The 144,179-nt window shown below is 37.3% G+C and overlaps 4 protein-coding genes, 1 long non-coding RNA gene and 1 pseudogene across 8 annotated transcripts; 4 read left to right on the forward strand and 2 right to left on the reverse strand.

The window, feature by feature from the left end:
- The first annotated feature begins 23,685 nt into the window (after nucleotides 1-23,685).
- LOC114292312 (transcription factor bHLH30) lies at nucleotides 23,686-29,297 on the forward strand. The gene is made up of 2 exons (XM_028236232.2): nucleotides 23,686-24,632; nucleotides 28,598-29,297. The coding sequence occupies exons 1-2, from the start codon at nucleotides 24,315-24,317 to the stop codon at nucleotides 29,072-29,074; spliced, it is 795 nt and encodes a 264-aa protein (XP_028092033.2). The 5' UTR covers nucleotides 23,686-24,314; the 3' UTR covers nucleotides 29,075-29,297.
- Nucleotides 29,298-45,358: 16,061 nt separating this feature from the next.
- Nucleotides 45,359-45,959, reverse strand: LOC145799350 (uncharacterized). The gene is made up of 2 exons (XM_082888912.1): nucleotides 45,563-45,959; nucleotides 45,359-45,501 (listed from the first exon to the last, which is right to left on the reverse strand). Exons 1-2 carry the CDS (start codon nucleotides 45,957-45,959, stop codon nucleotides 45,359-45,361), a joined length of 540 nt encoding a protein of 179 aa, XP_082745038.1.
- A 4,221-nt stretch (nucleotides 45,960-50,180) lies between these two features.
- LOC114292326 (ubiquitin-like modifier-activating enzyme atg7) lies at nucleotides 50,181-64,159 on the forward strand (annotated as a pseudogene). The gene is made up of 18 exons (XR_014339548.1): nucleotides 50,181-50,456; nucleotides 51,342-51,556; nucleotides 52,707-52,898; nucleotides 52,986-53,040; nucleotides 53,134-53,228; nucleotides 53,598-53,811; nucleotides 53,912-53,945; nucleotides 54,297-54,303; nucleotides 58,014-58,070; nucleotides 58,154-58,270; nucleotides 58,346-58,366; nucleotides 59,813-59,956; nucleotides 60,053-60,241; nucleotides 60,969-61,169; nucleotides 61,255-61,370; nucleotides 61,903-62,062; nucleotides 62,145-62,329; nucleotides 64,091-64,159. The product of XR_014339548.1 is annotated as a ubiquitin-like modifier-activating enzyme atg7 (transcript).
- LOC145788702 (uncharacterized) lies at nucleotides 55,088-56,152 on the forward strand. Its single transcript, XM_028264107.2, has one exon. It carries the CDS (start codon nucleotides 55,234-55,236, stop codon nucleotides 56,008-56,010), a length of 777 nt encoding a protein of 258 aa, XP_028119908.2. The 5' UTR covers nucleotides 55,088-55,233; the 3' UTR covers nucleotides 56,011-56,152.
- Nucleotides 64,160-72,608: 8,449 nt separating the features above from the next.
- On the forward strand, nucleotides 72,609-78,318 carry LOC114292324 (U-box domain-containing protein 45). Its single transcript, XM_028236249.2, has 2 exons — nucleotides 72,609-73,252; nucleotides 77,268-78,318. Exons 1-2 carry the CDS (start codon nucleotides 72,822-72,824, stop codon nucleotides 78,118-78,120), a joined length of 1,284 nt encoding a protein of 427 aa, XP_028092050.2. The 5' UTR covers nucleotides 72,609-72,821; the 3' UTR covers nucleotides 78,121-78,318.
- A 22,723-nt stretch (nucleotides 78,319-101,041) lies between these two features.
- LOC114292325 (uncharacterized) lies at nucleotides 101,042-126,470 on the reverse strand. Of its 3 annotated transcripts, XR_003639658.2 has the most exons (6): nucleotides 126,267-126,398; nucleotides 125,606-125,707; nucleotides 124,755-124,854; nucleotides 119,187-119,239; nucleotides 115,345-115,406; nucleotides 101,042-101,299 (listed from the first exon to the last, which is right to left on the reverse strand). It is a non-coding gene; the product is annotated as an uncharacterized LOC114292325 (long non-coding RNA). The 3 variants fall into 3 exon arrangements; XR_003639655.2 differs by lacking the exon at nucleotides 125,606-125,707 and having other exon boundaries at nucleotides 126,267-126,470; XR_003639656.2 differs by lacking the exon at nucleotides 125,606-125,707 and having other exon boundaries at nucleotides 124,755-125,136.
- Nucleotides 126,471-144,179: the final 17,709 nt, after the last annotated feature.

The raw sequence follows: 144,179 nt of genomic DNA on the forward strand, positions 1-144,179 counted from the left end.
TCCCCATTCTTGCATGCAATGGCAGCCTACCATGATTTTGTTTTTGGCCATTTTACAGTTCTGAAAAAGTGCTTATTTTGGTCCATTCTTCATATTTCATTTAGGTCCTTTCATGGTTTGAGACCTCCATATGCCACTTCATGTTATATCTCTCTTTTATTCCCCATTCTTGCATGTTTAGTTAACCTATCATGCTTTTGTTTTTGGCCATTTTACAGTTCTGGAAATAGTCCTATTTTGGCCCATTCTACATATTTTATTAAGGGTCTTTGGCTGTTTGCTGATTATTTTGTATACCTCATGTTATAGCCACTTTTGAGCCTCATTTTGCATCACATTTCTATCATGTTTGTATACTGATTTTGGGGCTGCCATATACTGTAAATATCCATATTTTTGGTCCCTCTTCAGTGTTGTAGAAGGGAATTTTTCAGTTTGGATTTTGCTTATATCACTTGCTTCATTACCCCTCTTTTGGCCCCTATTCTTGCATGCCATTTTTGCCATACCTATGCTTGCTGTTTGGCCATGTTTATAACTGTGAAAGTGCCTTTTTTGGGACTGTCTAGCTTCTGTCTTTGCATTGCATGTCCATATTGTGCATGTTTGGCATAGCTATAGGCCATTTCGGGTGCCTAAATTCGCATTTCGGGACAATTCCATGCATTTGGTGTCATTTCGCCTCTTTTCGGGACTGGTTTCCCCCATATTTTAGTGCTGAAATCCCATTAGAATGATTGCATGCCATTTCCATGCCATTGCATCGCATTTTACCATCGCCTCGGTTTGCGTGCCCGTGTGCACGCATTTCGAGGCACTTCATTTTCATCCGTCGGCATCCTATGTGAGTGTGGCTGAGGCTCACTCATGTTGATATAAGCCCATATCACATTTCCATATCATTTACATCGCATTCTACCATCGCCTCGGTTTGCGTGCCCGTGTGCACGCATTTCGAGGCACTTCATTTTTATCCGTCGGCATCCTATGTGAGTGTGGCTGAGGCTCACTCATGTTGGTATAAGCCCATATCACATTTCCATATCATTTACATCGCATTCTACCATCGCCTCGGTTTGCGTGCCCGTGTGCACGCATTTCGAGGCACTTCATTTTTATCCATCGGCATCCTATGTGAGTGTGGCTGAGGCTCACTCATGTTGGTATAAGCCCATATCACATTTCCATATCATTTACATCGCATTCTACCATCGCCTCGGTTTGCGTGTCCGTGTGCACGCATTTCGAGGCACTTTATTTTTATCCGTCGGCATCCTATGTGAGTGTGGCTGAGGCTCACTCATGTTGGTATAAGCCCACATCATCATTTCATGTCATTGCATCGCATTTTGTCATCGCCTCGATTTGCGTGCCCGTGTGCACGCATTTCGAGGCACTTCTTTTTTATCCGCCGGCATCCTATGTGAGTGTGGCTAAGGCTCACTCATGTTGGTATAAGCCCATATCATGTTTCCATGTCATTCGCATTGTGTATGCCATTGCCTCGGTTTGCGTGCCCGTGTGCACGCATTTCGAGGCACTTCATTTTTATCCGCCGGCATCCTATGTGAGTGTGGCTGAGGCTCACTCATGTTGGTATAAGCCCACATCATCATTTCATGTCATTGCATCGCATTCTGCCAATTTCTCGATTTGCGTGCCCGTGTGCACGCATTTTGAGGCATATCATTTTCATAGCATTGTGCATACTAGGTTGTATCTTAGATTGCATTCTGTCATTTTCTCGGTTTGCGTGCCCGTGTGCACGCATTTCGAGGCATATCATTTTCATAGCATTGTGCATACTAGGTTGTATCTTAGATTGCATTCTGCCATTTTCTCGGTTTGCGTGCCCGTGTGCACGCATTTCGAGGCATATCATTTTCATAGCATTGTGCATACTAGATTGTATCTTAGATCACATTCTGTCATTTTCTCGGTTTGCGTGCCCGTGCGCACGCATTTCGAGGCATCTCATTTTCATAGCATTGTGTATGTTAGGATTATATCTTAGTCGCATTTCATGCATATCATGCATATTGCATCGTGTTCGGGATAGGAGTTAGCCCGGGCACGGGAAACGAGGTGCGTTTCGTACTTCGAGTGACGGAACGTGTCTCAATTCCCCAGTCACCGACACTCCGGATTATCCATGATGGAGTTAAGTTTTAGCTGTAGTTTCATGTGCATTCATCCTATATTGAGTTGTACATTTCGACTCCTCGACCATCATGCCTCGGTATGCGTGATTGGTGGCACGAGGATCGAGACATGCATACATTTGTGAAAATACATTGCTATGCCCCTTTCCTGCTCTCTGTTGCAGCAAAATGAAGTATCAGCAATTTTTCGAAGTCTGGCACGCTTTCCAAGAACAACTGCTAAACAGAGGCTAATTGGGGCATTCTGGTGGATTTCCGCACAAGACAACCCGGACATGCATCATCCATCGGAAGCAAGGCAGTCCCTGGCTTGCATGCCAGTTTTATTTATTTTCTTATTTAATTTGTTAATTAATTAGGAATTTGTATATTATTCGGACTGTAATATTTGGACTGTAATATTCTTTTATTCGGGACTGTATATTTATTTGGACCCTTTGTGCGAGGGCATAACTGTAATAAGTGTGCGTGAGTGTGATGTATGTCTTCCAACCCCACGTCTTTCTTCCTTTTTATTTATCTGTTTATGATGGTTAGATTAGGGCATATTTAAATTAGCATACAGTATGACAGCATGTTTGCATCATTCATCTGTATTGCATGCACCGGGCTCGGCGCATCATACTAACTGCATTGTACTTTCAATTCCAAATTGAATACATGATAGTTGTAGCATTTCATATACCATGTTTAGAATAGCCGAGCCTGCTATAGTTTGCATTTTTGCATGTGTTGCATTAAGCATTTTTGTATACTTAGGATCATGCATGATTTCTAATGTAATATCTGTTTTGGCTTGGAGTACTCGGTGAGTTTTATGCTTTAGCATCTTTGCATGCGTGTGAGTGACTGCCATGAATAGCATGTTTACCATGAGGCTATGTGCTTATCTGATATAACTGCCTGAATGCCTGTGGGTGAAGGTTGGGTTACTTAAATTGGAATAAATCATCAAATGTTTTAAAACCTACTTGCGGGTAGCAAACCATTTTAAAAAACAAACATGAAATGTTTCGTTCCAATACAGGCGACCCGGTCTATATTTGTATGCTGTGCGCATCACATAGTAACCTAGGCTAATAAACCGGAATAAGAACTCACAATGTCTTCAAAAATTGATATCATGGTTAGTAGAGGCCGGTCTATGACCGGGCGAGCGGGGGTGCTCACGAAGTGACCTTCCCCAATCGTACCCAAGTTCCCGAGCCGAGGCAACTTTGGTGATGACGGACACGTGGCCTTTTGGCACCGAGTCAGGGTTTCCTAAATTTCCCAAAATAAAATATTTAGGTGGCGACTCTGTACCTGGCAAAGCAGTCCATGTTTGGCACTTCTTTCAAAATCAGTTTTCTCAAAAACGATTTGCCGGATTTGGACTCTTTGGTTCAGACTTAGAACCGTGACTAACGGAAAGTCGAGTCCGAGCTGTAGCGAGGTCCCCCCGCGGGCTTGTTACAGTACCTTAAACCCATGGGGGTGCGTTTCTTTTATAGCCAACACAATCCTAGTCTAAATAGAAGCCTAGCTTTAATGAATTTCTGCTTAGTGCTTAGCTTGGTTTCTCTAATAGATAAAGATAAACTCCCTAAGAGCTTTATCCTTATCCAGGCTGAAGTCCTTACTCATTCTAGGACTCTTGTCCCTTATCCGCTTATCCCGGACTCTGATATCTTTGGAGATAACCTCGGCCTAGCCGAGATCACCTCGGCATTACGATCAGGACACGCGGCACCCTGGCTGACACGTCGGCGTCTTGGTCACGTGTTGGTACTCAAAAAATATATTCCCACAGTTATTTATTATGTTAAATTTAATAAAATGTTATTTAATGTGTTAAATTTGGCATGATATTGTCTCGTTCCAAATGCCAAATTTGACATAAAAGATAGCATTTTACTAAAATTTTGTATGATAAATTTTTTTACCATAAATATTTTTAAATTTATTATATTGTCCTAATAAAAATGTCTCGTCATGTATTTTTTCTAAATATAAATTGAATAAAATTAACATTTAAAAAAATATGAATACATATGATTAAGTACACATGATCACATGATACAATATAAAACTGAATTATAAGGTAATCGTGTTAAAAATAATATGTATTGCTAGAGGGGGTCTAACATTATAAAGTGCTAAAATATATATCTATTGTCAGTTGGTAGAACAATAATTGAAGATTGGGGGTGTGCATAATACCGCTGAAATCGTCGAAACTGTCAAAATCGCACCGAACCGTACCGTCAAGACAAATTCGTTATTATTTACCAATCAAACTGCCGGTTTTTGGTAAGAAAAATGACAAATTCTAGTGACACTTTTATCAATCCGCCGATTTTTATTTTTCTTCCAAACCGTATCGACCCGCACCGCTATTAAATCATGTTTTATAAGATTTTAAAAAAAAAATTTACTTAAGTTTGCTTGTTGTTCTATACCTTAGAATATAATATTACATTACTGCTCGAGGGGAATTCAAGATGTCAGTAATCCAAAATAAAGTTGGATTCCAATTCACTTTTCAATCTAAATACTTTTCAACAGTAAACATTTTCAATATATTGTAAACCCTGAATGATATTAATTTTATGTATTGTATTTGATCATTGTAGCTTCCACAGATGCTTGTAATGAACTGATGACATAGTCGTTGATATTATCATGTTGTTGCTACACTTGCTGCATCAGAAGAAAGTTTTGCAAGATGCTTAATATCATTGTATCTCTCATCTTTTTTTTACTCTTTGATTTAAGTTTTGTAATTTGAATTATATTTTTTATAAACCGTCAATCCGCCCGAATCGCCAAGGCAAATCTGTCATTATTTGCCAATCGAACCGCCGGTTTTTGATAAAGAAAATGACAAATTCTGGTGACACTTTTATCAATCCGCCACCTGCCATACGATTTTTATTTTTCTCTCATATCACACTGACCCGCACTGCGCACACCCCTAATTGAAGATATAAACAATAAATATAGATATATGAAATATTACGTCTTGGTTAATATATAGCAACAATTGTTAGAAGTAGTCTTAATCAAGATGTAAATGCTTCATGTATGACATAACACCCCAGGTCAATTACTAATTTAATAGGATCTCTGTCATCTATTTGCAGAAAGTCACATGTTACATAAATATAATAAATTTTGTGGATTCAATGATAAATAGATATATTTTAATATATGGAATGAAACGACTAGAATAACATAATAGGATAGGAACAACCAATTATTGAATAATTTGAGAGATTCATATATTTATAAAAAGATATGCAATGAAAATTAAAATGTAGATGAGAAAAAAAAAAGTTAAAATCTAAAACTGAGTCAATTGCATAGAAACAAATTAAAATTTAAGAAGAAATGTCAAAACTTTACACAAACTTAATTGTACACTTTATATAGTATTTGTGTATTTATATAGCATTATTCTTACACAAATAGATCCACATCAATAACTGTTACTTCTTCAAAATCTTAATTTGAAACATTTTTTCTAAGAGATTTAAAAAAAAGTAAAAAAAATAAAAAGGCTCTAATATCCTAAAGTTTAAGAAGAATCTAATCAATTATATATTTTTTTGACATAATTACACTAATCTTCCTTTCAAAAAGATTAAAACAATCAAAATTGATATATGTAATGAGTAAAAACTGAAGTAAATAAATATAAAAAAAAATTATACGACTAGCATTACTGATGAAAATAAACATTGTTGACCACCTCATTTGTTTGGTAAATTAGATTGGATGAGACTAAAAGCACATGGGATTGATTGAAAAGATTATTAATGTGATGGTATTTATTGGCACCATAAAATATTATTATTATTATTATTATTTTCAGGACACGTGGTATCCTCTTATTTATTTGGAAGTTAAAATAAGTTAGGGAGATGATAGAGAATATGGACAAAGTGAATGACTGGAAGGACACGTGGCAAGACAAGGATAAAGATGGGAGAAATGGACAGTTACTAAGTAGCTATTATTGTATTTTTCCTTTATAAATAGTCATCAATGGCTACATTGTGAAGAGATCCAGAACTTAAATCAAAGACAATTGATTTATATTTTTTCAGCACTTAATTTTATGCACTTTATTTTATGCACTTCATTTTCGAAGCATAAGAGTAGAGATAAATTTTTTGCACTTTATTTTATGCACTTCCTTTTTGAAACATAAGAATAGAAGTGAATTAATGGTTAGTTTGATTGTTCACTCAATCACCCTGATTGTTCACTCAATCATCTTTTTTCGTTTTCCTCATTCTTTTAATTTTTCTTTTTTCTACACTTAGCAATTTTGAAGTCCTTTTCACTGAGGCAAAAGAATCGTCAACACAATCGCTTGATAATTGGCTTGAATTTAATCTGTAAGGATTTTTCAATCCTTACTAGCACGCTTATATTTATAGTATTTTCCTTCGTAGGAAAAATAAGCCAACAATATTAAGTTAGAGATGTAAGATAAAGTGTTATTGTTTGTGTACTAGTGTGGTGGTATTTGTTAGTTATGATTAAATTTACAAATTACATAAAAATTCTTATCACATAAAAGATAACTTTGTTGATTTCGTAAAATGAGGGTAAAATGATCTTTTAACCATTTGTACGGGGAAAAAATATTCATTGTTGTCCGTACTCCTTTCGTCCAAGTTCCGAATCTATCCGATCGACCTGAGAACACAACGGCGGTGAGCTACCCGGCGGTGTGTTGCCGGAAAACCCCTCCGACTGTCAAGTTAGCACACACTCAAAGATAAAGAGAGAGAGGAAGAGAGTTGAGTGTTTAGGTTTCTCTCACCAAATGATGTTCCATCTCCAGCATGAGGGGCGCAGTCATGCTTATATACTTTATGCGCTCAACTCTGCACCCATTGGTCTCTTGATACGTGGAGCTGCTCTCCCATCTGTCAGCACAAATCCAGTGAACACCACCTAACCAAACCGCTAGACAACATTACCGGGAACTCGGCAGCCCGGCGGTATCACCTCGGCTTCACACGACCGGGCTGCACAACGAGTCCCAGTGTCCACTCGCCGAGCTCCATAACAACCGAGCTCAATAGTATTCTGGTAGAGCAGAGTTCCAGACAAATCGAGCAGGCAAACAGAAAGCCTTTCCGCCGAGCTAAACGTGCAAACCATGGAAATCAGGTTGGCAGGTGACCAACTCGGCCGAGTAAGCTCGGCCCATACACGGGGCTTGACCCTCGGCCGATCAAGACCGATTCTGGACGTAGACAAGCCCAAGTAGCTCGGCCCCAACTCGGTCCTGGACCTCAACCGAGCAAAACCACCTCTAAATAGGCCCAAGTTAGCTCGGTCCAAAAGTGCTCGGCCATCTTCTGTTCGGCTTCTACCACAGCCCAAAGCCAGATTATAAATCTCTCTCTCAATTGCCCCTTAATTCTATCCGCGCAAGCGTGACTAGGATTACACGATCTGACTAGGGTAATCCCTTTAAGGCGTCAGCTGCGCTACTCCCCACGCTCGGTTTCTAGACTTTCTCGGTCGACGCCTCAACTTACCATCTTGTCCCTTCAGTAGTGACGCCGCCGCCATCATGGACACGCGTCGATCATTGATTGTCCTCAAGTAGCCAACCCAGCCATCCCTTCATATTCAAATTTTGGCAGTTCTTCTCCTTTAAATACACCACCTGTCCCTTGACATTTTCTTCTTACTATCTCTCTCTCGTTCCAGACGACCCAAAGCTGCAGGGCTCTCCCCACTATCAAGCACCCTTCTTGCTCTTCGAAGATTCAACCTTTGCCTCCTTCTGGTAAGTTCTATGAGTCTTTTTATTCCTTTTTGATTTCATATTTCACATTCTAGGGCACAAAAACCATTGGTTTTAGGATATAACCCCCCAAAAACCTCTTCTGCCCCTGCTCTCTCTGCTGTTCTTCAACTCCAGTGATGAACACACAAAGATCTGGAGCGGACCAGGCTCCAGGTCTTCTTTTGATCCCAGAAAACACCTAAACCGAGCAAATTGTGAGTTTGCAAAAACTCCTGTAGGAACTGAGGTAAGTAGTGGACTTGACTGCTCGACCGGGCTAACATCTGGTCCGCTTGAGCGGCCGAGCTTCTTGATTTACCTCCATGACCGAGGTGGTATGGCACTCCATCTGACCGGGCTAAAGTCAAGCTCGTTTTGCGCGACCACGCTCCCACTTACGCTTACCCTCCTTTTCCTGCAAAGTCCAAGGGGACCACGCACCAATACTAAGGCTCTCTACGGCCGAGCAGCCTTCAACCGAGAAATTTGCCAAACCAACACAGTCGTGCTAAAACCAGCCGGCTACATATGGGGCGCTACCGCTTCCGAGTTGACACACCGGTCACACTAGCCGCGTTCCGGGAAGAATACGGTGTCCCCGCCGACGTATATCTAGAGCTCGGTGCCGAGGACACAACCCCTTAGGGCAGACTAGTCCAGTGCCCTTTCACTGTGCTTTCCATTATCGAAGGCGGCCTACGCTTCCCGGTCAACCCTTTAATGTGCGAGTTCCTGCGGCGCACCGGGCTAGCACCAACCCAAGTATCAACCAACACTTATAAGATAATTAACGGGATAGCTGAGCTGAACAACCGGCTAGGAACCAACCTAGGATTAGCTAAGATACTCCGCCAGTATACCCTCGGGCATACAGGCGACGGCCTTGCCTATTATTTAAAGATCCGACTGGGCAAAGAGAAGATAGTGACCGGCATCCCGGACAAAGACATGCATGACGACGACTATTTCTAGGTGTCCGGTAATTATAAAACAGCCGACGTGCCGGGCTGGTATATCAGCAAGAACTTCGGTTCAACATGTAAGCCGTGCTAACTGCTCAGTCAAATTACTTTTCTCCGCTATTCTGTACTTAATATCTTTTCTTCTTTTCCCCTTTGCAGCCATCAAAGCTTTGCAAGCCAACTACTATAACCCCAACGAAGCAGCCATCAGAACCGTGCTCCGGTACCCAAATTGAGATTGTCACGAACTTCTTGGCTACGTACCAACCTACAGATACTCTGCTCTGCGCCGAAGTAGAGTAACCGACTTTCTTCGCGCGCCGTCTCCACCACCCGACCCAACACTACCGGACGTGTCCCTAATCCGGTTGACCGAAGAAGATGAGATGGCAAAACGAAGCCGCATTAAAAATCTCATTACCGCCACATCCACCAAGCTACCGAGCATCCCACATCGCACTTCAAGAGCCGGGCAAACATCTGAGGCCGTCATTGCCTTGGCATCAACTCCCTATCACAGGCCAGCAAGGACACCCGCCGAGCTGGAAAAAGGCCTCGAACCGCCGATCCCTCAGTCGAGCTCGTCGTGGAGCTGAACACCGAGCAACTCGCGGTCACAACTGAGCTAACACTGCCCTGGAAGCCCAAGTTGAGGCACCGAGGTAAGGAGATCCCGGCCACCGCTTTGGTCAAAGGCGACAAGGAACACCTCCTAGCCTTCGACCTGACAAAAGCCCTTCTACTGCCGAGCGACGTGGTCGGCAGCGACCACGTGCCCGGCACCCCGCTGGTGAAGTCCTCGGTTAAGTCTATGACCCGGGTAAGAGTTTTGCATGCTTTATTCAAATTGTTTCAAGTGTTTGTTCGGTTCCCTCTCTAATCAAACTCTCTTCTTACAGGCCATCCAAAAACAACACCTTGTAATGAAGCGGATTCACGGACTCCGGCAAAAGGCGACCGACTCTGCCAGCCAGGTCGAGCATCTGCAGAGGGAGCTGGGATGGTCAAAGACCTCTTTAGAGATTGCCAACACAGACAACTCCAAATTGTTCGGCCAACTGGGTGCCGCCGAGAAAGAAAGGAACGCTCTTCGGGCCGAGCTGGAAGCGTTGAAGCAATTGAGAAATGACAAACTAGACAAGGCAAACAACGAAGGTTTTAATGAGGCTGAGAAAAACTACACCAAGCAAGTGGAGGCCACAAAGGACATTTTCTTCAAGTCCGGGTGGAAAACTGCTTGCAAACAGCTCGGCCAATGATCTGGGAGCGACGTATTTGTCTCTCCCCCCGTTGCCTTTCTGTCGACATACATGGTGCCATATGCCAATGACGTCTTCAGCACATTACAGGCTGAGGCCGAGGAAGAAGAAGGTGCGGAGGAGGCCGAGGAAACTGCCGAGGGAGATAACAAGCCAAAGCAGGTCGGCCAAATTGAGACCGGCATCAAAGAAACCACAATCACGGTCGACCTGGAGGCAACTGCAACCGGGGATGACTTCACCGACCTGTCCCCCTTAGTTTAGTTTTTTTTTTTTTTTTTAACAATGTAACCGGGCTGCCTGCCCCACCTTATGTAATTCGTTTTTACATTAATGAAAAGTTTTGATTTCGTTAACTGTTGTGCTGCATGTTGCACTGTGTTTCATCATCTCGGCAAAAACCTTTAACAAAATGTCAACTATTTTAGCCGGGGTAAAGCATCTCGGCTAAACCTTTTGAGTTGTGCAAATCATCAACACCATTAGTCGGGACAAAACATCTCGGCAAAAGCCCTGAGGTAATCACCAACTCATCTAGCCAAGGTAAACTATCTCGGTTAAGACCATAGTTGAGTAAACCAACAACTTATTCAACCGGGGTAAAGCTTCTCGGTTGAAACCACCGAGTTGAGTAAATCATCAACTCATTCAACCGGAATAAAACATCTCGGTTGAAATTACAGAGTTGAGTAAATCATCAACTCATTCAACCAGAGTAAAACTTTTCGATTGAAATCTCAGAGTTGAGTAAATCATCAACTCATTCAACCGGAGTAAAACATCTCGGTTGTAATCATAGAGTTGAGCAAATCATCAACTCATTTAACCAGAGTAAAACATCTCGGTTTAAATCTCAAAGTTGATTAAATCATCAACTCATTTAACCAGAATAAAACATCTCGGTTGAAATCACAGAGTTGAGTAAATCGTCAACTCATTCAACCGGAGTAAAACTTCTCGGTTGAAATCTCAGAGTTGAGTAAATCATCAACTCATTCAACCGAAGTAAAACATCTCGGATGTAATCATAGAGTTGAGCAAATCATCAACTCATTTAATCGGAGTAAAACATCTCAGTTTAAATCTCAAAGTAAGCATCGAAAACAACAGAATGCTTAAGCAAAGATAAGTCACTTCTATTATGCTTGACAAAAAGCGTGTTACATTCAGACGTATAGGGAGAGCAAGTCCTTCCACAAAAAATTACATAAGAACATAAAATGCTAAAAATAATACAGTTTGAGGTTGGTCGCATTCCATGGCCGGGGTATGCCTTTTCTTTCCAAATCTTCCAAGTGGTATGCCCCCTTGCCCGCCAGACCGATTATCTTGTAAGGCTTTTTCCAGTTCGCCCTTAGCTTGCCTTCCCCCGGCACCAGTGTGTTGCCCATCACCTTTCTTAAAACCCAATCCTAACTTTGAACGGTCTGGGGTGCACTGTTTTGTTGTATTTTCTGGAGAGCTCTTGTTGGTATACGGCCACATGGATTAGAGCCTTGTCTCAGCGCTCTTTCACTAGGTCTAATTCCAGGGCGATGGCTTCAGAGTTCAGCTCGAGCTCAAAACTTTCATTGTGGGCATGCCAACTTCCAATGGGATGACCGCCTCCATGCCATACGCCAAGGCAAAAGGAGTTTCCCCTGTAGATCGTCTCGGGGTCGTCCGGTATGCCCAAAAGACACTTGGGAGTTTCTCGGCCCATTTTCCTTTGGCTTTCTCAAGTCTTTTCTTCAACCCATCAAGAATGGTCTTGTTTGATGCTTCAGATTGGCCGTTGGACTGCGGGTAAGTCAAGGTGGAGTTGTAGAATTCGATCTTCAATTCTTCACAAAATCCTCTGAATAAGCACCCGTCAAATTGGGTGCCATTGTCAGAAATTAGAATCTTAGGGACGCCAAACCGCGTGATCATATTCTGCCAGACAAACCGTTTGACGTCTTTCTCCTTGATAGTTGCTAAGGGCTCAGCTTCAACCCATTTGGTGACGTAGTCCGTAGTAGCAATGAAGAACTTTCGGTTGCTTGGTGCCGTTGGGAGTGGTCCCACCATGTCCAGCCCCCACATCGTGAAAGGCCAAGGGCTTGTGAGGGGAAGAAGTTCTCTAACCGGCTGGTGAATTTGGTGGGCGAACTTCTGACACTTCTCACATTTGCGAACATATTTCTGAGCGTCCGCTTACGTGCACGACCACCAATACCCTTGCGAAATAGCTCGGTAGGCCAAAGATCTGCCCCCAATGTGACTGTCGCATATGCCTTCGTGAATTTCGTACAGGAAAGCTTCCACGCTGTTTGGGTGTACACACTTGAGATAAGGACCGGTGAAATACTTCTTGTATAAAGCGCCAGATGGAGAGAGCCAAAACCACTCTGACTTCATCCGGACTTTATGCGCTTCCTTTTTATCGGCCGGAAGGGTCCACTCTTTTAGGAAGAGGATAATAGGGTCCATCCAAGAAGGGCCAAGCTCGGTGCAGAGTACTTCTGTCTGCTCAGGTTCCTCTATGCTAGGCCTTGGAAGGAACTCAATCAGGAGAGAACTAAGAGATGTTCGGTCGACCATGGAAGCCAGACCGACTAACTCATCCGCGCGGCCGCTTTCTTCCCATCCAATTTGTTGGACCCTTATCGCCTGGAATCGCTTGATATGGTCTCTTACCAGAGCTTGGTACTTTGCCATTCTGTCATCTTTAGCTTCGTAAACCCCAGACACTTGGTTGATAACAAGTTAGGAATCACTGTAAACCATTAGCTTGGATGCGCGCACCTGGAGCGCGCTCTTAAGTCCAGCCCGTAGCGCCTTGTATTCAGCCTCGTTGTTTGACGCGGGGAATCCGAGGGTGATAGAGTATTCGATGGTCAGGTCATCTGGCGAGATCAAAACTATGCCCAACCTGGCACCGTGATGGTTTTAGGCTCTATCTACAAAAAGTTTCCACATTTCACCGATGAAGAGTTTCCAACACTCTGAGGGATTTTGGGAGGTTTGAAAGTTGCTGGGATCATGGTCGTTCGGCCGTTCAGTTTCAGGTTCAATGCTGATCAGTTCCACTTCCTTCCCCCTTGGTGACGCGGTACTAGACCCAACAAGTTGGTCTGTTATGCCTCCGTCGTCGTACCGCCGGGCTGATGTATCATGCCTGATGGAGGTTCTATGGTAGGGGGCATAAGTTCCGCGTCGCTAACATCGCCCTGCTGTGCAATTGCGGTTGAATCTTCGTTTGCTTCCTCAGCTACCGTGGTGAGATCCACCAGACATACTTGGTGAATCCCAGGCGAGAACTCAACAATAAAATCTGCCAATGCTTGAGCTTTTATGGCTGTTCGGGGTTGAAACTTAACGTCGAATTGTCCCAACTCGACTGCCCACTTTAGAATTCGACCGGAGAAATCCGCCCGCTCGAACACGGCTTTTAGGGGAAATTTGGTCAACACAATAATTGTGTGAGTATGAAAGTAGTGCGCTAATTTCCTGGAGGCCATCATCAATGCCAGTTTTTCCAGTGGCAAGTACCTCGACTCTGCCGGTAGCAAGGTTTTGCTCACATAAAAGATAGGGAAATGCTTTATACCTTCTGACCAGACAAGTACCGCGCTAACGGCGTGCTGAGAAATTGCCAAATAAAGGTAGAGTTCTTCGCCGGGCATGGGTGTCACCAACAAAGGAGCAGAAGACAAATACGCCTTGAGCTCGGCCAAAGCCTTGTCGCATTCCTCGTCCCATGAAAACTTAGATTTCAAGGCTTGAAAGAAAGGGCGGCAGCAATCTGATGGCCAACTTATGAATCTGTTAAGCGCGGTTGCCATACCGGCAAGATGCTGCACGTCCTTTGCCGAGTTAGGCTGCTTCAATTCTTGTACGACTCTGATTTGTGTGGGGTCTACCTCGATGCCTCAGTTTATGACTAGGAAGCCCAGGAATTTCCCGGATCCCACGCCGAAGGCACACTTTGACGCATCCAGGCGTAGCTTGTGCTGTTTAAGAATAGCGAACATCTCGGCTAGGTCGGATAAGTGGTCAACCTGTTGCTTGCTCTTGACCACCATGTCATCGATGTAGGCCTCCATCGTCTGGCCAAGCAGAGGAGCAAACATCTTGGTCACTATCCTTTGGAAAGTCACCCCGGCGTTCTTCAAACCAAAAGGCATGACTCGATAGCAGAATAGTCCCCTTAGGGTAGTGAAAGAGGTTATCTCGCGGTCAGGGCCATGCATGGCAATCTGATGATAACCACGATAGGCATCAAAGAAACTGAGCCTGTTATGTCCGGCCGTTAGGTCCACCAGCTGGTCTATTCTGGGCAGAGGAAAGCTGTCTTTAGGGCAAGTTCGGTTGACGGTCTTGTAGTCAACACAAACCCGTCACTTCCCATTCTTCTTGGGTACTACGACCGTGTTTGAAATCCACCGAGGGTAGTGCACTTCTTGAATAGCCCGTGCTTCAAGCAAGTTCCTTACCTCCTCCGCGACTACCTCGGTGTGATGCAGAATGGATCTCCTTATTTTCTGAATGACTGGCCGTGCATCAAGGAAAACATTGAGTTGGTGGCAAATAAAACTTGGATTGATGCCAGGCATGTCGTAGGGCGACCATGCAAAGACTTCGATATTTGCCATCAAGAACTCTACCATCTCGGTCCTTTCTTGAGCGGTCAGGCTTGATCCGAGCAAAAAGAACTTGTTTGGACTTTCCGTGTCGATCCGTACTTCTACCAATTCTTCAACAGCTTTGTCCTTGGCCCTGGTGCCCACGTCATTAAGGACACTCTGGTCTTCCGGGCCTTCAATCATTTGCACGAAGCCTTTGGCAGCTCGGCTCCCGTTCACTGCCATGAAGCATTACTTCGACATGACTTGATCGTCCCAAATGTCCTCAATTTCCCCCATAGCCGAGAGGAATCTCATAACCTGGTGGTAGGTCGACGTTACAGCCTGCATAGCGTGAAGCCAGCCCCTACTGAGGATCATATTGTATGTAGACGGCACCTGCAATACCCAGAACTCCACCTGCTTGATCACGGATCCAGCTTTGACCGGTAAAATTATTTTTCCCAAAGGCCACTCCGGTTGCGAGTTGAAACCTACCAGTGGCGAAGTTACCGAAGCTAAGTCTGTATCTCAGAGTTTGAGTTGTTTGAACGCATCGTAGTACGTAATTTCAACCGAGCTTCCCTGGTCAATCAAGATGCGTTTGACATCGAAGTCTTTGACGCGAAAGGTGACCACTAGGGCATTGTTGTGTGGCGTTTGAATGCGCTCTAGGTCCCTTGTGGAGAAACTAATCACGTCTTTTTCCTCGGTCTTCTCCCTTTTGATCGCGGACTGGACTGACAAAACTTCCCTCATGTGTTCCGCCTTTTTGATCATTTCTCGGAGCTCGCATACACGCGTCGGCTCCACTATGCCGTGGATCATATTAACCACTTCTTAAGGGGGCGCCTCCAAGTCATCCGGTTCATGCGGATCAGCCGGGGCGGGATGCGCGGCCTTAATACCCCCATTAATGTAAAGATCTAGGTATCCGGCTGCGACTAACTCCTCCAAGTGTTGTTTCAGAGGCAAACAGTCCTCTGTCCGTTGTCCTTGCTCCCGGTGATATGTGCAGCGGTACTGCGGATTAAAACCCTTTTGCGCGTTGCCTAACTTAGCAGGAAACCAGACGTAATCCTCGTCACGGATTTCACTAAGTATGCGATAGATTAGAATCTTAAAGACCGTGGTGATGCCTGTCCGAGCTTTCAACCTTCTGTTAGCATCAGCTACGTCATCGCGGGGGTATTCAGCTCGGTCATTCCGACGACTCCTTCCCCGATTTTGATGATTTGACCCACAGTCAGATTCCTTGGCGCAATCATTTGGACGGTTAGTCTCCTGTCTGACCGTGTGTACCTTGCCAACCGACCTCTTGTCTGTTACCACCGGAGTTGTCTTCACGGTGGATGCCGCCGCATCATCCTCTACTCGGATGTGCTCATTGATGCGCTGCATTAGTTGGCCCATGGATGTCTGCTGGTTCATGGTAAACGAGTCTCGCAGCCTATGTTCGACCGGGAGACCACGCTTATATTGGGTGATTGCTAGGTTGATCGGGCAATCTAAAATCTCATTGAAGGTTTCCCAGTATCTGGATTTGTATGCCTTGAGTGTGTCGCTTGACTCCATTTTGACACTAAGAAGGTGGTCCACCTCTTTTGGCATTTTAGTGTTGGTCTTGAAACGAGTCACGAAGGCTTCTGCCAACTGTTGCCACCTTTCGATGCTTCCCTCCAGCAGCCTCTCAAACCATTTCAAGCTCAGCTCGCCCAAACTCGACGGGAAGATAAGGCACATAAGAGCGTCATTGCGCCTATGTCCGGCCATGACCTGCCGGAAGTGGCTTACATGCATGTATGGATCGGTCTTTCCGTCGTAGAGTGAAAACTTGGGCTGGTAAAAGCCCAAGGTGAGCGGTGCGATCTCTATCTCAAGGGAGAAGGGGATGACATTCAGCCTCGCCAAATCTGTGTCTAGAAGGAAAGGCACGGCTGGGCGGGGTGGTGGCATTATGACCTCTTCACTAGCGTGACCCCCGTAAGATAGCCGCTGGAGCGCCGGCACCTTTTGAGTCTCTCGGCGACGAGCCCGCTCCTTCAAGACTACCCGCAAGTCCTCTGAGCGAGCGAAGTAGGAATACCTCGACGTCGTCGTCGGATATGAGGGTTAATAGGTACTATCTCGCGCGCTAGACTTCTCTATAAACGCGTCGGAATCTCCAACCTTGTAACTTCTAGTGATAGAAAGGGAGGGAGTGTGCCACTGGCTCTGACTGCCTGAACGGCGTGGTTGGGTGTGCTCACTATGGTCTCCCACTCCAGCAACACACTTTCCTTTAACATGTCGTTTGAGAGCTTCCATCTCCGCCGCCATTGTCCGGATGACGGCGTCTTGGTCCCTTAACTTGTGCTCCAGACGTCTAGTGTGCGATTCTCTTCGCCGCCGGTGTCCGTCTGGGCTCCACGAGTGACCAAAACTTCTAGCGCGCTTATCACGCACGTGTCTTGAATGTCCACCTGGGGAAGTCTCCAGGTCTGCCATGTTTGGAACGGCGGGGAGTCCGTCTCTCCGTCTGGCTGACTCCGGGGTAATATCGTCGATGGTGGACAACGATATTTCGTCGTTGTTCGCCATAGGAGGCGATCAGATGAGCTTGGAAGACAAGATTTTGTCTATCAAGTTTCCCACAGACGGCGCCAATTATACAGGGAAAAGATATTCGTTGTTGTCCGTACTCCTTTTGTCCAAGCTCCGAATCTATCTGATGTGAGAGGGAGATTTATAATCTGGCTTTGGGCCGTGGTAGAAGTCGAACAGAAGATGGCCGAGCACGTTTGAGCCAAGCTAACTTGGGCCTATTTAGAGGTGATTTTGTTCGGTCGAGGTCCAGGACCGAGCTACTTGGGCTTGTCTGTGTCCAGAATCGGTCTTGATCAGCCGAGGGTCAAGCCCCGTGTATGGGCTGAGATTACTCGGCCGAGTTAGTCACCTGCCAACCCGAGTTCCATGGTTCGCACGTTTAGCTCGGCGGAAAAGCTTTTTGTTTGCTGGCTCGATCTGTCTGGAACTCTGCTCTACCAGAATACTACTGAGCTCGGTTGTTATGGAGCTCAGCGAGTGGACACTGGGACTCATTGTGCAGCCCGGTCGTGTGAAGCCGAGGTGATGCCGCCGGGCTGCCGAGTTCCCGGTAATGTTGTCTGGCGGTTTGGTTAGGTGGTGTCTGCTGAATTTGTGCTGACAGATGGGAGAGCAGCTCCACGTGTCAAGAGACCAATGGGTGCAGAGTTGAGCGCATAAAGTATATAAGCATGACTGCGCCCCCCATGCTGGAGATGAAACATCATTTGGTGAGAGAAACCTAAATACTCAACTCTCTTCCTCTCTCTCTCTATCTTTGTGTGTGTGCTAACTTGACCATCGGAGGGGTTTTCCGGCAACACACCGCCGGGTAGCTCACCGTCGTTGTGTTCTCAGGTCGATCGGATAGATTCGGAGCTTGGACGAAAGGAGTACGGACAACAACGAATATCTTTTCCCCGTACAGATGGTTAAAAGATCATTTTACCCTCATTTTACGAAATCAACAAAGTTATCTTTTATGTGATAAGAATTTTTATGTAATTTGTAGATTTAATCATAACTAACAAATACCACCACACTAGTACACAAACAATAACACTTTATCTTACATCTCTAACTTAATATTGTTGGCTTATTTTTCCTACGAAAGAAAATACCATAAATGCAAGCGTGCTAGCAAAGATTGAAAAATCCTTACATATTAAATTCAAGCCAATTATCAAGCAATTGTGTTGACGATTCTTTTGCCTCAATGAAAAGGACTTCAAAATTGCTAAGTGTAGAAAAAAGAAAAATTAAAAGAATGAGGAAGACGGAAAAAGATGATTGAGTGAACAATCAAACTAATCATTAATTCACTTCTATTCTTATGTTTCAAAAAGGAAGTGCATACAATAAAGTGCAAAAAATTTACCTCTACTCTTATGCTTCGAAAATGAAGTGCATAAAATTAAGTGCACGAAAAATATAAATCGATGGGTGGTGAGAGTCACCGGAGAAAGAGAAGAAGAAGAAGAAGAAGGTTGGGAAGGGTTGCGGTGACGGAAGAGATGGTAGCCGTCGGTGATGGTGGTAGTTAAGATTAGGGTTAGAATTTGGTAAGGGTTGGAGAGTTGGAAGATTAGGGTATTTTGGGTTTTTTTTTTCTTTTCTTTTTGAATTTGAGGTGTGTACTGGTGGTGTGGGACTAAGGGCAAAAATAAAACGTTGTGGTGTATGTTAAGAAAAATTATGTTTTTTCAAATTATTAAAAATGTGAATTGAATAGTGGTATGCCTTAAGAGGAAATGTGGTGTGTAAATAGAGGCACCCCACCATGAGATGGGATTGATAGTCCTATGGGATTAATAATTCCATACCACTTATTCACAAACAAACAAGTTATACGTAGGGCCACGAATTACTAATCTAATCTCCTCTCCAAACCGCCAATAAATATAGTTGTGCAATAAAATTAAGGAGATTAATAATGTATTAGTATTAAGTTAAAAATATAAGATAAAAATATGTTTATTTGTGTATTAATGTGATGGTATTAATTGATTGAGATTAAATCTGTAAAATTACATAATTACTCTTTTTTCCACTTGACACCCGTCTTTGCTAATCTAACTATAGTCGTGGGCCACTACTCTAATCGGAGTATTAATCCCTTTGCAACTTTTCTAACCAAACACACCTCACCCAATCTTTCAACTCATGGAGGCAAATAAACATATTCTATGTGAATTGAGATTTATAGAAGATTAGTATAATTATAGAAGATTAGTATAATTATATAAAAAGTGTAAAATTAATTATATTTTTTTTTTCTAAATTTATGAGAATATTAGTAATGAAATGGTAATAATCATTTTATTAAACTATTATAAAACTTATGAGAAATTTTAAGTTCCTTCTGATTTAGTTTTAAAATCATGATTTGAGTATGAAAATGTATTTTGAAAGATATGTTTTTGAAATAAGTTTTGAAAAGAGAGTTTTGAGTTTTGAATTATATTTTGAAATTTTTTTAGTTTATTATTTTTAAATATTAAAAAAATTTCTTAATTTTATTTTTTTAGTGTAAATATTTTTTATTGTAAATATTTATTTATTTTTTTAATGCGTGCTTTATTTATTACATTTGTGCGCTGTATTTTTTAAAAATATTGTAAAAATTTTAAAAAATTATTTTTTATTTTAAATATATAATTTTTTATTTTAAATATGTTCTTATTCTCTTATTTTAAATATTTCAATATTTCATATATTTTTTTAATATATTTTTATTTTTTTAAAATATATATTTTTTTAATTTAAATTTTTTTTGGATCGCCCATATATGTATAAATCATAACAAATTATTTGACCAATATTTTAAAAAATAATAAAATATGTTTTTCAAAAAATAAAAGATAAAAAATATTTTTCTTCAAAAACAAAAATAAAAACATATTTTATGAAGTTTTTTTATAAAAATAAAAAATAAAAAATAATTTTAAAGAACAAAATAAAAAAAAAATTAAATATTTTTTCTGTTTTAAAATAGAATTTTAAAAATAATTTTGAGTTTTAATTTTTAAAAATAATTTTTGAAAAGAGTTTTAAATTAAGTATTTGATTATGAATTTTAAAAAGAATTTAATTTTTTTTAATTAAAATTATGATTTCAAAATTAAACCAAATCCTATCTTATAATTTTTTCTAAACTTATGAGAAATTTAATAATTATTAACTCCTCCAACTTAAAACATGATTAAGTGGTTTTTTGGGAAATTGGTAAAAAGTTGATTATTTGACTTTTTTAATCTAGGAAAAATTACACTGACACCTCCTGAGGCTTATGTTTATTACATTTTCCCTTACCTTTTGGAAATTACATCTCCCTCCCTGAGACATAAAATTTCATTATAGATTACATCCATCAGCAATTTAATTTTTTTAAATACTAATTTTGCCCTCACTGGATAAATTACATTGACACAACTCACATTTTAGAAATTACAATCCTCTCCCTAAGGTTTAAAGTAGCATTACCAATTAGCCCCTCGGTGGGTATTAGTTGGAAAAAAAATTCATTGGAAAAAAAAATAATTGAAAAAAAAATTTATTAGCAAAATTTTTAAATTTCTATTTAAAAACCAACGTAAACTCATTTTTTGAATTTACGTTTTTTCCTCAAATTTACAACCTAAGTCAACAATTTATAAACAAAAAAAATTATCAAACAAGTTTTTATGACAGTTTTTTAATTTTTGTAAATATAAATTGAAAATTGAAAATGAAATGGTTACCAAACTTGCCTCAGATGGTAAAAATGTCATAAAATTAGTAAATAATTAAGGCCTGGTTTAGCATCCTTAAAAAAAAACCAAAAAATTAAAAAATTACTAAAAAAGTTAAAAAGTTATCATTATTTACAAATTAAAAATATAAAAAAATTAATTTACACAATATTTTAATACAAATCAACTAGTTGACGTGCCTGGTACCAACCGATGGAAGTGGGCTATCAAAGGGGAAAAAAAAGAAAATTAGGTATATATATGCATTAAATTGAAGGGTAATGTTGGGTCAGTAAGGGCTCATCACAGGTCTCATTTTGATAATCTGAACCATTCAATAAGTAGAACTCGTTGAGTACTATGTGCCTGTAAAAAATCACGTTGATCGGATATTGCTAACTATATGATCAAATCAGTTTTTGTATAAAAAATGGATGGTGTTATAGTTAACAGTTGACAAAAAAAAAACGATTAGATAGCTAACGATATTCGATTATTGTGATTTTTTACAAACATATAGTATTCGACGAATTCTACACATTGAACTGTTCCGATTAGCAAAACGGGACCCGTGGTGGGCCCGCAAGGGCCGAACAACACCATCTAATTCAAGTCCGAAAAGGAGACAATCATTTCCTATCTCCTAATCCGCCCACTGCTCTGCCAGACTGTACAGGCTAGATCACTAACTTCTCCTATACACTTATTTATACAAATTTTTAGGGGTTGTTTGAGATGTCCTAAATAAGTGCACTTTTTGACTTTTTGGACTAAAAAATTGAGGAAAAAAATATGATTATTTGAAATAACTTTTTAACTTTTTACGAAAAAATATGTATTAAAAAATTATATAATTTAGTGTATAGGAGAAAGGAGAGAGAAATAGGTCGTACGCTGGGCAGAGCTGTGGCAAACTAGCATATCGGATATGCTTGCCTCATTTTCAAGCATTGAATTGGCCGGTGATGTTCGGCCCGTGGGGGCCACCACGGGTCTCGTTTTGGTAATTGAAACCGTACAATGTGTAGAATTCATCGAGTACTATATGTTTGTAAAAATCATGTTGATCGGATATCGATAGCTATTTGATTTTGATTAGTTTTTTTGTCAATCGTTAAATATAATACCATCTATTTTTATACAAAACTGATTTGATCATGTAGTTAGCAATATCCGATTAACATGATTTTTTACAAGCATATATTACTCGACAAGTTTTACACATTGAACAGTTCAGATTATCAAAACGGGACCCGTGATGGGTCCCCAAGGGCTGAACAATACCGTCCGTAAGCTTGCCTTCGCCTGTGTAATTTGTTCTTACCAAGGTTAGCTAAAGGCAACTCAAGTCAACGTGATTTGTACATTTTTTTGTATAAAATTAAATTTTTTTGGTGAATAGTGATAACTTTTTAACTTTTTATCTTTTTATCTTTTTTCAAAGATCCCAAACCAGGCCTTAATATACATTTTTTTCGTCAAAAGTCAAAAAGTTAATCAAAGTATTCATATTTTTTTCTCAACTTTTTAGTCCAAAAAGACAAAAAGTGCACTTATTTAGGATACCTCAAACAACAAATAAGTTACCAACGTAAGAAATGACTTATCAAAATATTCTTAAGTTATGTATGATTTGATTTTTAGATTTTTTTTTAAAAAAAATTAAAAATTAAGAGGCATAAATTCAAAAAATGAGTTTACGTTAGTTTTTAAACAGAAATTTAAAAATTTTACTAACAAATTTTTTTTCAATTATTTTTTTAAAAATAATTTTTTTTAATTAATTTTTTTTAAATAATTTTTTTTTAAATAAATTTTTTTTCCAACTAATATTAACTAAGGGGGCAATTGATAATGCTACTTTAAACCTTAGGGAGGGGATTGTAATTTTTAAAATGTGAGAGGTGTCAATGTAATTTACCTAGTGAGAACAAAAATAGTATTTAAAAAAATTAAATTGCTGAAAAGGAATCTGTAATGAAACTTTAAACCTTAGGGAGTGAGATGTAATTTTTAAAAGGTGAGAAAAAAATTATAATAAACATAAACCTTAGAGGGTGTTAGTATAATTTACCCTTTAATCTATTTTGTCTTTTTATAAATAAAAAATACAAGATGCGATGTGACTTAAAATGATTAAAAAGTTAAAATCTATTTTTTTTTTTTTTTTTCAAAAGACCCCTAAAATGATTAAACAATAAAACTTTGATTCTTTTATACAAGAAGATAATTGCTGTCTTTCTCTAGTGACTGTTTGAGGCTTCTTCTTCTTCTTCTTCTTTTCTCTCTCTCTCTCTCTCTCTCTCTCAAAACATTCAAACAGCTGTTCTTCAAAGGTCTCTGCAGACCCCAATTCCCTTTTGTCTCTTTCTGCACATATAGATACACAGTAGGTATGTGTGTATTACACTGAGATGTAATTTTTAAAAGGTGAGAAAAAAATTATAATAAACATAAACCTTAGAGGGTGTTAGTATAATTTACCCTTTAATCTATTTTGTCTTTTTATAAATAAAAAATACAAGATGCGATGTGACTTAAAATGATTAAAAAGTTAAAATCTATTTTTTTTTTTTTTTTTCAAAAGACCCCTAAAATGATTAAACAATAAAACTTTGATTCTTTTATACAAGAAGATAATTGCTGTCTTTCTCTAGTGACTGTTTGAGGCTTCTTCTTCTTCTTCTTCTTCTTCTTTTCTCTCTCTCTCTCTCTCTCTCAAAACATTCAAACAGCTGTTCTTCAAAGGTCTCTGCAGACCCCAATTCCCTTTTGTCTCTTTCTGCACATATAGATACACAGTAGGTATGTGTGTATTACACACATATATATACACATTCTAGGGTTCTGATTCGATTCCATTGTATATTCATCGATTTTCTCAACTGCGTCTTCCCTATTCAAACCCACTGACCACTGGGTTTTTAACGCTTTCCGGCATCGAAATGCTCGAATTCAACACCATCAAGATGAAAATTTGGATCTTCTCTTAATCGATTTCTTCCCCAATTCACCCCAACTTGTCTTCTTTCAAGTCATGGAACTTCAAACCACCAAACCCACCTCCACAAACCTCAATTTCCTCCTCCGAATGCTCTCTTTCTGGTTCGCCCCCACCACTCTCCCTCCTGGTTCCAACAAACACTAAATCACTCACACACACATATATACATATATATATATATATAGAGAGAGAGAGAGAGAGAGAGAGAGAGAGAGAGAGATAGGTATGTAGTGTGAGAGAATTGAATTATGACTTCGTATGCTTGGAAATCGAACACTTTGAATTCGAATTTTGGACCCAATTGTTTGTTTTCGGAGAATTTAGGAGGGTTTAGTGGGAATTGGAGAGGTGGTTCGATGTCGGTTTCGCAATCTTTGGTGTTGGATAGTGAGAGGGGTGAGCTTGTGAAGGCTGCTCCGGTGAGAGTTGGGAAGAAAAATGGTGGGGTTTCGGAGGAGAAGGCGATGGCGGCGTTGAAGAGTCATAGCGAGGCCGAGCGGAGGAGGAGAGAGAGGATCAATGCTCATCTCACCACGCTTCGTGGCCTCGTGCCTTGCACTGATAAGGTATTTTACTTTTTCACATTGTTTATGATCTATGAAGATAGGTATTTCGAAACGCTGCCGTACTCGTATTAGGTATTTATTCGCGTATGATATTTTGCCTACGTTTGGGAAGTGGGTTGGCTTTTTGGCTTTTTGGTTTTTTTGGCTATTTTAGCCTGCGTATGATATTTTGCCTACGTTTGGGAAGTGGGTTGGCTTTTTGGCTTTTTTGGCTATTTTAGCCTGGGCTAAAAAGCTTGGTTTGGGAAGGGCTTTTTGGCTTTTTTGACTTTTTTTGTGAGAGAAGAGTGTAATGATTATGGGTTGGATGTGATATTTTGTTTTTTGTGGCTAAAATAGCCTATTTTGTCTTTTGTGGCTAAAATAGCCAAAAAAGTCCCAAAATTTTATTCCCAAACGTAGGCTTTATATGGTATTGTTACATATGTATCAAATATACAAAACACGCATTTAAGTTTTTTTTCTTAATTTTGGATGTACTTAAACGTTCTAGTATATTCAAGTCGTACTGTATCTTAATTGACATAATATTTTTTTTTACTATAAAAATAAAACTCTTTTCACTACATTTCTTTTTTTATTTTTTGTTTTATACTTAGCATGATTTAAAATTAAATTATAGTTTATAAGTTATTTAATATATTGATATTTAATTTTAATTTATATCTTCACTTTTGACATGAAATGTTAATTGTAGGTTTAGCCTAAACAAATTAAACCATTTAATTAATTTTTGTATTAGTCTAAATTAAAAATCAATATTTTTTTTTGCAAGCGTACCAAACCGTACCCATATCCTATTTTTTTAAAATTTTACTGTATTGACTTATCTCTATCGTACCAGTACCAGTACTTGTATCCGTACCTGTGCTTCATAGATTATGATCCATTAGTGAGAGTCTTGTGTACTGAGGTGCCTAAGATTGAGATTATGATAGATTGTTGATTTCAATTTTCATTCTATTGTTGGCATGCTTATTTATAATAGAACTTCATACTCAAGGAATGTTGAAGAACATATTGGTTACTTTGGTGAATTGTGAAAATACTAAGAAGGACGGACACGTGACACGGCATGAACATATAGATACGTAAATTTCAAAAATTATAAGACACAACACGTAAGGACATGTGCAAAAATTATAATTTTACATATTTATTATATGTTATGTTTTTAAATGTTTAATATATATTTTGTCAAATATTTAATTTTATTAAATTTATCAAAATTTAGATATGTTATTTTAGTAAAAAAAATTAATTTTTTTTTTCTTTTTGAAAAAAGTAGTCCTCAGCATGTCCTTAACGTATCTTCAGCATGTCCTCAATGTGCCCTTAGTGTGTCCCTACATGTCTGCAGCGTATGTAGTGTGTCCCATCGTGTCCAACTCTTTCCAGCGTGTTCAACATTTGTCCAGAGCGTGCCCAACACGTGTCCGTGTCCAACACGTGTTGGACACCCATACGTGACCTCCGGAGAAGTGTCTGTACTCCATAATAAAGATATCAATGTCATATGGACTTTATGTGATTATGCTTTTAGTAACAGTATAGCTTATGGTGATAGTTTCTTGATGTTTTCAAACAGTATGTATTTACTTGGATGGTGAGGTAATAGCAAATTGATTCGGTTATTTTCTTGATTTATTCTTTCAATTATTTTCAATCATTGAACGGATATGCAAATTATTTATTTATTTTTTCATTTGATTTTGTTATTCCTTGAGTTGTCATGGATGATTGAAGAGAACCCAACATGACATTCCTTGGAAATAAAATTTATATGGTAGCTCTGCTATGTTGAAGATCCTTATTCCACTATTCCCAGTATAAGTTTGACATGATTGAGATTCTCTGAAATGCTTAATTTGGCTCTTTTTTTAATTAAATATTTATGGTCTGAATTTTGATTTTTTAAAAGAAGTTATTTACTTTTTCATTTTATATTTATTTTCAACTTTATATGTAAAACATGAGCCTTTCCTTTTGTTTGTTTGATGGAACCATAGCATATTACTTGTAACCGTGAGAGTTGACTTCAATCATGATTTGGGAACAGAGAGTTTACATTTGGAGATATTAGTCTCTTATTATTTAGATTTTGATTACTAAGAAATCATGGTCAACTGGTATAGGCTTCATTCATAATATACAGCCTCATAAATCCCAACTTGAACGGAAGTCTCTTAAAAGCAAGTAATCACAGGTACTTTATTTCATTATTATTTGGAATAATTTTAAATGTTTAAAATGCATCATAATTTTTTGTATGAAAGTGAAGAGATTGACTTTAAGTTTGTGTTTTCTAGACAATTGTTCATAATTAGATAATATGCATCATTTAAATTTAGGTATACTTGAAGGTCTTATTTGCAAATATTGCAGAACTTTGGTCAATGTTTGTGCTCTTTGCATGCAACTATTTTTGTAGTGGACGGTTCTTTTCATCTCACTTTATTAAAATGTTGAGTGACATGCATCCCTACCTAAGAAAGCAAAGCAATAATTGATTAAAAAATTCAACATAATATCACATTTTAATGAGCTTATGGTTGTTTAACAAGTACACCCATGAGAGAGATTTCCCAACTACTATGAATAAGAAAATCTCATTGTCAAGGATTACAATAGTTAGGCGGTTATATATGCATTAAAAAGTGATTGGCATTATCAATTTCATCATCTTCTGTGTTGTTTAATTTGTAATTCTCATGTTTGATGTTGATTAGGAACGTAAGCAATAGCATACGTTTTGGAAAAGCACTGCCATTAAATTTTCAGAACTGTTTTGTATAATAATAAACTTGCTATCAACCATGTCACAAAAAAATTTGTACGGATTAGTAATGTTATCAATTGAAAAGGAAATGGTAGATCACATAAGCTTAATTAGTAATTTTACCGCTAAACATGCAAGAAGAGTAATATTTAAATGATATTTTGTTATAGTTGATTTAATTTTTATTTAGTATTATATCTGTTGATTTGTTTGTTGTTTTATTTCTTGTTTTAAATGGAATTTAGTATAGAATTTCAGTAATATACAACTAAACTGTGTGGAAACTATCAGAAAAACATGCTAGTATTTATAATTTTACCCACAATTGTTCTTTTGCTATGATTATGTATAGAGGAGGTTTTGGAATTCTTTTCCTCGTCATCATACTGTTCTGCATTTTTTTACTTTATATTTTTTCTCTGTAGGTGTATTGTGACATTGGGGTGCTTTGAAAAATTGGTAAAAAGCTAGTTTTTGATTTTTTACCAAGTTTTTTAGCTTTTTTGGAAAGTGATTTGGAAAGTTGATAAAAAGTTGACGTTTGACTTTTCGATTTAGGGGTTGTTTGGGGTGTCCTAAATAAGTGCACTTTTTATCTTTTTGAACTAAAAAATTGAGAAAGAAAATATGGATGTTTGGGTTAACTTTTTGACTTTTTATGGAAAAATGTGTAATAAAAAATTGTAAAAATTAATTTGTAGGAAAAAATTAGGATTGGAAGTTGTGCAGCCGTAATTGTTGACTTTTAGTGAATAGTGTTAACCTTTTAACTTTTTGAGTAACTTTTTGACTTTTTTGTAATATGCCAAACTTGGCCTTAATATTTGTTTTTAGTGTCAAATCAAATTAAAATGACTAAATTACCTTTACCCAACATAAGAAATTTACTTTTTTATTTTTTTGTCATAGGCCTGAATTTGTAATTTCAATACTTGCGTTTTTCTCTCTTCCCAAATGAATTTTTGTTGCGTTTTTGGCTGCCAGCTTTATTCCCCTTGGATAAAAAACGTGGTCTTTTACAAAACTTCCCAAAACGGCACATTGTAGCTGATTACTCTCATTACATGCAATGAATGGAAGGAAGAAAAAAAAAAAGAAAAAAAAGAAAGAAAAAAAAGTCGAGAAGTTAATATACATGACATGGCATGACTTGAGCTTACTCTAAATTTGCATTTTTTGTTCATAGATGGACAAAGCAGCATTGCTTGCTGAAGTTGTCAGCCACGTGAAACAACTGAAGAAAACTGCAACAGAAACCAGTAAAGATTTACTTGTTCCTATGGACACCGACGAAGTAAGAGTTGAATCACATAACGAGGGAGATACTGAGGAAACCTTCTCATTCCGGGCCTCTATATGTTGCGAATACACGCCCGAACTTCTGTCTGAACTGAGACAAGCTCTCAATTCCCTTCATCTGAATATGGTGAATGCAGAAATCTCAACCTTGGGAAGTCGAGTGAAAGTTTTTGTTTTCACCAGCAAGAAAGCCATGAATGCTGACAATCCCGAGGCATGCCAAGTCATCGTGAATTCTATTCATCGGGCTTTGAGCAGTATTCTGGATAAGGTTTCTGCCTCGGCAGAGTACTCGCCTAGAACAACACTTCCAAACAAGAGGCAAAGGATTTCTTTTTTCAATTCTTCGAGCTCTTCTTCATGAGTAGATGTTCTGGTAAGTTGGTTATAGGAGTAGTTATGTACATACACTTTTGTAACTTGTAGGGGTGTGTGGTGGTGTATATTGTATATGATGTTCCTATATCTTTACTTGGAGCATGAATGTATCAAAAAAATTGGATGGTGTTACTTAATTTCATGGAATTGTATATTTATATGAATGTATCAAACTTTGGAATATGTAACACGGGATTCTCTGTTCCAAATTCTTCTGTCATTTTATCTCGAAACACTTGCAATTGTTAAGACTATATCTTGAGATTTTTGCCCTTTGAGATTTTCATGTGATTCTAACGGTGGTTGTTGATGTTTTCCAAATATGTGGTGAGAGTGAAATTATTTTGCTTTGGCTTTAGTCCAGTAGGTGGAAAAATTGTTGACCCTAAGGTAGTATTTGGTTCACTAGAATGAAACAGAATGAAATGATTATTCCATCAAAATGTTTATTTTCATGTTTGGTTGATTAAGTGCTCGTTTGGCATGTGGGTTTGGGTGAAGTTGAGATTATTTTAGTTACAAAAAAACAAAATAGGTTTTTAAGCCTAATAAGACAAAATGTCATATTTAAATCATAATTATTTTATTTTTTTCACTTACAAAAGTCAAAAAATCTTTTTTTTTTTTTTTTTTTTTTTTTTTTTTTTTGATCTAGTCAAAAAATCTATTTCAAATGAGACTTTTTAACTTCAGGTTAAAATAGTTAAAAAGTCAACCTACATCCCAAACGAAACTTAACAAAATAGTGACAAAATATATTATAAATATAATCATCATTCATCATTTTAAGGGAATTTTGAAATAATCATTACATATAAAAATTTAAAGAATGGTCATTTCATTATATTTTCACTTATTCCAGTGAAATCAAATGAAATCTAAAGGTTAATTTGGATGATTAGAAATTTGACGAGGGATGAGAATGCATGCTATTAGTGGTCCGATTCTATTATTTGGAACATATTGAAACATGAACATATTGGAACAAGAAAGTGATTACTTTTTTTTTTTTGGTTACTTCAGAAATAAAACAAGGGACTAAGCCCGTTCCATAGAGCGTCCTAACATATCAGCAACAAGTAATTCTTTGATCTCGGCTGGGGGTTCTTGCACCACCAGCATATCCTCCGGTTGAGCTGTTCCAAGTTTGGCAAGAGTATCAGCACACAGGTTACCTTCTTTCCAAACATGTTGTATCGTGCAGTTGCAGCCTTTTAGCAAAAATTTGGCATCCTCCACAAGTGTCACGACCCCATTCCGCCACTAGTAGAATGGTGCCGTGATGGCCAGTAATCCGAGATTACCAAAGGCTAACTTACAAAAATTCACACACAATCAGAGTATACATATGGGGCCTACATGTGCAGAATAGGGGTGGGCAACGGTTTATTCGAACCGCTCAAACTGCCCAACCTGCATATAAATGGGCGGTTTTGCAAACACAATGCGGGCGGATGCGGTTTGAAATATGACAAATTTGCGAGTTGCGGGCGGGTCGCGTGTTAAACCAGCAACCCGCAAAAACCGCCCAAACTTTAATTATTATTATTTTTTATATACCAACATTGTAACTTTAACAGGAGCACCATTATATTCTCTATGACACTAGGATCCTTATTTTTAAGTATTTCTCAACTTTCTTAATGTGGTAGAATTATCAAGTCCTAAACTTGGTTTCTTATATGATTTTCATTGATGACTCATCCACTTTTTCCTAATAAAATTTTCCTTCTGGTGGTCGATGAAGCTTCTAGTTTGATTATTGATTACTGAACTAGCAATTCTAATTGAATACAACCTTTAATGCATTGATATACATTTTTTTCATGGCAAAAATGCTAGTGATATTCAATTTTTATTTGTAAACTCATCAAAAAATTATTGTCAAATGATCACAAATATATAAAATGAATCTAATGCCTAAATTCGATGGGAAAAAAAAAACTTAAAAATTAATTTTTAAAGAAAAAAATGTAAACCGCAAACCATCCGCAATCGCCCACACATCTACAAACTGTATCCGCACAAACCGCAAACCGCACTACGGGCGGTTGCGGGTTGATTTTTTCCCAAATCGCATAAATGCGGGTGGGTCAAAACCGAACCGTAAACCACACAAAACCGATCCGCGAACACCCCTAGTGCGGAAGCTATAAATTTAAATCTAAGTAGTCTATAAGAGTTGCGTATAGATCAAATGAAATGTCATACATAACGTGGTTTTACATCCTGGATACAAATGAATCAAACTTAAATATTACATCTTGATCAAAAAACTTCTCAAGCCGACATATACAAAAGACATAACCAAAAGCTAAAAAGCATACTTTTCAAGATGCTAACAAAACATGAATCCAAAACAGCTTGCAAAATATATCTAGGCGTCACCGCCTTCTTGCTCGTCACCTACATATATATAAGGAGAGGGTGAGCTTGGATACTCAGTGAATGATATAAAGGTTTGAATAAATGATATCCGAGATCTTTATTAAAACGATACACATCATAGCTTGTAACAAAACATGGGAGGAATCAAGTTCATCAATCAAAGTCTTTCAAATCTTCTTGAGATGTTTAATAACATCTACATAATACAAGGGATGACATTCCTGACAAAATAATGAAATAATTGACCCGGAATTGATTAGACAAACCCACCCGTACAAGACCGTCGGTGGCAAGGGAGATATCTCAAACAAGGGTACTAGTTGCATTATAGTCCCCTAGTACTAAGGACTTTCCAAGAATGTCATCAAAACAAACATACTACTTGATACAAAAATTAGAGGACAATCATTCATACTTGATCAAATACTTTTCCAAAATGAAGCAAAGCTTTATCAAAACTTTATAACATAGCTTTATTAAAAATACCATTCACATAGCTCTTTGGGTGTAAGGATTAAAGCAAGAATCTAAGACCTACAAGCACATAATAAATCTCATTGAATGCACTTCAAGAAGACAAGAAGAGATGCTCAAAGATGGATATGAAATGCATTCTCAAAATAAGCTTTGCATAAGTGCAAATGATCTCGGCATTTCTTCCAAAACCAAGTCAAGACAAAGTAAAACATGTGCTGGGAGTTAAAACACTGTTTTTCTTCTAGGGAAAACATGCTGGGTACCAACCAGGTCTTGGAATGGATGCATAGAGATGATCTAGGCAAAAATGACCTAGCTGGGTGAACTCAGGAAGTCTTGGCCGAGGTCCCACACCTCTTGGCTGAGGTGTGGTTACCTAGGCTTCGATGTGCAGCTGCCTGCCGAGGTGTTACAAGGTGCCGGCAAGGGTGTACCATGGTCGGCCTAGGTGTGCAGTGGTTAGCCTAGGTGTGCAGAGGTTGGCCTAGGTGTGCATGCAAGATAGGCTAAGGTGGAAGTGATTATGCAAGGTAGGCCAAGGTGAGATACGATGTTTGGCCTAGGTGTGGGATCTAGGCAAGAGTGGTCTCGGTGACCACACCTAGGGAAATGTGAAGTCTGGAAATCTGGGTTTCCTCCCTTGAAGAACATGAACATGAAGAACATGAATGCTAAAATCATAACTTCTTGTTCCAAAATATGAGATTTCATGATATGAGTTCAAAAACATGGACCTGAGTACCCATACTTGGAGATTTCATGAAAACAAACACAAAAACATGGATCTTGATACAAACTTTCAGATCAAAACATGATTTTTCTTCAAGAACACAAGAATATCATTTTCTCTTTCTAAAACCAAACTTTAAATCAATGTATGGCTCATGAATCATGCTAGATCATGCAATGCGATCGGATCAATTTAAAGAACAACAAGAGTAGATCAAGAATCTAATCTTAAAACACGGATCAAACGGTTCAAACTCTAAGGATCAAGCTTGGAAATCTAGTTCTCTCTCTAAGAACCCTTTCTTCCTCTTTCCAAGAGCTTCTTTCTCTTCTAGGGCAAAGATATAGCAAATGATATGTTTTCTCTACTGCCAGCAGACTTAACCATCTGCTGAGACACGTGGCAACGCCTGGTTGGGTCTCCTCAAAAGGTGACTGAATGACAAGACAAGAGCATGACAAAGGGTGTATAACAAGTAAGATGACATGGGCACTCTGACAAGGCAATGATCTCGGATCAGGACATAGGCTTCGGCAAGTAAGGTTTCAATGACCTCGGCTAGGAAAGATAACACCTGACCTAGCTGTGCCACACCTCGGTCTAGGTCATACCAGTCCCAGAACAAGATCGCTAGGTGCAAGGATCAAAGATCTAGGACGCCTAGATGATAACATCTCGGCCTAGATGATGACATCTCGGCCAATATGCTAGGGTGAAGGTGGAGGTCAACCAAAGTGGTTCCAAGATGGTCCTAGGTGTTGGCGCTCAACGACCTAGGTATAAAAGGCTCAAAAGTGTGACCTAGGCTTAACATGACCTAGGCTTGAGACAGCAAGGAAGGAACAAAGCATGCATACAACACTTAGGCAAATCACATAAACACAAAAAAAGACAGGGACCTTTACTTAGGCAAAACAAGTCAAAGTCTACAAATGCAAGCTTAACAAGACAAAATCATGCAAATTCACATGAACATGACCAAGACATGAATGTGGGTTATTACAGTCTACCCTCCTTAAAGAGGTTTGGTCCTCGAACTTAAGTTACGTTGCCCCAAAAACAACTCTAGATGTCAGATTCTCATCTCTTCTTACCATCTTTAGCCTTTACCTTGGGACAATCCTTAATATGATGCCCCATCTCACTGCACTCAAAGAATGCCCCAGATGCCCAATGACAAACTCCAAAATGTTGCATCCCGCAACTTGTACATGTCGGCCTGGTGCCACTTTCCTGATTTGAGTTGCTTGAATTACCCACATTTACCTTCTTATTGACATCGGACGGTGCTTGGCGATTATCATAATCCTGCCTCTTTCTCTGATTCTCCCCTGAACTCTGGTATTTGTTCAAGTTAGCTTCTGCTAGGATGGCTTTATCTAACACTCCGGCATAAGTCGGCATGTTGAGCATATTAACCCGATCTTGTATTGGTCCTCGAAGTCCACTCTCAAACTTCTTAGCTTTCCTGTATTCATTATTGACCATGTGAGATGCATACCTTGCCAACTCGGTGAAAGAACAATCATATTCAGCCACTGTTTTGTTACCCTGTGTCAAAGTTTGGAATTCTGTGGTCTTGCGATCTCGGACACTGAGAGGGAAATGCTTGTCATAGAATAACTCCAAAAATCTGGCCCAAGTTAAGTCTGGATTACCTTTTCGGATCATCATCCACCACCTACGAGTGTCGTCGTCCAATGTGAATGCTGCCAATGACACCTACGAGTGTCGTCGTCCAATGTGAATGCTGCCAATGACACCTTCTGAGCGTCGGTGCTAGGAAAGATCTCAAACAACTTGTCCATTTCCAAAACCCATGCTTCGGCTTTCAACGGCTCTATACCTCCATGGAACTTCAGTGGATTCATCTTCTTGAATTCTTTGATCAAAGTTATTGTGTCATCCCCATATAAAGCTGGCTGTGGAGGCACTTGCGACACTGGAGGAGGTGGAGGTGGAACTGCATGTCAGCCATTTGTCTGCTCGGCCTGAGTGGATGTAGTACTAGTGTTCTGTTGCCTTGCTTGCCGCAACTCATGGGCCAAACCCTCTACCATCCTTTCTAATCTGTCTAACTTGTCCTCGGATTGATCTCAGCTAGCTGGAGGTCTACCCCTTCTCATGATGCTAGAAGTATGCAAAATGTGACTTTAAAACAAAATGAACAAAAAGGCATATATGCAAGTAACAAATAATCATGCAGAGATGATGCACATCTTGTCAAGTAGCAAGCAATATGATGCAACCCTAATATCAATCTAAGGGAAATCCTATGCTCTTTAGGACTCAAAGTGTGTGTGAATAATCGTGCTATAAGGAATTTGTGCTCTGATACCAATCTGTCACGACCCCATTTTGCCCCTAGTAGAATGGTGTCGTGATGGCCAGTAATCTGATATTACCAGAGGTTGGCCTAGGTGTGCATGCAAGATAGGCTAAGGTGCAAGTGATTATGCAAGGTAGGCCAAGGTGAGATATGATGCTTGGTCTAGGTGTGAGATCTAGGCAAGAGTGGTCTCGGTGACCACACCTAGGGAGAGGTGAAGTCTAGAAATCTGGGTTTCCTCCCTTGAAGAACATGAACATGAAGAACATGAATGCTAAAATCATAACTTCTTGTTCCAAAATATGAGATTTCATGATATGAGTTCAAAAACATGGACCTGGGTACCCATACTTGGAGATTTCATGAAAACAAACACAAAAACATGGATCTTGATACAAACTTTCGGATCAAAACATGGTTTTTCTTCAAGAACACAAGAACATCATTTTCCCTTTCTAAAACCAAACTTTAAATCAATACATGGCTCATGAATCATGCTAGATCATGCAATGCGATCGGATCAATATAAAGAACAACAAGAGTAAATCAAGAATCTAACCTCAAAACACGGATCAAACGGTTTAAACTCTAAGGATCAAGCTTGGAAATCTAGTTTTCTCTCTAAGAACCCTTTATTCCTCTTTTCTAGAGCTTCTTTCTCTTCTAGGGCAAAGATATAGCAAATGATATGTTTTCTCTACTGCCAGAAGACTTAACCCTCTGCTGGGACACGTGGCAACGTTTGGTTGGGTCTCCTCAAAAGGTGATTGAATGACAAGACAAGAGCATGACAAAGGGTGTATAACAAGTAAGATGACATGGGTACTCTGACAAGGCAATGATCTCGGATCAGGACATAGGCTTTGGCAAGTAAGGTCTCAATGATCTCAGCTAGGAAGGATAACACTTGACCTAGCTGTGCCACACCTCAGCCTAGATGTGCCACACCTTGGTCTAGGTCATACCAGTCCCGGAACAAGATCGCTAGGTGTAAGGATCAAAGATATAGGACGCCTAAATGATAACATCTCGGCCTAGATGATGACATCTCGGCCAATATGCCAGGGTGAAGGTGGAGGTCAACCAAAGTGGTTCCAAGATGGTCTTAGGTGTTGGCGCTCAATGGCCTAGGTGTAAAAGGCTCAAAGGTGTGACCTAGGCTTGGCATGACCTAGGCTTAACATGACCTAGGCTTAACATGACCTAGGCTTGAGACAGCAAGGAAGGAACAAAGCATGCATACAACACTTAGGCGAATCACATAAACACAAAACAAGACAAGGACCTTTACTTAGGCAAAACAAGTCAAAGTCTACAAATGCAAACTTAACAAGACAAAATCATGCAAATGCACATGAACATGACTAAGACATGAATGTGGGTTATTACAACAAGGCTCTTGAAAGGGCATTTTTCAGCTATGTTTTCCTCCATCAGGTGCACAACTTGGGTTGCATCCATTTCGATAGTCACATCATTTAAGCCTTGTTGCAGGATTACTGTCAATCCCTTGTACACTGCCTAGAGCTTTGCTTCCAGATTGGTCCCTGGTTGAAGTTTTCCATAATAGCCACAGACCCATGCTCCTCTTTCATTCCTAATCAGACCTCCAAAGCCTCCACCGCCTCCTGTTGTCCTACTTCTATCAGTATTGAACTTCAGTTTCCCTACAGGTTGGAATTTCCAATTGACAAATTGGTAAGCTGGTCTAGAAACAGGAACAGAGTTGAGGAAAGCTAGATGTATTTCTCTAGAGTAAACTAAAATGAATTGGCACTCTCTCGATAGCCAGTGGTTTTTCCTTCAAACACAAACAAATTCTTGTTTTTTCTAGATTTTCCACAAAGCTACAATAAATACTAGATACCAAGAACGGTCTGCATTAAAATGAGTTTTATTTTTCACATTATTCATGAGTCATTTCATCTAACTTTTCCTTCTCATATCAAAATACCACTATCTGTTGAACAAAGCAAGCCAAACTTCTTTGGCCTTAAAACAGTCTCTAAACAGATGTTGGATGTCCTCAATCATAGCACAACTGAGGCATTTATCATCTTGAGTTAAATTTCTTTTCAGTCTCATGTGGTTAGTGAGTAGTTTTTCATGCATCACAATCCACAAGAAACCTTTAAGTTTCTGAGGCACTCTGAGTTTCCACAGCCAATTCTAGTCGTCTTCCTTGTCATTGGTATTCAAAATAGGCTCATATGCAGCAGAGACAGAAAAAGTCTTATCTGGAGTCCCCTTCTACAGAGGGAGATCCCTATTCAAATTTCTTGGAGGGGCATATTCCAAGATAATAGTAGCCAATTGAGATGGAAAATTGGAATTCACAAAAGGCTTATCCCAGTTACTATCCTTCCCCAGCAACTCTCTCACATTAGCACAATCTGAGAAAGTGTTCTGGGAGTGAGGATTAGTCCCTAAGATAGAAGCTTCAAAGGAACTAGCACCACACCACTAATCCTTTCAAACATTGATAGATTGCCCATCACCCACTTCCCATTTCACAGTTTTCCTCAAAAGGAGACTGGTATTCAAAATGCCTCTCCAAACATGAGATGCATTTTTCCCTCTTTTCCAGTCATGGAATGAAGTTTGATTTAAATATTTCTTTTTAAGAAAATCACACCATAAACCACCTCTGTGACTAATAAGATTCCATCTTAGTTTAGAGATCAAAGCTAGGTTATGGTGTTTAGCTTTTTTGATTCCTAAGCCCCCCCGCTTTTTTTTTTTTTTTTCCATATTGCACACCACATCCCATTTAAACAGATGTATTTTGTTCTTCTCCAAGGTATGACCCCAGAGAAAATTTCTATTCAGCTTATCAATGTCATTGCAGACAGATATAAGTAAAAGTATAGTTTGCATAGTGTAACTAGGGATACCAGAAGTAACAAATTTGATGAGGGTAGCTCTACCAGCCATGGATAAGGTATTAGCTTTCCATCCAGACAATTTTTTTTGCATTTTAGTCAAGATATTAGTGAACAACCCTCTATTCATTCTACCATGCAATAGAGGCACACCCAAATACTTCCCTAGATCCATAGACAGTGGGATCCCACATATAGTACTCAGTTCTCTAGCTCTCTTGCCATCAACATTGGGAGAGATAAAGAGCTTAGACTTATGTGAGTTAATTCTCAGTCCAGAAATACTACAAAATTCATCCATGACTTCTCTGATGGTCTCACAGGTGGCCATAGTAGCCTGACCAAAAAGCATAAGATCATCAGCAAATAAGAGATGAGTCAGACTTGGCCCACCCCTAGAAATTTCCACATCTTTCTAGCTTTCCTCCTCTGCTTTAAAACTGACCATATTTGATAGTCTTCCAAGACAAAGAACAAACAGATAGGGAGAGAGAGGGTCTCCTTGCCTCAAACCTCTTTGAGGTTTAAACTCTTGTAGAGGTTCACTTTTTCAAATGATAGCAATGCTCATAGAGGTGACACAACACATCATAAGCTCAATAAAATTGCTATCCAAATTAAATTCCTCCAAAGTTTGCTTAAGAAAATCCTAAAAAATATTATCATAAGCTTTTTCCAAGTCAATTTTTAGAATCATACCCCCCTTCTTACCTTTCTTAAGATTCAAAGTACGCAAAATCTCTTGAGACAGAATAATGTTATCACAGGTATTACGACCAGGGATGAAGCTGCTTTGATTAGGTCGCATAATCTTATCCAGGAAGGGTCTAATCCTACTAACAATAATTTTGGAGATGATTTTATAAGACACATTACATACGCTAATGGGTCTGAACTGATTACATTCTTAGGATTTTCAATTTTAGGAATCAAAGCTACTAAAGTTTTATTAACAGCACTAGGGATGTGATTGGTTTGAAAACAGTGTTTAACATACTCACAGATAGAATTACCAATAACAGACCAGAATTTATGATAAAACACAACTTGGAACCCATCACAACTAGGGGCTTTGAAGGCACTGATGTATTTCACAGCCCTCCACACCTCATCATTAGTGATGGCTTTAGTAATCTCAGTATTATCCTCAATGTTCAGCTTACAGGCCACCAGGTTGTTCCAGTGGTCTAGAGAGCAGTTAAGGGTCTAGGTAAAAAGGTTAGTAAAATGATTGAGTATCAAGTCTTTAAGCTGGTCAGGTTGATCTATCCAAACCCCATTATCATTCTTAAGCATCTCAATATTCCTTCTATTTCTTTTGGCCAGAGTTATAAGGTGAAAGAATCGAGTGTTTCTCTCACCTTAAGTAATCCATCTGGCTCTGGATTCTTGGAACCAAAGAAGCTCTTCTTGATTAAAAACTTTATTATATTGATCCACCAGGTCAATTTCTAAATTATGGAGATTGTGGGAATAATGCTGAGCTTGGGAATGTTGAATCCATTCAATTCTCCCCAACAACCATCTCCTCCTTCTGAAGATGTTACCAAAAATCTCTTTATTCCAAAGACTAGCATCTTGGGCTAGAGTTTCAAGTTTCTTACACAGAGAGGGTGCTTGTTTACCCTAACTATTAGTTACCATAGAAGTGAAATCGTCATGAGTGATCCAAGCTACCAAAAATTTAAATGGTTTATAAGAAGGGTTGAAAGGAGACTTACCTTGAGTGAACACTATCATGGGAGAATGGTCTAAGTACGTACGAGGAAGATTTCGAATAGATCCTTCTGGAAATATGATTCTCCACTCAGTATTACACATTGCTCTATCCAGTCTCACCATAGTATTAGCCCAACCTTTACGATTGTTACTCCAAGTCAGTCTTGGCCCAGTGTAACCTAAATCCATGAGCTTGCAGTTATTGAGTCTCTCATTAAATTTCTCACTTCTTCTTCGATCCTGATATAGGCTCTGAGTGTTGGATTTGGAGAGACTTCTTTTTCACTAGCAGATGTGAAATCATTAAAATCACCAGCTACTAGCCAAGGCTCTTTCATAGTTTGTGCAAGTGCCTGAAGATGATCCCAAAACTCATCTCTTTGCCTTGCATTAGGGCTTGCATAGACAGCCGAAAGTAATCAATCTTGATAGTCTTGGCGAGAGATGGTAGCTATGATTTGTTGGGAATTGGCCTCAACAACACGAACGTTTACCACAGTTAGTTTCCAAAGCATCCAAATACCTCAACTCCGGCTAACAGGGTCAACATGAGTTGAAGCAGTGAACCCCATACAGTTGAAGAACATTCTTATAGCTATAAGTTCAACTTTGGTTTCCATAAGCACAATAATATCAGGTTTGTGGATTTGGACTAACTCTCTCAAGTTCCTCTTGAATCTCTTGTTGTCTACCCCTCTACAGTTCCAAACTAACAAATCCATGGAAGGTATATTATGAGAGGGTAACGGTTCCTGATCATTCAGCTTTAGGTAACCCCTTATGGCTTGAAGGTTCACTTCCATCGACTTTTGAGGGTTCATTGAGATGTAGTGGCATATCTGGGTTGTATCCACTGGTCGCCACGGTTGGATTCTCAGCTTTGTTCCTTCGTTCCACCATTCGGAGGTGATGAGGTGAAACACTTCTTTGTCTGGTGTTAAGCACTCTAGCACTATGTTCTCGGTCATGGTGTGCATCTCCGTAGGGTAATTCTCTCATTTCTCTTCCATATTTATCTGGAGGTTCTCTTATATTGGGTTTAGTGAGTCTCTCTATAGATTATGTGAGATGGAGTGGTTGAAATGGGCCGTTGACCTGGCTAGGAGCCTGGTTGCCCTCAACCACTGGCAGAGAAGTAGGCTCTTGCTCTGAAAGGTTTTGATGAATTGATGTCTCACTTACCCCTCGTTCTGTTCCTTAATCTGGAATCTCCATGCAAGTATCATTTTTCTTGCCCAGTCTAATCTCGTTTAGTTTCTTCGCTTTAGCTATCTCAGAGTTGTTAGACTCCTTTTTCCTCTCATATGGTCTAGCTCTATAATTAAAGCCCTTCCAGTTGGGCTTTCCCTCTTCGGCCTGTTTCATTCCTTGCTTGGGCTTTGATATCATTAGGGTCTTCTCCTCCTTCTTGTAGTGTTTCAAATCTATTCCTTTGTTGAGTGTTGTCGTTTCTTGGGCTTGGGCCTCTTGGTTTCCTATTAGACTTGGTTACTGTAGACGTCCCCGAACGTCCCGGGAGGGAATCCCGTTTTGTTTATTTGGGGCTCACTACAGTTTGAACTCAATGTCACGGTCTTGTATCTAATCTCGCGGAGTGCAATGCAAGACCGATGAATCATCAAAGAGTCCAAGTCCAACAAATCATTTTAGAAAACAGATTTTTGAGAAAGAAGTGCCAAACATGGATTGTTTTGCCAGATACAGAGTCGCCACCTAAATATTTTATTGTGGGGGAATTTAGGAAACCCTGACTCGTGCCTAAGGCCACGTGTCCGTCATCACCAAAGTTGCCTCGGCTCGGGAACTTGGGTACAATTGGGAAGGTCAGCTATGAGCACCCCCGCTCGCCCGATCAAAGATCGGCCACTACTAAACATGATATCTTGCTTTTGAAAACACATGTGTTCTAATTCCGGTTAATTAGCTAGAATTACTATGTGATGCGCACAGCAAAACAAGTATAGACTAGATCGCCTAATTTGGAACAAAGCATTGCATATCCGTTTGTCCGGAAAAATGATTTGAGTTTTGCTACTCGCAAGTAGGCTAAAATACGAATTTCAATGAATTGTCCCAATTCAAGCAATCTAACCTTCACCCACAGGCATTCAGGCAGTTATATCACATACGCAAATAGCCTCATGGTAAGCATGCTATCATGGCAACACTCACACACATGCAAGGATGCTAAAGCGTAAATGCTTACCTAGTACTCCAAGCCAAAACAGAAACTAGTTAGTGAACATGCATGAATCCTAACTATGCTGAAATACTTAATGTAACACATGCAAAAATGCAACCTAGATAGGCTCGGCTATTCTAAACATGGCATATGAAATGCAACAGATAACATGTATTCAACTTGGAATTGAAATACCATGCAGTTAGTATGATGCGCCGAGCTCGGTACATGCAATACAAATGAATGAATGCACGCATGCATAGCATAAGGTATGCTAATTTAAATATGCCCTAATACTAACCATTGAAAGTAGGTAAATAAAAGGGAGAAAGAAGTGGGAGTTGGAAGACATACACATATTCACACACACTTATTACACAATTGCCCTCGCTCGGAGGGTCTGAAAGAATAATACAGGCCAAATAATGAATCAACTATCCTAGCTAATTAATTATTACAAAACTTCTAATTAATTAACAAATTAATTACAAAAACAGCCTAAATATGAAACTAAAGAGACCGCCGTAGCTCTGCCTCAGAATGCGTGGATGATGCATGCTCGATTTGCCTTGCTCGAAAACCCGTTACCATGCCACTGTTGCCTCTGTTTGCACTGTTCTGCACCTCTGAGGGATGTGAAAATTCTTGAGGCACCTCTGAACCATTCCCTGATCATTTTGGAATGCCACCGGCCAATGAAAAGCACCACCGACCATGTAAATGTGATCATCGACCATAAATTGGGTCATCGGCTGGACTCTGACGGTCGGTCGGCACTAAAAGTGGTCGGCCGGCCATCTATTCTTGTAGAATCCTGTTTTTGCTCCAGTAGTGGACAGACAGTGCATGGCAAGGAAATTTCAAAGCAATGTATGCATGGCCACACTCCCTATCATGTTATGGACTCAATGAAGTGTGGCCCTTGGTCCTCGAGCCACCAATCTCGCATCTCGATGCATGATGGCCAAAGGCACCAAGTTTGCCAATCAATGTAAATGAATGCAACAAAACAAATGAATGCTTCACGCCCTATCATGTTGTGATCAGGGGCATTGGCGACCGAGGATTGAGACGTGTTTCGTCATTTTAAGTACGAACACATCTCATTCCTCATGCATGGTTTGACACCCCAAACCAAGCAAGATGTAATGCATGTATGCAATGCGGCTCAAGTATGCAACATGACTCAAATATGCAGTATGAGGCTAAGTTAACAAAGCATGCCAAATGCGGTGCAACGTATCTTGCAAGTTTGCAATGTGCCAAACATGCAACAATACGCGATGGAATTAGCATGTGACAACACACAATGAACCAAATATGCAACAAACATGTAACAAACATGTAATGGTGGGCTTAAACCGCAAAGGGCAGGCCTCAGCCTTGCCTTTAACAGTGGCCAAAAGTGATGGAAATGATAGATAAATGCTCATGCAAACATGTACACCAATGGGCCTAAAGCTAAGGCACAAAAGGTAACTTTCAAGAACAAACAAAAGATGATAAACATGGACGTTAGACCAACATGTTAAACTCTGAAAGTGTATAGAGGGTGATGCTAAATCAACCATGTTATGCAAGTAAGGCATGCAACAATGACCAAAACTTGAAGCCAACAAAGGGGTCCAAACCATAGCTATGTCAACCAAACCCCAAAGGACCAAAATAACTTAAAACAGTCCTAAGGCACTCCAAAACAAGACTAAAGCATGCATAGATCATGGTTAAAACATGCTAAGAAATGGATGCAAAACAAAGGGGGATTTAAGGCCACAAAGAGGGCACTCTACTATAACCACCCCAACCACATATGGCATGGACTAATCAATGCAAAATAGAGTTTTAACATGCAAAAAGGAGCCCCAAAATCCACTGATATGGCAGCCCAAAGCCTCAAACACATAGGCATGCACAATGACTCATTTTAAGGCACAAAAGAGCATCTCTTCAAAGCATGGAAATGATGATGAATGCAAGCATACAAGCATGGATTATGGACTGAAATAGCATGGAAAATGATTCCAAATCACTGAAATAACCCAACTAAAGCATGCTAATGACTCACACACTCAAGGCTCACAAGCTAAAATGCATGGTGGCTATACCAAACATGGCAAACATGATCAAATCAGTACCCAACAGACCTCAAGCATGATGAAATATGACCAAAAGCTTCATGAAGTCAAGCTAGAACATGCAAGCATAGAGGGGCAAATGCATGACACATGTTATGACAATAAAGGGGGTTACTAGACAAGTGTATGATGCATGTAATGGACCATCAATCCGACCAAAAACAGAGGTACAATGTGACCAAATAACACGCAAAAACCTCTGAAATGGAGCTAAGTAAAGCTAAGCATGTATGCTACCCTTATGAACCAAAAACATTAACAAATGAGACACAAAGGGAGAGGGGTGTCCCTCCCCTATACAAGACTTCAAGACCCCTTCACCACCACTAAAAATCCACTGGATTTTAGTGGTGAGAAGGCCAATACACAAAAGGTTCCAAAGCTCAACAAAGAAGGCACAAAAGGGGCCAAACAAGGCCTAAGAGGGGGAGGTCAACCCCCAACACCAAAATGACCTTAATGAAACATCTTAAACATCAAAAAATAGAACTTTTATCAGTTATACACAAAGCTCAAAACAGCATGCAAAGTGGGTTAAAAGCTAGTGTAAGAATATAAAGTAATTATGCTCACCCTTAAAGAACACTTGAAGAACAGCAACTCAGGCCCCTTTTCTGATCAAAACCAGCTTAAAAGCTCTAAGAACAACCTCTCAACACCTCAATAACCCAAGTATGGTGTAATACTAGGTGCCTTAGTGCAAAACTAAGAACAAAACACCTTTTTAGGCCCTCTAACACACACAAATGAAGAGAGAGAGAGGGAGATATAGAGAGAGAAAGTTGTATATATCATATATCTCTGGTTTTTGCTGAACCTCTTCAAAGGAGAGGGAAGACTCTCTTATATAGAGCAAGATAAAGACCTAAGCTTCTTAAAGAAGCTAAACAAAAGGGGTCAAGGGGGTCAAGCTTCTCAAGGAAGCTAAGGCAAAGGGTGCAAGCTTCTCCAAGAAGCTAGAGCAAAAAAGGTGCAAAGGGTGCAAGTTTTCCATATACGTGTATGGAGGACAAGTCCGTCCACTCCAACTGCCACAGCTGGCATGCAAAATGCCTGAAAAAGGCAAAAAGGAGGCACCGGCTAGAAAAAGAGACAATCGGTCAAATAAAGGGCCGACCGACCAAATATCTGTGCCGACCGACCAAAAAATTGGTCGGTAGAAAGAAAACAAGGCCGGTGGCTTCATGCCACGGCCGGTGGGTTTAAGGGATGGCTAACAAGCCACTTCCTACCTTCAGGTGCAAAAACCACAAGTCCTTGGTCCACAACCAAGCACAAAGACAGTCAAGTCGAGAGATCCTAAGGCAAGGCGCGCAGCCGAGTCCTTCGGGATCTCCAAATGAACACGAACATAGATGATCACCGAGTGTTCAAACGATGACATCCAAGTCTTGAGGACGGTAAAAAATGGGGTGTCTACAGTTACTGTCATCCATGACCCAAATTTGGTTGGGCTGGGATCAATGATGTGCGATGCCTCATGTTTTTCTTCATTCCCAGCGGCACCTGGTCCTTGTAGAGTTGTCTCCGACAAGGTTTTATCACTGCAGCTTTCCCTCCGGTGTCTAACCCTGCCACAAGAACAGCAGAATAAGTGCAAATGTTCATATACAACGTTGTAGATATATTTACCTATCGCGACTTGGGAGATTAGCGGCTTGCGAAGGTCCATTTCAACGCAAACCCGAGCATACCATCCTCTTGCTGCCTTGGCTGTGTTGATGTCAATCTTCAGTGGAGTCCCCAATACCTTCACGATATGGAATAGGACTTTCTCATTATAGTATTTGATGGGTAGATTAGAAAATCGCACCCACATGGCTGTAGTATCCTCTTCAGCCTCATCCGATTTGAAATCTTGTTGCCATCTTCGAATAGTGACATAGTGATTCATGGCTACCCAGGGTCCACCTGTGAACACCTTAGTATAATCTTCCATCATATCAAATTTCACTATAATGAAACCATGGCCAATATCTAGGGCTTCGAAGTCACCTTGCAGACCCCAGATTTTGCTGACTTTGGCCATAAACAACTTATATCCTATAGTTTTCCCCAATAATATGACTATCAAACAATTTTCCCATGGTTCTTTGACTTTCTTCAACAAGCTTGTTGGGATTTTAACCTAAGGGATGCCATTTTTCTCCTCCTTCATATCTACATCCTCTTTTTTAGTTAGGATCATGCAGCTTGTTTCGTTCTCATCAAAGGACAGCTCCTCTACATCGCAGTCAAAATTCTTTTCATGAACAGTTTCATTGAACCGTGAACGCATGAGGGTTTGTTTGAATGATTTTAAGTTACTTTTCAAATTAAGAAAGAATATATAATCTCTAACCTGGCTCATATAAAATAAAGTAGATGGGTTTGCAGTATTCAAAATTTTAACTAAATCTTCGTTTGGGAAGAGCTAATAGTTTAGCTTTTTGACTATTTTAGCCTGACTTTTTTTGCCTCGTTTGGTTTTTGTTTTTGGCTTTTTTAACTTTTGTGAGAGAAAGTGCAATGATTATGGTTTGAATGTGACATTTTATCTTATTGACTTAGGTAACCAATTTTGTCTTTTGTGTTTTTTTAACCAAAAAGTCAAAATCAAACATCGCTTAAATTAAATGTTTAAGTGCCATTAATACAATAATTTTATTACTAATTAATAACAAATACACATTCTAAGAGTAGTTTAAAATATGGATTATCTTATATAGTTCTGAAATTACATTATGTCCCATCAAATTTCTAATCGCCTAACAAATTGTGATGACTGGGTATGCTATCCGTCTCATTTCTCTTTGTTTGCATTGGGTTTGCCCTTGTTAGAGTGACGAGTTTAACTTGGAACCTTGTTAACCGTTTGGGTTTATTGTGTTTGGGAGCCTTTCTCAAAATGCTTGCTGTTGTTTATCTGGTGTTGAGTTTCATTTGTTTCAGGAGGCTTAAAGTTGAATCCGGGAGTTTTGCACTTGAGTTGGAAAATTTTTTGGGCTAAGGGCTGAGCTGCACGTGCGGGATGGGGGCCGCACGTGCAGGAAAAAGGGGAATTTTGGGCTTGCTTACTGCATTATATGCAGGTGCGAGAGGAGGTGCGAAATGGGAGAGCCGCACGTGCAGGAATGAGGGTTGCATGTGCGGGAGGCACGCTCTGCATATGCGGGGGTAAGTGTCGCACGTACAGGACGGGCCTGGGTCCGAAAACTCTGTTTTCTTTCTCTCTTTTGGACTATGTGTATCACTTTTAAAACATATTCTTCTCACTCTAAAATCATTTTGCTCATTCTCTCTAAAAACCTCCATGAAAACACCAAAAACTCTTAATTTCTTACAATCTATTGGGGTTTTGATCCATTATCCTTCACAAACTTTGGAGAGCTAAGTGAGGGCTTCGTTGTGTGTGGTGAAGATCATGTTTTAACACCATCGATTTTAAGGATTTCATCTCATTTTCTTCTTCAAACTTGAGATAGGGGATTTCTTAGAGTTATATGTATATTTTTGCAAGATTTTGATTAAATTTTCGGAGTTTCTCTCGTGAATCTTGAAACTTGATGTTTGGCTCAACAATGTGGGTAGTGTGGGAGTAGATTTGCTTTCATGTCTCTTTTGGAATAATTCCTTGAGGGCTTGAACTACATTGACTGAAGAAGAGTTAGTTTTTTTTTTGAAGAAATTCTCGCAAGTGATTTGTGTGTGTTATTGTGGTGAGAAAAACCTAAAATTTGAGAGTTTTCAAAATGTGTTGAGAATACATGGTTGATATTGCCTAAATACTATTTTGTGTGCCAAAAGAGTAAAGAATGGTGAAATTTCTTATATATATATATATATATAATGATGGGTTTCATGAAAAAGGAAAAAAAAAATGAAAATGTGTTGATATTGGAAGTTGTTGTTCAATGTTGTTTTAGTCTTAAAATGACTAATGTGTTGAGAATAAGAGAAATGTGGAAACATTGTTATTTTTGATGAACTTGGTTAGATAGATGGTTCTCTTGTGAAATCACCTTGGAAATAAGGAAATTGGTGATATGGATCTTCATGGTTAAATCATGAGATAGAATTGTTAATGGAAGGGATATTGCATTGCATTGATGTTGTTGCATTTTCATCTCAATTCATTTAATTGTAGTAAATTTCGATTATTGGATTTGAAAACTTTTGCATTGAGAAAAGCATGTTGTGAAATAAGTTTTCATGCAATTGTTTTGGGGTAAATACGGTGGTAAGTCCGGATAGGAGGTGTAGATGAAATTGATTAAGTTGGCTTGAGTGTCCGGGGTGAAAGATCAAAACTATGCGCGGAGGAGGTATTACTTCCCTTCTGGTTAGTAACCGGTAAAGTGGGTTTTTGGTAGTGCTAGTTATGTCTACTTGCAGACACCAACCTAGAGATTACCTGAGTCGTATTTACTGTCTCGTCGAATGAAACGGATTAAACTTTGAAATATTGGGATTTTAATTTGTCATTGAGCATGATGGTTTCGAAGGGTGAAAAATGTGATTTTTACTCAAGAAAACATAGCATGACATGTGCATTTCATTCTGCGAAGTTTGTATAAAATGTATATACTTTGTTAAGAATTCTCTGTTGGGCTTTATGCTCACTCCTATGAGATTTTGGTACAGGAAAAGACGTAGTGAATCTGCCAAACTAGGGCGTGGATATATGTATTGAGAGCACGAGGCTCTATTTTGTTGTGACCATATTTTTTGTAAGTCAAGGGCTATGTATGTATGGGTTCGAAAAACCATCTTTTGTGCAACCGGGCTTAAGCCTGGGAATTTGTAAATCCCTTGAGGGCATTTATTTATTTTTGATTGAATGTTCTACATGCTGTAGATTCATTGAATGTATAACCGCATGTGAGATTATTTTGTACAAACATTGAGATCATGTAATAGAATGTGTTGGGGATGGTTTCGGTACTTCTTAAGAGCCTTTTTTTTTTAAGGTCTCCCACGGTATCCCCAGGTTTTTTTGGACCCAGGACTAATCCGTCGAGGAAGTTGCCGGGCGCATATGCGGAATCCTCTCCCAATGGGGTTTGCTGCATCCACAAAGGCTCGAACTCAAGACTTTTGCTTAAGCGACCCAAGTCCTTTTCCACTTGAACCAACCCCCATTGGTCTTAAGAGCCTTGATTATTATTACAACAATGATTCATCCCACTAAAAACATCACCACTAATAGTACTAATGCATTAAAAAAGTAAAAAAAAAAAAAAACACAACTCCAAGACCAAAACATCACATCATTAATGGCGGGACCCACTGCCACCTAATTAGTAGGAACACTAATTAGTGCTCCCAAGCATTTTTCTTATTATTATATCCATTGTATTTTTTTTGGGGCGTTACAACTGAACCATTTTATTAATAAATTAATTAACAGTTTTTAATGATATAAGAAATATATTTTAATTAACAATTTATATAATATTATTATTGTATAAAATAGTAGTTAGGAATTTTATTTTATTTTTATTAACTCTGTTAAATAAAAAATTCTAATTATGAAGTATTTATAATTTTCAGAACTATAACAGATAAAGATAATATGTATTTTAAACAAATCTCAATAAGTGTATTTGAATTTAACCAAGAAATAAAGAAAAAAAAGGGGATAGGATGATTAATTTTCTTATTTAAATATAATTATTAAATAATTAGTAAATACAAATAGTAAATTACAAAATACCTAATACAAAACAGTGATAAAAAAATTAGGGAAAATTAAAAAAAAAAAAAAAAAAAAAACTCAAAATTTAACCATTGTAAAAAAATAAATTCTGAAAATTTTATTTTGTTAATTTAAACTTAATTTTTTTAATTTAATTTTAATCTAATCTATCTACATATTTTTAAGTAAACTTGTCTAAAAAAAAATTTATTTTAGTCAGTAAATTTTATTTAATGAAAGCAAACAGATAATTTAAATTAAAAATAAATAAAAAAATTAACATTTAAATTGACAAAACAAAAAATTTATGATTTATTTTATTACAAAAATCAATCCTTTACAAATTTTTTAAAATTTTTTTTGTAACTTCTCTTAAAAAAAAAAAAAATTTATTATCAAATTATTATTTCTTAAATTTCAATTTTTTTTTTCTCCATTTCTTTTCACAAATCTAATTAGATTTTCTAAGTGACCTAGGATTTGTTAACCTAGGATTTTGATTTAAAAAAAGTGTAAGGCCAATCAAATAAATTGATAGTCGAAAGTTGCTAAAATCTCAGTGCAATGCAGATTTTGATGTTGATTTTGATTTTGATTTTGAATTTGAATTGTTACCTCTTTTTGTTCGTCAATCAACAAATAAGCTGCGACAGAATCATCAACTTCACTGAAAAAATCATCACATCGAGACGTGAAGAAGCACAGCAAGTATGAAGAAGGAAAATGAGAATGGAAGTGTTCTTCAATTCGCACCATTCCAGAGTGCTGTTGACGAGGGTTTCTGGCATAGATTATCATCATTGAAGCTCAATCTCTTTGGAAGTGACGATTCCCCTCTTTCCATTACCGGTATCTATCTGTATCTATGCTTCTTTATTTCCTCTCCTAATTTGATTTTTTTTCTTTTTTTTTTTTAATTTTCAATTTTCTTCTATCATGGTTTGATTGTATGAAGTAATTATTGGAAATTCTCAGTTATAGTATGGATTGGCATTTTGTTAGTAATTTGTTGAGTTGAGTGTTGAGTGTTGAGTATGGCATTTTCATTACCAATTTCTTTGAATTCTTGTCTTCTTTTGTTGAAATTGAAATAGCTAGAAAAGTATTTGTTTGGGTGAGTTTTCATAACTTGTGTGTTTATGAATTTTTTTTTTTTTTTGAAAAATTAGAAACTAGTTTGAAAAAAACAAAGAATTATTTATACCAAGACCCCCCTCAACTTAGGATATTGGGATATGTATCCAAAAATTGAATATGGATACGGGGACATGACATGCTGCATATATATTGCATGCATACCATATAATATTTTTAGATAAGATGTAAATTATATAGAAATATACTTAAATTTAAATAGGATTAAAGAGAATATGGAATTTCCATTGCTCATCCATGTGAGAAGCTATAAATGTTTCTTTCCTAAGCTTCTTCTGCAAATATCGTAAAATATTAGAGAAATCAAGTGTTTAAATTGGGTTCGGATGTCAAACACATATCCCACACCCTTATCGTTGTCATATCCGGTGGACACAAGTACTTCAGGGGAAATAGAAGAGTCCATGTAACAACCTAGGAGGCTGGAAGCCAGTCATAAATTAATCTTAGACCTTCATGGAAAATTTGATCAACATAAATTTTATGTTAACATTAACTTGACCTATAAATCAATAAATGCAAATCGCTTGTTTTTGATGGGTGACCATGTACCTGAGAAGTGAAATGATCTTGTGGCAGGTTTCTAGGCACCTTGTTCACATTCTCAATTATCAAATCCATTAACTCTTTGTGCTGAATCGTTGCCACCTGAACCATGTGTTCAATTGTCAATAACAAGAAGCCGTGGTGACAGGAACAAATGCTCTGTCCCTGGCATTCTATACAACACAAATACATTGGAGGGTTTTCAAGCCCTCGATAAACAGAGCTTGCTAAAGGCAGAAGCGAAGAAGGTATTTTATTCAGATAGGCTTTATTCTTGATTTATACTTGAATTTCCTTTTGTCTAAGAATCATTGGGGTGAGTTTGTAAAATTGGTCAACAAGTATTTCAGTTCCACAGCCTTTAAGTAGATTTGCAAGTGGTGCTGGGCCATGGCTCAGGTGGAGGGGCTTGGGATGGTCTTAGGTTTGAATCTTGCCGAGCTCCCTCACCATCCCAAGCAGGAAAACAGAAAAAAGTAGGTGTTATAATTAGGGGTGTTGACAGGCCAGTATGGTTCGGTTTTGGGGTGAGCCAGGAACCAAACTAGTCCTTGCGATTCCAGAAATTAACCAAACTGAAACGTGAAGGCCTTGTTTGGTTTGTGTTTCTCAAAAAATTTTGGGAAAAATTCTCTACAAATAAGTTTTCAAAAGTAATCAAACCAAACAAATTTTCCCAAATTTTTTTTTCAAAACTTGTTTGGTTTACAAATTTTCCAAACAAATCTCTCTCTCATACACATCAAATCAATCACTTTTTCCAAAACTCTCTCTCAAAATAATTTTTCAAAACATCTTTTGAAAAAAAATCAAACCAAACAAATTTTCATACTTTTTATCTCAAAACATGTTTCTCAAATACAAACCAAACAAGGCCGAAATTTTTGGAACTGAACCAGAAACAAATCGCAAAAGTGGTTTGGTTCCAGTTCGGTTCCACGATTGAAGGCTAGAAAATTAATTCCTATATCCAGAATATCAAGTTTAATGAAAAAATGATTCTGCCAATATATATATATTTCAAAACATTAACAAGCATACTTCAAAATCTTAGAATATTCTCCGAACCAACTTTTGTAAAACATGTAAAGAACCGAAAATTCTTATATTATATACTAATTATAATAAAAAATACAATTTTATTAGAATGAGGAACAATTCCGGTTCTTTAGAGTCTTACTCCATGAACAGAACTGTTAGCAATTTAGTTCTTAATTTCTTTGAACCGAAATCTTACCATCCTTCCAAAAAAACAAACCAAACAGTATGATTTTGATTAGTCCGGTCCGGTCCATCAGTCGTTTTGAACACCCCTACTTGTAATCTTGGAAAAACAGGTTGGCTGAAATGTTAAAATATGCTTCTCTTGTTAAAAGTATATATCTCATTGAATATCAGATATGGGAGGAGATTCATTCTGGAAAGGCTGAGGAGGACAGTGCAGTACTTTCAAGGTTCCTTCTTATATCATTTGCAGACCTTAAAAAGTGGACCTTTCATTACTGGTTTGCTTTCCTTTCTCTGTCGCTTGATCCTCCTGCAACCTAGGTTGATTTGAGGCCAGCTTCCCAGTGCCTCAGCCTAGAGGAGGTGAGGCAAATGTTAGTATTTTTTGTAAGTACTGTATTTAACTTTTCGTATCAATTTTGACACCAAGGTTATTTTTGTGGGGTATAGGCTGAATCGGTATCAGCAGCGTGTAATGAGTGGCGTAGCTCAAGTGCAACGGCAGGTAAAATGTCCCGAGTTATTATACCTTATTTGTCTGCAGTTTGTTTTGTTTGCACTTTATGTGGAGAACCTAAAGCATATGAGATTGCCGTAGATGTGCCGCTTTTTTGGGTCTTTTTTGATTGAAATTCACATGCTCCTATCAAGCATCTGAAGGACTGGGATTCCTACCAACATGATTCCCATAAGGTATGTCCACATACTTCGCATTTTTTGTAAACTTATACTAGTTTTTGCTAATTGAAATGAATAAGACAGTTTGGGCCTGTTTGAAGCAGCTTTTCTCAAGTTGAAAGTTGATAATCAGAAAGTAGAATTTAAGCTTTCACATCATCACCTTTTTAAGCTTATTTAAGCTATTTCTACCTCATAGGCTATAAGCAGAAACTACACCAAATACTCAGCACAAATTCCTAAATTAGAAAAGCTATAAGCAGTTTCAATAAGCTGCACCAAATACGGTCTTTGTTTAATTCCTCAATGGCTTGAGTCCTGTTAAACATTATGTTGAAGTTTTAGATGTCTCTTCCACAAAGCTAAGTTACATGTTGCTGGCAGTTTCTTTTTGGCTTTTACGACCCATGTCATCTTCCAAGTAATCCTGGTTGGCCTTTTTGCAACTTCCTTGCATTTATTTGTTCAAGATGGAACTAGAGAAAGTTCACTTTTTGTGCTACCGTGAGAATTGTGGTTTTGCTGATCTGGGCTTGTCCCTTGTTGGTGAAGCCTTAATATCAGTTTCACAAGGTAGAGCGGCAAAATTTGGGTAACAGCTCTCTTCTAATTAGAATTTTCTCTCTTTTTACAGTTAAAATTGTTTTCAGCACTGGCTTTCCCAACACAAACACTATTTGTTTAGGATGGAAAGATAGCTTTCATATTCCTAATGCCGTGCAATGGGAACTTGTTAGAATTTACCAATTTACTCCTCCACCTACCATCTCCACTAGCACCCACTTCACCTACCACCTCCACTACACTACACCTACTACCACCTTCTCTTCTATATATAGGAGCTATGAAGCATGGACACGGCAGATTTCATGCCGTGGCAGTGTCTGACACGGGGACACGCCGGGGACACGGGGACACGTCGGGGACACGTACGGGACACGCCGGGTGGCGTGTCCCTTTAATTTAATTATTTTTTTACAGGGGACACGGTGGAGACACGGCGGAGACACGCGTGTCCACCAAATCTGGACACGCGTGTCCAAATCTGGACACAGAGAGCCAAAAAGAAGAGTAAAGGAGCAGAGTAAAGGTCTTGAAACAAACCTGGACTTCGATCCAGTCCAGTCGACTTGCTGGCGACCTCCATGACTTCGATCCAGTCCAGTCACTCGCCGGCGACCTCCATCACCTTCGACTTCGACGATCCAGTCGCCCTTCGACTTCGACGAGCTCTCTCTCTCACCTTCTCTCCCTCGCGATCGCGATCGCGATCGATCGCTTCTTCCTCTCTCTCTCTCAGTCGCGTCTTCTTTAATCTGCTGATTCATATATGTATATAATATATAACTATTATTATAATCTGCTCTGCTGGATTCATATATATATATATATAATATAACTATTATTATTATATTATAATAATAACTGAAAGTATTATTATTATAATAGTATAAAGGATGCCACAGTTATTATTAGTATATAACTATTATATTATCTATACTTATACATATTAATAAAAATAAATAAATATGTATATAAAATAAAATAAAAAAATTAATTAGAACATATTATTTAAAAAATATAATAAATAAATAAAATAATTAATATGTATTAAAATAAAAATATTTATAAAAAAATTAAAAAATCTGCCGTGTCCCCTGCCGTGTCCGTGTTCCCATTTTTTAAAAATTGACGTGTCCCGTGTCCGTGTCAGTGTCCGTATGCGTGTCCGTGTCCGTGTCCGTGCTTCATAGTATAGGAGTTGTAATACATAACACAATATCAATCAATTCATCAATCAATAATATATATATTTTTTTACATGGTATCAGAGCAAAGTTAAAGATCTTGGTGTTCTTCGCCTTCCGGCGGGCGGCAACCTTGCCTTGACCGTCCGCCGGATCTCAAATCACCAGAAATCCAGACCCAATTTTGAGTCACAAATTGTTGTTTGATTCCAAGATCTCATCATTAATTTGCAAAGAGTCTGTCTGGTCTGGTGATTGAATATTTGTACAGAATGGGCAAGTGTATAAGCTTGACAGCGTTGCAAAACCAACGCTACAGGCACTCCTTCGGCAAGGCAGGCCTCAAATTAGTGACCACCGATCTCGGTGACGGCACCGTCATGCACTTCTGGATTCCCCAGTCCCACAAACCCAACAAGCCCACTCTTCTCCTCATCCACGGCATCAACGCCATGTGGCAGTGGAACCCGTTCATATCTCCATTCTCCTCCAAATTCAACGTCTACGTCCCTGGCCTGCTCTTCTTTGGCGACTCCTACACCACCCTGCCCGACAGGACCGAGGCATTCCAGGCCCGTAGCATCATGCGGGCCATGGAGGCATACGGGGTGGCGCGGAGCATGCTTGTGGTGGGACTGAGTTATGGCGGATTTGTTGGGTACAGCATGGCGGCGCAGTTTCCGGAGGCGGTGGAGCGGCTGGTGATAGGAGCTGCTGGGGTGTGCATGGAGGAGAAGGACATGGAAGATGGGTTGTTCAAGGTCAAGAGTATAGATGATGCTGCTACCATATTGTTGCCGCAGACCCCTGACAAGATGAGGGAGTTGGTCCAACTCACGTTTTACAAGCCGCCCAAGATCCTGCCTTCATGCGTCCTCACCGATTTCATTCGAGTGATGTGTACAGAATACCTTGAAGAAAGAAAAGCATTGATCCAAGCATTGCACCAGGACAGGAAACTCTCTGATCTTCCCAGCATAACCCAGCTTTTCTTTTTTTATCACCCACCAACCCTTACTTTAAAACCACACTTTATTTTTTTATTATAAACCACACTTTTTGCAAAGCCCACGACACAGCTTTGCACATGCCCTTTCTGATAACATTATTTTTTCTTTATTTTTTATTTTTTAATTCAATCCACTCCCTCTCTCTCTCATCCCTTTTTCTATCCACTAAACCCACTTTCATCATTTCTCTGATTCCATTACAAGCAACCCACGTGATTCTCTTCTTATTATTTCTTTCTTTTTTATTTTTCTTTCACTTTTTTTTTCATCTTTTTTTTTCATTATTATTTCTTTGCCAAAAAAAAAAAAAAAAAAAAAAAAAAACAAAACCAAACCAACACAAATTGGAACAGTGGGATTTTTCATCTCTACTCTGCCGCCGGTCTTTTCTTCTTGCCTCCGTCCTGGGCAGTCCTTGACGGTGCTGCCTCCGTGTTTTCTACGCCACCGAGCACGTTCACTCCCCCATACTCCTCCACTGCAGCATATGGAGGACCTCCAAATCGGAACATCACGGTGGCCTTCCGCTTCAGCTCCTTGTTTTCTGCCCTTAGCACGCTTATCTCTGCTCGCGCATCCTTATACATGCGTTGGAGCAGAGCCAGCTGGGAGTTTAACTGTTGCACCTCATTTGTCCTGCTCTGCAGCCGGTGCGATAAATTTGTGACCGCAGTCATGGTTTCCACGCATGACTTCAGAGTATACTGATTGGCCTCAATATCAGTCTGCACCGCCATTTTTTGCTCCACCGACCGCATCGGAAAATTCAACGGAGCAAACACAGAGGTGTTTGGTTGAGGTTCACTGGCCACCGCACCAGTTCTCTCTCTTGTTGACTCATTGAGGTCGGGAAAGAGGGTGAGCAGTCCACGGGAAGACGAGGACGAGGCCATTTTCTGAGCAACAAAGTGTTACAGAGTGTTACAAAGTATCTTTCTCAGCAAAACGAAGAATTTTTCAGAGATTTCTCTCAGTCTTTTTGTCTCAGCTTCTACCTCAGCTTCAGCCTTCGTCTTGGTTAAATAGCCAAGGCAGCCACGCGTATCGCGCGCCACTTGACGCCAGACGACAAACGGGCACGCCAACCAAGACACTCACGTGCCTCGCCATCATGTCCGGCACACCTTTTGATAAATTGGGCACGCCTTTTGATGGCACGCCTTCTGAAAAATTGGGCATACCTTTTGAGGGTGCGACTTTTTAATGGGTCCGACAAGACTCTGTAAACTGTCCCGACATTGATTCCGGTTAGCTCCTTCAAGGGTCCGACAAGACTCTGTAAACTGTCCCGACATTGATTCCGGTTAGCTCCTTTATGGGTCCGACAAGACTCTGTAAACTGTCCCGACATAGATTCCGGTTAGTTTCTACAAGGGTCCGACAAGACTCTGTAAACTGTCCCGACATAGATTCCGGTTAGTTTCTACAAGGGTCCGACAAGACTCTGTAAACTGTCCCGACATAGATTCCGGTTAGTTTCTACAAGGGTCCAGCAAGACTCCGTAAACTGTCACAACAACTGTCACAACATTGTCTGCTACAACGGTCCGACATGACCCCATAAACTGTCTTCTACAACGGTCCGACATGACCCCATAAACTGTCTTCTACAACGGTCCGACATGACCCCATAAACTGTCTTCTACATCGGTCTGACACCGCCATCCAGTGTCCTCTACACCGTTATGACACCACCATACAGTGTCCTCTACCACGTTATGGCACCACATTTCAGTGTCTTCACCAACGGTCTGACACGACCATACAGTGTCTCCTATCTTTTTTTTATTTTTATTTTTATGTATTTTCTTGTTTTGTTCCTCTCTCCAAACTCAAGTTGGTTAGTTTCTATCCTCCTTGAGTTTGCGGGGGGCTGTTAGAATTTACCAATTTACTCCTCCACCTACCATCTCCACTAGCACCCACTTCACCTACCACCTCCACTACACTACACCTACTACCACCTTCTCTTCTATATATAGGAGTTGTAATACATAACACAATATCAATCAATTCATCAATCAATAATATATATAATAGAGGGAAGAAGTTATTAAGATGTATTAGCCTAGCTAAATCTATGGATCTGCTAGGTATGTGTTGAGATTGTTGCTCCATAGTCCATAAGGGCATTATTCCATTGCATCCTTTAACATTTAAAGCTACAACGTTGACAGGTTAGCAATATTGGCTGCAGATTTAAATTTAAAATTAATGAGATGGCGTGCTTTGCCATCTTTGGACTTAAACACCTTCTCTGGCCGGTACACTTGGATGCCAGGTTGCTCGGATGCTTATGGTGAGTGAATGAGATTTTATGATAAAATTCTTTTATTCTGCTGCCTGGGTTATGAAAAATTATTTGCAACTGCAGGCTTGGGGCGTCCGGAACAGTGTTATTAAAGGCCCGCCTAGACATGCGCCTATGCCCAAGTCCCATCCAGGCCTAAGGTTTGCACCTTGTAGTATCCTAGGCCAGGCAAGGTTTTAAAAAGCGGCCGCAACCGTTACGTAACGCTGTTACGTAACGGTTGTGGTCGTTACCGCCACCTGTTACGGCCGCTTTTGCGGTGTGATTGAGATTCACAGGTGTATCGGCTATAGCGGCTGCTATAGCGGTCGTAACAGTGCCGTAACGGCATGTTACGCACCGTTACGTAACGGTTCCGAATTGCTTTTTTTGAAAAAAAAAAGTTGAAAATGCAGAAGAGAGATAGAGAGAGGAGGGAAGATGAAGAGGGAAGATGGAGGAACAAGAGATAGAGAGAGAGAAGAGGGAAGATGAAGAACATGTTATTGATTTGTTGAATCTGTAAGACTTATACTATTATATTCAGCTGCTATCACTCAACCATTTTGTTTGTGTGTGTCTATCTATATATTGTTTGATAATAATAATAATAATAATAATAATAAGTGTGGTCATTATCTATTTGGCTTGATTAATATATATATATATATATTTAAGCTTTTATTTATTCTCTTACTTTTGTCATTATTTATCTTATATATAATAGTTAGTGATTGATTTTTTATATAATATAAAGTCATTAATTATTAAAATAAAATGTAAAAAACTCAGTTTGTAATGATTTAAAAATATAAAATATATTGGATAAAACTAAAAAATTATAAAAATTAATCAATATTTATTTTAAAACCCAATAAATATGATCATGGAAAAAAAATGTGCGTATTGGTAAGTTTTTTTTAAATTGTACGAAAAATAAAAAAATTCACGATTCCGGTTACCGCAACCGTTACGCTACGGCCTTTACACCCCGCAACCACAACCGCTCCACCGCTACCGTTACGGCGACCGCAACCGCTTTTTAGAACCTTGAGGCCAGGCGACTTCGATAAGGTGCACTTAGGCCCAAGTCCTGTCCAGGCCCAAGGTTTGTGCCTTATAGTATTCCAGGCCAGGCGACTGTGATAAGGCGCCTGATTGGCCCAAGGCTTGCGTCTTGAGGATTTTTTTTCTTGTTACTTTAATTGGTTTTGTTTAAAATTTGACAATTGATTTAATATGATGTAGCTACAAAAGATCCCTACTCTTATTACAGTTGCCAATACATTGGGCATTTAATCCCAAATCAATGATAGAAGAATAATTAGCCCTAATTCCTAATCTCCAAAAAACACTAAATGTTTAACATTTCATTTTGTTTATGTTGAACCCTAAATTATTTAATTATATTAAATTATATATTTTTTTCCGTACAAGGGGTGCCTCACTTCGATGAAGCCTGCGCCTCACCTTGCGCCTTGAACCTTGAGCCTAGGTCCCAGGAGACCTTGGCGCCTTGGTGCGCCTATCGCCTTTGATAACACTGTCCAGAAAATTACACTACTTGACAGTGGCAGGGTGGCTATGTCTAATCTGTTGAGGCAATCCCTATATACTTTGGATGACTGCCTTAATGGTGGTGAGTTTAAAGCCCCAGCAGCAGTTAAAAGTCTCGAGAAAATCTTTCCGGCTGTGGTAAATAATTTTATCCCTTACATAACTTCTCAACCTAATTTAACCTGAGAAAATTGATTCCCTTAAACTATCCCTATGTGTTGGTTTTATTCTCAGGAAGCTGAAGGTGTTGTGATGGCTGTTCTGATGCCCGGGCATCCGGTGCCTAGCCATGAAGAAAATATTGTGCTTGAGGATTGCAAACACCTACAAAATTTAATTGATTGTCATGATGCAGTTTTCTTATTGACTGATACAAGGGAAAGTCGATGGCTCCCAGCTCTTCTTTGTGCCAATGCTAACAAGGTCAATGTCCTTCTATGAAGCACTGACACTTCGAAATAGGTGCTGTAGCTATGTCAAACATGGACACGTATAGGACACGCCATGTAGTGTCTATTTTTTAAATTTAAATTTAAATTTAAATTTTTTGATACAACATGATATTTGAGGATCATATTATAATATTTGAAGTTGAGAGGTTGACTTCCAACGATTCAGGATACAACATGATCCTATTTTAATTTTTCAAAATTATTTTTGAGGATCATATTATAATATTTGAAAACATGAGGGTTGAATTAAAATTTAAAAAAAAATAGAATTCATAGCAAACCTCAACAACACAACACAGATCTAACCATAGTTGTGAAGTTGAGAGGTTGACTTCCAACGATTCCTGGAGCCAAATGCAACACAGACCTAGTCTCTAGCTAATTTAGATATAGTTTTTTTTTTTTTTTTTAAATATGTTAAATTAATGTAAGTTTTCATTAATTTTAATAGTTTATAGATGTAATATTTATATAAAAATATTTTTTTGCTGTATCCCCACCACGTTTGTCTATCCTTATTTTTTTGAAATCATATTGTGTCCGTGTCCGTGCTTCCTAGATGTCCTTTATGCCATTGGTAAAAATTGAGATTTTTTTGTCAACTTTGGCATCAAATTCTTCAATAAAATTTGGACCACATCTTTCTTAGTGTTCCTAACTCCTAATAGTTCATTTATTCAATCGTGTTCTATCTTCAGATTACTGTAACTGCAGCTCTGGTGTTCGACAGCTTCTTGGTTATTTGTCATGGTGCCGGTCCTCTCAGAAGTACTCACAACTTCAAAGGCAATGCTGTGAATACTTCATCTTCTGAAATCAGAAATTTCTCAGAGATAGACAGAAACAGAGAGCATAGATTGGGTTGTTACTTCTGCAATGATGTGGTTGCCCCTATTGATGTAATATTTGTAACTGCAATTGTGTGATATTAAAGTTTTCTGCATGCATATTAATCACTGCACTGACTACTCATTCTTTTTGCAGTCAACTGCCAACTGCACTTTGGATCAACAATGCACAGTTACGTGGCCAGGGCTTGCTCCCATTGCTTCAGCCCTTGCAGTAGAACTTTTAGTAGGGATTCTGCATCACCCTCATGGGTAACTCCTAAAAAAACTACGTTAACAAAGCTCAGTTATTTGCTGATCTTTCTTGAGTTTTGAGAAAACTAGCAGATAGAAAAGTCGGCTTGGCAAATACTCTTTTAGTAGCTTTTTAACTGTTTTAGGATAAAGTTGTTAACAAAGTTGATGCGTTTGACAAATGTTTAAAAAGTTGTTTTTTGTTGTTGGGAAAGTTCATGTGGGGTTTGGAATTTGTTTTTGTCTTTAAGTGATTTTTTTTTTTTTTTTTTTGGTGTAAAATTTCTTGTTTGGTGCAGTCTATTGACTGTTTTTTTTAATAACGGGAATCTGTTTTAGCATATTTGGTGGTGCTACTTTTGCTTATAATTTATGGGGTGGAAATAACTTTCAAAAATAGGGGAAAAAATTGATTATCTAAAAGCTGAGTGGGGTGCTTTTATCTTATGTTTTTTTATTATTAACTTTTTAGTTACTGCACAAAACAGGCCCAAATCTAATATAAGTTTCCTTCCAAATTTTGGTCTACATTGTCATTACTGCCCTACAGGTTATATGTCAAAGCTGAGTTTGCCAACTCTACTCATAATGAAAGCACTGAACAACCTCTTGGTATTTTACCCCATCAAATTCGAGGATTGCTCTCGCAGTTTTCTCAGATGATTATCGTTGGTCACTCCTCAAAAACCTGCTCTGCTTGTTGCTGCACTGTTAAGTTTCTAGCATTATGAAATTGTAATGATTTTTTTGAATTTTTTTTATTATTATATTTTTGAATTTTGTACTGTCCAGGTGGTATCAGAATATTGGGAAAGAGGGATGGATTTTGTCCTTCAAGCCATTAATCATCCTACCTTTCTTGAAGATCTCACTGGACGAACGGAGCTCATGAAGTCAGCGAGCTCTTTTTAGCTGGACTGGGATGATGAGATGGACGACCATGACAACAATGATAATGATTGTGTTGAAATCTTAAGGTATGTTTTTAATTTCTTTAATTTAGTATGTTGCAATACACTTGCCAATTTTACAGAAATTAAAGCATGAAAGCAATCAAAATTCACTTTCTTGATTAGTTTCACCTTCAATATAGAGTTTCTTCTGGACCTTTATGATTGATTGAACCAATAATTGTTATTCAGGGCATTCTATTGTCTAAGTTAATATAATCATCAAAATAATCGAGAGATGAAACTACTAATTCCCCTTTAATCTAGAAAACATTTATAAACATTATTAATCTAGAAAACAAACATTAATAAAACTCATTAAGGACTCATTTGATAAACTTGCCCAAAAAAGAAAATTTCTGAAAATTAAAACACATTTTTTTAGAAAGAAAAAAAAAAAAATTCAACTTTTTTTTTTTTTTCAAAAGCAGTTTGTTAAGGACTCATTTGATAAGGTTTATGTGTTTAGTTTTTTATTTATGTTCACAAAAAAAAAGAAATTTGTTATAAAAAATATTAAAAAAAAAAACTCGTAGAGTGTCTTTCATTGCTGAAAAATTGTAACAATTGACAAATTTTACTAAATTCTTGTAACCAAAAAAAAAAAAAGAAGAAGTTGTTCTTGTTTTGGAAATAAGTTTTCATTCTTCCTTTTTTCCCTCACGCCTTTTGGTCGTCATCCATCACTCATCACCTCTTCTGGCTAACATCTCCAGCCACCACTTCCACCATTGATAACCACTTGTGGTCATTACCTCCAGTAATCACCCCGTCTGGCCGTTGGCAACAACCTTCGCCACCACTTCCACTGACAACTCCCTCCGGCCATTCATTGTCACTTATTTTAAAATGCATGTGTACCAATTGTGTTTTTATTTTCGTTTTTAACAAAAAAAGCATAAACACATTTAATGTTTTCTGTAAACAATAAAATAAATTGTAAACGTTATTAAATGACACCTAAATAAGCTTGTATTTTCCCAAAAATAAAAATAAAACAAAAACAAAACACAAGCAAAACAATCCAGGGCAACATAATAGCTTTAAAAACTACATGAAATACCTTGGTCCATGGCCACAAACCACAGTGCAAGATATTCTAATTTTAGGCATGGTTGGGCAGCCCAATATAGGTTGGCAAGCTAAGCTGTTTCTCTGATTCTGACTTTGAAATTTAAACGTTGAATAAAAAATGGACTAGTTTCATTTGCGCTAAAGTCATAGTGACTTATTAATCTGTTAGATTATACGAGGATAAATTACAAATACACTTCCTGAGATTTGATTAAAATACAAATCGCCTCTGTGATTTTGAAAATTACATTCCACCCCATAAGGTTTCTAATTTCATAATAAATCGCCCCTTTTATTAATAAATCATCAAGTCAATTAACAGTTTTTAATGATATTAAAAATATGTTTCAATTAATAATTTAGGTAATTTTATTATTGTATAGGAGAGCAATTATGAATTTCATTTTTTTAGTTATTTCCGTTAAATAAAAAATTCTAATAAGGGGGTATTGATAATTTTTCAATCTATAGAGGGTAATCTGTATTTTAAGCAAACCTCAGCAGTGTATTTGTAATTTACCCGATTATACAATGCTTTTGCATCTATGCTATCCCTCTTATCTCGCTATTTGGACATTGATGGTCCCCTTTACTCACCTTTCTATTATGATATGATGCTCGCTCTCACTTTACCATCTATAGAAATATTAGAAATTTATGTACTAGTCTTGATCGAACTATCATCTTGACATATGTACATTGTGTTTTTTTCAGTCAATGAGATCGCGCAAAAGGGATGAATTGGATTGATAGTCTCTTACTCAGTCTACCAAAATGAATCAGGTCAGTTACGCCCATCCTGTTAGTAGTGTTCTTATTAATCCCGAATCACCATCCTCAACAAATTTAGATATTTTTACGTTTATACTATGGAATTACTTACTTGTAAAGTAAATTTTACATTAGTCCACGTAGAATAAGTAATTTAACTAATTTTGCAAACAAAAATAGGATAATAGGGCCTTCCATGTGGCATTGAAAAAATGAATCACTTTTTATAATCTAAACTCTTCAATCTTTTCTCCGTTGGTTATAGAGAATAGTGAATAATAATTAAAAAATGTAATAACTCATGAGAAGCTTCAAGTGAGGTTTCTTTAAAGCAGAAAAGTAGCAATTATCCACACAAGACTAGGAAGGGAAGTCCACCACCACCACCACCACCACCTCATAGTCATTTTCCCAAAGGTGGAGAGGTAAGTGGGGTCTGCACTTTTAGTATCAAATAAAAAGGTTTCAATCAAATTCTCAAAATCATCATATACCTATATGGGGAATTCTATATATATATATATATGATGATGATGTCATGTGATTAGGATTATCAGATCAATCAAATTTTTTTGCATGTACAATCTACACAAGGGTCTAAAAAATGAATGAAACAAATCATCGGTAAAAAAAACCATGAAAGGCTCATGGGTTGGGATTGAATGTCCAGTTCACAAGTAGATCGGAGATAATCCAATATATATATGATTAAGTCATGTGATTATGGATGTTGATATGTATATATATATATACATATATATCCGATTAATCATGGTAGACTCACGGTTTTGAATTCAACGCGTCCAATTCGCAAGTAGACCGGAGATATTCCAAACTCTATATATATTATTATTAAGTTAAATGTGACTGTGAATGTTACTATATATATTCAATAAAATCAAATCATGTATCCAATTTGGTAATGAAGTTGTTGGTTGTGGACATTTAAGTCCTCATCTCTCATAATCAATCAAACTCAGCTAGACTTTGTTTAGTGGTGTCACCATTTTGAGTTCCATTTTCATTATATATCCCACGTGTTACAGCTCACACTATGTTAGTAGATTTATTTTATTTTTTATTTTTTATTTTTTTGGGTTAGTAGTGTTTGGGCGCACCAATTGTGTCAGTCACAAGCTTCAAATTACGCCTTTAAATTATACCCACAGGGCATGTTAGTTAGTGGCTTGTGATGATGCCTCATATGTTAGGTTAGGATTAATTAATAACTGCCATTCAGAAGATATTACCAGTTCTTTGTCGCACACACTAAAAGCCAACATGACATCATCTGTTAAGGCATATGTATTTCCATTCAGAGTACAGTATAAAGAAATGTATAGTTTGTTGCCCCCCTAAAAGGGTGATAAATCTTTAACCCATGGGGATGACTGAACAGTGTGTTTGGGTTAATTTCACTTTTCTTGGGATCCTCTTGATTAAGAAGAATCAGTGTGTTTGGGTTCAATTTTTTAGATTCAATTTTTTAAAAATTGAATTTTTTATATTTTTTTATTTTTAGTGAATATTTTTAAAATTTTAAACATTTTTTATTTTTAGATACGCTTTACTTAGATGTATTTAAAAAGTAAAATATTTATAAAAAAATAATTTAAAAATTCAATAAATATACAAGAATATGAAAAATGTATTGAATTTTTGTATTTTTGTATTTATATTTTTGATAGTTAGTGAATTTTCTAAAGATTTTTTTTAATAAATATTATACTTTTTAAGTGTATTTATGTTGGATGTATCTAAAAATTAAAAAAATTACTTCAAATATTAAAAAAATTTAGTAAAAATATATATATATATATACAACAATGATTGAGGGTCACAATTTTTGTGGCTCAAATGGCTCAAAATTGTTAAAACGACGTCGTTTTGAGTACAAAACAACTTTAAAATTGTCAAAACGACATTGTTTTGACAATTTTGAACCATTTGAGCCATAAAAATTGTGGTTCTCAAACATTTTCTATATACATATATATATATTGAAAACAAAAAATTTTAATTTTTCAGAAAGTAAATCTTAAAAATTCAAATCAAATAAGCTGATTTTATTTATTTATTTTTTCTAGATAGTCGTTCAGAAGTATTTTGACAATTACATGCAGGTAAAAGTTTCGAAAGAGAATTTATGATAAAACTTCATTTTTTGAGATGTAAATTTTATTACAAATATATTCTATGAAATTTGTTTAAAATACGATCCCCTATAATTTAAAAAATTACAAATATCTGATTATCAAAAAATTTTATTTAACATAATTAATTAAAAAATAAAAATTTTAATTGTTTTCTTATATAATAATAAAATTATATAAATTAGTAATTGAAATAAAATTTTGATATTATTAAAAATTATTAATTGATTTGATAATTTATTAATAAGAGTGTTATTTTTTATGAAATTAAAAATTTTAAAAGATAAAATATAACTTTTAAAATTATAAAAAAATAATTTATATGTTAAATAAATTTCAAAAAATATATGCGTGATTTATCTTTTATAGGGTTGTTCAATTGTGGTGATGAGTGTGTCGAAGTGAAGTGGTGCACTCAAAATTGGTTTTGTTTTGTTGGTTGATTCCAGTCTAAAACGGACGGTATCACTACGTGGTCTCTTACCAAATTGCAAGGTCCAAACATTATTTGATATTAAAAGTGCTTATTATAATCATAAAATAAATGATGACATATAATATTTTGAAAGTATTAAATATAATATGATTATCGGATTGATTTATGAATGATATATATTAAGGAAACGAAGAATTTGAATTATCAAAACAGGACATGTAATGGATTTCACAGACTTGTCAAATTGTCTCACTTTGAAGAAGTCCAATCCTTTATTATATATTTGTGGGTATTGGTCAATGCTCCCTCAACGATGAAAGAATGACCAATACAAGTAAATAATAAAGGGTTGGATTTCTTTGAATTTGAGAGGTTCGTGAGGCCACTGCATATTCTATTTTAATAATCCAAATCGTTTATTTTATAAAGTTTTCAGTATATGTCATCTATAGAAAAAATTAGGCCAATCTGATAATATCAAAAAGGAAATTGTAATTTTTAGAACTTTAAAAATATCAATCAACTTGTTTGGTTTCTTTTTTTTGAAAACAGTTTTTTGAAAATTCTACTTTCTTATTTTCTGTATTTTTTTTGTTTTTACTGAATTTTTTAATATTTTAAACAGTTTTTATTTTTTATTTTTAGACACATTTAACATAAATGCACATAAAAAGTATAATTTTTGTGAAAAAATCTTTTAAAAATTCAATAAATACCAAAAATACAAAAAAAAAAAAAAAACGAAATTTAGTATATTTTTATGTATTTGTTAATTTTTTAAAATATTTTTTTTATAATTTTTTTTACTTTTTAGATACATCTAAGTAAGGTGCATTTAAAAAAGTAAAAAAAATGCTTAAAATTTTAAAAATATTCACTAAAAAAAAAAAAAAAAAAAAACACAAAAACAAAAAATTCAATTTTCGAAAAACTTAATCTAGAGAATTAAACCAAACACACTGAATGTAATTTATCTCCTGTTTTTTTGTTAACCAATGATATTTTGTTTTCCATGGCCGAAATGACAGTATTGTGGGAAAACAAATATATAATTAAACAAATTTCACTCTCCATAATAAGCTTTTGTATTTTGACTGGTCAGATTTTCTATCCATGCATTGGGCTGAAATTCTTTTTCTTCAATTTGGAAAACTGTAAGTCGAAAAAAACTCGACACCCTCATAGTTTTGAATCATTGTTCATTTAAATATATATTTTTGAAAAATAGAAAAGGCAACAAATGTTAAAAAGTTATAGTTATATAATAAGGGAGGCTTCTCCCTAATTTGAAATCGGACTGAAAAGTGTTGTTGAGTTTCAATGGATCTATTACAAAGCCTACATCAATGATTATAATTGTTTAATATATAGGACTTGTCGAATAATTTTTGTGAAAAAAATTACATTAATCGAATATCGATAATTATTTAATTAGATAACTTTTGTGTCAATAGTGATGCATTAAGATAGTAACTTAGGGATGATATACCGCCGTGGTATTTTCTTTTCCATTATTTATTTATTTATTTATTTATTTTTGTGCGTGTGTGTGTGTTTGAAGAGTGTCAATATTTTTCATTTTATGCTAAAATTTAAAAAATATTTTTAATTTTTTCTTCTAAAACATATCCTTTTAGTTTTTTATTTTTTATTTTTAGGTGACACACAAATAAATTTCAAGATGTGATCTTGTGAACTATTTAGTCTTTCATTTTGTCTTATGAACTCAAAATTCCCATTAAAATGAAAATTACACAAAAAGGTACTCACTTACAATTTTTGGTTTAATTTTTTAGAGACAAAAATGGGTTTCTTCAAATATAAAATTACACATTTGGACAATTCGCATTATATAAACTTTGGATTTTCCATCATTTTCGAACAAATCCGACATCACAAACAAAAACGTAACACTCTAATGTAACACTCAAATAATGTAATGCTTCAATGTAACACACTAAAAAATTTTTTAGTATACTTTTTCCAAAAGTAACAACGTAACACTAAAAAAAATAAAATTTAATATACTTTTTCTAAACGTAACACTCTAATGTAACTTACTAAAAAAAAAATTTAGTGTACTTTTTCAAAAAAGTAACAATGTAATACTAAAAAAAAATCCTTAGTCTACTTTTTCCAAATGTGACATTCCAATTAATGTAATTCCAAACGTAACATTCCAATTTAACATACACAAAAATACTAAAAACTCCTTAGTATGCTTTTTTCAAATGTAATATTCACAGTTTGAAATTATACATTTGTGCAAAACTTACTAAAGAATTTTTGTGCTTTTTTTTGAATGGTTTGAAGAATCCATTATCCTTTTGGAATGGTTTAAAGAATTTCATATCATTTTTTTGGATTTTACGTTTGAAAAAAGTACACTAAATTTTTTTTTTTTTTTGTGTTGCATTAGAATGTTATACTAAGTTGTTTTTTTTAAATATTATATTGGAGTGTTATGTTTGGAAAAAATACAGTAAGGATTTTTTTTTTTGGAGTGTTACAGTTTGAAATTATATGTTTGTCTAAAGTTTACTAAGGAGTTTTTGTATTCCTTTTGAAATATTTAAAGAATCTTATATTCTTTTAAAATGTTTGAAGAATCTCATATTTCAAGTAATTTTTATATTATTTTTAAAATATTTTTTAAATAAAAAAGATTCTCATATAAAAATTCATCTAAAATTTGATTATCATAGATTGTGTATCTTACCTTTCTAGCACAACAGAAAAACACAGATAATATATTAAATATACTTTTTCAAAATCAATGGGACTATTTGGTATATAAGAAAATCCTTGAAATTAAATGGATCACCATTTCTTGAAATGAGATTTATAAGTAAAATTTTCAAATAATGTTATTGGTATTTCAAATAATGTTATTGGCACAATTTTAGAAGTTTTTAGTATTTGTAATTTGTATAATGAGTGAGGTCAATAATAATATCATAATTAGTGTTAGTACACTAGTTACTATATTAATTGATGCATGTAGTACTACCGAAATTTTCCTTTTTTATTTTTATTTTTTTCCAATAAATTCAACACACCATTAATAAAGGCAAACTTAAAAAAATAAACGCAATCTTAGAAGCCTTGATGATATATCCTGATTCCCACATGCCATAAATTTGGCTCATTAATACATATAAAAAATTATCAAATCTGCCAACATTTAAAGCCATAATACTATAAGTGTCATTTTTAAAATCTGAAATATAACTCTACCCACATTTGTATGAAAAATGATTTTTTTTTTTTGATCACAGGAAAAGGAGGCTCTGAGGTGTCATCACTGCCTCCGTAAGCCCAGGTCCCGGGTTAACCGGTTGGCAGCCTGGCTTGACCCAACCCAAAGGAAGGGATCTACTATCGAGACACCAATGGAGCTTAACTATAGGCCATAGACCGCTGAGGGTTCGAACTGGAGTACAGAGGGGGGTCTCAAAGAGAGCACTTCCACCTCCTCCCAGAATTTGACCTTGGGTCAAGCCTATGGAGTTAAGTTGCTTTCTCCATCAGGCCACCATTCCAGGTGGTTATGAAAAATGATTCATTTGCACAATTTTTTATTTTCAAACTCTCTTGAATGACGTGGCAAACAAAATTTGAAAAGTTGACTCATTTCAATATTTTTTCAAAACTCTCTTTACATACATTTTATCATGTCACTTCATTAAGGAAACTTTGGATGGAAGAGTGTAATCTAATTTAATAAATTTTTATTTTCATAGCCTAAATTTGACATACCAGACTTGAATGACAGATTTTTGGTTTAGCCCAATTGTCTTATAGATAAGGGTGGACAAATGTTGGCCCGAGCCGACACTACATAAGAAAGGACTTTGTATCTATCCGAATCAAGTTCGGCTTGGCTATAACATCGGACCTCTATATCTGTCTAAGTCCAATTAATTCAAAAAATAATTATAAATCTCAAATCCATCTATCGGTCTATATGTTAAAAAAAATTAAAACATTCTATAATTAAATTAAATTGCATATTATAATTCTTAAATAAATATATTGATATTATTAGAAATTGAAAGATTTTGTGTATAAATTAAAAAATTTCTTAAATAAATTCAATTACATATTACTACAAATGCGAGTTTCAATAAAATTAATAAAGATAAAATATTCCAAATATATATATATATTTTAATATATTATAAATAAATAAATAAATAAATAATTAAATAGCTGGCCAGGTTGGGTTGAAAGTATAAATTTTAAGCCAAAATCCATTAATATTTCGAGGTTAAAAATATTAGCCCAGTTCGGCCTTATGGGCTAAAATAATCTTTCCAATCTCTTGAAAAATAGGGTTGGACAAGTCAACGGGCCGATATTTACCCTTGTTTATAGCCACATCTTAAGGTGTGGTGAGAGGAAGGTCAGCGGTTCGAGCCGATGAAACAACACTAACCTTTTTAGTTATAATATAATTTTACTAATAAACTAACACCTTATAATCTTGATAAAAAGGAAAAAAAAAAAGAAGTTGAATGGCATTTTAGCAATATCAGTATAGATGTGGGCATAATGGGATTCCAATTATTCTTCAAAAAAAAAAAAATAATAATAATAGTTTGGGTGTTGCTATTAGCACACATTTTATCTTCAAACCCTGCCTTCTTTTGATTTTCGCTAATTAATCTCAAATTTTGTCAAATTTCTTTAAATATATCACTTAATACCCAATTAATCTCAATCCTCAAATCCTAACTCTATTTATACCTCAGCCACCATACACCACCACCACCACCACCACCACCACCACCACCATAAATTTGATTGTTATTCATCAAGAATGAAAGTCCTGAGTAGAGGAATGAGCTGAAGAAGGAAGAAGGTGGTGGCCAAAGAAAGATAAGGAAGGGATAGGGTTAGCAGTTGGAGCTAGGAAAGGAATGAGAGCAACGGCTAGACGTAGTGACGGTGGATAGTAGGTGGTTGTTGGGGGTGGGTGGGGTGGGGGAGGGATTAGGGTTAAAATTTAAAAGGTTAGGAGTAGAATTGATAATTTATGATGCAGTAAAATTATTATTAAAATATAATAATCAAATGGTGCTGTCTAATAAAAAAATGAGAAATTTTAATATACACTATTTAAAAAAAAGTGTATTATAAGCACCTTAATTATGTTATTTTATTTATTTATTTTTAATTAATTATAACAGTATTTTAGTTATGATTCATGAATTTTTTAATTATGTCTCATGTTATGTTTAGTTATGACATTTTTTTATTTTTTTTAATTATGACTCAAAAAATTAAAATTATGTCATTTTTCTTTTTAGTTATAAGGTGTATATGGAGTGTGTGCACGATATTATGATTGATGAAGAAAGTGAGATATTATAATTTTATATTAATTAATTAAAAAATATAAAATATATAATAAATAATAATTGATTAAATAGTATGAACACGTACACCATAAGTTTCTTGAGTTTTTTTTTTTAAAAAAATATTCTTTAAAAAAAATAATTTAGAGAATTGACCAACTTTTCAAACTATTTAGAAAATTAACTTGGTTTTTGAAATCGCATTTTGAAAATACAATTTTAAATTGAAATCGTATGTTAAAAATGTAATTTTATGATGACATAGACTTTATTAAGATATATTATATTTTGAACATGTGATTGCAACTTAAAATTACATATTGAAAATGTGATTTTTAATTTAAAATTATATTTTTAAAATGTGATTTCAAAAAACAGGTTAGTTTCTTAAATAATTTAAAAAGTAAATCAATTACTAAATTATTTTTTTAAATATTAAAAAAAAAAATCTCTAAGTTTCCTGAAAAAAGACATTGTCCTATTAGTATTTTTTTTACTATTATTATTATTTTGGGTATATTTTGATTCTCCATCCTCTATATACAGTTTAGTGATACAAAAAACAAGGCACTTTTCATAGTGTCCATGTGCTCGCTGCTCGCTCTGTTTTAACCCTCAAAGTCTTCTTCCCTCTTGTCGCCTTTGATCCGTATATTCTCTCTCTCTCTCTCTCTCTCTGTCTGTTTGTCCGTCTGTCTGTCTGTCTCCTTCAAAAACCCCCAAACATGTCTGATTCTTCTCCAAGGCTCTTATCCTACAAAAAACTCCGATTCTTAGCCCGAATCCGACGGCTCCTCCACCTCAAGGCCGATACCAAGCGATACCCACCGTCCGATCGGCCAAGAGTTTTCGATATTGATAGTCATCAAAACATGGAGGAGAGAGAAAGTGATGAGGGTGAAGATGGGTTGGTGGTTTTGCAGAGGTCTGTGAAGAAGCTTCACTTTGGGAGGTGGGAAGAGAAGGAAATGGCGGCGGTGGAGATAGGGAGGTTGGCTAAAGAGGACTTGAAAATGAGAAAGTCGTTGGCGGAGGAGCTCGGTGTTGTGCCGCCGTTGGTGGCGATGGTTGGGGCAGCGGCGGCAGACGGTGCTGGGTGGCGGAGGAGGAGGGTGGCGGTTCAGGCCTTGATTGAGCTTGCTAATGGAACTTACACGTAAGTTATTTAATATATAAATATATATTTTTTATTATTATGTTAATTAGTTATAATAATAACTATGATTCTCTTTGTGTTGCTTGAAAATTAATATTTGATTCATTGATTGTTATGGTTTTGTTAGATTTTAATACAATCACTCTATATTTTTTTTCACCACACTTTATATTTGTAAAACATAATTGAGTGTATGCATTTGAAGCAAATGCAATAAAAATTAATAAATTTATAAAGATTTCTTTATTTATTTAATGATATAAGTTTACAAAATTATTGAAATGAGTCATATTTCAGAAACTAAAATTTTATTATTAATGTATTATGAAAATAAAAAAAGACTTAGACCCCTTTGGAAGTCACCCCCACGACCCCTTTTGCCTTTTGATTGCTCAAAAAAAAAATTTTTTTTTTTTTTTTTCTCCCACTCACCAACCCCACGTGTGTGTGGGTGGTGGGAGTGAAAATCTGAGGGGGTCTTAATCACGGCTGTATGAAAATATAATATTTTACAGAATGAGACGCATATCTGATCATTGAATAATACAGTAATAAATAATTTTTTTTTATAAAATTTGTTAGTTTATATAATATTTCTCATATATTTAAGAGCACCCTACTGTCAAAAGTCATGATTTTTCAAAGGAGAATTTTTATTTTTATTTTTAAAGATGGGTTTTAAAGGATAATTTTGTGTTTGATTTAAAAATATTAAATTGAAATGGATAGTGACGTAGATTGGGCACTTCATTGAGATTTGAGAAGTAAGAGTTCGTTTTGTGCACGTAGATGACTTAGGTCAAAGTGATTTTTTTTTTTTTTTTTTTCAAATAAGGGAAATGTCATATATTTTATAAGAGTAATTTTGGTCATTTTACTTCCACTAGAAAAATGAATAGGTGACATAAATATTTATGTGTGCATCGTCTTTCACATAATTTTGTATTATTTAAATTTTCTTTTCTTCTAATTGGTAGAAAAGAATAAGAAAAATGAAAGTTAGGTTATGCAATAATGAACCTAGAATTCAGATATCACATCTGATTAAAAAACACTTCTTCCATGGAGCCAAACTTTCATATGAAAATTTTATATTATAGAATGGCAATATTTTGTTGGGAGCATAACTAACCATACAAATGGAATCAAATCCAAACATGGACCCCAACGAACGCTACTGACTTTTTTGAGGATATATAGACCTCAATCTATAGGAGCATTTTGGCAACACAGTAAAAAGTCAGTTTTTAATTTTTTAGCTTTTTTAGTTAAAAAAGTCAATTTTTTTATCCAAAACAATCTAGCTTTTTATTAAAAAAGTCAAAAAGTTAATTTTTTACCAACTTTCCAAAACACCCCATATTATATGCACATTGTAAATGGTCTTGCCGGGAATGGGTTGGCATCCCCTGATTTTATTCCTTAACCATAACAGGTGTGTTGCGTGTATAGAAATAATCTAATACAGAATATACAGATGTGAGATAAAAAAATATTTGCATTTGTAGTTGCAAAATATTCACATCTTAACTCATCTAAAAATAATATTAGAGATCATGAAAAAAATATCGTGAAGATTTTTCATCTTTTGATTAGTGTGTGATATTTTATTATATGTACAATTCAAAGGTAGAGAATCCCTACATTATTCTATGAAGTATCGGAAAATTATTTTCCTATAAAAATAAAAATAAAAATAATATAAAAGCAATAAATAAATAAATAATTTTTTATTTATAATTTTTGTTTCTGAAAACAGAGAGGAAAAGAAAGAAAAAGAAATAGAAAAAAAAAAAAATGGTGTGACCACTTTCATAATGATTTATTTATTTGAAGGAAAGAAAAAAAAGGCTATACATGTCTTGAGCACTAGGGCAGTTTGATGAACTTGACTTTTTAGCTATAGCATTAACATATAACCAAAATGACAAAACCTTAACAACTTATTACTACATTGAATAAAGGTTGAGACTCCCTTGATCCCTTTTAGTTTTGATTGGTCAACTTTTTTTTTTTTCTTCTTCTCACCCAATCCCCAACCTCTATGTGTGTGAGGGGGTTGTGGGGTATGTGTTTTAAGGGGGTCTAAATCAATGCCCTGCTACATTACAATCAACTATACTGCAGACCCCAGTGGGGGTCGCACCCCCAGTGAGATGGCGAGCCCCCACTGGTTGAAACTCAAAATAAATAAATAAATAAATAAATAAATAAATAAAATATATTTTTTTTTTATTCAAACACAGCGCGCCACCTCATTGGGAGTCGACCCCCAGTGGGGTCCGAAGCATTTTTCCATTACAATATAAAGTTGAAAGACAAGAACAAAAACAAAACAAGCCATGCCCGTGAACTTGTTCAATTACCAAGAGACAATAAATGACAAGTTTGAAAAACCCAAGTTACCACTAAACTCCATTTGAATAATGAGGTTTTGAGGAGCCATTATTGTATACTTGTGATTGTTAGGATTTGGTACACTCAAACAGATCAATGAGACGTGAACCATAAATAAAAACAAGAATAAGAAATGAAAAGGTAAGTGTACATGTGGTTCACTCCAAAATTGTTCATAGTTGGCGCAATTTTTACTATGATAAAAAAAATTATAAGATACAAAGACAACCTTCTCTCTTTAATGATAAATACACATAGAAATTAGGATAGCAAGATACGAGTGCGGAAATACCAAAATGTCCTTACTTCACGGTAGAGTGGTCAATGAGAAGTATTGTCATATAGTCGTGCCTTCTTTTACAATTTACAATGACTGGTAATTTGGACAGTAAAATCTATCATTTTTGTTTTAATATATAAATTTTTTAGATGGATATATTTATTTTAATATTTGGGGGACAAAATAAAAATATTTATTTATGATTGGTGGAGAGTATTATATGACATTCGCATATGGTACCTATCAACAGTCGATCATTTTTCAATTTTGAGGGTTGGCTAAAATCCACTAAACTCCATGGTGAATAATAGAAAGAGTTTGGGTGAAATAATGCTAGTGAAGCACAAAGTCTTTCGTTTTTTAATTGTAGAAATATGACATTCAAGTCGGCTTGAAACTTTGACTTATATACCACTTGGTTTAATTTATTCCAGACTTAATATGTTATTTTATTAAATATAAGAAAGAAATCATGGTCCATGAGCCATTGTTGACTTTACACTCTCAAACAAAGATCTAGTTTCCAAATCTTGATCCTTTTCCTCTGGCTTAATGTATTTTAATTTCAAGTATGAAACCCAATTCACCAAATTGCATTTGAATAATGAGGTTTCAGCCTTTTAGGGTTGGTTGACTATGCACTGAACTCCATGGTGCATACTAGAAAGAGTTGGGGTGGAATAATGCTAGAAAAACACGACTCTAGGACACAAGTAAAAAAAAAAAAAATTGAAAAACACAAGACACTTTTTAATATTTTCAAGTTACTTTTTACACATTTCCCAACATTAAATAATATATAGGGACACTTGTTAACATTCGCCATAAAAAATATAATATTTAAATTGAAAGTTAGCTTGAAATTGACTAAAGTGACTTGCATTGATTTGATTTAATTAAGCTAGTCTTTGTTCGGCATGAAAACAATGCCCTTTATTGTAAGAGAGAAATCATATTCATATGATATGAAAACAACCTTTGTTGACCTTACACTCTCAAACAAAGATATCAGTTTCACTATCTTGATGATTTTCCTCTTGCATAATTTATTAAATTTCTTTGGGGGGGTTGTTAAGGGACCCAATGTGTATAATTTTTGAACCCACCAACTACATTGATATAATGTAGGCCCTTTTTAGTTCATTAATAATTTAGCATATAGTCAAAGCAATGAAATAACATTTTTTTGGTCTTTGGTTGGCCTTAAATAAATGTCCTCATTTATTTATTTTTTTTGATCAATTGAGCTTTCAAAATCATATTTAATGTCAATTTTTTTAGCAAAAAATTCAAACACTTCTAGGCTTCCATTTATAAATATTTCTTGTTTATTTCCAGGAACAAGGCACTAATGGTAGAGGCAGGATTATTGTCGAAATTACCCGGTAACGCGGATGTTTTAGATGGGCCAACGAGGCATGAATTGGCCCAATTGCTACTCTCCATTTCATCTCTATCCAACAGCCAATTCCCTCTCACCTCAACAACAATTCTCCCATTTTTAGTTGGGATTCTGGAGTCTAATTCAAGTCTTGAAACCAAAGAGGTCTGTTTGGGCACACTATACAACCTATCCACCATGTTGGACAATGCAGGGACTTTGGCCACCAATGGGGTAGTCCACACCCTCTTGAGGCTGTCCTCGGTGAAAGAAACTTCCGAAAAAGCCCTTGCAACATTGGGGAACTTGGTGGTGACATTGTTGGGAAAGAAGGCTATGGAAAACAATCCAATGGTGCCGGAAAGCTTGATAGAGATTCTGGCATGGGAGGACAAGCCCAAGTCCCAAGAACTTTCCGCGTACATTTTGATGATTTTGGCTCACCAGAGCTCCGTGCAGAGGGAGAAGATGGCTAACTCCGGAATTGTTCCCGTGATACTTGAAGTGGCTTTGTTGGGTAGTACCTTGGCTCAAAAAAGGGCATTAAAACTACTACAATGGTTTAAAGATGAACGACAAGCAAAAATGGGGCCTCATTCAGGGCCACAAACAAGAAGGATTAATGTTTTAGGGTCACCAGTTAGCCTGAGGGAGGTGAGTGAAGGGAAAAGAATGATGAAGAGTATGGTGAAACAAAGTCTTTGCAAGAATATGGAAACGATTACGCGACGAGCAAATGCCAATGAGGATTGTTCTTCTAAGCTCAAGGCCTTGGTCATTAGTTCTAGTTCTAAGAGCTTGCCTTATTAAGAGACTTTTTGTTTTTTTTAACCAAACATGATCAAAAAGAGATGAAGGAATGTGAAACTTTTTCCATTCCATCAAAGTGCACACTTTGTGCAACAACTTACAATATTGGTTGTACATTATGATAAATAAATATTTTATTTTCTCCCAAGGAGGAACAATGAAAAGAGAAAATAAAATCTTCCTTGTTCATCGATAAAAGTCATTAATTTTTCATGGGTTCAAATCGAATGAGTTGTATATTATAAAAATTGTGACATTTTCATTATGATTTTGGCTATTTCTTTCCCCTTCTAATCGAATTATCTTTATCCAAGGGGAAATATAAGCTCTGATAAATTAGAGAAATTTAACGCGCAACTCAATTAAATTAGCTTGGCCTAATCAAATCTAACGTGTCAAGGACAATCTTCAATTTCATCCGAAACTCAGGAGAGCACAATTCACCCTATAATAAGGTGATTGAGAATTTAAAGAGAGACATAACATAATATGGTATGACTTGGGAAAGAGCTTGGAGAGCAACTTTTTAACTTTTGAGATAAGCACTTGGTCCAGCCTATGTGGAAAAGAGTACTACGTGGCATATCAAAATTCTAGGGGAATGATACTTATTAATACCAGATTTAAAAGATCAATAATGTTAGACATCATTAAAAAAAAATCATGAAAAATCTTCAAAGATTAATGCTCTTTTCAAGGCAAAATAACAACATCCCTTTAAAAGTTAGTGAAGTATGTGTTAAGGGACTTGTAGGTATGAGTTGTGGAGGGTCAGAACATAGCAACTAGTACGTGTTTCAGTGCATTTTAAAATATTGCAGTCTTTAAAGCAAACAAACACTTAACAACCTCTATATTTTAGGATGTTTAATCCAAAAATGGTTAGAAGAAAGGTTTAAAACTCATAAAAAGGTAAAAATTTATAAACTGTTAATTTTATAGTTTGATAATGTATTATAAATTTATGCATTGAAATGGTGATCTTCATTTCCTGTCATAAATTCAAATACCAAATACTCTCGGTACTTTCATGCTACAATAATTTTTCTTAACTCTTTTTTTGGGGATAAGTTCAAGAGAAATGCTGGAGCTTGTGCTGCAAGCTAACAGATCCTAAACTTCATTGACCCAATGGGTTTGGCAGCAGAAGCCCACAAAGCCCTAATTCAATTTGGCTCCGTTTATTTCAACGTAACAAAAAAAATATTTTTCTGTTAAATTGACTTTAAATATAAAAAATATTTTTGTTGTTGTTTTTTTGGTGTTTAGTTGAATTTGACACAAAAATATTTTATTACTTAAAAGAGAAATTTTGATTCAATAAGAGCATCTTCAATAGAGTTTGCTAAAATAGCATTGCTATTTCTATAATTTGGCAATATATTCATTGTCAAATTATAGTAATGGTGCTCCAATAGTCACATGCTATTTTGGAAAATCTCAACCAACTTTTCCTTCGAGTTTGTAAGTGTTGTTTGGATATAGATTTTTTAGTAATTTTTTTTATCTTTTGTGACCTTTTTTTAATTGTTTTTTTTTAAAAAAAAAAAATTATATTTACATTATTCCCAGCTAAACAAATATTAAAAATGAAAAAAAAATTGAAGAATTGAAAAAAATATATATATAATTCACCTCAGCAAAAAAAAATACCAATACAAGATTATACTAAAAAATAGTCAATATTATACATTACAAAAACAAAATTACATTGGAACATAAAAATACTCAAAAATAAATGGACCACTACATTACTTTACAAAATAAAAAAGACATTGCAAAAAAAGACCAACAATTACATCAAAAAATAAATGATGTTGCAAAATTAAAAAATATATTCTTTCGTAATTATTCATCAGGAGGCAGGCATTACAACAAAAAACATTTTTGGTGACACTTTTTAGCAACCAAACAAAAATTTAGTTGCCAAAGATACAAAATTGGCGACAAAATATTTGTGGTCACTAAAAAATAAACTTTTGGCGACAAATTTATAATTTTGGTCGCTATTGATTTTGGTGCCAAGTGAATTTCTTGCGCGGGAGCGCGAAAAACTTTTTAGCGACCAAATTAATTTATAGCGACGGAACATTTAGTCGCCAATTGTATTTGTTTGGCGATAGACATTCCTTGGTCGCTAAAAATATGAATAATATTTTTGGCAACCAAATTAATTTGGTTGCCAATAAATTATTTGTCTTTACAAATTTTTTATTGCCAAAAATTGTTGACAAGTGAATAAACAATTTGGTACAGACAAATAATTTATAGAAATAATTTGTATTTTTTAAAGACAAATAATACAATTATTAAAGACAAATAATTTCTATAAAGACAATTATTTCTATAAACAAAGTTTGCCAAAAATATAGAAATAACCTGTTACAAATATTTGTCGATAAAAATAATTTATAGTAATAATTGTATAGAAATTTGTAGCAAATTAATAATTTCTATACAAATATTAATTGTTACAATACAAATATTAATTATTTCTATAAAGACAAATATTAATCTGTTTTCTATAGAAATATTAATTGTTACAATAATTTCTATATTTCTATACACATATTAATTTATTAATTTGAACCAATCTATTACTTTGTCTATAAAAATATAGAAATAATTTGTATAGAAATTTGTAAAAATATAGAAATAATTAATTTGACAATTATTTCTATAAAGACAAATAATTTATAGAAATAATTTGTATTTTTTAAAGACAAATAATACAATTATTAAAGACAAATAATTTCTATAAAGACAATTATATCTATAAACAAAGTTTTTTATTTTTTACCAAATTATTAAAGACAAATAATTTAAAGACAAATTAATTTTTATTTTTTTTTACCAAATTTTTTATTGCCAAAAATTGTTGACAAGTGAATAAACAAGCAATTGACCTAACTTCTTCTCATTTTCTCATCCATCTGAAACGGCACACAGCACAGAACGGCACAGCAGTGCTCGGCGGCAGCACTCTCAGGTATGTTCTTCTTTTCTTCTTCTTCTCTCCCTCTCCCTCTCCCTCTCCCTCTCCCTCTCCTTCTTCTTCTCCTTCTCCCTCTCCTTCTCCCTCTTACTCTCTCGCGCCGCTGGATGCGAAAGGCACAGCAGTGCTCGGTGGCAGCATATCGCGACCCTCTTTTTGGGTCGCTGCTCTGTTCTCTTTTCTGTCTCTAATATTCTGAATGTAGTCCCTCTCCCTCTCCCTCTTGCTTTCTCGCGCCGCCGAATGCCAACGGCATAGCAGCGCTGGGCAGCAGCAGATCGGCAGCAGATCGCGACCCTCTTTTTGGGTCGCTGCTCTGTTCTCTTCTCTGTCTCTGATATTCTGAATGTAGTCCCTTTCCCTCTCCTAGGCTTTCAATTGGGTTATATGATAGAGAGTAAGAGAATGTCCCCATTGAGCAACCAGAAAGTAGGCTTTATTTGCAACTAGTTAAAATGCATATTAGAGGATTTCTTTTCCCAGAAAGTTCACTAACTAATCACTTGATTATTATTGACAAGCATGTACACATGCATGCATATTCACACATTGAATACATGTTTTGATTGTGTGACCAGTAGCAGCATATCATAAAATGAGGCTAAAATGAATGAGTTTGTTGAATGTTTCTCAGTTTGAGAATATAGAGCATTGAGAGGGAAGATGTTTTTTCACTGTGATGATATTTTAATACTGTATATAGTGGGAGATATAGATACCCTTCTGGGAGTAAAAAGTGCCTTTGGTCGCTAACATGGATAAGAAGAGATAATTGGAGAAACACTTTTTTAGAGACTCATAATCTCATGCCGTTGAATGAGAAATCGGGTGTCCGTTATGTTTTGTACAGAACAGGGGTTGCTATGACTCTTACTAGGTCTGACTCCAAACCTATTAAGATTATCTAAATTGTTCGTTTTCTATTATTTTTCAAACATATTATTTATGTAAAAATCAAATTGATCAAACATTGATTACCACATGATGATTGAATAAAATTTTATTTTATTTTCAAAATGAATTATTTTTCAAAATCACTTTGTTTTTAATATAAATGTGATCTCTAATCGTATAACTATCAATATATCTTATCAACCTAATTATTTTATAACTATCAATACATCTCATCAACTTAATTATGTTTATAAATTATGAATTTGTTTGGCATGACCTATTGTAACACACTTTTTTTATCATTTTATTGTTTTTGAGTCGTATCACCTCTTTACATTTCTACATATCTTTTATAAAAAAAATAAAAAATATACTTATTTAGAACATTCTAAACCATCCTTATATATTAAAAAGTTATTACATAATGAAAAGTGCAAATCATGTTGATGGGTTTAAAGTGAGTCACACAAAATAGCCCTTTGCTGACCCGAAGCGACATGGCTTGGTAGGCTCCCCATGAATGAGGGGTGAATTGGGGTACAAGTACAAGTTTCTAGTTGGCAAATGATACTATTACTCCTGTAATTTAAGTGAAACAGCACTTTAATTTTCCTTAAAATTATAAAAATTAGAATAATATTTCATTTAAACTATAGAATTAATGATATAATTTTTCTATAATTTATTTTGAATTTCGTTCTAATCTTTGTAATTTTGTACATGATTTTTTTAATTCAAAATATGATAACACAGTCAGATGGGCTACATTATAATATAATTAAAAGTGTAAAAATTAAATTAAAATTATAAGAATAAAAAATAGAAAGACTAATGATGTAATCTAGCCTTGCTGATATTACTACCAAAAACACACTTTTATTTTTGTTTATATTTTTTTAATATATTCAAACCAAAAACACACTTTACTAATTGGTCGAACCGACACAAACGTTCATACCGTTTTATTTTGTTCAAGACAAAGATTTCACACCCCACTGTAGAACACCACTATCCCAAACCTGGCAGTGTTCGTAGATAATATACAATGAAGCTATTACAATTATTGCTTTATTAAGTTATTGTTTTATTAAAATAATTTTGTATTTTTATAAGAACACATACTATAAATAATATACATCTTCTTTTGTTGAAAACCATCTTCTTTTCATTGTGTTTGACCAAAAAGCATTGAAGTGGAATAAGTGCATCCACCATCTTCTTTTCCTTGTGTTTGGCCAAAAAGCATTGATGTGTTTTGGAACATGTTGATTGAACCTCACTTTTCATATTTTTAGGGATGATATCTCCTTTTAAGAAGTACAATAATTTATTTAGGTGTGTAGGTGAATTGTTTATTTTGCGCATATCCATGCGTGTCCTTATATGTTATTTGACATTCATTTCATGCCCATATCTCTTCATTAATTTCATGTATAGTGCGATTTTAATTTAAAATTTAATTTACAAAGATCAATTATTATAGGTTATCGGTTAATGCAGAGAGATAAAAAAGCTGCACTCGTTCGTTGGGGGCAATTACTACGTCAGGTAATCTTTGACTATTTGTTAAGGCATTTTTAATTTATTTAGAGAAGTTTGACACTTTTTTATTAAATTTGTGGGTATTAGAGGATTCACTTAATTGTATTCTTAGGATTCACTTATTGTATTCTTAGTTTCGTTTTACTATTGTGAGCATTCAGGATATAACAAACAATTAGATGATCCAAGGAACTATTTGATATATAAATAAGATAAGCCCAAATATGCTAATTAGGGGGTGGTTATTGTGTTTTGCTACAAAAATCTCAATTCCATGTCTAACTCAACAAATAAATAAGTCAAATTGCTAAAATAAATGAATATGCTTTTACAAAAATAACTAAACTAATATGTAACAATTTGAAGACCATAATTTATATAGCAATTATAATTTATGTATCTATGTCATCACTTACTATATAATTCTTTTTCACTCTTTACTCTACATTGCATGCTTTACTTGAATAGTAATTCTTGTTTATCAATTATTATTGTTAGTACAACTTGTTAATAAATTACACATACCTAATTTAGTTAAAGGTATATATTTATGTCATCACTTACTATATGATTCTTTTTCACCCTTTACTCTACATTGCATTTCCTTTTTTTTTTTTTTCTTCTTCTTTTTTTTTTTTTAAATTTAGTTAAATGAGATAGGACCACTTACCTATTGAATATTAGTGTACATAATGATAAAGGAATTTCACATAACATTGGCTTTGTAGGTGACCAAATATGGACAAGAGTTGGATGTTACTTAAGAATAGAATGAGTTCCCAGTATCGAGATGGGGTAAAGGCTTTTGTTCAGTTCGCAATGTCAAATGTAGGGCCAAATGGTAAGATTCGTTGCCCTTGTATGGACTGTTTGAATTGTGAACAACACACTAGTAAAATTGTGAAGTATCATTTGGTCGTGAAAGGAATGTCCCCTTCTTATAAGACTTGGGTGCATCATGGGGAATCTGTTCCCATGAATGAATCTCATGCATTGAATGATGACGACCACAATGACTTTGGAAGTGTTGGGGATAGAATGGAAGAAGATATAGACAGAGATCAAGATGAATTCCTAAATTTGTTAGAAGATGTTTATATGGGGACTATCATGAATGATAATGAAAATGAGGGGGATGAAGAGGACGATGACGATGATGTGGCTAACAATGTTGAAGAAGAGGATGTGCGCAACTTCGATAAATTATTGAATGATGCTCAAAGAGAGTTGTACCCAGGGTGTCGTAAGTTTTCTGTTTTATCATTTGTTGTTAAGATGCTTCATGTGAAGGTGTTGAATAAGTGGAGCAATAAGTCATTCAACATGTTGTTGGGGATATTAAAGGACCTTCTACCGGTAAGTGATCAAGTGATCCCATGGACCCTTTATGAAGCCAAAAAATTCTTGCGCGACTTAGGCTTAGGATATGTGACGATTCATTCATCAGAGGAATTTTATTGACAGCTTGCTCTGTAAGTATACTTTTCAGAATTTAATTTTCAGATCACTAAAAACACTTCACTTAATATATTTGTTAAAACAAGCTGCTGCTATGATGCTCTTCAGTTGGCTAGTTTGCTTTATTTGTTGATGTATTGTTCTTCTTGATTGCTATTGGTTGACCCCTCTTCTTGATTGTTGCTGTAATGCCCTCAAAAAAATAACATTAAACCCATCAATATAGACATGCATTGATATGTAAAAGCTCCACATTCTTCTATTCATCAGAGTTCCATTACCAAAAAGTATTACATGTTAACGACAAAAGCAAATGCCCTAAAGGCTTACAGCTTTCCAATTTAACACTTGGTTACAACAAAAGAGTGCTAACTCATTTACACATTAAGCCCTTGGCTTGAATATACATGTAATACATCAAAGAAACTAAACAACAAAAGTCTGCCCGCCTCTAGCCTCCATAGCTACGTCCTTGGAGGTGGCATGCTACCTGTACCTGAAAATGATATTCCCATATAGGGTGAGCCACAGCCTAGTAGAAATACATTAAACCAAATATGAACAATGACTAAAAGATTAGCAGTTGATAGATGGTCAACACTGATACTTTCCCTTATCATACTTTACGGTTTCACGACATACAAGTCCATGTTACAATCCATTTTCCAATTCTTTTCAATTCTCAATTTATAACCATGGCTCAGAACCTGGCCAAACAACTTATATGAGACAGTAACTCATATTAAACTTCTTCCCAATTCATATTAGATAAGCGTACTAGCTATATCAACACATCAACAGATAAGCATACAAGCTATATCATCACTTCCATAGATATGCATAAGAGCACTATCACACTTCCAAAGACAAGCATATGAGCTATGTCAACCCATTACTAGATAAGCATATGAGCTCTATCTATGGAGTCCATCCCCTATCTTCTCCCAACAACATCCGGTTTAGAGATCCATCCCCTATCATCCCCTAAATCGTGGAGTACATCCCCTATCTCCTCCAACACGACACAATGCATATAAACAATAATTATACACATCATCACACAACACATAAATTTAATGTATTCTTTCAACCGTCATACTCAATGACACATTCCAATGATTAGTTTCAGTTTGCCTAATCACCATGCATTGTCTACAACAATCAAGACTATCCTCCACCGATAGCCCAAAGCAGTTATTTCTATACAGAAAATAAATGCAACAATGGATATATAATCAACATTTCAACCAGGTGAGTGATAAATAATCCAACTACACCCTTTAATTCCATACATTTCCAAATCAATTTCTCATTCCTCATAATTAATTATGCGAATTAATTAACCAATGTAATTAGGGCATTTTCCATAATTAACATTACAATCCTTAGGTTCCATTTTCATTAATGTTTTAGCATTAATTTCACTTTTCCATGCCAAACATGCATCTAGGTTTTATATAGCTAAAACCCCAACTTTGGTAAATTTACACAAAAGCCCAAAACTTTCACAACATTACCAACCCAACCCCAACATCTCAAAATGCTAAAGTTTAAAGACAAAACCCATAGTGAGGAGTAGGTTATCCCTACCTCAAAGAATGACACCCAACCAAGAAGATGATGGAAACGAAAATGCTCCAAACCACGAACTTTTCGGATCAAAAGATAGCCCTCGACGATCAACAACTTTTTTGTAAAGACCAAAGGTGAGGAAATCACTCCTACTAGATCAATACCTAGAGAGAAGGTAGAGCTCTAGAGTGAGAAGCTCAACAATGGTGTTTTTGGAAAAGTAAGAGAGAGAAGAGAAGTGGAAAAAGTAATTTAAAAAGTCAAAACACGGAGCTTTAACCCAGTCGCCTCGCTCGAGCGGCCAAACCCCCACTCGAGCGTCACTCACAGACTCCCGCTCGAGCGGCGGATGTACACTCCCAGCACTTTTGTAGACAAGTCTCCCGCTCGAGCGTCCAACTCCCCGCTCGAGCATCACTCACACACTCCCGCTCGAGCGTCACAACCGCTGCTCGAGCGTCACAACCGCCGCTCGAGCGTACAACACTACAGAGGAGATACTGGATAGGTGTTTTTCCCGCTCGAGCGCCAAAACCCCCGCTCGAGCGGACAAGCAACAAAAAGATCCCCGCTCGAGCGTCAAACTCCCCGCTTGAGCAGACAGGTCAAAATCTGGGCAACTAGTTTTAGTTTCTAAACCTCAACCAACCTGTAACAAACCTGCCCAACACATCCTATAACTCAGATACAAAGTAAGAAAGGATGTGAATAAGGTATACACAACAACCAACTCCACGGAACCTAAGTCCAGATACAACAATTAAAGAAAAGGGAAACCGGGATCGCTATAGTTGCTGGTTGATTAAGTTAGAGTAATATAAATTGAAAATAAGTTGGAAGAATAGGCTAAAATGGTTGGTTGAGATGCAAGAAAAAGTTGAATGATGACCATAAATAAAAAATGTTAGCTTGATTGGTAACAACTCCACCTAAATGGTTAAATGAGTTCTTCAACAATTCTTTTTCTTTCTTGTAATATAGTGAATAATTTTCCTTTTGTTCTTATTCTAGCAAAAACTCTCTCTTGCAATGAATCTATAAGATCATCTGTTTAGCATTTGAATTTTCATTACTCTTTAGTTCATTTTTTAAGTGACTCTGAGCTTCACAGCATAGTAAAAGGTAATTAGAGTGGAGCATGCATCCACATTGAAATGGACACTAATGAAAATCTTCATTGGGCTAAGCTGCCTTTTCCACTTTGTCATGTTAATGTAGGACAACATTTTTGAAACTGCCTTGAACAGGATTTCTGGCAGATTTAGGTGAACAAAATATTATTGGGCTATGTACTCATTTGTTGGAGAAAGTTTCTTGGGTTTGTAGACATTAAGATGAGAGATTTGGCTTGATGTTGAAATGGATATGTTGTTCTTCTTCGCCTTTATGATAAATCTTATTTGGTATCATTGCAATAAGTCGACCGTGATCGTCACATAGGGAGGATCTCATCGCTATTCTCGACCTAAATAAAGTACCACCATGGTCGACTAGGTGTGGGGTTGCTACTTCTAAATTCTCAAATTTTTTCAAGCTATTGGATCCATTTTCTATTTTCCTTTGATTTTTGAAAGAAAAAAAGGGGACCTATATTATGAATTCTGGATTTCATTCCTTGTTTGGAGCATTTTTCTATTCTATAGGAAAGTGAAGGTGCCAACTAGCCTATTGGGGCTATTACCCAAGTTCTCTTTTTTGGTGCGCTTGCGTGTGTGCTAATTTTGTTTGGTTTTTTGTTCAAGAAGTGTTTAGAAATCAGTTTTTGTGTCATTTCAACCTTGTTTTCCAATTTTGTAAAATGATTTGGTTATGTTAAATTGTATTTCTATTAGGTATTTGTTGGCTCTTTCCTTTTGGGTTGATCTAGTGTTATACCTTGGCTCTGATTGAGTAGAAACCAGATATTTGTGTTGGTTGTTCGCTATTCCTAGTTTGTGGATATATCGGAGGCTAGTAAGCTTCTATTAGCAGTGAGGAAAGTTAGTTAAGTTGGTTAAGGATTCTTGCTATTGGGATTCTTGCCACTAGTATTCTTTAATGCAAAATCTTTTGGTCTGACTTGATACTGTAAGAGATCTGGTTAATCGAGCTGGCCTCGTCTTTGATCTCCACATTATCTTTATTTTGGTCTCACGTTTGGATCTGCTCCCAATTTTGCTGCTCTCTAATATTTGTGTTGGTTGTTCGCTATTCCTAGTTTGTGGATATATCAGAGGCTGAAAAGCTTCTACTAGCAGTGAGGAAAGTTAGTTGAGTTGGGGAGGAAAGTTAGTTTGTGGATATATCAGAGGCTGGAAAGTTAGTTGGCTACTATCTATCTATTGGCCGTGATGGCTATTGTAGGTTTAATGCTAGTGGGTTTGTATGGTGGGATGTGTGGGTTTAGAGAGGAACTAGAGAAAAGAAAATGAGAGTTTATGAAGGAGACTAGTAGAGTTTAGGAAGGAACTAGAGTTTAGGAATGAGAGTTTCAAAGAAAGGATGATTTATTATCCCTATGTTTTTGAGATTGCTACTATATTTTGTTTTAATCTAGGGACCAAAGATGTGGTTTAATTTCATTATCCCAATGTTAAACTCTTATTATGTTTCCTAAGAACATTATAATGCTATACTAGAAATGTCACATATCTCATAATTTGACCTTAATGTAAGTAAAAGCAGCCTTAAGTTTAAGATTTAGGTCCTTCTGATTTCAATTTAGTCATGAAAGTAAAGTTAGCACTTTGGATTACATCTCATTGCAGTGATAGCTCCTACTCAATTGATATTTGCTCTTGTTTTGGAACCTTGAAATTGGATTTCATCAGGGTTCCATAATGACATAATTTGAGCTAGGTTTTGGTTGGACAACATGTGACTGGTTTACAAATTTATAGAGATATTGCTTGTAATTAGTTTATATATGCCAAGTTTAACTGGTGAATTATGTGTTACTTTTTGATTTTGGTATATTGAAATTTTGTAATTCACCGTAGGAAAATTTTCTCTCAATTTGTTCATCTATAATGTGAAACCAATGTTTTTAGACCAAGACCTTTATTATTAACATTTTAACATTATAATTTTTTTTTTCATATGTTTGACAGATTGGCAATGGATCGAATATAGTTCGGGGAGCATCAAAGGATTACATTTTGAATTTTTGGATATATTTTGTCATAGGTTTTTGTTATGAATTTGCAAGCTTGGAAGGTTTTTTGGATTGGCAATGGATGAATTATAGTTCGGGGAGCATCAAAGGATTACATTTTGAATTTTTGGATATATTCTGTCATAGGTTTTTGTTATGAATTTGCAAGCTCAGAAGGGCTTTGGGCATTACATGTTTGAAGTTTGGGATTGTAAGAGATTTGTACTTAAATTGGATGTTTTGGATTTGATATGCTGTTTATATTTAATATGGTACTACTTTTGAATTTAGTTTATATATTGGATGCTTTGCACAAGTGTGTTAATTTGAATTATATTTTGCTTATGTTTATAGGTTTATGAATGATGTATTGAACAGGGAAATTGTTAAAAAAAATTATTTATAGGTTTATGAATTATGTATTAAACAGGGAAATTGTTAAAAAAAATTATAAATAATGAATTTTTGGTGACAGGTTTTTTTAGTTATAAATTTACTTTTGGTGACATTTTATTTATGTTGCTGAAAGTATGTGTCCATAATTTTTTTAGCGACCCAAAACTTGATTGGTCGCCAAAAGTTTTAACATTCAACAACCAATTCTTTTAGTCACTGAAAGATATTTTTAGCGACGCATTTATATGTCGCTGAAACTTAACATGTCATCAGCTGAAGTCTACTTTTAGTGACTAAATGTTAATTTATGGTGACGAAATTTTAGTCTTTTGGCGATGGAAGTATTTGGTCGCCAATTTATTTATAAAGGTAACCAAAATTGATTTGGTCGCCAAAGCATTTAGTGACAGGGCTTCAGCGACCAATTTTGTTCATGTCGCGGATACTTTTAGCAACCAAAATTACACTTTTGGTGACCAAAAAATAGGTCGCTAAAAGTGTTTTTTTTTTTTTTTTTTTTTGTAGTAGTGAGGGGAAAATAGTAATTTGGGTTGCTTACATGTACGGACTACTTGGTGAAATTCTCATTTTTTCATATTGTGTAATACACTTTCATCTGAGGGTCTAAATGAGAAATGTCTGTAGTCATTATCAAATGTTTTTCCTTTTTGATCTTATGTTCATGTTTTTTGATCTCATGTTCTTGTTTTTTGATTCCAAGTTCTTTCATTTTCTGCAGTGCTTGAATCCTTTTTTCTTCTCTTTCAGCTTTTTTCTTTTCCTTCTCAGAAAGGTGTTGGTTAAATGTCTCCAATTGCATGCTCCTTTTTTGGACTTCAGCTTCAACGATTTGATTTCTCTGAAATAGTTCTTTTGTAGATTTCCTACCCATAGGCCTTTTACCCCTTGCATAGACACTACCTTCACCGATTGGATTATTACCAATAGTTGGATTGTTACCAACAGTTGGACTGTTGTCATCTTCAAGAGAAATACAGTTATCCATAAGGGAATCGCGAGCTGAATTAGGGGAAAACAGTGTATGTATTCTTGACTTTACCGTATTCGTAGGAGTTACATCTTGCCACCTGATATTGTTTTGCAAGATTGGCCAATAATGTTTAAAAGCAAAATGTTTGTCTTCATTTTGATGGTATAACAGTTTTGCTTGAAGCATCTGTATCAATAAAATATTAAATTAATTAATTACTTAATTTTATATAAGACAAAATAAAAAAAAACTAATATAATTAATGAAGATGAAATCTTACTATATCAACTTATGACATCTCACTTGGATGTAGATTTTTAACTTGCGCTAGACACCCACAAAATTTGTTGCAACATTTCATGATTATACCCTATTGAGATGAGATAGACACTTGTGTTCTTAAGTGATCATTTTGCAGAGAGGAATAGTTTTCAAAAATTCTTCCCTAAAAATGAGTATGAGATTGTGAATTCCCGACAATTGGGACTTCAGTAATGTGACATCAAACTCTACAAAGTGCCACATCTTCTTGAGTGATGAATGATTTTCCACTCTTTGTTTTTGATGAACCTTCCATAGTGATTGTGTGAAAAAACTAAAATGAAAACAATTTGTGAGGTTTGTTGTGAAATGAAATTGAGATAAAGAAATGAGAAAAGAAAATTGAAATTTGAAATGTTTGGTGTGAAATGAAATTGAGATTGAGGGTTTCTATTTATAGAAATACAAAATATGACCGCTTGTAGAAAATAACCGTTAATTTATAGCTATTGTTTGTATTATTTTTTATTTTTATTTTCTTTCAAGCAAAAGAGCACAACGGTTGAGATTCATGATCTAGAATCATCCAACCATCCAAGTACCTAGGATCCAATGGTTGAGATTCATGATCTAGAATCATCCAATCTAAAAATGTAGTCTGTCTTCTCTCTCTCTCTCTCTCTCCGAAGACCCACCAAGCTTTCCTCCTCCATCTCCCTCTCAGTCTCACTCTCCCTTTCACTCACTCTCTCTCTCTCTCTCTCTTCGAACACCTACCAAGCTTTTCTCTTCTATCTCCCTATCAGTCTCACTTTCCACCAAGCTTTCTTACTCCACCCGTATGCTCACCCTTTCATCGCAACTCGATTAACATGAATACCAGAATACAAAGCTCGCCTCTCCCTAAAAGCCTCCATCACTAATGACCCCCAATCAGCTCTCTCCATATGGGTTGGAGTCTCCATAAGGCACTGCACATAGGTCGGAGTCACTTGGCATTTATTGTTTAAAATCTACTTCAGATTTATTTATTATTGCTTGGATTGCTTGAGATTTGTTGAGATTACTTGAAACTTATTTGAGATTGCTTGAATTTTGTTGCTATTTAGTGAAATTCTATTTAAAAAAAAAAAAAAAGTTTGTTGATTTTCTTTTTTTCAAATTTCAATTGCCAACACTGTTTAAATAAATTGGTGAGTTTTGTTTTAAAATAATTTCGTGAATTTTGCAAAATGAAAAATTGATATGTTTTTGTTTAAGTTTTTCTAGAAAAGGATGAGAAAGGGTGTAATAACCCGAAAATTTAAGTTGTCCCTTAAATTTTATATTAGTATTATTTAATTATAGATGATAAAAATATAATTTTATGTACGATTAATTAAGGTCAAAACATAATATTATTTGTTTAATTTATTAGTTATATGTGCTAAAAAAATAATTTAATTAGAGGGTCATCGTGTCCTATCAAAAAGATAATATATAATTATGATATCATACGGGAGCCAAATATCCGACGTTATCTGTAGTCCTCGTGTCCAAGCTGTGCTTCACTCCGATCGACTTGAGAACACAATGATGGTGAGCTACCCGGCGGTGTGCTGCCAGGAAACCCCTCCGACAACACCCTTAGAGAGAAAGAAAAGAGATGAGACAAAGTGGTAGGTGAGCTCTGATTAGAGGATGTTCCAGACCTGAGTATGGAGGCGTAGCGTAGTTTATATAGTTTTTGTGAGCACTTTTGTGCCCATTCCCCTCGGGATGCATGGACCTGCTCTCATCTCACGTTTCCCCACGTGTCAGCGCTAATACAGCTAAACACCACCTAATGAAACCGCCAAACAGTTGGCGCATACAAACAGTGAAATCTCCTTTCTACAGTCTCGTGGCCCGCATAATACTCCTCACCAAGCTACGCTTAGCATGGCGCCATGCCATCACCTGGCGATCGTGCTACCTGTCCGATTTCATTGATAATTCCACACCGTGGCTCGACCGAGCTTCTTAGTCATGACCCAGGTCTTGCTCGGTCTAGCCTGATGTTGGGAGGACTAATCCCGTCCAATCCTGTAGAGTGCACATCCCCTCCAGATCGACATTCCAAAGTTATTCCAACTCGACCGAACTAAGTCCTTGGTCCAGTGTGCACCCAACGCCTGATCGAGCAAGGGCTCTTGACTCCGGCCCAAACTAGCTCAGCCCAATACTTGGTTGTAAACCTTCCTCTCAATTGCCCCTTAATTCCGTCTGAGTCAATGTGATCGGGATTATCTTTTCCTGCCGAGGTCACTCATCTACTTGGTCATCCACCTCAAATCATTCGCCGTGCTAATTTTCATGCTTGGTCCCACGATTTGCTCGGTCGGCGCTTCGACTTTTTAGCCTGTCTTGTCAAGACTGACATCGGTCTTATCACAGACATGTGTTCTCTGTCCATTGGCCTCGTATAGCCAACCCAACTGTTCCACGTCATCTCTTCGAATTCGAATTTTTGGTGCCCTTTCTCATCCTATACACGTCCCCCTCAAACCAGCCCTTCACTTCCACTATTCATCATCTCTGCCATAGATGATCTAGAGCGTAAACACACCCAAACCTTGCCCCTTGCATTTTCTGTCCATTCTTGCTCATTTTCCTGGTGAAGTTGATTTCGCTGTTGCCATTGTAGAGCATCTCGCCAATTGGGGCTTCGATTTGTGCATCAACCCACAAGTTCTTCCCTTTCTTCATGCTTTTTTGGCATTTGTTTTATTTTTTGAACCCTAACTCTCACATTCATTCACTAAGGAAGTCAAAAAACACCTAAAACATACTACGAATGGAATAGGGTTAGGTTTTTTATGTTGTTATTTGATATCCAAGAGCCCAAGTGCTTTCTGTTTCCCACTGTTCATTATCTCCTGTAATGAACAGGCGCAAATCTGGGTTTGGCCAGGCTCGAAGCATCTTTTCAATCTGAAAAAACTATTCAACCGAACAAATTCATCGTTCGTGGAGTTGGGGTGGAAAACTGGGATACTAGATACTTGATTGTGTGACCGGGCTAATATCTGGCTTGCTTGCACGATCGAGCTAACCAATAGACCGAGCGGCCAAGAGCGCTCGATGTGACTGAGCTAAAATTAGGCTCATATGCGTGACCGCGCTACCACTTATACTTGGTTTTTAACTGCAGAGTCCTAGGAGACTAGGCACACCAACACAAGGGCTCTCAAAGACCGAGCAGCCACCGTGCAATACTTTGCCAACTTAACACTGCTGTGCTAAACACGCCGGCCTTCCATGGGGCACTACTGCTTCCTTGTTAACACACTGGGTGCGCTGGCTGCATTCTTAGAAGAGTACGGTATCCCGGCCGATGTATATTTGGAGCTCGGTGAGGAGGACATAAATCCATGGGATAAGCTAGAGTCCTACCCCTTCACCATGCTGAGCATAGTAGAGGGGGATTGCGCTTCCTTGTGCAACCTTTGATCTGTGAGTTCTTGAGACACACTGGGCTAGCTCCAACACAACTATCCACTAACACTTACAGAATCATAAACGACATAGCCAAGTTAAACCACCGGTTTGGTTTAAATTTGGGCCTGGCTGAGATCTTGCGTCAATACACGCTCGGACGCATGGCGGACGGGTACAATTATTACCTAAAAATAAGGCTGGGCTAGGAACTTTTGGTGACCGGTACATTGGACAAAGATATGCATGATGACGATTTCTTCTAGGTGTCAGGCAATTATGAGACTGCCGATGTGCCTAGTTGGTACATCAGTAAGAACTTCGGTTCTCTTTGTAAGCCGAGCTCTCTAACTTGTTAACTTTTCCAATATTCTTTGTACCGAGCTAACTACTTTCTTTTTGCAGCTATTGAAGTGTTACAAGCCAATTAACTTTATCTAGAGAAAGGGGCGATTAGAGTCGTGCTATGATATCGGCACCGAGATTGCCATGAGCTTCTTGGCTACATACCGACCTACAGATATTTGGCACCCTGGAAGAGCAAGGTCACAGACTTCCTTCGGGCGCCTTCACCTCCATCTGACCCAACTTTGCCTGACATGCTCTTAATACGGTTGACTGAGGAGCAAGAAATGGCCAAAAAGAGCCAGATTAAGAACCTCATCACCGCCATTTCAATCGAGCTACCGAGCATTCCCCCTCCTGCTCTAGTCGTCGGCCAAAGTTCAGGGACTGTGATTGCCCTGGCCTTCATGGCCGCTCCACATGCTGAGTGTCGCTGTGCTGGTAAGCGGGCCTGATCGGCTGATCCTTTTGCCGAGCTTGTGGCCGAGCTAAGCACTAAGTAGCCAATGCATGATGCTGAGCCCACCCCTCCGTGGAGGCTGGAGTTCAAACACCAGGGTAAAGAGATCCTGGCCAATGCATCAGTTAAGGGGGATAAAGAGCACCTCTTGGCTTTTGATTTATCAAAGCATTGTTGTTACCGAACAACGTGACCGGAAGCGATTATGTCCCTGACACCCAGCTCGTGAAATTGGTGATCAAGTCCATGACTACGGTATGATTCAGAATTTCATCAAGTCTCTGCTTGGTTTACTTCTTTACTCGAGCTAACTTTCTTTTTACTTCTTGCAGGCCATCCAAAAACAACATCTCGTCATGGACCGCATTGTCAATTTGCGTCATAAAGTGACCGAGTTGAATAACGCTGACAAGAACGACTTGGCCGAGCTAAGGCCTGTCTCGAGATCGCCAATGCCAGGCTTCTTGGCCAGCTTGATAGGGCTGAGCAAAAGGGGGACGCTTTGAAAGCTGAGCTAGAGGAGGAGAATAAAGCGAGGTAGGGGGCCGTAGACGAGGCCAACAACCTCGACTTCCAGGAGATCGAAGAAAACTACACCAAACAAGTTGAAGCAACCAAGGACATTTTCTTCAAGTCCGGTTGAAAGACTGCTTGTGAAAAACTTGGCCAATGATCTGAAACCGAGTGTTCACCTCTCCTCCCCTTGCCTTCTTGCTAGTCTATATGGTGCCTTATGCCAATGAAGTCTTGAACTCTTTGTAAAAGGAGGCTGAGGAAGAAGCTGAGTAAGAGGTCGAGGAGAAGCCTGACTAGAAGGAGATCGGCGACAAAGAAAGGACTGCCATGGTCGATTTGGAGGTTGCCACAGATGGAGCCGGAGATGAATTCGCCAACCTTTCCCCCCTAACTTAGATTTATGCCCTTTCTTGTTTTCTTTTTGAGGTCTTTTGTAACCGGGCTGCTTGCCCCAACTTTTGTACTTGCAATCTCAATCAATGAAATTTTTTTCCAACTTGTCTCTTGAATGCTTGCCATGTATGTTGTGTTTCTTCTTTTAATCGCACAATACGTAAAGGACAAATTATCCATTGATTTAACCGGGAAAAACATCTCGGACAGAATAAAAATTGAACCAAACATCAACATTCTTGGCCTTGAAAAATAGTTTACTAAGTGTCAGTAGAGCAAAAGTTCTTAGCTAAAAGCCTAGAGTTGAATAGTTCATCAACTCTAAAGACCGAGCAAAATCAACTCGGCTAAAAACTTAGAGTTGAACAATTCATCAACTCTAAGCGCCGAGCAAAATCATCTCAGTTAAAAGCTTAGAGTTGAACAATTCATCAACTCTTTGAGCTGGGCAAGATCATCTCAGCTAAAAGTGTAAAGTTAAACAATTCATCAACTCTAAGGGCCGAGAAAAATCATCTTGGCTAAAAGCTTAGAGTTGAATAATTCATCAACTCCTAGGGCCGAGCAAAATCATTTCAGCTAAAAGTGTAGAGTTGAACAATTCATCAACTCTTTGAGCCGGGCAAAATCACCTCAGCTAAGAGCGTAGAGTTGAACAATTCATCAATTCTAAGGGGCCAAGCAAAATCATCTCGGCTAAAAGCCTAGAGTTGAACAATTCATTAACTCTTAGGGTCGAGCAAAATCATCTCAGCTAAAAGCTTAGAGTCGAACAATTCATCAACTCTTTGAGCCAGGCAAAATCATCTTGGCTAAACACGTAGAGTTGAACAATTCATCAACTCTAAGGGCCGAGCAAAATCATCTCGACTAAAAGCACTGAGTTGAACAATTCATCAACTAAAGATAGAACTCTATAATTCCACACCAGCCTATCCTCATCTTCCTTAAGACCCAATCCCCAACCTTGAACGGTTTGGGGTGAACTATTTTGTTATACTTTTTGGATAGTTCTTGTTGACATACTGCAACATGGATCAGCACCTTTTCTTGATGTTCTTCTGTAAGGTCCAATTCTAGGGCAATGGCTTCGGCGTTTAAGTTAGGCTTAAAATTTTCGCTGTGGATGATGGGCATACTGATTTCCAATCGGATGACTGCCTCCATGTCATATGCCAAGGCGAAAGGCGTCTCCCCGGTCGACCGTTTCAGTGTTGTTCGGTAAGCCTAGAGGACATTTTGAAGTTCCTCAGCCCACTTTCCTTTGGCTTTCTCTAACCTTTTCTTAGCCCATCTAGAATGGTCTTGTTTGATGTTTCGGCTTGGCCATTAGCTAAGGGTAGGCTGGTGTGGAATTACAGAATTCTATCTTTAGTTCTTCACAAAATCCTTTGAACAACCCTCCATCAAATTGGGTGCCATTGTCGGAGATCAAAGCCTTGGGGACTCCAAACTGCGTTATCACGTTTTGCAAGATGAACTTCTTTACATCCTTTTCTTTAATTTTCGCCAAGGGCTCAGCTTCGACCCATTTGGTGAAGTAGTCTATTTCCGTTATGAAGAACTTGCGGTTGCTCAGCGCGGTTGGAAGTGATCCCACTATGTCAAGCCCCCACGTTGCGAAAGGCCACGGATTTGTGAGAGGAAGGAGCTCTCTGGCCGGCTGATGAATTTGGTGGGTGAACTTTTGGCATTTCTCACATTTTCTCACATATTTCTGTGCATCTGCTTGCATGCATGGCCACCAGTATCCTTGTGAAATAGCGTAGTAGGTTAAAGATCACTCATTGATGTGGCTTCCACACGTGCCTTTGTGGTTCTCGTAGAGGAAAACATCGACTCTGTTTGGGTGAATGCACTTGAGGTATGGCCCGGTGAATGACTTCTTATACAAAGCACCAGATGAAGAGAACCAAAATTGCTCAGACTTCACTTGGACTTTGTGTGCCTCTTTCTTGTCGGTCAGCAGGATCCTTTTTTTAAAGAAAATGATGATAGAGTCCATTCAAAAAGGACCTAGCTCGATGCAGAGAACTTCTGTCTGCTCTGAGTCTTCACTGCTGTGTCTTGGGAGGAATTCAATCAGGAAAGGGCTAGGGGTTGATCTGTCGGCCATGGAGGCTAAGCCAGCTAACTCATCTGCCCGGCCGTTGTCTTCTCGGCCAATTTGTTAGACTCTTATGGCTTGAAATTTCTTGATTTGCTCTCTTACCAAAGTTTGGTACTTGGCCATACTATTATCTTTGGCTTCGTATTCCCCAGATACTTAGTTTACAACGAGTTGGGAATCACTGTATACCATCAACTCGGATGCTTGCATTTGGAGTGCGCTTTTCAGTCCGGCTAGCAGCGCTTCATATTCAGCCTCATTTTTTGACGCAGAAAATCCCAGTGTGATGGAATGTTCAATGGTCAGTCCGTCTGGGGAGATTAAAACTACTCACAGCCCGGCTTCATGCCTGTTTGAGGCGCCATCGACAAAAAAATTTCACATTTCGCCGATGAAAAGCTTCCAACATTCTGTGGGGTCTTAGGACGTTTGAAGGTTCAGGTGATTAGAATTGCTCGACTATTCGGCTACTTCTACGACGAGCGTGTCTTTGACGATTGCAACAAACATGTCTTCATCTCCCCTTGGTGATGTAACGTTGGATCCAACAGGTTGTCCCATTATTCCCAAATCCGACGGCGCATTGCCGGGCTGAAGTGGGCCTTCAAGTGATGGGTCTGTAGACGGGCGTGTAACTTCTGCGTCGTCTTCAACATTCGGTTGGATGAGAGGTTGTACAATTTCCGTCGTGCCTACCCCCCTGCAGCCCGATTGCATCACTAAGATCCACCGGACAAACTGGATGAATTCCGGGCAAGAATTCCGCAATGAGGTCGGCCAATGCTTGGACTTTGATGGCAGTTCGAGGTTGAAACTTGACGTCTAATTGCCCCAACTCGACTGCCCATTTCAGGATTCGGCCAAGGAAGTCTGCCTGCTCAAACAAGGCTTTCAAAGGGAACTTAGTCAGCACCACGATCGTGTGAGCATGAAAGTAATGTGCCAATTTCCTTGAGGCCATCATTAGTGCCAAGGCGAGTTTTTCCATCGGCAAGTATCTCGACTCTGCTAGGAGCAAGGTTTTGCTCACATAGAAGATTAATAGATGTTGGATGCCTTTTTCCCGAACAAGCACTGCGCTTACGGCATGTTGAGAAACGACCCGATAAAGATAGAGTTCTTCGCCGTGCTTCAGTGTGACCAAGGGTGGAGTAGAAGATAGGTATGTCTTTAGCTCGACTAAGGCTCTGTCGCATTCCTCGTCCCATGAAAACTTGGACTTCAAGGCTCGGAAGAAAGGGCAGCAACGATCTGATGACTGGCTTATAAATTAGTTAAACACGGCTGCCATCCCGGTAAGATGTTGTACGTCCTTCACTGAGTTGGGCTGCTTCAATTCTTGCATGGCCTTGATTTGGGAGGGATCCGCCTCGATGCCACGGTTGGTGACTAGAAAGCCCAAGAATTTTCTCGACCCTACACCGAAGGCACACTTCGACGTGTTCAGACGCAACTGGTGTTGTTTAAGAATGACGAACATCTCTGCCAAGTCAAACAGGTGGTCGGCCTCATGTTTGCTTTTCACGACCATGTCGTCGATATAGGCCTCCATTGTTCGGCCGAGCAAGGGAGCGAACATCTTCGTGACTATCTTTTGAAAGGTCGCCTCGCTTTTTTTAACCGGAAGGCACTACAACAAAAAAGGCTTTGGTGACAGACTAATTTTGTCTCCAAACATCAAAATTTCATCACCAAAGTGATTTGTGATGAAAAAAATTTGTCACCACGTTTGTCGCTGAAAGTACCTAGTGACGAAAAATAATTTTGTCGTTTATTTTTCATTTTTGGCGACGAAATTTTTCATTTCCAAATGTTGCATTTTTTATCCTCTATGACATCAATCTCGTCACTAGAATTAGATATTATTTTATTTTAATTGTTTTGGTGACGAAATATTTCGTCAGCAAATAGGTTTTAGTGACAAAATTTTTCCTCACCAATGATATAGATTAAGGTGACAAAAAAATTTGTCACTAAAATGAGTACAAAAGAAAATTCTTCAATGACAAAAAATATTTTGTCACCAAATATTTCAATTTAACGACGAAATATTTAGCAAATGTGACGAAATTATTTGTTTGGTACTATATCATTAGTGACAAAATTATTCATCATGTTGTTTGAAAACTAATAGTGACATTTTTTTTTTGTTGCTAATAATAATTAAAAAAATTTAAAATAGGGGTAATATTTTCAATTTAAAATTTTTCCTTTCACTAAAATTCCCTACGCATTTTAATAACCTGTTCAATAAAATATCTATTACAAATCAATACAAAAATCTGTTCATTTTCATAAACAGCATAATTGAATTTCAGCACAATATCCACAAAAATACAATATCAACTGCATGCTGATTACTAAACTCGTGTCCTAATACCCACAAAAAACATGTCTACTAATATCCAAAAAAATACAATATTAACAGCATACGGATTGCCAAACACGTCTGCTAATATCCACGAAAAAACATGTCTACTAATATCCACAAAAATATAATATCAAGTGTGGATGACCAAACATGTCCTGTAACACCCACAAAAATATAAAATTTACAATGCAACCAAAATACATAGAAGGTAAAATGAACAAAACACACAAAATGAGCTAGCTTCTGCTCTCCAGATTACCAAACATGTCCATATCTAATCTCGAATCTGCAACAAAACAAAACCCAAAAAAAAGAAAAAAAAAAGAATGTAAGTTAGACAATTATTGTTTTATCAATTAAATATATAATTTAACATGCATTTTGGGACTTAGTTTTCAAACCGGGAGTCCCGTGCTAGTTCCGTAAGTTTACACAAGTTACAATGGTCGCTTCTGAGGTGTTTGAGGTGTTCCCCAGGCCTTCTCGTGGTTGTTTAATAATTTTGGCCCCCGATGGCCTATTTTCAAGCTTAAGTGTGAGAAAAATGTATTTTTCGACTTAGTTTTCAAATCGGGAGTCCCGTGCTAGTTCCGTAAGTTTTCATAACTTACATTGGTCCCTCCCGAGGTTTTTTAGGTGTTTCCCAAGCCGTCTCATGGCAGCTACATGATTTTGGTCCCATATGGCCTATTTTTAAGCTTAAGTGTGAGAAAAGTGAATTTTTAGATTAGTTTTCAAATCGGGAGTCCCGTGCTAATTCCGTTAGTTTACACAAGTTACAATGGTCTCTTCCGAGGTGTCTGAGGTGTTCCTTGGGCCTTCTCGTGATTGTTTAACAATTTTGACCCCCGATGGCCTATTTTGAAGCTTAAGTGTGAGAAAAGTGCATTTGTCGACTTAGCTTTCAAACCGGGAGTCCCGTGCTAGTTCTGTAAGTTTTCACAACTTACATTGGTACCTCCAGAGGTGTTTGACGTGTTTCCCGGGCCTTCTCGTGACTGTTACACGATTTTGGCCCAATATGGCCCATTTTCAAGTTTAAGTGTGTGAAAAATATATTTTTCGACTTAGTTTTCAAACCGGTAGTCTCATGCTAGTTTTGTAAGTTTCCATAACTTACATTGGCCCCTCTCGAGGTGTTTTTGGTGTTCCCCGGGCCGTCTCGTGGCTGTTACATGATTTTGACCCCATATACCCTATTTTCAAACTTAAGTGTGAGAAAAGTGCATTTTTAGACTTAGTTTTCAAATCGGGAGTCTCGTGCTACTTCCGTAAGTTTACACAAGTTACAATGGTCGCTTCCGAGGTGTTTGAGTTGTTCCCTGAGCCTTCTCGTGGTTGTTTAATGATTTTGACTCCCGATGACCTATTTTCAAGCTTAAGTGTAAGAAAAGTACATCTTTTGACTAAGCTTTCAAACCAAGAGTCTCGTGCTAGTTCCGTCAATTTTCACAAATTACATTGGTTCCTCCCGAGGTGTTTGAGGTGTTCCCCGGGCCTTCTCGTGACTGTTACACGATTTTGGCCCCCGATGGCCTATTTTCAAGCTTAAGTGTGAGAAAAATGCATTTTTCGACTTAGTTTACAAACCGGGAGTCCCGTGCTAGTTTCATAAGTTTCTACAACTTACATTGGTCCCTCTTGAGGTGTTTGAGGTGTTTCTTGGGACTTCTTGTGATTGTTATACGATTTTGGCCCCCGATGGCCTATTTTTAAGCTTAAGTGAGAGAAAAATGTATTTTTCGACTTAGTTATCAAACCGGAAGTCCTGTGCTAGTTCTGTAAGTTTTCATACCTTAAATTGGTCTCTCCCGAGGTGTTTGAGATGTTCCCCGGGCCTTCTCATGACTATTACATGATTTTGGCCCCATATGGCCTATTTTCAAGCTAAAGTGTGAAAAAAATGTATTTTTCAACTTAGTTTTCAAACCGGGAGTCCCGTGCTAATTTTGTAAGTTTCCACAACTTACATTTGTCCCTCACGAGGTTCTTTAGGTATTCCCCGGGCCGTCTCGTGCCTGTTACACGAATTTGGCCTCATATGGCCTATTTTTAAGCTTAAGTGTGAGACAAGTGCATTTTTAGACTTGTTTTCAAACCGAGTCCTGTGCTAGTTCCGTAAGTTTACAAAAGTTACAATGGTTTCTTTCAAAGTGATTGAGGTGTTCCCTGGGCGTTCTCATGGTTGTTTAACGATTTTGGCCCCCAATGGCTTATTTTTAAGCTTAAGTGTGAGAAAAGTGCGTTTTTTAACTTAGTTTTCAAATCGAGAGCCCCGTGCTAGTTCCATAAATTTTCATAACTTACATTGGTCCCTCCTGAGGTGTTTGAGGTGTTCCCCGGGCCTTCTTGTGACTGTTACACAATTTTGGCCCCCGATGGTCTATTTTCAAGCTTAAGTGTGAAAAAAATGCATTTTTTGAGTTAGTTTTCAAACTGGGAGTCCTGTGCTAGTTCTGTAAGTTTCCATAACTTACATTGGTCTCTCCTAAGGTGTTTAAGGTGTTCCCTGAGCCCTCTCATGACTGTTACACGTTTTTGGCCCCGTATGGCCAATTTTCAAGCTTAAGTGTGTGAAAAGTGTATTTTTCGACTTAGTTTTCAAACCGGGAGTTCTGTGCTAGTTCCGTAAGTTTTCAAAACTTACATTGGTCCCTACCGAGGTGTTTTAGGTGTTCCATGGGTCGTCTCGTGGCTGTTACACAATTTAGGCCCCATATGGCCTATTTTCAAGCTTAAGTGTGAGAAAAATACATTTTTAGACTTAGTTTTCAAACCGGGAGTCTCGTGCTAGTTTTCGTAAGTTTATACAAGTTAACATAGTCACTTCTGAGGTGTTTTAGGTGTTTCCCGGGTCTTCTCATGGTTGTTTAACGATTTTGACCCCCGATGGCCTATTTTCAAGCTTAAGGGTAAGAAAAGTGCATTTTTCGACTTATTTTTCAAACCGGGAGTCCCGTGCTAGTTCCGTAAGTTTCCACAACTTATATTGGTCCTTCTTGAGGTGTTTGAGGTGTTTCCTGGGCCTTCTCATGGTTTTTAAAGATTTTGGCCCCCGATAGCCTATTTTCAAGCTTAAGTGTGAGAAAAGTGCATTTTTAGACTTAGTTTTCAAACCGGGAGTCTCATGCTACTTCCGTAGGTTTGCACAAGTTACAATGGTCGCTTCTGAGGTGTTTGAGGTGTTCCCTGGGCCTTCTCATGGTTGTTTAACAATTTTGACCCCCGATGGCCTTTTTTCAAGTTTAAGTGTAAGAAAAGTGTATTTTTTGACTTAGCTTTCAAACCGGGAGTCTCATGCTAGTTCTTTCAGTTTTTAGAACTTACATTGGTCCCTCCTAAGATGTTTGAGGTGTTTCCCGGGCCTTCTTGTGGTTGTTTAACAATTTTGGCCTCCGATGGCCTATTTTCAAGCTTAAATGTGTGAAAAATGCATTTTTCGACTTAGTTTACAAACCGAGAGTCCCGTGCTAGTTCCGTAAGTTTCAACAACTTAAATTGGTCCCTCCCGAGGTGTTTGAGGCGCTTCCTGGGCCTTCTCGTCACTGTTACAAGATTTTGGCCCCCGATGGCCTATTTTTATGCTCAAGTGAGAGAAAAATACATTTTTCGACTTAGTTTTCAAATCGGAAGTTCCGTGCTAGTTCTGTAAGTTTTCATAACTTACATTGGCCCCTCCCGATGTGTTTGAGGTGTTTCCCGGGCCTTCTCATGACTGTTATACAATTTTGCTCCCATATGGCCAATTTTCAAGCTTTAATGTGAGAAAAGTACATTTTTCGACTTAGTTTTCAAACCTGGAGTCCCGTGCTAGTTCAGTCAATTTCCACAACTTAAATTGGTCTCTTCCAAGGTGTTTTAAGTATTCCCCGGGCCGTCTCGTGGTTGTTACATGATCTTGGCCCCATATGGCCTATTTTCAAGCTTAAGTGTGAGAAAAGTGCATTTTTAGACTTAGTTTTCAAACCGGGAGTCCCGTGCTAGTTCTGTAAGTTTACACAAGTTACAATGGTTGCTTCTGAGGTGTTTGAGGTGTTCACTGAGCCTTCTCATGATTGTTTAACGATTTTTTTCCTTGATGGCCTATTTTCAAGCTTAAGTGTGAGAAAAGTGTATTTTTTGATTTAGTTTTCAAACCGGGAGTTCCGCTAGTTCCATGAATTTTCACAACTTACATTGGTCCCTCTCGAGGTGTTTGAGGTGTTCCCCAGGCCTTCTCGTGACTGTTACACGATTTTGGCCCCCGATGGCCTATTTTCAAGTTTAAGTGTGAGTAAAATGCATTTTTTGAGTTAGTTTTCAAACCGGGAGTCCCGTGCTAGTTCTGTAAGTTTCGACAACTTACATTGGTCCCTCCCAAGGTGTTTGAGGTGTTTCCCAGACCTTCTCGTGACTATTACACGGTTTTGTCCCCATATGGTCCATTTTCAAGCTTAATTGTGTGAAAAGTGTATTTTGCGACTTAGTTTTCAAACCGGGAGACCCTTGCTTGTTCCGTAAGTTTCTACAACTTACTTTGGTCCTACCGAGGTGTTTTAGGTGTCCCTGGGGCCGTCTCGTGGCTGTTACGATTTTGGCTCCATATGGCCTATTTTCAAGCTTAATTGTGAGAAAAGTGCATTTTTAGACTTAGTTTTCAAACTGGGAGTCTTGTGCTAATTCCGTAAGCTTACACAAGTTAAAATGGTCACTTATGAGATGTTTGAGGTGTTCCTTGGGCCTTCTCGTGGTTGTTTAATGATTTTGACCCCCGATGGCCTATTTTCAAGCTTAAGTGTGAGAAAAGTACAATTTTCGACTGAGTTTTCAAACCGGGAGTGTTCTGCTAGTTTCGTAAGTTTTCACAACTTAGATTGGTCCCTCCCAAGGTGTTTGAGGTATTCCCCAGGCCTTCTTGCAGTTGTTTAATGATTTTGCCCCCCGATGGCCTATTTTCAAGCTTAAGTATGAGAAAAATGTATTTTTTGACTTAGTTTTCAAACTAGATGTCCCGTGCTAGTTTTGTAAGTTTTCACAATTTACATTGGTCCCTCCTGAGATGTTTGAGGTGTTTCCCAGCCCTTCTTGTGACTTTTACATGATTTTGGCCCCATATGGCTTATTTTCAAACTGTAAGAAAAGTGCATTTTTAAACTTAGTTTACAAACTAGGAGTCTCGTGCCAGTTCGTTAAGTTTACAAAAGTTAAAATGGTCACTTCTGAGGTGTTTGAGGTGTTCCCCGGGCCTTCTTGTGGTTGTTTAACGATTTTGACCCCCGATGGCCTATTTTCAAGCTTAAGTGTGAGAAAAATACATTTTTCGACTTAGTTTTTAAATTGGGAGTCCCGGGCTAGTTTCGTAAGTTTCTACAAGTTACATTGATCCCTCTTGAGGTGTTTAAGGTGTTCCCTGGGCCTTCTCGTGGTTGTTTAACGATTTTGGCCCGCGATGACCTATTTTCAAGCTTAAATGTGAGAAAAATGCATTTTTCGACTTAGTTTTCAATCCGGGAGTCCCGTGATAGTTCTATAAGTTTCCACAACTTATATTGGTCTCTACCGAGGTGTTTAAGGTGTTCCCTGGCCCTTCTCGTGATTGTTACACGATTTTGGCCTCCGATGGCCTATTTTTAAGCTTAAGTGAGAGAAAAATACATTTTTCGACTTAGTTTTCAAACCGGAAGTCTCGTGTTAGTTTTGTAAGTTTCCACAACTTACATTGGTCCGTGCCGAGGTTTTTTAGATGTTCCTTGGGCCTTCTCGCGACTGTTACACGATTTTGGCCCCATATGGCCTATTTTCAAGCTTAAGTGTGAAAAAAAATACATTTTTCGACTTAGTTTTCAAACTGGGAGTCCCGTGTTAGTTCCGTAAGTTTTCAAAACTTAGATTGGTCCCTCTCGAGGTGTTTTAGGTGTTCCCCATGATGTTTCGTGGCTGTTACACGATTTTAGTCCCACATGGCCTATTTTCAAACTTAAGTGTGAGAAAAGTGTTTTTTTAGACTTAGTTTTCAAACCAGGAGTCCCATGCTAGTTTCATAAGTTTACACAAGTTACAATGGTTGCTTCCGAGGTGTTTGAGATATTCTTCGGGCCTTCCCGTGGTTGTTTAACGATTTTGGCCCTTGATAGCCTATTTTCAAGCTTAAGTGTGAAAAAAGTGTATTTTTCAACTTAGTTTTCAAACCGAGAGTCCTGTGCTAGTTCCGTAAGTTTTCACAACTGAAATTGGTCCCTCTCGAGGTGTTTGAGGTGTTCCCTAGGCCTTCTCGTGACTGTTACACGATTTTGGCCACCGATGGCCTATTTTCAAGCTTAAGTGTGAGAAAAATACATTTTTTGACTTATTTTTCAAGCCGGGAGTCAAGTGCTAGTTCTGTAAGTTTTCACAGCTTACATTGGTCCTTCTTGAGGTGTTCCCTGGGCCTTCTCGTGACTGTTACACAATTTTGGCTCCCTGATGGCCTATTTTTAAGCTTAAGTGACAGAAAAATGCATTTTTTGACTTAGTTTGCAAACCGGAAGTCCTATGCTAGTTATGTAAGTTTTCACAACTTACATTGGTCCCTCCTGAGGTGTCTGAGGTGTTCCCTGGGCCTTCTTATGACTGTTACGTGATTTTGGCCCCATATGACCTATTTTCAAGCTTAAGTGTGAGAAAAGTGCATTTTTCGACTTAGTTTTCAATTCGTTAGTCCCTTGATAGTTCCACAAGTTTTCAAAACTTACATTGGTCCCTCCTGAGGTGTTTTAGGTGTTCCCCGGGCCGTCTTGCGGTTGTTACATGATTTTGGCCCCGTATGGCCTATTTTAAAGCTTAAGTGTGAGAAAAAATGCATTTTTAGACTTAGTTTTCAAACCGGGAGTTTCGTGGTAGTTCTGTAAGTTTACATAAGTTACAATGGTTGCTTCCGAGGTGTTTGAAGTGTTCCCGGGCCTTCTCGCAGTTGTTTAACGATTTTTGTCCCAGATGGCCTATTTTCAAGCTTAAATGTGAGAAAAATGTATTTTTCGACTTAGTTTACAAACCGGGAGTCATGTGTTAGTTCCGTAAGTTTTCACAACTTACATTGGTCCCTCCCGAGGTGTTTGAGGTGTTTCCCGAGCCTTCTCATGATTGTTACACGATTTTGGCCCCCTGATGGCCTATTTTTAAGCTTTAGTGAGAGGAAAATACATTTTTTGACTTTGTTTTTAAACCGAGAGTCTTGTGCTAGTTTTGTAAGTTTTCACAACTTAAAATGGTCCCTCCCGACGTGTTTGAGGTGTTCCCTAGGCCTTCTCGTGACTGTTACATGATTTTGCCCCCATATGGCCTATTTTCAAGCTTTTGTGTGAGAAAAGTGCAATTTTCGACTTAGTTTCATGCCTACATGTTGGAATAGTGCAAATTTTAAAATAGTTTTCAAATTGGTACCCACGTGCATATTTCAGTGTTTGTGATGTTTAATCATACCTCAGGGTAGCTTTTCTAGATCGACTTTTCCTGTGCCGAGTGCCAGTTCGGGAAAAGGCAGTCAGGGAGACATTACCTGTTTCAAGTGTGGCCAGCTGGGCCACAAGTCTCCAGTTTGTCCTCAGAGGGGAGGAGTGCAGAGAGCAGCATCATCTTCGGCTCGATCTCAGAGCTAGAGTCAGGGTAGAGGCCAGCCACTCTCGTGTTATCAGTGTGGGCAGCCAGGGCATATGAAGAGGTATTGCCCGCAGTTGGGTGGCACACCTGGTGCATCTGGTTTGAGGCAGATTCAGGGTCAGCAGCCAGCTCAGTCGAGTCAGGCCTCGAGGGCCAATCAGGGGGCTTCATCGTCCCAGTCAGTGCAGTAATCTCATGCTCCTAGGGGTGAGCAGGTTGATCAGAGGTCGTCTGGGCGCGTGTACGCTGTTACCGCGCAGGATCTTGTGCCAGCACCATCAGTTGTGAGAGGTACCTTCTTGTTTTGCAACTCGGTTGCTAATGTTTTGATTGATACGGGTGCATCTCATTCCTTTGTGTCTGCTACATTTGCATCTGTTTTGGAGTTGGAGTTAGCACAGTTAGCATCTCCTGTTTGTGTAGTGTCACCTCTTGGGGGTGAATTGATTTTGAAACACGGCGTTAGGGGTTGTGATATAGAGGTTGATTACCATAGAATCCCATTTTCCTTTGTCGTTATGCCTATGAGGGGTTTCGACGTTATTTTGGGTATGGACTGGTTATCGTCATACCGGGCAGTTATTGATTGCTACCGCCAGAGGGTCACTTGTTGTACTGTGAGCGGAGAGTATTTTCTTTTTCTGGGGGACCGGGTTGGTGATGTGTTGCCGCCGGGGTATGTTCCACGAGGACGGAGTGAGCTTAGTGGTCTACTTGCTAACCTTTCGATTAGTGAGGATGAGGAGACACAGATTGTGTTGCCAAGGGTGGTTTGTGAGTACTCGGACGTCTTTCCTGAGGATCTTGTTGGTTTGCCACCGCATCGGGAGATTGAGTTCTCCATTGACCTAGTGCCCGGCACGGCGCCGATTTCGATGGCACCTTATCGTTTTGCCCCAGCTGAGTTAGTTGAGTTGAAGATCCAACTCCAGGAGTTGCTAGATAAAGGCTTTATACGTCCTAGTGTTTCGCCGTGGGGAGCACCGGCCCTCTTTGTTAAAAAGAAAGGAGGCGCTTTGAGACTTTGTATAGATTACCGGAAGTTGAATCGGGCTACGGTCAAGAATAAGTACCCTATGCCCCGTATAGATGACCTGTTTGACCAGTTGAAGGGTTCCCGTTGTTTCTCTAAGATAGACTTGAGATCGGGTTACCACCAGTTGAGGGTCAGGGAAGAGGATATTCCGAAGACGGCATTCCGTACGCGGTATGGCCACTATGAGTTTCTGGTGATGCCATTTGGGCTCACCAATGCACCGGCAGTCTTTATGGACTTGATGAATCGGATCTTCCGGGAATTCTTGGATCGGTTTGTAGTCGTTTTTGTGGACGACATCCTTATCTATTCGCCTTCTGAGGAGGAGCACGAGGCACACTTGAGGGTGGTGCTTGAGTTACTTAGAGCCCATAGGCTGTATGCCAAGTTTGGGAAGTGTGAGTTCTGGCTGAGGGAAGTCAAATTCTTAGGCCATGTGGTATCCGGGAAAGGAGTGTCTGTTGATACATCCAAGACTGAGGCAGTGCAAGATTGGGCACAGCCTAAGAGTGTGTTTGAGATCCGCATTTTCCTGGGGTTAGCCGGGTATTATCGTCGGTTTGTGAAAGATTTCTCCAGATTAGCTTCGCCTTTGACTAGGTTGACTCGGAAGGGAGTCAAATTTGTATGGAGTGAGACTTGTGAAAAGTCGTTCCAGGAGTTGAAAGTTAGACTGACCACCGCTCCGGTCTTGATTATTCCGGAGAGAGCGTTGGGTTATGCAGTCTATTGTGACGCCTCACGAGAGGGTCTGGGTTGTGTGTTAATGCAAGAAGGGAAAGTAGTTGCCTATGGCTCACGTCAGTTAAAAATTCACGAGCAAAATTACCCTACGCATGATCTAGAGTTAGCAGCTGTGATATTTGCCTTGAAGATTTGGAGGCATTATCTTTATGGTGAGAGATTTGAGGTATTCTCGGATCATAAGAGTCTGAAATATTTGTTTACACAGAAAGACTTGAACTTGAGGCAGAGGCGGTGGATGGAATTTATAGAGGATTATGATTTTGAGTTGCATTATCATCCGGGAAAGGCCAATGTGGTGGCCGATGCCCTTAGCAGGAAACCTGTTGGTGACATAGCTAATATAGCTATCCGAGAATGGGAGATGTTGGGTGCACTTGGGGAGTTTGATTTACTTCTGGGCGAATCCGTTGAGGCTGCGGCCTTGTTTTTTGTTGTTGCACGGCCTACACTTGTGACTTGAGTGTTAGAGGCTCAGAGAGGTGACCTTGAAGTAGAATCTCTCCGTGAGAAGATTTCCGGTGGGAAGGTTGAGAAGGGTTTGACGGTGTATCCCGACCTGAGTGTGAGATACCAAGACCGTCTGTTTGTGCCAGAGTCTTGTCGAGAAGAGGTACTTCGAGATTTTCATCATTCACGCCTTGCGGTGCATCCGGGAGGCACTAAGATGTATCGAGATTTGGGTCGCCAGTTCTGGTGGCGGGTATGAAGAGAGATGTGGCAGCTTTCGTATCTAAGTGCCTTACTTGTCAGCAAGTGAAGGCTGAACATCAGAGGCCAGCGGGTTTGTTGCAACCCTTGCCTATTGCTGAGTGGAAGTGGGAACACGTCATTATGGACTTCGTTGTGGGTCTTCCGAGGACTCTGCGGGGTAGTGATGCTATTTGGGTGGTTGTAGACCGGTTGACTAAGTCGGCGCACTTTATTCCTATGCGCGTGAGAGATTCGGTAGATCATCTTGCCGACTTGTATATTCGGGACATAGTGAGATTGCACGGGGTTCCAGTGACGATTGTCTCAGATAGAGATCCTCGTTTTACTGTCAGGTTGTGGCAGAGTTTGCAGAGTGCCTTAGGCACTAAGTTGACCTTTAGCACGGCTTATCATCCTCAGACTGACGGACAGTCCGAGCGTACTATTCAAATCCTTGAGGATATGCTTCGGGGTTGTGTTCTAGACTTTAGTGGGTCATGGGAGAGGCACTTGCCGTTGGTGGAGTTTGCCTACAACAACAGTTTCCAGTCTAGTATCGGTATGGCACCATTTGAGGCCTTGTATGGCCGACCGTGTAGATCTCCTGTTTGTTGGGCTGAGGTGGGTGATGCACCTCTGTTGGGTCCGGAGTTGGTGAGGGAAACGACGGAGAAAGTTGAGCTTATCCGTAAGAGGCTTGTTACAGCACAGAGTCGTCAGAAATCTTATGCCGACCGTAGGAGGAGACCCTTGGTGTTTGCGGTGGGTGATCATGTCTTTCTGAAGATATCACCTAGACGGGGTTTGATGAGGTTTGGGAAGAGTGGGAAGTTGTCCCCTCAGTTCATTGGTCTATTTGAAATCCTTGAGAGGATTGGCGAGGCTGCTTATCGTTTAGCTTTGCCGCCGCAGTTGTCCGGAGTACATGACGTTTTCCATGTGAGTATGCTTCGGAAGTATGAGCCGGATCCATCACATGTGTTGGATTGGACCGATTTAGTAGTTGATGAGGATGTCTCGTATGAGGAGAGACCGGTTCGGGTCTTGGATAGGCGGGATCAAGTTTTGCGAGGCAAAACCATCCCTTTGGTCAAAGTTTTGTGGAAACACCACGGAGTGGAGGAAGCCACTTGGGAACGTGAGTTGGAAGTCCGCCAGAAATATCCGGACATGTTTGCTGATTTGTAATCTTATAATTAGATTCTGTTATATTGTTAAACTTAAGAGCTTTATATATGTCTTAAGTTGTGAAACATTGGGTATGTTTTGGTAAATGGGTGTATTTTGAAACTTGCTTCATTATAGAAGTTTAGTGTAACATTGCATATGTTGATTGCATTGTTAAATGTGTTGTATATATCGTGCAATTGAATATGATATGGAAAGTGCTAATATTGAAAGGAATAATGCATAATAGTGATGCAGGCTGAAATATGTGTTGTTTATATATATTGTGAGGTGCCTCTTGATAAAGAGTTGAAGTGACCAGTATTGGGTCAACTTGTTTATTATTGTTCTATAATATCTTTGGGAATTGAGAAAAACCTGTTTTCAAAAAAAAAATTATGCTTAATTTCGGGGACGAAATTCTTTGAAGAGGGGGAGGTTATAGCGACCCCGGTCTTTTCCCATTTGATTATTGTATCCGGACTTAGGTTCCGTAGATTCTGTCATTGTATTATTGTTGTTGTTGTCCCTTATTTTCTCATTTGGAATTATAGGATGTGTTGGGCAGGTTTGTTTCAGGTTGGTTGGGTTTAGAAACCAAGTGTTGCTGTCCAGGTTTTTGGTTCTTCGCTCGAGCGAGGAGTTGTTCGCTCGAGCGAGAGGTGGCGTCCAGTATGGACCTGTAGCTTTGCATTCTTGGCTCGAGCGAGCTTTTCTTCGCTCGAGCGAGTTAGTTCGTTCTTCGCTCGAGAGATAGTTTCTTCGCTCGAGCGTGAGTCTGGTTACAGACCTGAGGGTTTGAATTCTTCGCTCGATCGAGTTTTCTTTCGCTCGAGCGAGCTTTTGGGTTGCTGGCTCGAGCAAGGCTTCCTTGGCTCGAGCGTTGCTTTTCTGTGTCTGGTCGCTCGAGCGACCATGTCTTCGCTCGAGCGAGCCTGTCCAGTTTATATACGCAGCAGCGGGTTTTGATCAGTCTTTTTCATCTTCTTTTGATTCCAAACCCTAGGTCCGACTTCTCTCTCTCCCTACTCACCTTCTTTCTTAGATTTGATCCACTTAGGGTGTGTTTCTACCCTAGATCCTTCATAAAAAGATAGAGGGAGTCGAGGGCTTTCATTTAATCTGAACATTTGGCGATTTGGAGCACTTTGGTATTTGGGCACTCATCTTTGTCTTCACCATTTGTGTTGTTTTCTTCGAGGTAGGGATTTCCTACTCCATTTTATAGGTTTTGTTCTAAGTTTTGGTATTTTGATATGTTGGGGATACTTTGGTAAATTTTGGGAAAAACCCTAGTTGTATTATTGAATTAATTTGTATAAGTAATTCATAGAATTGGGAAAAGATGGTTAAATTCATGGAATTGGGGAATTCATTGATTAAATGGCGTAATTGGGTAATTGGAATCATTTGTCTATTGAATTGTTGACATAGTTATTTTCAGTTTAGAAATAACTGTTTTGGGCTATCGGTGGAGGATAGTCGTGATTGTTGTAGACATTGCATGTGGATTAGGAATAACTGAAACTAATCACATTGGTTAAGTCATAAATTTTGACTATGGCATTGATACAGAAAATACGTGTATTGATTGAGCATTGCATTTGCATACATTTTTTTGTGTGTGGGAGGAGATAGGGGATGTACTCCACGGTTTAGGGGAAGATAGGGGATGGACCTCTAAACCGGATTTTGTTTGGGAGGAGATAGGGGATGGACTCCATTAGCATCACTTTTATGTGTACTTATTTATATAGAAGTGTTTTATTGATACAACACTAAAATGTGTATCAATCTGGAAGTATGAAGTGTTTGATTTGAGCTTGAGTCTCATTTGTTTGTTGATATTGGAAGGATGTGAATATGATATATGTGATTCACTGTTGTAAGTTTGGCCAGGTTCTGAGCCATGTTGATAAAATTGGAAAGTAAAACGTATCTTAGACAATAGTGTCATGAGACAGTAAAATGAAGTAATTGATTATCTTGGTTAACCATCTGTTGAATGCTATTGCTTTATTCATTGCTTATATGTGGTTTAGTATATTTCTACTGGGCTGTGGCTCACCCTTTATGGGAACATCATTTTCAGGTTCAGGTGATAAACTACCTCCAAGGACTTAGCTTGGGAGGGTTTGGCTTCTAGATTGAAGAAGACTACCTTTAGTTAATTGTCTTTATTTATTAGTACATGTAAACATTCAAGCCTAGGGCTTTTCTTGTATTGAGTTAGAACTCATATTTTTGTATCCAAGTGTTGGCTTGGAAAGATGTAAGCCTGTAGGGCATTTTATTCGATGTTACATGTAATGCTTTATTTATTAATACTCTGATGAATGAATTAATAAATTGTTTTCTTAAAATAATGCATGTCAATGATATATAATGGGTTAATTTTGAGGGCGTTACAGTTATTATAGCTATAGTTTTCCTAAAACGCATGACATATAAGAAACTACGACCTTTTCTGGCTGGGAAGTAATTACTTTGAAAGTTTTCATTCCGCCAAATAATTGAAAACATACATATTCTACCATCTTTGGAAGCTTTGAAACAAAAAACCTCAAGACATCATTTTTTTCCTTTTCTGTTTCTTTTAGTGACAATGGAATTAGTCATGATATTGGTTTGGAAGAACAACTTAGGAATATAAGTTCATGTCCACATTTTACTTAACAATCATTCATTAGCCACTTTTTCCATAGACAAATCTTATGAGTGTGCGTTCACATACCACTTTTGATTTAAACTTCTCAATCGAATCAACAAAAGTCAACAGTGCTGCTATATTAATTTAGATCAGTGCACCAATGATAATCAAAGCAACGTCAAGTGATCATCAAGTTACTAGTGGAAGCTTAGTTTTTTATGTCTTTTATACATAATTAAGCAATTCTAAACAACACAACATAGGTATTATAACCTTCACTTATCTCTAAGATTTTCAATTTTCAATACATACAGACTAGAATCTAAAGAATCATTTTGCATTATTTAAAATAGATTCAGCATGTTAAAAAAAAGTAGATAAACTAGATTGATTAAAAGAAAGCTGCATGAATTACGGGCACAGTTACCTCTTTGAGCAGCATTTGAGTTGTCCTTTTCTTGTTGCTTGCACCGATAATCTTGTTCAAATCTGTCCAAGGCATGTAACTCATGATACAGTTCTTGCAACCAAAAGGAAGTTCAATATTTCCTTCAAGTTCTACAAGATAACATCTACGCATTAACCAAGTTGTAATTTATGAACCATGCAATCTGCTCCACTATTCTAGCTTGTCAAAGAGTAATCATATTTTGCTTAATGGATTAAGCAACTATCTTTAGTGCAGTGACAACTGACAAAGGAGTTGGCACTGATAAAGTTAAGGGAAGTGATTACAGATATCTGCAAGGTTATTAACCCAAAAAAAGATATATGCAAGGAAAGTTTGTGCAGGATGGTGGTAACAAGCATATGAGTGGTAGGGGAGATCAGATTTTTAATAAAGTGAGATGTTCTCATGCTATGAGGTTAGAGAACAGGATTAGAGACAGGTGTAAGTAAGGAATTCAGAAAGCATATTGAATAAACAGTGGGAGATATGTTGGGTTCACTGGAATGCTAATACCTAACGTGAGGAATGGATAAACTATAACTATAGCTATATTGAACAAATGTGTCCCAAACTTTAAATTCCAATTCCATCAAAACATTAAAATACTTTTGTTGTGGTATCATACTCAATTCCCCAGGGTGAACCAATCAACGGGTCAAATGATAATAAAAAAAACCCAAACAAAACCAATAACCATATCACCACACCAGAGTTGAGATACAAATAAAATCCATGTGAAAACCTGTATTTAACTCTGGTGCGGTGATTTTATTTTATTCCAGTTTGCGTTTAACTTGCGACCTACGAGTCATGGAAATGTCAGACTTTGACGTTATCCTAGAAATGGACTGGTTATTAGCCCATAGAGCCACCATTATTTACTATCGAAAAACGATGACTGCTTACTCTCATGATGGAACACGATTCCAATTTAAGGGGGATAGACGAGATTCCCTATCACTAACACTTGGAAAGTCAAAGTGGCCCAATCACCTAGCTGGGTGGCTAGCCAGCTTAGTTCTGGAAGACAAGGATCGTATGGAACTAGGGCTACCTCGTGTGGTATGCGAGTATGCTATTGTACTCCAAGTCTGAAGGAGACCATGAACAACATTTAAGAATAGTACTTCAAACTTTGAGAGAGAACCAACTGTATGTTAAGGCTAGTAAATTGAGTTTTGGATGGAGGAAGTAAAGTTTTTGGGTCACGTGGTATCTAAAAAGGGAATATTAGTAGACCCAACTAAAGTAGAAGTAGTGACATAATGGAAGCAACCGAAGAACACATTTGAGATTCGTAGTTTCTTAGGATTGGCCGGTTACTATCAAAGATTCATTCAAGACTTTTCAAAATTAGTCAAGCCAATGACACATTTGACTCAAAAAGGGGTAAAGTTTGAATGAAACGAGTCTTGTGAAAATTCCAAGAACTCAAGAAAAGATTGGCAAGTGCCCCTATTCTCATAGTACCAGAACGTGATGTTGGGTACAATATGTATTGTGATGCTTCCAAAGAAGGTCTGGGGTGCGTATTGATGCAAAAATGGCAAGGTGGTGGCATATGGATCAAGGCAATTAAAGAATCATGAGAAGAATTATCCCACCCATGACTTGGAGTTAGCAGCTATAGTTCACGCACTCAAAATTTAGAGACACTACTTGTATGGTGAAATGTTTGAGATATTCACTGATCACAAAAGCTTGAAGTATCTGTTCACCCAAAGGGATCTGAACATGCGTCAGAGACATTGGATGGAGTATCTCAAGGATTATCAATTTACCCTTTCCAATCATTCCGGCAAGGCTAACGTGGTGGCAGATGCACTAAGTCGCAAGAATAGAGGGATTGTTGCTAGTTTAGCACTTAGAGAATAAAATATGGTTGGAACGCTCAATGAATTTAGGGTACAAATGCGGGTTCAAGATGAAAAGGCTTATCTTGGTGCTCAGGTTGCTACGCCTAAAATTTTGAGTGAGATATTAGAATCACAAAAGTACGATCAAGAGGTAGCATTCATCAAGGCACAAATGGAATCTAGTGAAACCATGCTTGGTTGGGAAATTCACACTTTTGGGAGTTTGAAATATCAAGATCGAATGTTCGTGCCAAACGACAATTCACTAAGGAAAAAGGTGCTCAAGGAATTCCACCATTCAGCATTCGCAGTACATCCGGGGGGTACTAAGATGTACAAAGACTTAAAACACCAATATTGGTGGGGCGGAATAAAAAAGGATGTAGCAAAGTTTGTGTTTCAGTGCCTAATATGTCAACAAGGAAAGACTAAACATCAAAGACCGACAGGAACACTTCAACCCTTACCAATCCCAGAGTGGAAATGGGAACACATAACCATGGATTTCGTGACGGGTTTTGCCTCGGTCACCATAGGGACATGACGGCATGTAGGTAGTAGTAGATCGACTAACTAAGACAGCCCGATTCTTACCTACCGGGTCATCAGATTCTATTGGATTCACTCAGTAGATTGTTCATCAAATAAGTGATCAGGTTACATGAAGTACCAGTTAGCATCGTGTCTGATCGTGATCCTCGATTCACTTCTCAATTTTGGCAGAGCTTGCAGAAGGCAATGGGAACGAACCTATGCTTTAGTACGACATTTTACCCACAAACCGATGGGCAGTCTGAAAGGACGATACAAACCTTGGAGGATATGCTTCGAGCTTGCGTTATGGATTTTAAGGAAAGTTGGGACAAACACCTACCTCTCATTGAGTTCGCTTACAACAATAGTTTCTAGGCCAGTATTGGAATGGCACCGTATGAAACACTTTATGGACGACCTTGTTGGTCACCAGTCTGTTGAACTGAAGTAGGAGAAGCACCTTTTTTACGACCAGAGTTGGTTCAAGAAACTACCAAGAAGGTGAAATTAATTAGACAAAGACTTGAGACCGCTCAGAGTAGGCAAAGAAGCTATGTAGATCAAAGGAGAAGACATTTAACATTTCAAGTTGGAGATCATGTGTTTCTTAAAATACAACCTCGTCGAGGAGTTGTTCGTCTCGGAAAGAAGAGAAAGTTGTCACCTCGCTTCATGGGGCCTTTTAAAATTTTAGACAAAATAGGAGAAGTGGCGTATCGTTTGGCTTTACCACCTCAACTTCCTGGAGTACATAATGTTTTCCATGTCTCTATGCTACGAAAATACGAGCCACACTCTTCTCACATCATCAATTAGGGAGAAATTAATCTTGATGAAGATGTGACATTTCAAGAAAAGCCTGTCAAAATTTTGGATCGTCGCGAGAAGAAATTACGAGGTAAAACTATACCGTTGGCTCGAGTTCTCTGGAGACATCGTGGGACGGAAGAGTCAACGTGGGAACGAAAAGATATGACACGTGCCAATTACCCTCAACTTTTCGAGTCTAAAGGTACAAATTAATTTCGAGGACGGAATTTTTTGTAGGGGGATAGATTGTGAAAACTCGCATTTAATTATTCTAAAAAAAAATAATAACAATAATAATTAATTTTATTTAGAGTTTATCTGAAATATATTAGTGTATAAGTTAGTTTTAAATTAACCCAATTCAATCACTGACAAAGATATTATAAAAAAATAATAATTTTGTGGGTGTTCAATATTTGTTATTTATAAATTATTTTAATAAGGATCCAACATGATAATTATTCTTACTAAATAGCTTAGTTAAAATCTTAGTGTATCAAATTTAAGAAACCCACACAAATACACATACACACACACACACACAAAAAAAAAAAAAATCAGAATCAAATTTCTTGGTGGCAAAATAATGCCATCTGTTTGTTTACATGGAACCCTTACCTCATTATACTTCTTGGAATTGGAAGAGTGGATTAGACCACCTGAGAGACCACCTGAGAGAATGATGTGAGAGAGAGAGAGAGAGAGAAAGAAAGGAAAAAAAAAAAAGGGGGCTCAGCTTGATTATCTATATATACATATGTATGTTTACTCCTCCAGATTAGTGAGGGGAAAAAAAAAAAAGAGAGAGAGAGGAAGTAAATTCTATGAGTAACAAAGCAGTAGGAGAAGAAGAAGAGTGGGAGATTAAGGTTGCATATTTTCCTACCATTTCACTATTCCATTTCAATCCTAAAACTAAGTAAGAAAACCCTTTCAACACTCTCAGTTTTTTTAAATGGTGAAATTTTCAGATTATATTTATATGATAAAAATGACTAAATTTGTAAATAAAATTTTATTTAAAGTTGTATGTAAATTTATGATTTGTATATCAAATATTTCAAGATATTGGTAATCTTAAATTCATGATAATATTGTGAAATTTGGACTTGCATGTATAATTTATGCCATTAAAAAGATTATTGAAGATTTTATTTGGTCCTTAAATCTGCCAAAACATTTGTACGAATTTTTAGACAATTTTATACTCAAAATTTGAAGATGATTTCTCTACAAAGATGTTTAGAATGATGTCTACTTCATCCATGCATTTTTGCAACAATTATAGAGTTTTGTACGAATTTATGCAGATTTTACTGTGTTTGAAAAATTATTAAAAATTTTATATTAAACCAAATTTGGTAATTTCTAAACAAAAAATGAAATTTCAGAAGTCTAGTTTCATAATAAATTTTTAGGTTATGGAATTGATTTATAAATTTAAATATGAAATTAATTTAAGAAAATGTGATAAATCTGTGTCATAAATTTTCTTGGAATTTTTAAGAATTATTTATAATTTATTTTTGGAAAATTACTTGTGAAAAATGACCATAACATGTTTATTGAGTATTTTGTAGATTTGTATGGATTTTAGAGTTGTATAAGTAATTTATTTATAATTTTATTTACGAGATATACATTCTGCAAAGTTTGGCAGATTCAGTAGGAATCAAAAATTATCTCTTCAATTGTTTATTTGGACTAAAATTTAATATTGTGTTGGTCTAATCTTGTAGATTAAAAATCCATGCATGTGTGTGATTATGATTTATTTCTTTTTGGTATCTACATTATTATTTCATACCATGGTTTAAATTTATTGTTTATTTAAATTTTGTACATTGATTTATTTTTAGTGTGACATGTGTAACATTTTATGTTGGAATTTTTCATGAGTTGGTACAACATTATTGATGAATAAAATTGGAATTATTTGTGATTAATATCAAAACTAACTGAAATGATTAACGGCATATACAAAGTTAACAGTTGACGGTTAATACTAGTTGTTCAGGGTGAGTCTTGGTTTTAAAGAGTGTACGAAATTAAGGATTGACGGTTAATACCGGTTGTTCAGGGTGAGCCTTGGTTTTGAGAATTCTCACGTAAATTATGTCGCGAAATCCTAAGATGGCACGGGACTTATTTGAACTCTTTTCGGTATGCAGTTTTGGAATAAAGGTGGATGTGCAGGTGGCACACAGGGAGGTTACGTACCCCTAGTAGACCGTTTCCTTAGGGCAGATCACGGATACCCTACTTGGGTATATAACTCCGGACGTGGGCATCCTTGGTAGTTACGGTTGGTAACACTTGAATATTTGAGCAAGAGAAGATTTCAAATTAACTATTGCCATGCTTAGTGGTTGGTAAGTTAAATCTCTTCGGTGAGATTTCGAGTGCTGCCTAATTTATTAAAATTATTGAAATTATTTTAATGGTTGTAATTTATGTTTACAATTATATTGTTATCTCCTGTTTATAATCTCATTATTTTTCTCTTAAAAAGAATGGTAGGTTGGTTATGTTTTCTTACTGTGTTGCAAAACTCATGGCATATATTTTTGTTGCCTTGGCGTCTTATGCCAGGTTTTGGCGAGGAAATAATTGAAGTTGAAATGGAGTTGACGCTAACGTAGAGCCTTGGCTGACTTGAAACCATGACTAGAGTCAAATAACTTTTATTATCTTATGTATTAGCTATTAAGGACTTTATAATTTCATTTGATGTTGTATTTGGATAATTTTAAATTTTTATTTAATATTATTTGAACCTTTGGTTATGTACGAGAGTTAGAATGTCCTATTAAGATGTCAACTTTTTGATTTATTAAGTCATTTTGTTTATTTAATTTCCCTTGATGTTCCAAAAATTTGGGGCGTCATAATCCACTAGACATAATTTAATTCTGTAAAAAATAGATGTATTATTGATTAGTTGAATTGATTGATTGATTTATTACAAGATTGATTAATTACAATTCCTATACAATCTATATATAGAAGAAAATGTGGTAGTAGGTGTAGTGGAGGTGTGGTAGTAGGTGTAGTGGAGGTGATAGTGGGTTAGGTGAAGTGGAGTGTGTGGTGAAGTGGAGGTAGGTGAAGTGGAGTGTGTAGTGGAGTAGGTGAAGGTAAAGATGGGAAATTCTAACAGCCCCCCGCAAACTCAAGGAGGAGAGAAACTAACCAACTTGAGTTTGGAGAGAGTAACAAAACAAGAAAATACATAAAAATAAAAAAGGATAGGAGACACTGTATGGTCGTGTCAGACCGTTGGTGAAGACACTGTATGGGGTGTCATAACGTTGTAGAGGACACTGTATGGTGGTGTCAGACCGATGTAGAAGACAGTTTATGGGGTCATGTCGGACCGTTGTAGAAGACAGTTTATGGGGTCATGTCAGACCGTTGTAGAAGACAGTTTATGGGGTCATGTCGGACCGTTGTAGAAGACAGTTTATGGGGTCATGTCGGACCGTTGTAGAAGACAATGTTGTGACAGTTTACGGAGTCTTGCTGGACCCTTGTAGAAACTAACCGGAATCTATGTCGGGACAGTTTATAGAGTCTTGTCGGACCCATAAAGGAGCTAACCGGAATCAATGTCGGGACAGTTTACAGAGTCTTGTCGGACCCTTGTAGAAATTAACCGGAAACAATGTCGGGACAGTTTACAGAGTCTTGTCGGACCCTTGTAGAAACTAACCGGAATCTATGTCGGGACAGTTTACAGAGTCTTGTCGGACCCTTGTAGAAACTAACCGGAATCTATGTCGGGACAGTTTACAGAGTCTTGTCGGACCCTTAAAAAGTCGCACCCTCAAAAGGTGTGCCCAATCTGTCAAAAGGCGTGCCATCAAAAGGCGTGCCCAATCCATAAAAAGGCGTGCCATCAAAAGTTGCGCCCTCAAAAGGCGCGCCCACTTCATCAAAAGTCGTGCCCGACAGAAAGCGTCGAGCCATCAAAAGGTGAGCCGGAGACGCGGCGAGGCACGTGAGCGACAGTGCGCGTGTCGGCCTCTTCGTCATGTTCTATATAAATCAATGCGGAGGCTGAGGCAGAAAACCTGCTAAAATCTTCTGAAAAACTCTTCCTTGCCTGAGAGAGAAACTCTGTAATACTCTGTAACCAACCCGTCTCTGAAACACTTAGCAACATGGCCTCTTCTTCCCGTCCAGCTACCCAAAACATGGCCTCCTCTTCCCGTGGTCTGCTCACGCTCTTTCCAGAACTGAACGAGCCCACAAGAGAAATAACTGGTGCGGTGGCCAGTGAACCTCAACCAAACACCTCTGGTTTTGCTCCGTTGAACTTTCCGATGCGGTCGGTGGAGCAAAAAATGGCGGTGCAAACTGATATTGAGGCCAATCAGTATACTCTGAAGTCATGTGTGGAAACCATGACTGCGGTCACAAACTTGTCGCACCGGCTGCAGAGCAGGACAAATGAGGTGCAACAGTTAAACTCCCAGCTGGCTCTGCTCCAACGCATGTATAAGGATGCGCGAGCAGAGATAAGTGTGCTAAAGACAGAAAACAAGGAGCTGAAGCGGAAGGCCACCGTGATGTTCCGATTTGGAGGTCCACCATATGCTGTAGTGGAGGAGCAGGGAGGAGGAAACTTGCTTGGTGGTCTAGGAAGCACGGAGGCAACACCGTCAAGGGCCGTCCAGGACGGAGGCAAGAAGAAGAGACCGGCGGCTGAGTAGAGAAGAAAAATCCCACTGTGGGTGTGGTAGTTTTGTTTTTGTTTGTGTGGGTTTTTTTTTTTTTTTTTTTTTTTTTTTTTGATGTAAAAGTGTGATCGGGGTTGATCCCCTGATATGAATAAAATGACAAGGTTGTGGAATGTTGTTGGTGTTATTTTGTGGTATTGTTTTGTTTAATAAGAAAAATAAAATAAAAGAAAATAATGGATAAAGAAAATAGAGAAAAATATTTGTGGATGGGTGATAAGAAAAACAGCAGTGTGATTTTTTTTTTTTTTTTTTTTTTTTTTTTTTTGGTGGAATATAAAATAAATAATAATAAGAGAATGGAAAACGGGTGATGCTTACTAACAAGGGATAGGGAAAATATATTATAATAAAATATATATATATATATATATATTAAAATAAAAGAAAAGGGTGAAAGAACGTGGATGATGATGTTGGGTCCATGGAGAGAGAGAGAGGGATGTCCAAGAAGCTTGTGCTTTTGACAGTTACACATTACCCAAGCTGTATGTGAAGATGCATGTTACTGTCTTACACTTCTGCAGGCTTGGTATTCTTTGTGGGGCACTTGCAACACGTGACATTGAAAATTGCATTCGAAAATGATGACATCTCCAACATGAAACGTCTTGGTAGCAGCCCAGGCCTTGTAATCAATATTCCCAATGATGGTTCAACCAGCGGAGTCCCCAACCTTGTACACTGCTGCCATTGAAACCTTCAAGCCAGCAAATATGGCTACCAACAACAGAGCCACAGCTCTACACCCCACACCCAAATCCATGGCTAAGAGAGAGAGAGCAAATCGGGAAAAAAACAGCAGTGACGAGCAGAAAAGCAGAGCCAGAAACGCCAACGACGACGACGAGTAAGAGTACAACCACGGATATATGAGAGGCGAGGTGAACGACGATAGAGGCTAGACGATGATGCGGGTGCCGCCGCCGACATAGCGGAGGAGGGGTGTAAGAAAATGTTGGAGCCTGTGCTTTATGCTAAGGAGAGATGAGAAGGTGGTACGGCGGGTCACGGCGATGATGCGGGTGCCGCCGCCGCCGACAAGGTATGTGTAGAAAATAAGCGGAATAGGTTGAGGTCCGGCGGGCGGCCAAGGCGAGGTTGCCGCCCGCCGGTGAAGCGAGAAATACCAAGGTCTTATCCTTGCTCTGATACCATGTAAAAAATAGATGTATTATTGATTAGTTGAATTGATTGATTGATTTATTACAAGATTGATTAATTACAATTCCTATACAATCTATATATAGAAGAAAATGTGGTAGTAGGTGTAGTGGAGGTGTGGTAGTAGGTGTAGTGGAGGTGATAGTGGGTTAGGTGAAGTGGAGTGTGTGGTGAAGTGGAGGTAGGTGAAGTGGAGTGTGTAGTGGAGTAGGTGAAGGTAAAGATGGGAAATTCTAACAAATTCAGTTACACAAACCAGTATAGAATTATATGTAATTACCTTGTACCAGTTGAGCACAAGAGAGTTCCTTGCTTGTTGATCTTCCCAACACGAATTGAAACATGCGGAATGCACAAGCACCTAGCTAGCATACCAACTTCTGATGGCTCAAAGTGATGTTCAATAATAAACATGAAATTTGTAAGTTACTAATCAAATGAATTACAACCACAAATACATATAATAGTGGTTTTTTCCCTTTTTTCGTTTTCTGTTTTCTTTCTTAAAGTTTTTGCTTCAAGTTTGTCCTCCTCCTCCTCCTTCTCATCATCATCTGTCTCCTCATCCTTTTCTTCAACATCCATTGTATAAGCTCTTTTGTTTCCACATTTATCTTTGATAGTAGCTTTTCGTTTATGCCCCCAAGAGTGTTGACCCAATGCTATTTAATAGGATAGTTTGACATGATAATAGGCATTGAGAAATTTAACCAAACAATTGGTGGGCATGTTCTCAAACATAGACCTGTGGTAAAGTAACTCAAAGATGCAACATAAATAAAAATCTTTCACCTCAAATTCTGCACTATTCATGCATAATATATGATTTGAAATAAGCTCATAAACTAAAATCATATAATGTATCAGTTAAATCATAGAACTAATTATAATACTTGTGTACAACTGGTACTACCTAAAGAAGAAAATTACCAATTGTATCACATTCATGTACTAAACAATTGAAATTTAAAGATCAAAACAGTAACAATCATTCTTTTTATCTACAGTTCTCCACAACTGTACAAACCTATTAGATATACTGCAAAATAGAGGAGAAGCTCACAAAATCTGAAAAAATGACACCAATTGACACGCTGCAAATGACTTTGTCATCAAGTTGAGTCAACTGACCTTTTCTTTGAGGAAGCCGGAAGCCCAATTCCTCCATCCAGTAGTCATTTTGACACAGGAAATAATTGTCAACCAACCCAGACATGCATATCTTTTTGCAATCTTCAGCATTTCACAAATGAAATATAGGAAAGAAAACCAATTGACAGCAATACATGTATATTTATATGCAACCACAAGGATTTGCAAATAACCACTTAAGCTCTCTATAGAATTGAGTAGTCAAAATTACTACATAAGAAAAAATGTCTGCAGAAATCTGCTTCAATAAGGAATGAAGATGATGTCTACTTCACTCGTGAAATAACAATTTCTAAAGAGTAAAAAAATTATTACAGCTAGAATCTAATTCAATAACAAACACAAGCATTATATATCAAAGCTAGATGTAGAAAGTGATGATAAAAAAACATTAAATATAAAGAGGGAAACAATAGATTCAAAAAGGGAAAAATAGACCACTTCAACCAAACCCATTTTTTGTAATCAACGCCAAATTAAATTGAACAAATCATAACAACCCTAGAGCAAGATTCAGAAAGGGGGAAATAGAGAAAGTGGGATAGAGAGGGAGAAAGAGTGATCAAGGTAGATAGAGCGAGAAGCAGAGAGAAAGACAGACTGCGAGTAAGAGAGAGACAGACTGAGAGTGAGAGAGTACCTGTGAGAATGAGACGATAGCTGTGGTGAGCAACGGTTGAGGTGGCGAGCGGCGTTGGTGGTCTACGCTGAGGTGAGGTGATGTAGGATGAGGTTTGGTAGTCGAATTTCTATGTGAGAAGTAGAATCCATCAATGTATCTGTGTGAGAACAAGACAAATTCTATAAGGCGCCAATATATTAATTTCCCTCTAAAATATTTAGCAACTAAATCATTTATTGGTGACAAAATTATTTCCTCACTAAAGATGAAAATATTGGTCACGAAAATAGTTTCCTCACTAAATGATATCAAAATATTTAATATTATTGGTGACAAAAATATATTTGTCATTAATAATTTTATAATTGGTGACCAATTTTTTCCTCACCAAAAGTCTCAAAATTTTGGCACCCTCTGAAAAAAATAACGGGAAAATCTTCAGCGACAAAAAAAATATAAATAATGACGAAAAATAATTTCGTCACATAATTTTTTATTATGTATGTAGATTGGTGACAAAATTTTATTTTTGTCTCTAAAAATGGTACATTTGGAAACGAAATATTATTTTCATCATTAAAAGGTACGTATTTCATGACAAAATTTATTTCTATCATTAGTTTTCGTCTCTAAAGACACTTTTTGTTGTAGTGAGGGCATAACCCGGTAGCAGAATAACCCCCTTCGCGTTGTGAAAGAGGTAACTTCCCAGTCAGGCTTATGCATGGCGATCTGATGATAACTACGATAAGCGTCCAAGAAGCAGAGTCGGTTGTGTCCAGCTGTAAGGTCCACCAGTTGGTCGATTCTGCGCAAGGGAAAACTGTCTTTGTGGCAAGTGCAGTTGACCGTCTTGTAGTCAACACAAACTCGCCATTTCCCGTTCTTCTTTGGCACCACAACCGTGTTGGAAACCCACCAAGGGTAGTGCACTTCCGGGATTACCCTTGCTTCAAGCAAGTTTTTGACCTCTTCTGCCACTACCTCGGCATGATGAAGCGCTAATCTCTGCATTCTTTGAATGACAGGCTGGGCATCCGGAAAGATGTTGAGTTGGTGGCAAATGAAGTTTGGGTCAACGCCATGCATGTCGTAAGGCGTCTATGCAAACACTTCGATATTCGCCACCAAAAACTTAACCATCTCCAGCCGTTCTTAGGCGGTCAAGCTGGATCCCAACAGAAATAACTTCTCTGGATTATCCTCATTGATCCTTATCTCCACAAAGTCTTTAACAGCCTTTTCTTCGGCACTGGTACCCACATCATCCAGGACACTTTGATCTTCCGGTCCTTCGATCATTTGCATCAAGTCTTTGGCTACTTGGCTCCCATTTACGGCCATGAAACACCGCTTCGACATGACTTGATCACCTAGATTTCTTCAATCATCCCCATAGTAGAGGGAAACCTCATAACTTAGTGGTAGGTCGAAGCCACCACTTGCATGCCGTGAAGCCATCCTCTACTTAGGATCAGATTGTATGTGGAAGGCATCTTCAACACCCAGAACTCCAACTGCTTGACCACAGATCCAGCTTTGACCAGTAAGATAATCTTTCCCATGGGCCACTCCAGTTGCGAGTTGAAACTGACCAGTGGCGAGGTTGTTGGGGCCAAGTCTTTATCACTTAGCTTGAGTTGCTTGAGGGCATCGTAGTACATTATTTTGATTGAGCTGCCCTGGTCGATCAAAATACGCCTAACGTCAAAGTCCCGGACGCGAAGGGTGACTACCAAAGCGTCATTGTGCGGCGTTTGAATTTGTTCAAGATCTTAGCTTGAAAAGCTGAGCACATCTTTGACCTTGGTTTTGCTCTTTTTGACCGCGGGTTGGACTGACAGGACTTCCCTCATATGTTCTGCTTTTTTGATCATCCCTTGAAGCTCGCATACCCACGCTGGCTCGATAATACCATGGATCACATTGATCACGCCTTGGGGGGTGCTTCTAGCGCGGCCAAACCATTTAGCTCAGTTGGAGCATGGGGCGTGGCCTTGACGCCTCTGTCAATGTAACGGTCCAAGTGGCCAGGGACCACCAAATCCTCCAAATATTGTTTCAGAGGCAGACAATCCTCAGTTCGGTGCCCTTGCTCACCATGAAAGGTGCAGCAATACCGCGGATTGAAGCCCCTCCTCGTGTCCAAGCTGCACTTCACTCTGATAAACCTAAGAACACGATGATGGTGAGCTATCTGGCGGTGTGCTGTCGGAAAACCCCTCTGACAGTCAAGTTAGCACACTTAGAGAGAGAGAAAAGAGAGAAGACAAAGTAGTAGGTGAGCTCTGATTAGAGGATGTTCCAGACCTGAGTATAGAGGCACAGCATCGTTTATATAGTTTTCTATGTGGGCTTTTACGCCCATTCTCCTTGGGATGCGTGGTGTCATGACTCGAACCCACCCCCGTGGGTTAAGGACATAACCGGCCAGTAATCATGAGATTACCTACAGCCTTAAACCAAACCAAACGTATTTTAACAGAGTTAATATACGGCCAAACGGAAGCAATTTAAAACCTTATCCATAGAGCCGTGCTTATATGCACATCATAACATTCCACATTTACATATGTTAATAACTCACAACAGAAAGTATAGTAGCATAAGGTTCTATACAGACAGGATCATTCAAATCTAAGTTAGCCAAACAAAACTATACACAGACGTATACCAAAGTCCTCGCCAACATGACGAAATACACAGAATGGCAAAAGGGCGAAGACGTGTCTCGTGCGTGAGACGCAAGGGCTGACTCTTCAAAATTTTGGTTGTTTCATACAGACTTCACTGAGGCTGGGTTTGGACCTCTCTTGGCTCAGCTACAAACACATGAATGAGCGTGAGTGAAAGCCCAGTGAATAATATCAAATAAAGAATATACATTGGAACAATTTACATCAAACAGCCTCGGGACCAATTTATATTTCAAACTAATACATACATACATAGACATATGTAGGTTAAGTAACTGCGGTTCCAAACACATCATACGGCATCGGGCCCAATTCATTAGTATCATTCAGGTCAAACTGGCCTTTGGCCCATTCGTACTTTCGTTCACGTCGAAGTGGCCTTTGGCACATTCGTTTATGTCAAACTGGCCTTTGGGAGGAAGCTCAAACGAAAATTATGAATTGATATTAAAATGAGTTATATTATATCTTGGGTCACTATAAAATGTTTTACGTATATCTTAAGTTACCATGGTTTATTTATGCAACTTATATTTATAAATTATGCTAATGTTTCAATTACGTTAATTATTTTATGAAACCTTTTTGTTTAAATTAAAACTTATGGATATAATTTGACAATGATTATTTAAATATTTATTTTGTAAGTAGCACCATGGGAGTCTCTTGCCTTGGGAAACTTAAATAACCATTGACTTCTGATTAGTCACTTTAGTGACCCTCTGTTGTCATGGATCTATTGACCTCTGTTCTGCATGGAGCAAAGTGCTGTGCGGAGCTAAATGCTACACTATTATGGGAGACATCTCTAGAATCCGTACGATCCACCTCTTGAATCTGTACCTCTGTATTGTCATGAATCCATTGACCTCTATTCTGTTCTGTACCATGGTTATGGTTATATATTTTTGTATAATATCATATGATTTATGAAACGAATTTTTGAGCAACTTATTTATTCTAATTAAAAAGTGTCTGAGCAACTTATTTATTCTAATTAAAAAGTATTCTGTTTTATGTATTTTAAGCCTAAAGCTTATCCATGGTAATTATGCTCTCAGTATAATATTTCTCACTCTACCATGTGCTTATAGCTGTTTACCAATTTTTAGAAAACAATGCAATTCAGAAATAGGTTTTGGAGAGTCTTAGATGCGGGGCTGTGGAATAAACACACATAGCACTTTTATAATATTTATAATTCTATTCTTCACATGTAAATATCGGCCTTTTTGTTCAATAAATTTTGTTATAAAAGTAGAAGCTTCGATGATTATTTTGGTATCCTCACTTAAATATTATTTCCACTCACGTTTATTTATTTGTTCAAGAATTGGCCATAGGTAACTTTAATTACTGGCCATCACGATGCTTAATCCTTGGGTACGGAGAGTGGGTCGTGACAAAGGGAGTGAGGGAAGGAGGGAAGGAAGAAAATCAGTTGGTTTTTTGGTGAGCTAACAGATTTGTCATTTGCCAAACTTGTTGTCAAACTTGGATACAGCTTTAGCATTTGCCATTTTTAACAGCTGCTATATCTCACCACTGGAGAATTCCTTTTTCCTCAAAGCTGCTATATTATAGCTTTGGCAGCCCCAATGGCGAACCATTAGAGATGCTCTAAAGTGTCTTTTATGACTTTTTATTAATTAAGATATTTATTTAAAAGGCTAAATGTGTTGAGAAGGTAGTGAGCAAGAATTAACTTTATAAAAATTGACTTATAGAATTTTTAAATGTAAGTCATTTTTGAGAAAATGATGCAAAAATATTTTCCTTAAAAAATATTTTACTTACTTTTTGTTTAACTAAACAACGAAAAATGAGTAAAATATTTTTGACAAAAACATTTTACGTCAAAACAAACAAAACCTTAAAGTTGCAATTCATGCGAATTTGATTGGCCATGTCCAAACTCAACTCAAAATGTAAGGAGATTTGTCCAAGCATGACCTTTGCTAGTTCAAGCCCGAGTTTTGAGTTAAACAATTCAGGTTATGCTTGGACCGTCAAAATTCAACATGCAAAATTTATCTTTAGATGTACTAAACATTTATGTATTAAACCTTTTAAAAACTAAACAATTAGATATCTTAAATTTTTTTATGAACATGAAACATATCTTTGAATTGTGTATAAACATAGAGTAATGCTATATGTGTCATATGTAAATTATGTCATTTATGAGTTGATTATCACAAATGATATAACTCAACACTATGTGAATCATAATTTATAAATATATATATATATATATAAAAGAGTTATAATTAAACATGGTATAATCAAACAACTCTTGAATCATAACTAAAGTAATATCATAACTGTGGGGATATATTTTCTGAATACCAAGACGTGGCAAGGTGATGCCGACGTGTCAGCCGAGGTGCCACGTGTCCTGGTCGTGATGCCGAGGTGATCTCGGCAAGGCCGAGGTTATCTCCGAAGATATCGGAAACCGAGATAAGCGGATAAGGGACAAGAGTCCTAGAATGAAGAGGGAACTCAACTTGGATATGGACAAAAGTCCTAGATTGGGAGAATACTTCAGTTTGGGTAAAGATAAGGCTCTTAGAGAGTTTATCCTAATTCCACTGGGAGTCCCAGATTAGCAGTAATCCTAAGTCCATTAGGGCCAGGCTCCTTTTGGGACTAGGATTGTATTGGCTATAAAAGAGAGGCACCCCCATGGGTCTAAGGTATGCTTTTGATACTCAAGCTTGTGAGTTTAGTACTTGATTTATCTTTGAGAGATATACTGACTTGATCGTCGGAGTGCCCCTGGGTGGTCGAAACCACCGCGGGATTTTTATATTTCTGTTGCAGGTCCGTCAGGTGCCATCTATTCTGCCAGTGTTCTCCAGCTGGTTACTAAGCGGGCAGTGTGGTCGGAAAATCACCCACACAATTTGGCGTCGTCTGTGGGAAAGGAAGAAGAATAGATGGCCAATGACGAACAGAAGGATCAGACTGGAGACAACGCTCCTACTGGGAATGAGAGATCTATCAACCTCGACGTTGAAGGGGACAAACGCAACACAGAAACTCGTGACCAGAGTCACGGAGTGAAAGACGCCGGCCAGGAAGGTGACGCACCAAAGACAACAGATCGAAGCGGATACTACAACGAAGATGACCTCCAAGTATGGAAGGATAGATACCTGCGGAGGAACGAAGACCCTTCCAGAAGGGATGCAAAGACAGGGGGCATGAGCGCTCCCAAGGAGATAACATTCAAGTATAGAAGAGCTTAACCTAAGTAAGCAAATCCCGGATCTCAGATCCCAGAAGACATGATCTCAGCCTAGATGAGTATGTCCGAGAAAAGAAGAGCTCAACCTGAGTGAGCAGATCCAAGATTCCAGAAGATAAGATCTCGGCACCTGAGTCCGAGAAGAGAAGAGCACAATGAGCAGATCTCAGATCCCAGAAGATAAAAAAGAAACACACAAGATCAGACTAAAGTTGACCAGAATTGAGAAGTATGCTAAGGCCGAGGAAGACATGCCGGGAACAAAGACGTCGGAACAAGAAAAGAGAAACAGCTCGCCGATGCGAGGCCAAAAATCAAACTCAGGTTGGAGCCAAGTAAGATCAATAGAGAAACCAAGGCCGACAACCTCGACGACAAGGTCAAAGCTACATGTATGATGAGAACCCAAGTGGATTTTAAGTTCACACTGGGGGCATAGAGAAGAAGAATGTGTTTACCACTTGTTGAAATTTGTAGCAATTTACAAGTTGGTTAAACCAAGATGATGCTTAACCGAAGTTAAGCCGAGATGATGCTTAACCGAAGTTAAGCCCAGATGATGTTTAACCGAAGTGAAACCGAGATGATGCTTAACCGAAGTTAAGCCGAGATGATGCTTAACCGAAGTTAAGCCCAGATGATGTTTAACCGAAGTGAAACCGAGACGATGCTTAATCGAAATTAAGCCGAGATGATGCTTAGTTGAAGTTAAGCTGAGATGGTTCCTTACCTTCACTTGTTGAAATTTGTAGCAATTTACAAGTCGAAGTTAAGCCGAGATTATTCCTTAATTCACTTGTTGAAATTTGTAGCAATTTACAAGTTGGAATTAAGCTGATTCCTTATCTTCACTTGTTGAAATTTGTAGCAATTTACAAGTTGGAGTTAAGCTGATTCCTTATCTTCACTTGTTAAAATTTGTAGCAATTTACAAGTCGAAGTTAAGCCGAGATTATTCCTCAATTCACTTGTTGAAATTTGTAGCAATTTACAAGTTGGAATTAAGCTGATTCCTTATCTTCACTTGTTGAAATTTGTAGCAATTTACAAGTTGGAGTTAAGCTGATTCCTTATCTTCACTTGTTGAAATTTGTAGCAATTTACAAGTCGAAGTTAAGCCGAGATTATTCCTTAATTCACTTGTTGAAATTTGTAGCAATTTACAAGTTGGAATTAAGCTGATTCCTTATCTTCACTTGTTGAAATTTGTAGCAATTTACAAGTTGAAGTTAAGCCGAGATTACTGGTTCTCTTCACTTGTTGAAATTTGTAGCAATTTATAAGTCGAAATAAAACCGAGGTTATAGTTTGCACACTTATAGCAATCTACAGGTTGGTCCAACCAAAGAAGATGCTTAACACTTGTTGAAATTTGTAGCAATTTACAAGATAATGTTGAGCCGACATGTGATCATCTGTTGAAATTTGCAGCAATTTACAGGTTGAGGTAAAAGCTAAGTATATTGTTTAACCACTTGTTGAAATTTGTAGCAATTTACAAGTAAATCATTGTTATAACTTGAGAAAAATTTACAATATATGTTAACACTTGTTGAAATTTGCAGCAATTTACAAGTAGGCTAGACCGAGATCATCGTTTAAACACTTGTTGAAACTTGAGAAAAAGTTTGCAAAAGTTAACATTGAGTAGTATATGTTCCACACTTGTTAGAATTTATGAAAAGTTTGCAGGTCAGTATCTTGCCGAAGTAAAAGTTTTGTAGCCATTATACCCGAGGTATGTAACCCTGAGAAGATTGCACAAAGGAGGCAAAGTATAAAAGGAATGCAAAATATTCTAAGTATAGAATCATGCAAGAGCAGTTAGAAGAAGATCAAGACAGAATTCATGGTGATTGACACGCCTTCACCTTACAACATCATCTTGGGAAGGCCATGGTTGCATGCAATGGGGGCAGTTCCCTCAACGTTGCATCAACTATTACGATTCCCCACAGTACATGAGATTGAAGAAGTCAGAGGAGACCAATTACAGGCAAAGAATTGCTCCATGGCAGCAATGAAAACTACCTGCAACATTCGGGAACCAGGGAAGGCAGAGATTGAAGACGAGGACATGGAGGTCCTAGATGATGTCGGCAAGGAGCCAACCAAAAAGAGTGAAGTGACACTAAAGAAAATCCTCGTCTAGGAGGGCGACGAAGAGTGCTTCATTCAGAGAAGGAAAGTTGAATTAGACATTGAAGAACAAGGAGGCACATCGGCCATATGCAGAGTTTACATTATCTAAAGAACAAAAAGGTACAAGAGTACAAGCGCCAAAAAAAGGAAAAAACTTCAAAAACTGAGATGATGCTTAACCGAAGTTAAGCCGAGATGATGTTTAACCGAAGTTAAACTGAGGTGATGTTTAACTGAAGTTAAATTGAGATGATACTTAACCGAAGTTAAACCGAAATGATGTTTAATACTTGTTGAAATTCTGAGCGAATTTACAAGTTAAAGAGTGCACAAAGTTAAATGTCGGCAAAAGATTCGCCGGAGTCAAACGTCGTTTTGATTAGAACCACTAAAGTGCACGCCAGAAGTGGTGACCAGAATTGTGAAAGGAATAAATGCTTCAGGAAACAGCGATGATAGTTTGCAAAGGCCAAGAGAAAGAGGGTCTAAAGGGGGTGAATTAAATACCAGAAGTTTTAATACATTGGCGAAAGAAGAACACATCAGGTCTGTGACTACAGCACGAAGCCCACTTCCCTAATGTGATCCTAACGTTCACATTAGGGGGCAGGGAGAAGGTGCAGGGGGAATGAATGATAATTAAGGAGCAAGGAATGTTAACACTTGTTGAAATTTTTGAGCAAAATTACAAAATGAGTTAACCAAAGATTATGAAGTCTACCACTTGTTGAAATTTGTAGCAATTTACAAGTTTGGTATAGCCGAGATAAACACTGAAAGACGTTTTCCAAGATATGATCAACCGGGATGACCAACTAGCTTGTTAAGAGCTGAGAAGGTTGGCAAGTACAAAAATGAAGACCTTAAAGAACTAGGGACTGAAAGCAAGAACGTCAGACTAATCTGCTTCGACGGACGACAATGGTTCAGCCTCGGCAGTCAGTTGGAGGAGCTTCTCTACCGCTACCTCGGCATCAATTTCAAAAAGGAAGCAAACTACTCGGCATCAGCGGTAGGTTGTGTCTCACCCCCAGAAGACAGTTGGAAAGAACTTCTCAGCAGCCTTCTCAGCCACGAGCTCAGCATCGACCTCCTGAAGAGTTTGATCAAAGCTCTTTTTGGCGATTGGCACCTCGGAGTTTGAAGGCAAAGATTGAAAGCAAGAATCTGGAAAAAGACACAGAAAACAGAAACATGAATGTAATTCGTAATCAAGAATGATGATGAAGCTATCAAGAAATCAAGGCAAAAAGATTGCACAAGTGTGTCAAGCCAAGAACAGTGGTAGAAATCAACAGATGTGTGAACAGTGTGTATTTAAAGAAGATGATTTGGAAATAACGGGTAAAACAAGCAATGGTGATTAACAATGAAGCAGAGCTTCTTGGAAAGCAACAAGAAATAAAACCAGGAGGAACAGTGGCTTACCAGAAAGAGAGAAGCCGGAATGAGAATTGCCGAAATCTGACGACAATGACAGAATGACGTAAAGCTTCACCGGAGGAGAGAAACGAAGACAGTTGCAGAAGCTTGGAAAGCATGAAACTTGACTCTTGACACCAGTGGACAGTAAAGTCCAGGGAACTTTGAGGTCGGCGAGTTTGATCTCGGACAGAGGGGCACAGGTGAACGAACAGTGTAGGTTCCATCACCTCAGAATACCGAGGTAATAGAACCTAGGGGGCAGTTGTGGGGATATATTTTCTGAATACCAAGACGTGGCAAGGTGATGCCGACGTGTCAGCCGAGGTGCCACGTGTCCTGGTCGTGATGCCGAGGTGATCTCGGCAAGGCCGAGGTTATCTCCGAAGATATCGGAAACCGAGATAAGCGGATAAGGGACAAGAGTCCTAGAATGAAGAGGGAACTCAACTTGGATATGGACAAAAGTCCTAGATTGGGAGAATACTTCAGTTTGGGTAAAGATAAGGCTCTTAGAGAGTTTATCCTAATCCCACTGGGAGTCCCAGATTAGCAGTAATCCTAAGTCCATTAGGGCCAGGCTCCTTTTGGGACTAGGATTGTATTGGCTATAAAAGAGAGGCACCCCCATGGGTCTAAGGTATGCTTTTGATACTCAAGCTTGTGAGTTTAGTACTTGATTTATCTTTGAGAGATATACTGACTTGATCGTCGGAGTGCCCCTGGGTGGTCGAAACCACCGCGGGATTTTTATATTTCTGTTGCAGGTCCGTCAGGTGCCATCTATTCTGCCAGTGTTCTCCAGCTGGTTACTAAGCGGGCAGTGTGGTCGGAAAATCACCCACACAATAACTAAAATCACAATATGTTATAACTAACAATATGGGGATTCTCCTATAGTGCGCACCCCTTTATGGGTGTATATAATATGAACCTGTACCTCAAAATATGTAACTTTACCATAAAATTCCGTTATATCAACCATAAAATGCGTAATCTCACCACAAATTGACGTAACAAATGTCCAAAATTTTGTAATTCATGTTGCAAAAGTTTATGGTTTGGTTACGACATTTTTTTGTTGCACCTCTTAAGATTTACTTAAAATATGGATTGCCTCTATAATTTAGAAAATTACAAATACATCATTGTAAGAAATTTTATTTAACATAATTAATTAAAAAAATAAAATTCCTAAATATTATCCCACACAATAATAAATTATTGAATTATTAATTGAAATATATTTTTAACATCATTAAAAATTGTTAATTGACTTGATATGGTCGTTTGGGATAATCTAGACAAGTGCATTTTTTGACTTTTTATAAAAAGATGTACAGAAAAGTAGAGAGGTGATGTGACCCAAATAAGTGCACTTATTTGGCGATCCATTTATACAAAACTTCTAACTCGAGCATACGTAATGGAACCGTAGACAATCAAGTGAAATCTAATCCACAAAATAATTTGATTTATTGACAGCATCGTTGTGGTAAAGGTCATAATGCCTGAGGAAACATTTCCGTAGGGCATAAAGGGGGAGGTCATAAGCGTCTACATCATAAAATCGATTTTCGACAGAAGAAAAAATATATATATTGTAGAATCATAACCATAGAATACGACCCTAATCGAAATGCATGAGAAGAGATATATTTTACATATGATAGTGGCTATAATTGGATATATCATTATTTCTGGTACAAAAGTTCCTGTAAAAATAGGAAATGTCCTACCTTTGAGTGCTGTTTGAACTATCGATTTACGTAATTGAAAGTAACCAATTAGGTTTACGACAAAACCTAGAAATCAATCACCGATCCAATTTGAATACCTTTACAGGATAGACCTCAATAAAAAACTGAAGAGTAACGACAACAAGTGATTGAGTTCAATAGTTGATCATATAAAATTATTGACTCTAGAGATGTAGTAATATGGAGAAGACAAATTTGTTTTAAGTACCAACAGAACCGTAAGCGCCCATTGTTTCAAAGAGAGGAGGACGAGTATTTTATTTGATGGTTAGCGGCGAATTAAAAGCTGAGCAATGGTAATTCTAAAGATTCCCCTAGGAAAAAATAGAGATGTCTCCTACGTTATTAATAATATGTGAAAGTATTGACGTAATTTCATAAAATCATTCGGTTTGAATGCTACATAAAGAACATAAGCCAAACGATGGAACGGGAAGACCTAAGATGTAGAAGATCATAACATGAGCCATTTGGCAGATTTGGATTCCTATATATCCTTTCATGGGATACTTCATTATACTATATATATATATATATATACAATCCATTTGTATAGATAAGATATCATCATCTACATCTATAAAGTCGTATGCTTTGAAAAAAAGCTTGCATTGTTAGGAAGGGATTTTGGTTGATCAAAAAGAAGAATCTACTTCAACCTATATGCCCTTAGGCACGGATACATAACATAGAAATCACACTTGGAAAGGGTGGACAATTAGTTAGAGAAGCGGGTGTTGTAGCGAAACTGATTGCAAAAAAGAAGAAAATCGGACACATTAAAATTACTTTCTAGAGAGGTCCGTTTGATATCTAAAAACTGCTCAGCAACAGTCAAACAAGTGTGGAATGTTGAGGTGAACCAGAAAAGTTTGGGTAGAGCCAGATCTAAGCGTTGCCTAGGTAATTGTCATGTAGTAAGAGGAGTAGATGAATCCTGTAGACCATTTCCATGGGGGTGGTGAAGGGAGGGCCTCAATTGGTAGAAAAAAAACCCACAACTCCTTGCGGTTATCCCGCACTTGAAAGAAAAAGTAGAAAAAAGGAATAAATATAGTGATAATTTTATTCTTCATCGCCGTAGTAAATAGAAGAGAAAATCAAATTTCTCTCCTCGTTTTTACAAAACAAAAGAAAAAAAGGAGTAAGTTGTGACATGTTCACTAAAAGAAAAAAAACCCTTTTATAGCGAATCAGTTATTAAGAAAAAATTGATAAGCTTAACACAAAAACAAAAAAATAAAATAACATAATTGTAACTTGGTACCGAGCATCCACCATTATACCTACAATGATTGGCCATACTATTGGTATCTATAATGGAAAAGAACATTTACCTATTTATATAATAGATTGTATGGTAGCACTATTACAAAAACAGTTAAGTATCACACTTTGACAAATTAAAATATCTCACTTTTATTGGAAGTGTGATAAAAAAAATTAGATTGATATTTTAATCACATTTGATTTGATTAAGTGTGATAATATTTATTTTTTATGTCATTTTTCAATTAAGTGTGATTATATATATATATATATATATTAATCACACCTTTTAATTAACATGTGATTAAAGATCACATAAGAAGAATTAAAAATATCTCACTTTTATTAGAAGTGTGATTAAAAAAAATAAAATGATTTTTAATCACACTTAATTTAATAAGTGAGACTGTATTTTTTTTAATCATACATTTTAAATAAGTGTGATTATATATTAATTGTGTTGGAGTTGCCTAGCTAATTCATTCATTTTCATTTGTGGTTGAATTACCTTCTTTATTATTATATTTGGATGGATAACTAACCTAACCTTCGAAGATTTTGGGAGATCTCTTGTTCTAGTTATATTATTTTTTAATGTGGGTTAGGATATCTCTAATCAAAGGCTATCCAATTTTTATTCTTCTTTCACATGTGTTGCTATCCATAAATTATTTTGTAGTCCAAGTGCATAAAACAAAATAACCACATTATCTCAATTATTTTGTTCCAAACACACATCTTTGTGAATTTATTGTCTTTATTTTGTCTTTAACCCAAAATTATTTCTAAAAAAGAGGCAAATTTTGCCTTTGAATTAATTTGTATTTTCATTTTTCAGGTCAAAGATTGCTTAGAGAGATTCAAAATATGGTCAAAAAATTCAAGGACTTTGTACTTCAAGTTTTTTTTTTTTCATTTTTTTAACATATGTAAGCACAATTAATTTTTTTTTTATTAATTCCTTTGTATATATTTTTGAACATTCAACTTTCATTTATGAAATATATGACGTTATTCTATTCAATATATGGTTGTGATTCAAAGGATAGTATGTAGTGTGTATTACATTTTTCAAATATGTCAAACTTTTTTTAATCACACGCATTAACTGTGATAAGAAATGCATACAGCGTGTGATTTTATCTCATTATTAATCACAAGTTTTATTAGATATTAATCACACTTAAAATCTGTGATCTAAATGTTTATTATCACATATTTTATTAGTTATTAATCACACTTAAAAGATGTCTAAAAGTTATTAATCACAGGTTTTATTAAATATTAATCACACTTAAAATTTGTGATCTAAATGTTTTTTATTAGTTATTAATCACACTTAAAAGATGTGATCTAAATATTTATTATCACACTCAAAACATGTGATAGAATCATCTTTTAATGACACTTTGGGAGTGATTAAAAATGACCCCTTTTAATCACACTCTAAAGGTTCACACTTTAATAAAACTTAAAAGGTGTGATTAAATAACATACATTACACACACACAAAAAAAAAGTGATTTATTTATGATTTTGTAGTAATGTAGGTCACAAGTTGGGAGAATTTGCACCTACTTTAAATTTCAGAGGACATACGAAAGGAGATAACGGATCTCGTCGTTAATGTTAATAAAAAAATATAGATACTTATCATTCATTTGTAGGAGGTGAATCTTATGCTAAAGAAGAGACAAACAGAAGTATACGCTTTAGGTCAACATTTATCTATGTCTGCTCATAAAGTGCGAAAAGTAAGTGATCAAATTCATGGACGTTCCTATGAAGAAACACTAATGGTATTAGAACTCATGCCTTATTGAGCATGTTATACTATTTTTAAATTGATTTATTCTGCAATAGCAAATGCTAGTTACAAGATGGGTTCCAACGAAACAAATTTAATAATTAGTAAAGTTGAAGTCAACAAAGGTACTACCGTGAAGAAATTAAAACCTCGAGCTCGAGGACATAGTTATCCGATAAAAAGACCTACTTGTCATATAAGTATTATAGTGAAAGACATATCTTTAGGGGAATATACAGATAGAGACTATCTTGCATGGTTAAAAAACCTAGATGGAAAAATAAGTATAAAGATATGATACATATGGATAGTAACGCGAGAGTATTGGACAAAAAATAAATCCACTAAGTTTCAGACTTGGTATAACCCAAGATCATCATTCCTTTTGGTTTGCACAACCAAAAAACTATTCTGAATGTCTAGAAGAAGATCAAAAAAATTCGAGATTTTATTAAAAATTATGTACAAAAGAATTTGAGAATATTCTCTGGCATTGAGAGAATTGTATATATAGAGATTCAAAAAAGAATCGACTTGATCCAGGTTATAATTCATATGGGATTCCCAAAGTTATTAATAGAAAGTCGACCACGAGGAATTGAAGAATTATAGATGAATCTACAAAAAAAACTTAATTGTCTAAACCGAAAACTTAACATTGTTATCATAAGAATTACAAAACCTTATGGAAACCATAAAATTATTGTAGAATTTATAGTCGGACATTTAAAAAATACAGTTTTATTTCGCAAAGCAATGAAAAAGGCTATTGAATTAACTGAACAAACAAATACGAAAGGAATTCAAGAACAAATTGCAGGGCGTATCGATGGAAAAGAAATTGCATGTGTCAAATGGATCAGAGAAGGTAGGGTTCCCTTACAAACCATTCGAGCTAAAATTGATTACTGTTTCTATACAATTCAAACTATCTATGGAGTATTAGGTATCAAAATTTGGATATTTATAGATGAGGAATAATAAACCTTTTCTTGCCTTTTTTTTCTACCCCAGTAGTGGAACAAAAAAACAAAAAACTCATTCATTTTTTTTCTCTTCAATTTCTATAGGGTTAAATAAAAATTCGATTGACCATTTGATATAATTGCTATGCTTAGTGTGTGACTCGATTTTTTTAGGGTTAGGATTCAAAAAAAACCAGCTCTCATAGTATGAATTAATAGCTATAGAACTAATAACCAACTCATCACTTCGTATTATCTGGATCCAATAAAAAGTCAAGATATGGTGTATTGGTCATATCATTGTAGCAATTGAAATCTGATTCTAAGTTATAAAGCACAATACAGTAAAAGATGTGGATAGAAAGGTGAAAGAAAGAGAAAAAAATAATATCAATGATATAGAATTCCAATATGGGAGGTGTGTGCGTCATCTCAAAAAGGCAATGTAATAAAGCATCAATACGGATTCATTCAAAATTAAATGAATCTATTCATAAAATAGAATAAAAAAATCGAGAGCCTCGAGCCAATAAAGACTAAGAAGATTGACTCCAGAACAACTTTCATTAAGAGCTCCGTTGTAGAATTCAGACCTAACCATTAAACAAGAAGCAACGGAAACGATGGAACCTCGTGAATGTAGAAAATTCTATTGAAAATGAATCCTAATGATTCATTGGTCGGGATAGCAGAAGGAACCGGGAACCAATTTATCTATTCTAAGAAGTCATGAGCTAACCTACAACTCAAATAGATATAGAGTAAATATTCGCCCACGAAAACTTCATTTTATTAGATTAGTAAATTTGGTGCAATTCAATACGATAAAAGACAAAACAAAAAATAACTTCATTTTGTTATAGAAACAATATTATCTAAATATATATATATATATATATATATGTTTAGATCCAAAATATTCAAATAAGGTATACAAATTACTAATAAGATTAGATGAAATCTCAAAGAATTCAGCAATTGAATTTATTATTCATTAAATATGTATATCTTAATTCAAATTAAATATTTTGAATTCTTTTTTATTCGCGAGGAGCTGGATGAGAAGAAACTCTAACGTCCAGTTCTGTAGTAGAGATGGAATTCAGAAAAAAAAAACCATCAACTACAACCCCAAAAGAACTAGATTTTGTAAACAACATTGAGGAAGAATAAATGGAATATGTTATCAAGGTAATCATATTTGTTTCGAAAAATAAGCTCTGCAAGATTTTGAACCCGCTTGGATCACATCTAGACAAATAGAAGCAAGGCGTCAAGCAATGACACGAAATGCACATCATGGTGGGAAAATACGGATACATATATTTCTAGACAAACCAGTTACAGTAAGAACCACAGAAACACTTATGGGTTTGTGGAAAGGATCTTCTGAATATTGGGTAGCTGTTGTTAAACCGGGTTGAATACTTTAAGAAATGGGCGAAGTAACAGAAAATATAGCTAGAAAAGCTATTTAAATAGCAGCATGCAAAATGCATATACAGACTCAATTTCTTATTTCGGGATAAGAATGTGAAAATAGGTCTTGGAAATGAAAAATCGAGGTTTCTTTTTTGGACAAAGAATATATATAATTTTTTTTTTCTTATTTACTCATTGCATTGAAAGAATAGATTAAAAAAAATGATTCAACTCTAGACCCATTTGAATATAGCATATAACAGTGCGGCTCGAGAATTAATGTGTATTCAAATCATATGAGCTAACAATCACTGATATACTCATATTGGTGACGCTATTGTTACTGTGATTAAAAAAGCAGTACCAAATATGCCCCTAAAAGGATTAGAAGTGATTAGAGTTGAAATTGTATGTACCTGTAAAGAACTCAAACGTGATAATGGTATGATAATATAATATGATGACAATGTTGTCATTGTCATTGATCAAGAAGGAAATCCAAAAGAAACTTGAGTTTTTGGTGTGATTGCCCGAGAATTGAGATAGTTAAATTTAACTAAAATAGTTTCATTGGCTCTCAGGGTATTATAATATAAGATGAGACCACGATAGGGTTATAGTAGGGTATTGGAAAGAAATACATTAAGATTAATTAGTAGATTATGTCTCACGCATATACCTTGAATAATTCATATTCATAAAGAAAAATTAGTAAAAAATAAAAATATGTTGATTATATCAAAATTTCGGGGCACCAATGTCCATTATGGGTACGGACACTATTGCTGACATAATAATCTCTATACGAAATGCTAACATGGATAGAAAAAGAGTAGTTCGAATAGCATTTACTAATATCACTGAAAACATTGCTAAAATCCTTTTACAATAAGGTTTTATCGAGAACGTGAGGAAACAACAAGAAAGCAAAAAATATTTTTGGTTTCAACCCTGCGATATAAAAGGAATAGGAAAAGGCCTTATAGTAAAAATATTTTAAATTTAAAACGGATCAGTTGATCTGGTCTACGAATCTATTCTAACTATTGTAGCTAGTTTCTCATGCTCCTCGGAGGGGTTTAGTCTCTTTGGATATGATAGCCTTACAGTTCGGACTCTCGTGATTCCGAATCTGGTTTTACAAGTGCAATGTGAAATAGATTAAACAAATGAGAGTCCAAATATGGCAAATCTT

The sequence above is a fragment of the Camellia sinensis genome, chromosome 9 (assembly GCF_055761805.1).
Source record: "Camellia sinensis isolate YWXY chromosome 9, ASM5576180v1, whole genome shotgun sequence".
Lineage (NCBI taxonomy): Eukaryota > Viridiplantae > Streptophyta > Magnoliopsida > Ericales > Theaceae > Camellia > Camellia sinensis.

Excerpts from the sequence above, each read along its gene's own strand:
- LOC145799350 (XM_082888912.1), bottom strand. The coding sequence starts at position 45,959 with ATGGCCAAAGTCAGCAAAATCTGGGGTCTGCAAGGTGACTTCGAAGCC. Across the intron at positions 45,502-45,562 it reads AATCTCCCAAGTCGCGATAG|GGTTAGACACCGGAGGGAAA; the intron begins GTAAATATATCT and ends TTCTTGTGGCAG.
- LOC145788702 (XM_028264107.2), top strand. The coding sequence starts at position 55,234 with ATGGGCAAGTGTATAAGCTTGACAGCGTTGCAAAACCAACGCTACAGG.
- LOC114292324 (XM_028236249.2), top strand. The coding sequence starts at position 72,822 with ATGTCTGATTCTTCTCCAAGGCTCTTATCCTACAAAAAACTCCGATTC. Across the intron at positions 73,253-77,267 it reads CTTGCTAATGGAACTTACAC|GAACAAGGCACTAATGGTAG; the intron begins GTAAGTTATTTA and ends GTTTATTTCCAG.
- LOC114292312 (XM_028236232.2), top strand. The coding sequence starts at position 24,315 with ATGACTTCGTATGCTTGGAAATCGAACACTTTGAATTCGAATTTTGGA. Across the intron at positions 24,633-28,597 it reads TCGTGCCTTGCACTGATAAG|ATGGACAAAGCAGCATTGCT; the intron begins GTATTTTACTTT and ends TTTTGTTCATAG.